The 123423-nt window shown below is 31.5% G+C and overlaps 12 protein-coding genes and 1 long non-coding RNA gene across 35 annotated transcripts; 10 read left to right on the plus strand and 3 right to left on the minus strand.

The window, feature by feature from the left end:
• The first annotated feature begins 400 nt into the window (after positions 1-400).
• On the plus strand, positions 401-4829 carry LOC101219966. Of its 2 annotated transcripts, XM_004141966.3 has the most exons (5): positions 402-1208; positions 1325-1399; positions 1490-1773; positions 2220-2421; positions 4666-4829. In XM_004141966.3, exons 1-4 carry the CDS (start codon positions 479-481, stop codon positions 2388-2390), a joined length of 1260 nt encoding a protein of 419 aa, XP_004142014.3. In that variant the 5' UTR covers positions 402-478; the 3' UTR covers positions 2391-2421; positions 4666-4829. The 2 variants fall into 2 exon arrangements, with proteins under 2 accessions (XP_031742634.1, XP_004142014.3); XM_031886774.1 differs by lacking the exon at positions 2220-2421 and having other exon boundaries at positions 401-1208.
• A 1115-nt stretch (positions 4830-5944) lies between these two features.
• On the plus strand, positions 5945-12737 carry LOC105435900. 4 transcript variants are annotated; one of them, XM_011659542.2, is made up of 5 exons: positions 5947-7421; positions 7536-7610; positions 7707-7984; positions 11053-11253; positions 12512-12737. In XM_011659542.2, exons 1-5 carry the CDS (start codon positions 6935-6937, stop codon positions 12581-12583), a joined length of 1113 nt encoding a protein of 370 aa, XP_011657844.2. In that variant the 5' UTR covers positions 5947-6934; the 3' UTR covers positions 12584-12737. The 4 variants fall into 4 exon arrangements, with proteins under 4 accessions (XP_031743362.1, XP_031743360.1, XP_011657844.2 ...); XM_031887501.1 differs by lacking the exon at positions 12512-12737 and having other exon boundaries at positions 5954-6109; positions 7025-7421; positions 11053-11417; XM_031887502.1 differs by lacking the exon at positions 12512-12737 and having other exon boundaries at positions 5945-7421; positions 7803-7984; positions 11053-11420.
• A 592-nt stretch (positions 12738-13329) lies between these two features.
• LOC101219167 (probable disease resistance protein At5g66900) lies at positions 13330-16858 on the plus strand. The gene is made up of 5 exons (XM_004141879.3): positions 13330-14367; positions 14515-14924; positions 15031-15386; positions 15494-15702; positions 15791-16858. The coding sequence occupies exons 1-5, from the start codon at positions 13722-13724 to the stop codon at positions 16624-16626; spliced, it is 2457 nt and encodes an 818-aa protein (XP_004141927.1). The 5' UTR covers positions 13330-13721; the 3' UTR covers positions 16627-16858.
• A 6745-nt stretch (positions 16859-23603) lies between these two features.
• LOC101219723 (ervatamin-B) lies at positions 23604-25071 on the plus strand. The gene is made up of 3 exons (XM_011660177.2): positions 23604-24094; positions 24223-24455; positions 24561-25071. Exons 1-3 carry the CDS (start codon positions 23632-23634, stop codon positions 24918-24920), a joined length of 1056 nt encoding a protein of 351 aa, XP_011658479.1. The 5' UTR covers positions 23604-23631; the 3' UTR covers positions 24921-25071.
• A 4342-nt stretch (positions 25072-29413) lies between these two features.
• LOC101218926 (transcription factor HHO5) lies at positions 29414-31661 on the plus strand. Its single transcript, XM_004141878.3, has 5 exons — positions 29414-29941; positions 30031-30239; positions 30343-30736; positions 30834-30910; positions 31014-31661. Exons 1-5 carry the CDS (start codon positions 29743-29745, stop codon positions 31239-31241), a joined length of 1107 nt encoding a protein of 368 aa, XP_004141926.1. The 5' UTR covers positions 29414-29742; the 3' UTR covers positions 31242-31661.
• Positions 31662-33789: 2128 nt separating this feature from the next.
• On the plus strand, positions 33790-38901 carry LOC101218692 (protein misato homolog 1). 7 transcript variants are annotated; one of them, XM_031888040.1, is made up of 12 exons: positions 33805-34040; positions 34085-34174; positions 34348-34424; positions 34608-34709; positions 35114-35159; positions 35297-35372; positions 35935-36283; positions 37042-37294; positions 37395-37637; positions 37720-37839; positions 38030-38476; positions 38630-38901. In XM_031888040.1, the coding sequence occupies exons 3-11, from the start codon at positions 34353-34355 to the stop codon at positions 38473-38475; spliced, it is 1707 nt and encodes a 568-aa protein (XP_031743900.1). In that variant the 5' UTR covers positions 33805-34040; positions 34085-34174; positions 34348-34352; the 3' UTR covers position 38476; positions 38630-38901. The 7 variants fall into 7 exon arrangements, with proteins under 7 accessions (XP_004141925.1, XP_031743901.1, XP_031743900.1 ...); XM_004141877.3 differs by having other exon boundaries at positions 33790-34174; XM_031888041.1 differs by having other exon boundaries at positions 33790-34174; positions 35306-35372.
• Positions 38902-41304: 2403 nt separating this feature from the next.
• LOC101219486 (mitogen-activated protein kinase kinase kinase 5) lies at positions 41305-47360 on the plus strand. Of its 4 annotated transcripts, XM_011659547.2 has the most exons (12): positions 41314-42046; positions 42457-42650; positions 42744-43272; positions 43371-43458; positions 44241-44303; positions 44395-44558; positions 44779-44854; positions 45320-45379; positions 45536-45661; positions 46125-46334; positions 46417-46517; positions 46636-47360. In XM_011659547.2, the coding sequence occupies exons 1-12, from the start codon at positions 41544-41546 to the stop codon at positions 46829-46831; spliced, it is 2310 nt and encodes a 769-aa protein (XP_011657849.1). In that variant the 5' UTR covers positions 41314-41543; the 3' UTR covers positions 46832-47360. The 4 variants fall into 4 exon arrangements, with proteins under 4 accessions (XP_011657850.1, XP_031743967.1, XP_011657848.1 ...); XM_011659548.2 differs by having other exon boundaries at positions 41305-42046; positions 42457-43272; positions 46680-47360; XM_031888107.1 differs by having other exon boundaries at positions 41306-42046; positions 42457-43272; positions 46125-46310.
• A 1049-nt stretch (positions 47361-48409) lies between these two features.
• LOC105435901 lies at positions 48410-48966 on the plus strand. The gene is made up of 2 exons (XR_969864.2): positions 48410-48598; positions 48695-48966. It is a non-coding gene; the product is annotated as an uncharacterized LOC105435901 (long non-coding RNA).
• A 1942-nt stretch (positions 48967-50908) lies between these two features.
• Positions 50909-52528, plus strand: LOC101218459 (peroxidase 10). The gene is made up of 4 exons (XM_004141876.3): positions 50909-51199; positions 51524-51715; positions 51796-51958; positions 52040-52528. The coding sequence occupies exons 1-4, from the start codon at positions 50981-50983 to the stop codon at positions 52447-52449; spliced, it is 984 nt and encodes a 327-aa protein (XP_004141924.1). The 5' UTR covers positions 50909-50980; the 3' UTR covers positions 52450-52528.
• A 4628-nt stretch (positions 52529-57156) lies between these two features.
• On the plus strand, positions 57157-62510 carry LOC101219008 (CDPK-related kinase 5). Its single transcript, XM_004141963.3, has 11 exons — positions 57157-58026; positions 58614-58744; positions 58897-58938; positions 59092-59200; positions 59664-59742; positions 59850-60146; positions 60224-60336; positions 61090-61197; positions 61283-61345; positions 61430-61597; positions 61740-62510. The coding sequence occupies exons 1-11, from the start codon at positions 57460-57462 to the stop codon at positions 61875-61877; spliced, it is 1815 nt and encodes a 604-aa protein (XP_004142011.1). The 5' UTR covers positions 57157-57459; the 3' UTR covers positions 61878-62510.
• Positions 62511-64245: 1735 nt separating this feature from the next.
• Positions 64246-66597, minus strand: LOC101218219 (3-oxoacyl-[acyl-carrier-protein] reductase FabG). Its single transcript, XM_004141875.3, has 5 exons — positions 65936-66597; positions 65585-65844; positions 65352-65445; positions 65078-65189; positions 64246-64923 (listed from the first exon to the last, which is right to left on the minus strand). Exons 1-5 carry the CDS (start codon positions 66069-66071, stop codon positions 64707-64709), a joined length of 819 nt encoding a protein of 272 aa, XP_004141923.1. The 5' UTR covers positions 66072-66597; the 3' UTR covers positions 64246-64706.
• A 6729-nt stretch (positions 66598-73326) lies between these two features.
• LOC101217980 lies at positions 73327-77358 on the minus strand. 7 transcript variants are annotated; one of them, XM_011659550.2, is made up of 11 exons: positions 76820-77358; positions 76547-76657; positions 76172-76282; positions 75969-76085; positions 75287-75823; positions 74872-75200; positions 74684-74783; positions 74508-74567; positions 74330-74413; positions 74089-74205; positions 73327-73951 (listed from the first exon to the last, which is right to left on the minus strand). In XM_011659550.2, exons 2-11 carry the CDS (start codon positions 76601-76603, stop codon positions 73646-73648), a joined length of 1818 nt encoding a protein of 605 aa, XP_011657852.1. In that variant the 5' UTR covers positions 76604-76657; positions 76820-77358; the 3' UTR covers positions 73327-73645. The 7 variants fall into 7 exon arrangements, with proteins under 7 accessions (XP_011657852.1, XP_031743654.1, XP_011657851.1 ...); XM_031887794.1 differs by having other exon boundaries at positions 77197-77355; XM_011659549.2 differs by having other exon boundaries at positions 76172-76285; positions 76820-77355.
• Positions 77359-84236: 6878 nt separating this feature from the next.
• LOC101218779 lies at positions 84237-89953 on the minus strand. 4 transcript variants are annotated; one of them, XM_031887463.1, is made up of 4 exons: positions 89711-89953; positions 88952-89127; positions 86916-88764; positions 84237-86297 (listed from the first exon to the last, which is right to left on the minus strand). In XM_031887463.1, the coding sequence occupies exons 2-4, from the start codon at positions 89011-89013 to the stop codon at positions 84378-84380; spliced, it is 3831 nt and encodes a 1276-aa protein (XP_031743323.1). In that variant the 5' UTR covers positions 89014-89127; positions 89711-89953; the 3' UTR covers positions 84237-84377. The 4 variants fall into 4 exon arrangements, with proteins under 4 accessions (XP_031743323.1, XP_031743325.1, XP_031743324.1 ...); XM_031887465.1 differs by having other exon boundaries at positions 89049-89124; positions 89711-89952; XM_031887464.1 differs by having other exon boundaries at positions 89049-89127; positions 89711-89952.
• Between the last annotated feature and the right edge of the window lie 33470 nt (positions 89954-123423).

Below are 123423 nucleotides of genomic sequence, written 5' to 3' on the forward strand. Positions count from 1 at the left end.
TAGAAGTATTATTGTGTTCTCTAACTAACTTTTTATCACACCAAAATTTCTGTTTCAGTTTCTTTTTTCTTTTTAATTTTCAAAAGAAACAGTTTTATGTTTTAAAAGAGTAACGACAAGCAAAAACGAATCTACTTGAATGGATAAAGGGATCGTATTGATGAGTGAATGCAATTTTGTTTTCTTTTAAAGTGATACATTTTTATTGCTTAAAATTCAATTTTTTTTATATATATAATATTAACACATGTTAGAAAAACTTGGTTTTATTTTTATTATTTTCACATATGTGCCCATCTTTAAATAGAAATATTATGATTTGAATATATTAGTTTTAAAAAAGGTTAAATTATATAAATCAAAATACTTTTATAAATTTCGGTGGAAAAGGAAAAAGAAAAAGAAAGAGAGAAAGGAAAGTAAGCTTGTAGTTCAAGTTAAGCACACACCCTCGTCAACAGTATTGAGTCAAGATGAGATGGGTATTTTGCATAGTTTTATATTCCCACTTCCAATCATCTCCCAAGTTTCTGCTATATCAGTTAATAATTGTATACTTTTGAGAGACAGATCATCGATCTTCAAAATAGGAATGGTGGTGGAGGAATTGTTAGTCGGAGCGGCTTTGGGTGCTTTATTAGGAGAGTTGCTGAAAGGGGTTATGAATTTGATGGAAAAATCCGTTCATTTCAAACCTGAGCTTGAACTACTCAAATCACAGATTGAGTTTTTACAGCCATTAGTGGATCAGGTGGATGAGCTTGGTGAGGATTTCAAGCTTCGCTATTCTGATCAAACCTTGAAGATACTCATACGTAAAGGTAAGCAACTTATTAGAGAATGCAATGATGCTGCCATACAAAATACTCTCTCCAGGTACTTCAAGATTCAACTATGTTACACAAAAGACCTTCGAAGATTGGATGCTGAACTTAAAAGGGCGGGAAGCAATTTGAGGTTGGAATTATACGTACAACAAATGAAGAAATTACAAGCTCTGGAAATTAATTACAATAATGATGGCCGCTATGGTCGAATTCTAGATCGAGCCAAATTAATTGTAACCAGCATCCTTACGCATGTTGGTTACAATTTTACATTTGTAACCAACATCCTCGATAAACTATTTTCGGGCGAGAGTGGGAGTAATAATAATAAATATAATATCAAGCTGCCCTTGCTGTTTTATCACGATCAGAGACTCAAAGGTAAACTATATATATCGTTATTAATCATCATCATCGCATCATCCTCGTATGTTTTTTTAATTATATATATTAACCATTTTTTGTATGATATTATTAAATTGTATAAATGGGTGTAGGGAAAGCCGGTGTAAATTCTTTACATGCTTTGTTGGGAAGAGCTGTAGAACACATCAAGGACGACCCAAAGAAAGGTGGGTTCATATCAATATATAATTAGTACTGCACTGATCCTCTTTTTATAATTATTTTTTTTTAAAAAAGTGTGTTTAATTAATTTAAAGGCCGGATTGCGGGAATAATTGAAGAGATAATAAAGAAGTGGGGGGAAGGTAGATTTGAGAAGATATTTCATCGCACGTTTGAAACAACTATTGTAGCAGCTGACGAAAAGCTTCAAATATGGTTTGCTTGTAATTTGTCAACTACAAGAGAGAGAGGTGAAAATGAAACAGTAGCAGCATTTGGTGTTTTATTTGTATCTTCAGCAAAGCTTGCATTCTGGAGTTTCAAACCTACTCCACTACCACATTCCTCCAATGTTAATACACAATCCCTGTATCTCAAGGTACCTACTTTTACTCATTTTCATAAATCAATAAATATAGAAACAAAAGTACTGACACATTTGAGATTCTTGGTAATCCAGTTTCAGTTAAGCAATCTCCACAATAAAATCAACAGTTAACCAAAAAGGGAAACTCTCTTAAAAATATATAATCTGCAAAATAATATAAACTCTCTAAATAGTTAACTCTATTAGGTGAAACACGTATTATTTGTGTGTGGATATCTCTTCTTATATTTATATTTTTTACTAGTTGTTTATTTTGTAATAGTTAAATATATATTCTCTGACAATTCATAGGAGATTAGAAAATCGAACCTCTCCTAACTTGAAGGTTAACATATATACAGAGCTAGCTATTGTTGATGTTGCACAGAAAAAAGAAGGTATATTTTATAAGAAAGTTTTTATTAGTTGAGTATCTCATATAAAAGATACAACAACAGGTAGTTATACCATTTGAGCTACTAAAAGACGTTGAGTATGATGGAGATCAAAAATGCATACGAGTCATCGCCATTGATGACCAGAAATTTGAGTTTATGAATTTCCGGAACTACAATTTCGCTAAAGAAGGCATCCAACAAATTCCACTCGCACCCATTTGGACTCGCTAGCTCTACAAACTCTCTCTGCCTTAATTCTTGGGTTAGTAATAGACTATATTGGATTCAAGTTTTTATATATATATATAGATATATATATATATTTATTTATTAGGTAAGTACAGTTTTCTAGGGCTTGACCTTTAATTATAGCTGTGGTTGATTATTATAACTACAAGTTAATTTTGTGATCGTGAATTATAAACTTATTAGTTAAATAGTTTTGTTTTTGTTTTTTGCTGGATTTTAATTTCTACCTTTACTTTGGAAATTCCCATGGAATTTTAACAAAGGAAAAAGAAAAGGAAAGAGTCAGGTGGGAGAGAGAAATTGAATATGCTGGGTATTATACTTATGTCAACAATCGAGCTTTCCAACCAACCAACCACTTGTAAGACCAGAGAACGCGCTAAGCCAACACGAACCAATAGGAAACTAGAGATCACAACGCCAAACCAACAATCGCAATATTGCTAGTCAAACTCGAACCAAGAAACTGAGACACCTACAGATCCTATGACCGGAGACCCACAACCACAAACCTGTCCGACTGCAGAATGCCCTGTTGTAAAAATAAGGTACATCACTGTCAAAATGACTTATTGTGTAGTGACGAATCTTTAAGATTAACACAGCTTCTACTTGTACACTTGGTCCGATATTAAAATAGAAACGATCAAGAAACTTACTCACAATTGACAACTATTTGTATTGGTAGAGAAAAGGAGAGGTTATAAAGAATGAATGAATAAGAATACAAATCTTTATTAAGGCAAGCACAGTTGTTCGAGCCCGAGCTCGGACTGACGTCAAGTAGTGACACGATCATAGGGTTTACTTCTTCCAATTTAAGAGAGATAACTTTACATTGGGTAAAGGTCCACAGTCTTTTCCAACGCACCTAAGGCTGGAAAAAAACCACCACCAACTGACGTCACTACACCGTCAGGACGCCTACGTCAGATGGCGTCAACCACGGCTAAACCAGCCGTGAAACCTCCCAAACCGGAAAACCCACGTAACCCGAGGCGAGTGACGCTGAAATCGCTCACCGAATAACGCACCACCGTCGTGTGGCCGTGGGATAGACTTTTTCTCTCTCTCCTTTCTTTCTCTGTGAATTGCGGCTGCCCTCTCTTCACCTCTTCCTCTTTTCTTTTTCCCAAAATAAAACGAAGAATATTCGCTTAATTGCAAAAGTGCCATTGGCACATAATTACAATTCTGTCCACGACCATAAAAAAACTCATTTTACAATACCTAAGGCTTATTAATTATGGTAGCCCTTTTATTTTATTTTTTGTTTTTGTTTTTCTAAATTTAACTTATTTCATCCTTGTTCTTTTTACATATGGCATCTCTTAAATGTTTTTAAAACACTAAACCTTAAATAAATTTTTAAAAGCTAACCTTTCTAAGTTTTTAATTTTTGACATGGTTTTCTAAACCATGGATGACGGAAGAAATTTTTTTGGGTGGAAACAATTTTTATAAGCTTAATTTTCAAAAAACAAAGAATCAAAGGTAGGAAAAGAGATATTTTTAAATAAATAGAGGATGAGGAGGAGAAGCACAAGTACAAGGGAGTAAAATTTTTTTAGTTCAATATAATTAGGGTCTTTAATTGATTATTAATTGCTAGTTTTTAGCTTAAAAGTAGCCCAAGAAAATTTATAGATGAAGTGCATGAGCCAAGGGAAGAAGAAGATGAAGGTAAGTTCTATGTAACGACTTAGTGATGCTTTGGTGTTTTAAACTACTAGTTATTAATTTTGGCTAAATAGATTCTTTGATTGAAGTTTATTGTTTTTATTAAGTAAGTCTGCTGGCCTTTGATTAAATATTAACGACAGCTTTTATTCTCATTAATTAAAAACAAAATATATTTAAAAAACTTAGCTGCTTCAATGAAAATCCCTGAATTCTATAGAATAAGGAATGAGAAGGCTTTTATTATCGATGTTTGGTGTTTTTGTTTTGTAATAATGGAGGAGAAGCAGTCCAAACTGTACAAAGGAAGTTTCATTGTTGATGTTTTTTTTCTTTTGAAAAAATACAACGGTCTCTAATTGCTTGGCTACTTTTAACCTTATTAATGTCCATGCAAATTATTGATATATAATCCATCAACAAACAGAAAATAATCAAGCTACTTTGTGTACTTCACTGATATATATATATACACATATGTGTATATGTATATATGTATATATGTCTGTGTTAGGCACTTTAACCAAGGGAAGGGACTAATGAGTTAATGATTTTTTTTTTTAAATTATCATTACAGGTTGGAACTTGAAGATAATTTATTTCCATCTTTAATTGGAACTTTGGAATTTCAAGAGATTAATTGTGACTATGTTTGTATCCTGAAATTTCAAATTAAAAGACTTATAACTGTTATATGTTTGTTTATTGTCCATATAATTAACTTCAAGAGGTTTGTGATAATTATACGTTTATATCCTGAAATTTTACAAAGGTCCATTCACAAATGTTTGCATTTTGGAATTTTAAGAGATTTATATGTGAATACGTATGTCGTTTGATTAACGTTTCAACTCGGGTGTTAAATTTTAAAAACGTCTTAATTTGATCCTTCCTAATTTGTCTTATTTTAGCTAGAGGACTTATATGAGCATTTTAGAAATATAATAAATAATTGAATATATGTTTGTATGTATAGGGTTTGTTTAATACCAATTCAAAATGATTATGAATTTTGTGAGAATTTGAGAATGCATATGGACATCTCTTAAAAATGGTTTTCAAACCACTTGATTTTATGCATATTTATTTGAATTTTCGTTTCTGCCCCTTGGTTGTGAAAGCGTTTTGGTAATATACACATTTTGATCCAATTTTTAAAAACTTTCTTTAAAATTTGGAAACAAGAAACACAGCTTTTTCTTTAAAACCAGAAAACAAAAACATCTATCATTAAAGGAACCTGGTTTTTGAATATTTAAAAAGGAGAGCAGTGTAGAAATTTATGATTCAATGATTTTAAAACGTAAAATACACATTAAATTTCAATTGTGAGAGGGGAAATGAAATTAGAGGAAGACGAATGGCACAGAGGTGTATTTTAGTCAACAACTTTTGTCCACATATATATACTAACATTTATTACTGCAAATTTTGAATATTCAACCACTATTTTAAAAGAAATCTACTATTATTATTATTATTATTATTATTTAATTTCTGAAGTTGACATATAATAATACTTTTGAAAGTTTAATGTAGACAAAATAAGTTGAAACGGTTCTTGCTAAATTTTTAAAAAAGTAAACTCAGGGTTAAACTTATTGCTTTTACAAAATTAGCAAATGAAAAGCTCCACTCATAAATAAATGTAAGGAAAATACAAATAGATTTTATACACTTGATACGAAACTTGAATATACACTTCAAAATGAAAATATAAATATGTAGGACACATTTTAAATTATCACTCACTGTAATTTCTTTTTCTATCATTTTAAAGTAAAATGTTACCTTAGTACATGTGGTTGTCTCTTTCTCTGTACTGATGAACATAATAAATAAATAAATAAATGGTGTAAAAACAAAAGAGAATTAGTATCACCACACAAAACAAGATTGAAAATTCAGCAGCGTCGTCGTCCAGGCCTTGAGAAGAAACAGCACCAACAAAACATTAATGGCTCACAGCTTAGCCCTCTCTCTTTATCCTCTCCTCCCATGGATTATTCGAAATGGAAACAGTAGCTTCTCTTCTACCCTCTCTTCTCTTCTGCCTTTTCCCATATATTAATAATGCTAATTACTATTTTATTTTCATCTTCTCTTTCTTTCCTTTTTCTATGTATCTTTTTCAAAAGAAAAAAGAATTATTATGTTCTCTGACTAAGTTTTTATCACACCAAAATTTCTGTTTCAGTTTTTTTTTTTTTTTAATTTTATGTTTGATTTTCATCTAGTTTTAGAAGTATGTATTGATGAGTTTCAAACTTAGTTTTCATTTTAATTCTAATACACTTAGAGACAAAGATAAAGACCTCGTCTTGAAACCATTCATTTATTTTTTAAAATTTAAGATTATAAACGTTATTTTTTTTTAATTCTCTGGTATTTCACTGATTTTTAAAACTAAAACCACATTTTGAAAAGAAAAAAAGAACAGTGAAAGGATAAGGGGCACGTATTGAGTGGATGCAATTTTGTTTTCTTTTAAAGTGATACATTTTTATTGCTTAAAATTCAAAATTTTCTATAATATTAACACAATGTTAGAAAAACTTGGTTTTATTTTTATTCTTTTCACATATGTGCCCGTGTTTATACATTGATGGAAGGAGGAGTAAACTTGTAGTTCAAGTTAAGCACTCACCGGCTCAACAGCTGAGTCAAGATGATGAGTATTTTGCATAGTTGCTTCCAAACATTTTCCATATGTTTCTGCTACATCAGTTAATAATTATATATTTTTGAGAGAGACATAATCGATCTTAAAAATAAAAATAGTGGGGGAGGAATTGTTAGTCGGAGCGGCTTTGGGTGCTTTATTGGGAGAGTTCCTGAAACGGGTTATGAATCTGATGGAAAAAACCGTTCATTTCACACCTGAGCTTCAAGTACTCAAATCACAGATTGAGTTTTTACAAATATTAATGGATCAGGTGAATGAGCTTGGTGAGGATTTCAAGCTTCTATATTCTGATCAAGCCTTGAAGATACTCATACATAAAGGTAAGCAACTTATTAAAGAATGCAATGATGCTGTCGTACGAAGTACTCTCTCCCGGTACCGCAAGATCCCATGTTACACAAAAAAATTCCGAAGATTGGATGCTGAACTTAAAAGGGCGGAAAGCAATTTGAGGTTTGAGTTATGCGTACAACAAATTAAGAAATTACCAGCTCTCAATGATGGTCGCAATGGTCGAATTCGAGACCCAGCTAAATTAATTGTAACCAAAATCCTCGATAAAATACTTTCGGGCGAGAGTGGGAGAAATAATAATAAATATAATATCAAGCTGCCCTTGCTGTTTTATCACGATCAGAGACTCAAAGGTAAACTATATATATCGTTATTAATCATCATCATCGCATCATCCTCGAATGTTTTTTTAATTATATATTAAACATTTTTTGTATGATATTATTAAATTGTATAAATGGGTGCAGGGAAAGCAGGTGCAAAATTTGTTGCTGCTTTTGTGGAAAGAGCTGTAGAACACATGAAGGACGACCAAAAGGAAGGTTGGGTTCATATCAATATATAATTAGTACTGTACTGATCCTCTTTTTATAATTGTTTTAAATTGAAAAAAAAAAGTGTGCTTAATTAATTTAAAGGGATTGCGGGAAGATTTGAAGAGATAATAAAGAAGTTGGGGGAAGGTAGATTTGAGAAGATATTTCATCCCACATTTGAAACAAGTATTGTAGCAGGTGACGAAAAGCTTCAAATATCGTTTATTTGTAATTTGTCAACTACAAGAGAGAGAGGTGAAAATGAAACAGTAGCAGCATATGGTGTTTTATTTGTATCTTCAGCAAAGGTTGCATTCTGCAGTTTCAAACCTACTCTACGACTACTTTCCTCCGATGTTAATATACAATCCCTGATCAAGGTACCCTACTTTTACTCATTTTCATGAATCAATAGATATAGAAACAAAAGTACTATAAAATAATTTCTCTTTGAATACACTACCAGAATTTTGGTATTGAAAAACGTCGTCACGTGGATAGAGCTTCTATCGACGTTTTTTTTTTGTGTGCGGGCCATCGTGGCCGTATCCATATTGTATTTTCCTTTGCAAATGTTGGAACTGCACATGCCAATTGAAATATTGGACCAAAAAATTTTTGTCCACGAAAAGGGGCACTTGCAAATATAGCATAATTTGTTTTATAAATTAAGCCCACAGCACACTATTTTTGGATTTGTACATTTAGAAAATACAAAATTACAAATCTATCCTCTAGAATTATAAACATTTGTACGCATTATTTGATATGTTATCGATATACTTGATGTGTTTTTTATACACTTGATATTCTTGTTGATACACTCGATGAAGTAAATAACACTTGATACACATAATTGGTTTGATACACTTGATATGTTGGTGGTACATTTGTTAAGCTTTGCAAATACACTCAATCAATTAAATGCATTGATGCACTAAACATAATACTTTTGTTGCGTTGTCGATACATTTGTTACAATTTGTTCATACACTTGATGAGTTTAATACACTATCTATAAAGTTTAATATACCAAATACACTACTGATAAACATTTTACACTTCATCGATGCACTTGATACAGTTTATATGTTTGATACCCTTGATGTATTGGTACACTTTCTATGTTTACTGATACACTCGATTGATTAAAATACAATACTTGATACATTTGAGGTTCTCTGTTGATACACTCAATATACTTCGCTAGTAAACGTGGATACATATTATATGTTTGATACACTAAGTTATATCATTCATATACTTAATAATACTAAAATGAATTGCATTAAAATTTGAGAAAATGAAAATCATGTAGTAAGTATATCAACCAACTAATACATATAATATAAGTACATTACAACATTAATATATAAAACTAATACATACAACGTGATGCTCTAACAAACCAAAGACAACTATCTTCGTTACATCCCAACTAAAATAGATCTTGAATTAGATCTCAATGTCTTAAACTCAAAATTTGTCTTGACAACGGAATGACTTCAACAAAATTTATTTACTGATATAAAAACTGATACAAATTTATAAAAAAGGAAAAGAACCAAACATAAATAAATAAAACAAAGCTATGCAGAGCTCCTTTCAGTAAAAGAGATGAGTAACAAATAAAAGAGATGAGGAAGAACAAATCATAGCCTTAATTTTGGATAGATGATGATCAATTCACAGAAGAAGAAAGAAAAAAATATGATAATCAAAGTCTCTTACCAATTTCGGACACCAAAATATAGGAAAGAACATTAGGGGTTTTAAAAAAGAACATAGAAAGAAATACATACCTGAAGAAGAACAATAGGGAAGAAAGGAGAAGAAGACAAGAAGAAGATACGTAGCGAAAAGGAGAAACCAAAAACGATGGAGATTGAAGGAGTGATAGAAAATACCACGAAGGGGAAGAGAAAAAATGACAATAACATGGACGATAAAAAGTGAATAAAGAAGTGACAGGGAACTATTAAAATAAAAAGAGAAAGAAGGAGAAAAGAAAACAATGGAGATTTATAGAATGATATTTTTGGAATAAAGAAAAAATTAAAATATAAAATATCAATAAAATTTAGAAAGTTGTTATATTTGCAAAATTGAAAATGTTAGTGTTAATATTGGTGAATGATATTTGAATCGTGCCACCCAATACAATTCTCCTATAATTTTCGTACCCAAGTGTTTGGATAGGTAACACTAAAAGTAGAAAGAAACAAACAGTGAAAAAAGAAAATAAATCCCAAAAACTGTGGCTACACCAAGAGATGATATAATGGTTGAACGTAATTTAATCCGTAAATTGTGAAATGTATCAAATGGGTGTAGGTATCAGTGCTGCAAGTAACATTCTGATCAAGTAGTTAGAGACACTGTAGGAAATGAGGCACCCAGAAAAAATCCAAAGACCACTCCCACTAACGTTGTCCATATATATAATCCTTGCACTGTCGTTTGCTTTTCTAGTTTCTCCACTGTGAAAAGAATATGAAAGCCAAGACCACATAAACCAAACCACCAGGGTACGTATGAAAAACCAATCAAAACTAAAAATGACAAGGACACAAATAAAAGCAAACAACTAGCATGTGTATACCGATGGGCGCTTCCCGTAGTTGTAATGATATCTCAAGTTGTATAACCAACTTAATCAATAATTCTTTGAGCGACTTGTGAAAGTCCAATCCACATAAAGTCGAATCCCAAAAGACAGTCATTAAGATTCATCCACACAGTAATAGAATAAACTTCGCAGTCGTTCTTATTCTTACGAAGTTCACCCAGCAATTCAGAAGAAGAGAGATTCATATGAAAATCAAGCAGTTCGGCAGTAAAAATGTGAACAAACACATAATAATAACCGAAATGAACAGGGGGAAGAAAATTAAAAATCACAATGCATCAATGTTCAATAAAGTCGGAAATTCGCATTAACTCAAGAAACCTCAAACACATTCGAATCCAAAAATGTACAAAACAACAAATGATATAATTAAAAAGAATCTGTAGCCATTAACAACTGCAACGTAAATGCCATAAGAAACCAAATCCGAGAAAGGAATTTAACAAAAAGAAAAAAAAAACAGTAGAGAGAAACGGAAGGGTAGCATCGGTGTTCGGATGGTGGATTGCGGGAAATTGGGAGGTTAGTAGAGAGAAACTGTCTGTAGAAACCAAAATTCTCGTAGTGATAGCCTAACACACTATTAGATAAACCATGTATATCTATCTCTTCTTATATTTATTTATATTTCTTACTAGTTGATTAGTTTTTAATAGTCAAATATATATTCTAAGATATTAGAAAATGGAACCTCTTCTAACTTAAAGGTTAACATATATACAGAGCTAGCCATTGTTGATGTTGCAGAGAAAAAAGAAGGTATATTTTATAAGAAAGTTTTTATTAGTTGAGTATCTCATATAAAAGATACAACAACAGGTAGTTATACCATTGGAGGTACTAAAAGACGTTGAGTATGATGGAGATCAAAAATGCATACGAGTCATCGCCGTTGATGACCAGAAATTTGAGTTTATGAATTTCCGAAACTACAAAGTCGCTAAAGAAGGCATCCAACGCTTCCACTCGCACCCATTTGCACTCGCTAGCTCTACAAACTCTCTTTGCCTTAATTCTTGGGTTAGTTATACATTATATTGGATTCAAGTTTTTATATATATATTTGGTAAGTACAGTCTTCTAGGCTACACCTTTAACTGTGGTCGTGGTTTATTATTATTATAAGAGATAGTTGTAAATTTAGCAATTAAATTCAAAATAATTAAGTATATAGCAACATTTTTAAAAAATTACAAATATAGCAAAATTTGTTAAATTCTATCAATGATAGAGTCTATCACTGATAGACCATGTTGTAAAAATTGGTCTATCACCGATAGATCATACGAGTCTATAAGTGATACAAATCTATCAGCGATAGTTTTGCTATATTTACAATTGTTTTTAAATGTTGTTATATTCTTAATTATTATTCTTCAAATAGTCATCCATTATAATTACCTTTATTATAACTACAATTTAGTTTTGTGATCATGAATAAGAAACTTATTAGTTAAGTTAGTTTTGTTTTTGCTTTAGAAATTCCTATGGAATTTTAACAAAGGAAAAAGAATGGGGAATCGAGGGAGTCATACGGGGAAGAGAAATTCAATACCTAAACTTCCTTCCGTAACCATTTTATTTTTGCCTTAGTTTTTTAAAATTAAACTTATTTCTTTCTCCGATTTTTTAAGATGATTGAGAGATGAAATAGTTGAACTTTTAACTAAATTAATTTTAAAAACAAAAACAAATTTTTAAATGCTATTCTTTTTAAATGATTTTTTTAAAAAAAATTATTGATAAAATGAAGATGATGGATGAAGAAATTTTGGGTGGAAATAATTTCTACCAACTTAATTAAAAAAAAAAAAAAAAAAGAATCAAAGGTTGAGATGTCTAGAAGAAGGAATGAAAAGATATATTTTTAATAATGAAGGAGGAGAAGCACAAGGGAGTGCTTTTTTTTTTTAATTCAATATAATTAGGGTCCTAATTGCTAGTTTTTAATTAGCTTAAATAAACCATGAAAAATTATGGATGAAGTCAATGAGCCAAGGGAAAAAGAAGATGAAGGTAAATTTTATGTAACTTTACAAAGGAGTTTCATTATTGTTGATGTTCTTTTCTTTTGAGATTATATAATGGTCACTAATTGCTTGGCTACTTTTAACCTTATTAATACCCATGCAGTTTTATTGGTATAATCCATCAACCAACACAAAATATTCAAGCTACTTTGTGTACTTTACTGATACATGTATGTGTGTTTATCTCACTACTTTAACTAAGGGACTGATGAGTTATTGGGTTTTTTTTGGTTAAATTATCATGACAGGTTGACACTTCAAGAAAAATTATGACCATCTTTAGCACTTCTGAATTTCAAGAGATTGACTTCAAATCCTGAAATTTCAAAACACTTATTACTAGATATGTTTGTTTTTCTGTATGTATGTATGAATAATTTTAACACATAGGTGACTATGTTTGAATCTTGAAATAACATTACACTGTTTATTGACAATAATGTTGGCATCTTGGAATTCCAAGAGATTTATATATGTGAATAAGTGTACATGTCGTTTGATTTGAACGGTATTTCAACTCATTATGTGTTTAGTTTTGAAAATGTCTTAATTTTATGCTTTCTCTATCTTATTTTAGATGATTTATATGAACATTTTAGAAATTATTTATGATTTTGTAGAGTGTTTGTTTAATACCAATTCAAAATGATGATGAAGTTTGTGAGAATTTGAGAATGCATGGACACCTCTTAAAATTGGTTTTCAAACCACTTGATTGTATATATTTGAATTTTCGTTTCTACCCCTTGGATGGAAGCATTTTGGTGATACATGTGTGTGTGTATACATGTATGTATACTCATAAAGATTGAGCTGTTTAAACCTTCACAGAAGCATAGTTTTGGAGTGCTTTGTACTTTGAATATGCTCTACAAATGTATGTGGCTAGGATAATTTATTATATATTTCTGATGAATCTTTTAGAACGACAATAATTTAATAAGTTTACTTCAACATCTCAATCAGATTGAGAAACTAATGAAATGTAATATAATTTAAATTAGGAAGAAGAAAAAGCGACCCATTTTAATATTACATTGAAATTATGGATACTCAGTGGACTTTCTTTGCCACGCCAATTATTCACCCAATTTTTCTATAGCATGACGAAAATATTGCTTGATATTTATGATTCTAGAAGTCAAATTTCATCGACCAATTGATTTTCACTGTTCTTAACTCCTTCACGAAGACACTTTGAAAGCATTTACACCCAGAAACAGAATCGGAAAAAAGAAAAATGATTCGGACATGGAGTCACGATACCATTCTCATCCCACCAACCTCGAAATTTTCTACTTTAGACGCTCCATTCCCACTTCCAAACACCTCAATAAGTTTCGAATTTTTGCTTCAATGGAACCCCAAACCTTTCAAACTCTAATAAACGAGAAGAAGGGGTTATGCTGATCGGTTAAAGGTATTGTCTTTTGTTGTCTCTGTTTCTTAACGAAAGAAATGGCGCTGGAATTGGTGGGTGGGGCTGTTTTGGGGGCTGTCGTTGGGGAGCTATTCAAAGCGATCTTGAATCTGGGTGAAAGGGCCATCAGTTTCAATCCTGTTCTTAAGGATATCCGTTCCAAGCTTAATGCTATAATGCCTTTGGTGAAGCAAATCGATGAGCTTAATGATTATCTCGATTACCCAAAAGAAGAAACAGAGAAATTGAGGGGTCTGATGGATGAAGGGAAGCAGTTGCTTCTCCAGTGCGGCGATGTGAAATTGGGGGATCTTAATTATTTGAAGAGACCATCTTACACCCAAAAGCTTCGGGAATTGGATACTGCACTTCGAAGCTTCATGGATGTTTTGATGTTGCAGATGGCTAGAGATCAGAAGAAGAACATGAAGATGATGAACCAAATGATGGAGATCATTTGTAGACTTGATAATAGAGGTGGGTCGAGTAAACCTATGGATTTGTTTGTTCCACCATGTCTGGTTCCTCAACTGCGAGAAGAAACCGTTGGGTTGGAGAAGCCAGTTAAGGAGTTGAAGGTGAAACTTCTCAAAAATGGGGTTCAAATGTTGGTGGTGACAGCTCCTGGTGGCTGCGGAAAAACCACACTGGCCTTAAAATTTTGCCACGACAAAGAAGTCAAAGGTACGTCAAAATCATTCCTTTTGAGGGAAAAAATGAAAAAAGTTTGTCTACATATTGAGCTTAGGAAATGAAATTATATTAAACTATTGGGTGAAAAAAACTTAATGGCGTCTCTTACAGGAGCTTTCTAATTTCACGTCTTGATAGATATATTCCAGGAGAAGATCTTTGTCCCAGTTTCAAGAAAACCAGATTTGAAGCTTATATTGAAAGATATAATTGAAAGCCTTAGAGGAATTCAATTGCCTGATTTGCAAAGTGATGAACGTGCATTCTGCTATTTAGAATTGTGGTTGAAGCAGACAAGTGTAAATCGTCCTGTTTTGATTGTGTTAGATGATGTGTGGAGTGGGCAAGAATCTGAAGTTCTTCTTGATAAGCTGTTTCAATTGCCTTGCTGCAAGATCTTGGTCACTTCTAGGTTTTATTTCCCAAGATTTAGTGAGTCTTATTATTTGGAACCTTTGAACCATGAGAATGCAGTACAACTTTTTCGTCGTGCAGCATCACTGGACAAAGGAATTTCTAAGCTCCCCGATGATGAAACTGTAGAAAAGGCAAACTTTCTATTATCTGATTAGCTCTACTTTTTCTAATATTTTTATATCTGTCAGTTTCTTTTAAATGGCTATGTTTAAAAAGCTCTTTGAAATTGAATTTCAGATAATTGGGGGATGCAAGAGACTACCTCTTGCACTGAAGGTAATCGGGAGGTCTCTTTCCCACAAACCGACATCTGTTTGGAAAGTAACGGGGAGGAATTTGGCTAGAAGTGGCTCCATATTTGATTCTGACAATGAACTTCTTGAATGCCTTCAGAGCAGTTTGGATGTCTTGGATGATAACATGGTAACTAAGAAGAGTTTCATGGATTTAGGCTCTTTTCATGAAGATCAAAGAATTTCTGCTTCTACCTTCATTGACATGTGCACAGTTTTGTACACACTAGACGAAAGTGAAGCAATGGTTACCCTTGACGAACTATCCTCTCGAAGTCTAGTTAATTTTGTCACAGCGAGGTAAATACTATGCTCGAATGTTTGTAATTTCAGTTGCTGATAGTGTTGCCTGTATTATTGATGTAAAGAGAATAGAAATTGATTTGTTTTGTGGGGTTGTTGATCAGAAAATATGGATATGATGATGACTTTTATGAAGAGTACTCTTTTACTCAGCATGATATTCTCAGAGATTTGGCTATTCACTTGATGAATATGGAGCCCATAGAACAAAGGAAAAGATTGATCTTAGACATTAATGGAAATGATCTTCCCAAATGGTGGGTTGATCAAGAAAAGCATACTTCCTATGCTCGCCTTATATCCATAACCACAGGTTTGTCTCTTTCTCTGTGATATTCCATTTTCTTTCCTTTTTCTTTATCACTTTCACAACTTACTCAAAGGGGTTTTGGATGTTGCAGATAAGAGATTCTCAGCAAGTTGGCCTGACATGGAAGCACCTGAAGTGGAGGTTCTGATTCTTAATCTTCAGTCAAGAACTTACAACTTGCCTGGGTTCATCAAAAGAATGAATAAGCTGAAAGTTTTGATAATCACATATTTTGGTTCTTTTCTAACTGAGGTGACAAGTGAAGATAATCAACTACTCGACAGCCTAACAAGTCTTGAACGAATCAGGTTTGAGCGGATTTCAGTTCCTATCTTTAGTAATCCAAACCCGAAACCACTGATAAATCTGCAGAAAATATCCTTCTTTATGTGCAAATTTGGTCAAACATTCATGGATCCTTCAACCCCAATCTCAGATTTGTTGCCAAACCTGCTGGAGATTTCCATAGACTTCTGCAACAATTTGAGTGAAGTCCCCAATAGGTTGTGTGAAATTGTCAGCTTGCAGAAGCTGAGCATTACAAATTGCCATGGACTATCTTCCTTGCCAGAAGATGTAGGGAAGTTGATTAATCTAAAAAATCTAAGGCTAAGATCTTGCATTCATTTAGAAGAGTTTCCAGAGTCGACAACGAAGCTTCGGGAATTAGTCCTGCTTGATATATCTAACTGTATTGGTCTTGCCAAGCTTCCCGAGAAGATTGGTGAATTTCATAATTTAGAAAAGCTTGACATGAGACACTGCTGGAGTTTGAGCAAGCTGCCACTGTCGATTGGAAAGCTGAAAAATGTGAAGTTTTTATGTGATAGAGAGGTTGGAGAGTGGTTGAGAAAGGTTGCACCTCGCCTTGCCAAACAGGTGAAAGTGCAAGAGGAAGAAGCCAACCTGGAGTGGCTTGGTTTTTGAACCATTCTTTAACTTTAAACATTGGTTCGTTTTCTTCGTTTGTGTTTAGAATAAGTTGTTTTTTTTTAGTATAGTTCAACTGAAGTCTTCAATTAAATTTGGGAGAAATTGGTTGACTTCATTTTTGGACTCAGATGTTTAATAATTTGAAATAATTAGCATTATAACACTTACTCAAATCAATTATTTATAATGTTTTATTAGTAATCATTTTTAAAGACGTTTTCAATTATCTAATTTTTTTTTATTGTTCCCCTTGTTTTGATTGCTTTCTTGTCTAATCTATCCGGGGCTTTGAATTGGAAAAAAAAGGATTTTGAATCCGAAAAGAGTCTAATGCAACTCTACAAGAGATGAAGTAGCCACCATAGAATTTCAAGGAATGCGAATGAGATGTACAACCGTTTTAAGGTGTTCAAAGATAATGCAAAACATGTGTTTAAAATGAACGTAATGAAAAAATCATTAAAATTGAAGCTCAACCAATTTGCTGATATGTTTGATGATGAGTTTAGGAAGATGTATACTTCCATTATTCCTTACAACAAAGACTTATATGTAAGGAAATAGAAGCTATCGATGGTCGTATCAATGGATTCATGCATGAACATGCAAATAATATTCATCTCAATAGATAGGAGGAGGAAAAAAAGAGTTGTAAATGTCATAATTAAAAATCAAGACGGGTGTGGTAATTAATTTAATTTATAATTCTTCTCTAAGCCTAAATAATTATCTGTTTGGCAGAATTAGTATCTGTTTGAGAGAATATACTGTTTTAAACCAATATAATTCTAATTAAACTATCTAAATACGTTTTCATAATATAAAATATAATTGTGTGTATTGTGTTTGATATTTCATTAATAGGGCTGCAATGAGAGAGTGAGAATATGAGGATATAAGAATTGATGGAGAGCTGCTTTTTTCCTATATAAATAAATAAAGTTTTCCTGCTGATCTAATTCAATACAAAATATTATTTCTAAAATCGTTATGGTTTATGATTACTCTAATAATAAAACAAAAATCTAATAATTTAATTCCAACACCAAATTGGGCCTGGAAACCCGCAGTTAGGCCACTAAATGAAACTAGCCCATGTTGGGGTTAATGGCCCCCCCCCAATTTAAATATATGCCGATGACGGTGCTATCTCCTGAATTATCAATTTAATCCTTAAATTATAAAGAATTTATTATAATTTCTGGGATATATTTAGATTAGAAACCTAAAATAATAAGGTATTATTAGACACAATTTAAATTAAAACAATTATCCACCTTGTATAGCAATTATCTTGTTTGTAGAGAGAATAGGAGAAATGAAGCAACACATAATATATACTCACAGATTGATGAGAGCAACCTCCTCATATAAAACACACAAGTTGAGGCTCACCGAATAAAGAAGGAATATTTTGATTCAAACCCCATCACCCCTCTCGACTGAGATTTTACACAAATCATCATGTTAATTATAATTTGTGCTTAAGTTTATTTGAAGGGCTAAAAAAAATAAGCATCACATCATGTCACAAATGTAGAATAATATTATATTTTTTTTTTCTGAAAAAAGGTTTCAACGTGGGATATTTATCCAATGTTTAATTAAATGTTGTTCCCAATTTCCAAAAGGTTAAAGAAGATGTTTGTAAAAAGATACTTTTGTTAAAATATATTGAGTAAAAATAAAGAATTGAAAATAGTTGATGGGGTTTGAAATTAGGAGAGAGAAGAGAATAAAAAAGAAGATAAAAATGATGATTAAATATAGTTAATTGAACTTAGTCAACAAAGATAAATAAATGGTTGCAAGAGAAAAAAGAAATGAATAATAAAGATCCCTTTTATTTCTTTGCCGTAGAAATATAGAGTGGGAAACACGTAGATTTGTCACAATGGAAATAAAAAAAAAAAAAGAGGATAAAATGTTGTATTATATTATCTATTCGAAATGTATATTTTTAGAGAGAAATGAATAATTTGTTTTTGTTTATATTTTTTATAATTTGCAAAAGTAAAAAAAGAAAAGAAAAGAAAAGAAAAAAGAATGTGGGGGAGACAGTGGGGAATGGAAAAATTGAAAGAAAAAAAGAAGTGATTGGAAAGGGGGAGTAATTTGATATATATTTGTTGTGTGTTTGAGTGTAGAGAGTGTAGAGCACACATAATGTGGCGAAACGTTGATGTGTGTGTTTATATTTCGTTGTCCAATGTCCACTCACTTACAATCCTCATCTCATCCATTTCCCTTTCTTTTCAACATAACCCATTTTCTCTCTTTTACCAAACTTTCTTACTTACTCATATGCTAACACTTTCTTCTCATTATTTTCATTTCTTTTTTCTTTTTGTATTTCTTCTTTCCTAAAGCTATCTTTATTTGTTGTTACCAATACAAAACTTACTTTCTATATTTACCCTTTTTATCTCTTCACTAAATACTCTTTTCTCTTCCTTTCCTTTCCTTTTCTATGCCTTAATGTTTATTATTTTTTTTTTTTTACTGAGATTTTATTATTGTTAAAATTAAATTTCAAACATAAGAAGCAAATAAAAACTCAATGGTACACAAGTAATATTTCAAAATCTTAACATTAAATGCTTTATTTATTTGTTTAAAGGTGCGGCATATTTTCGTTGCATTGCATGCCTTAGGGTAAAATGTATAAATGAACACATATCACTCTTCAAACTAGCTTATAGGGTAAAATGTATTATAGTTGTAAATTATCGTAATTGTATTATAATAGTTTGTATTTGGAGTGTTGATTATTTTGATTAAGATTATAGTAGTATTTGCTTGAAAATAATGTTAGAATAGTTTGTATTGAGATTATGTTTAAGGATTGTTCAAATCTCCCAGGTAAGAAAGTAAGAGAATCAAACTTGAATTACAAAAGTGCCCACAACCAGAATAATTAATTTCAACCACAAAATCAAACGATTAAAAGAATGTCCAATCTAACAATATAAAAAAATATATGCCCAATTTCAGAAAACACACAAATAATATTCAATCCAAAAGTACTAAAATGTGTACTCACAAAAGTAAGTTGATGTGTATCTCTTTTTCTTTTCTTTTTAATGTAGTAGGTTTAAATCTTACTATACTTTTAATTTGTGTATTTGTGATTTAATTTTCTAAAAAAATAATAAAAACAATTGCTTTCAATGAAAATCTATTTCTATAGACACTCTTAAGTGAAAACACCAATGCCAGAAGCACTTTGCCTCTTTTTAATTTTCAATATAATATAGCTAGAGTGCTACTTTCGTTCATTGTCAACCCCATGGAAATTATTTAAGAGAAAAAAGTGAGAGTGTGAATTGTGAAAAGAAGAAGTATGTATCAAGAAAATACTAAAAAATTAAAAAAAAAATCTCCTTTACTGGATCGAAAAATATTTTAATAAGAAAAAAATAAATTAAACATAATGTCAAACTTGTCCAAGGTCATAAGATTAACAATGGATTTTTCTCCATGCTTTATCAAGTCAAAAAGCTGTCTTCACAAATTTGAAAGCCTTAATGTCAAATAATAATAAAATTTCATTCATCTAAGTCTATGACATGTGATAGCACAATTGAAAGATATTATTAATTCACATCCCCACTTCAACCCTTTTTAAATCAAACAAAGGAATGATCACCTTCAATTCTTTTGCCAAATGTATGGACCCTTTCTCAAATTATATCTCCTTTTATTTTATTTGAGTTTCCATTTTCTTAAAAGTAAATAAAAAGTTCAATAAACAATTGTTTATGTTCACTTCATGTTCTACCCATATCTCTCTCTCATCTTTCTCCTTTTTAAATAGTGAGATCCAAAAAGGGATATATAGCATTGTATTTTGGCTTCTAAGATGACAATTTTAAACCATTAATTTCATAAAACATTTGCAAATTTTCTAATTTTATAAAGTTTCAAACACGATATTCAACAAAAGGGAGATAATTTGTAAAATCTTTTTTTTTTTTTTTTTTTTTTTTTTTTTTTTACTTTTTAAAAGTGAAAGTGAATAGTAATAGTCTTTTCTTTCCAACTTTTAAGTTGAGTGATATAGAGGTCATAAATTAGTACAACACCCCATTAGTTAACTTTATATATTTTGAAATATACACATCGAGTTAACTTTATATATTAATTAATGTGTGTCATTCTTTTTTTAGAAACAAAAGGTTAGTCTCATAGTTCTTTTTTTTTTTTTCTTGAGAAGGAATAAGATGGTTATAAATACTAAACAACCATGATGTTTTGGTAGTATTTGTTAATGAAATAATTTTTTGAAATTGTGTTATTATTGAAATAAAAATTCATACAAATGATAAGAATTATAAACTTACAAAAAAAAAAAAAAGAAAAAAAAGAAGAGGATAATTACAACAGCTAGCTTTTTGGGTAATTTCTAAATTCATACACATCTCCAAAATAAATAAGGAAGAGGGAACAAAAACCGTTCATTCTATTCCGAGTTTCATTAATTTAATACCTAAAAATCTAGATTCCTCATCCCATTTCAAAATCAATCTTCATTTACACTTTTACTCTTTTAAATGTTATTAATTAAAGATGAAATACTCTAGTCTCTAACACTATATTAAATCATGGATTGACATCCAAAAGCTTAAGCTAATATCATGCATATATGAAGGTAAATTTAATATATTATATCATCTAAGATAGAGATTGAAGCACTTGAGCTATCAACCAAGGAAAAAGCTGAAAGAGTAGATATAGAGAGAGATGGATGAAAAGTAGTTTGCATGAGAGAGGGAAATGGAGATTGGGAGAGAGAGAGAGAGAGAGAGAGAGAAGGTAGCTAGTAAGCCCAGAAACTTGATTCTAGGGTTTGTCCTCCCAGATTAGGGTGTAAAGAAGAAAGTTGGAAAGATTTGAAGTGCATCAAAATCGAAATGAATGGAAGATGGGGTCCACTGATTGAGCAGGTTAGTGAGTAAGAGCCATTGATTGGATGAAAAACAAAAAAGAAAAGAAAAGGGCAAAGGCATCAATTGTATATAGTTGTTTCATGTGTAATCAGAAGCTCAATTTTAGAGAAACATAGCATAATGGTCTTCCATATGTTTTGGTTTGTAACAGGAGAGCCATTGCTTCTCAATCCTTTCAGAATCTCTTTCTTTTTCTTTTAAATATATTTTCAGCTCATCATTCTTTAGTGTACTTCATAAAGAACCCTATATAGTTCTTAAACTATTCAATCTCACGCCTTCTCATATGGATAACAAAAAATGGTTTTAGATTAGATTCTCCAAAAACAAAATCCAAATTACCATAAATACTTTCCAAACTTTCTTATATTCTCTACAAATTCTTAATCTTATTTACTTTTCACCTTTGGTATATAATTTGATATATATATACATGTGTGGTGCTACAAACAACCTAGTACGATTTTCACTTTAGTTAGAACTTAGAGAAATGAAATATATAGACTCCTAGTGGTGTCGTATCGTAAGTACTATATTTTGAAAACATTATCTCTAATAGTATCATTTTCCTTTTGCTTCGTGTACATACGGTAACTAGTGAACCACGTATATGTGTCAATTTCTATATACTTTTTAATTGTTTAATTGTTAATTTTGTAAGATAGATAGTCATTTAAAAAACTGTTGGTATTGAAATTTGTTAGAACTTGTTAATGGCTTTAAAGTTGAAACAATGTGGTAATACAAGTGGCTGTCACATTTTTTAATTTCAATTAATACAATGAGTAGCGATATTGCAACTTTTGAAGATGGGAGAATATTTATGACCAAATAATTTCAGAGTTTCTTTTTCTTATGTAATTTAGGCTTCTATATTCTATTACTAAAATCAATGCTTTTGAAAACATCTGTTCATAAAAGCTTATGATAAACATATATTTGTTTCAGACTATAACATTGCAGATGTCTCGAATTAATAAGAGAAGATATTTAATAATCTTCTTCTTCTTTTTTGCTTTATTTTTGGCGTTGAGTGGCAGTTATTGCACAAGTCTATACAGATTGAAAAATGGGAATCTTTTTCGTCATCAATAATAAAAAATAACCAATGAAAAGAATCCATTCTAAAATTTGGGTATTACTAAAAGAAGGATATTATTTTCTTTAAAAAAAAAAAAGATGAACGAATATACTTTGATATTTAATACGTGAGAAAATAAAAGTAAAATATTTAGGATTTGAGTTGGAAAAAGAAAAGAGTGATAGGCAAAGGAACGGTGGAAAAACGACTCATTTTTCATAAGAGATTCCCTAATTATAATTAGCTGACAGCAACGGATTATAGGGTAATTTTTATATATAAAAAATCAAAATCAATCAACACCATATATAAAAAATATAATGAAAAATAAAAGAAAAACGTCTACATTATTTTACTAATCTTTAGATTTTGAAATATTACACTAAAATATATCCTAAAATTATTTCACTCTATACCATTTTTTTATATCTAGGCAGTTACCATGGATAAATATTTATGAGTTATTAATTAATATGATTTTTTTTAACTAAACCTATTTTTATTTTTGATTTTGTTATTATTTTTACTTAATCATATTAATTTTTAAAAAACTATCTAACAGTAATGTAATACTAAAAATAGATGGTTAAGATTTAAACTAGATTAATATAAAAATTTCAACATACAAAATATTAATCTGTCTTGAACTAACAAGGAATGACAATATTAGTTATTGGTACGGTATAATTGTTTTTAAAAATATATTTTTATTAGAATAATTGTTTTAAGAAAACACATATTAAATTCTTTTAATAAGGAAGTAAAATAGTCAACCCATTTAAAAATAAAATTTATTGAATAAATCTTTAACTAAGTATCCTATAATTAAGAAATACTCTATAACCACACCCATTTTAAGGGGAAGAAGTGATCATATGGTTGAATAAAAGCCTATATAAACCTGCTTGAGCTGAAATCAATTCAACCAAAAGCTTCTTTAATTCATCCTATTACTCAATTTTTTCCACTATGACCGTCATGAAATTTCTTATTGTTCCTCTTGTTTTGGTTGCTTTCTCGTGTAACATATGTGAGAGCTTTGAATTGGAAAGAAAGGATTTTGAATCTGAAAAGAGTCTAATGCAACTCTACAAGAGATGGAGTAGCCACCATAGAATCTCAAGGAATGCGAATGAGATGCACAACCGTTTTAAGGTGTTCAAAAATAATGCAAAACATGTGTTCAAAGTGAATCTAATGGGAAAGTCATTAAAATTGAAGCTCAACCAATTTGCTGATATGTCTGATGATGAGTTTAGGAACATGTATAGTTCCAATATTACTTACTACAAAGACTTACATGCCAAGAAAATAGAAGCTACCGGTGGTCGTATAGGTGGATTCATGTATGAACATGCAAATAATATTCCATCTTCTATAGATTGGAGGAAAAAAGGAGCTGTGAATGCCATAAAAAATCAAGGCAGATGTGGTAATATGTCTTCTACTAATAATTATGTTTTAATTTAGAGTTCTTTTCTACTACTAATAATTATGTTTTAATTTAGAGTTCTTTTCTAACGCCTAAATAATTATAATTATGTGTTATGTGTTCGGCAGGAAGTTGTTGGGCATTTGCTGCTGTGGCTGCAGTGGAATCTATTCACCAAATAAAAACAAATGAGTTAGTATCTCTTTCAGAGGAAGAGGTGTTGGATTGTGATTATAGAGACGGTGGTTGTCGTGGAGGATTCTATAACTCCGCATTTGAGTTCATGATGGATAACGATGGGGTTACAATTGAGGATAACTATCCGTATTACGAAGGAAATGGATATTGTCGTAGACGAGGAGTGAGTTGAAACCAATATAATTCTAATTAAACTATCTAAATTTATTTTATAATTGAATTATTCATAATATAATTATGTGTGTTGTGTTTGATATTTCATTAATAGGGCCGCAATAAGAGGGTGAGAATTGATGGATACGAGAATGTACCTCGAAACAATGAGTATGCTTTGATGAAAGCAGTGGCACACCAACCGGTAGCAGTGGCCATAGCGTCAGGTGGAAGTGACTTTAAATTTTACGGTGGTGGAATGTTTACGGAAAATGACTTTTGTGGATTTAACATTGATCACACGGTAGTGGTAGTTGGGTATGGAACGGATGAAGATGGAGATTATTGGATAATAAGGAACCAATATGGACATAGGTGGGGAATGAATGGTTATATGAAGATGCAGCGAGGAGCACATTCTCCACAAGGTGTATGTGGAATGGCAATGCAACCTGCCTATCCCGTCAAGTACTAGAATTCCTCCTTTTAATTTAGCCTCTCAATAGAATTGAGGTAGCTAGCTACGTTTTTATTCATTTGCTAATTTTGAAAATAATGCATTTTTGCTTTTTCGTCATCAGTGTAGCAATTCATATATAAATGAATAACGTATTGATATTTGATTAGTTGTAGTTTTATTCTTAATTATTTTTATGTAAAATTGCATAAAATAACATTTTCAGAATATGATATAACAATTATAACATTATTTTAGAATTTTGTAAATATGGCAAAATTTTCTTTCCATCCTAAATTTGTTATTATTTCTAAACTACCATTCAATAACTTATTTCCGTTTATTTTATTTTCTGTCTTAATTCTAATTGCACTATGGAATATAATACAATATTTTATGTCTTAATTCTAATTGCACTATGGAATATAATACAATAGTTGTTGATTGTCTTAATCCTAATTGCAATATGAAATATAATATTGATTGTCTTAATCCTAATTTAACTTCATTTGTGATTTTGAGTTTATTTTGAGTTCCAAGTGATTTTGTTTTATTTTTTTATGGTTTTACTTTGTTATGTTGTAATATACTTATGTTGTCTTATATGCATTAGTTGGTTAATATACTTACTTGTGATTTTCATTTTTTAAAATTTTATGTTGTATATGAATTATGTATTGTTAGTAAAATTAATCATTATCAAGTTTATGAATCAAGTTTACAAATGTATATCAATAGTATATCAAGTGTATAAGTAGGACTTAAAGCATATCAAATACATTTAATCAATCAATAGTATAAGTGAAGAATACTATGTATATGCAGTGTATCAATAGGTGTATCATTAATAAGAGCATTCGTGACATTTTACCTATTAGTAACAAGGACTTTTGTGACATTTTACCTTCGTTTTTGTCATTTTAGTGTCGTACAATCGTTCAATTGGTTGGTTGAGTAACGGTGAGAGCCAAATTGGTTGGTTGAGTGACGGTGACTGCAAAACGAATGGGTAAGACCATGAATAACGATTGGTGGGTATGGAAGAGCATATGCTTTTGATTCCATCCGATTTATTGATGATGTGTGAGTAATTCTTCATTTTTGTCATTTTTGTGTGTCATGGACTTAATTGTTATAACTTATTTTACTATTTTTTGGGTAAAGACATTTGTCAAACATAAACACTAATGGTATAAATCTCATTCTAATTTAATTTGGGAGATAAAAAATTGAGTTCAATTGGTAAGCATACAAACAAAGCACATAGCCCTAATATCAAAATTGATTATAAATTTGGGAAATTTCACTGTCCCTCCACACTCTCAATTTATATTTCATAATACAAAACAATATTTGGCTACCATTTTAAAAATAAATTGAGTTCTTTTTTAATATAATCTTAAATTTTGAAACATGGACTCTAAATCCTTTTTAAAATAGCTTCATTATCTTTATGTTTACTTTCATATTTTATCCTAAAAATACTAAACCCTTATTAAAAACAAAATAATTAGTAAAATCATATCCATTGAAAAACTATAAAAAAAAAAAAAAAAACGCAGATTTAAAATTAACCTTTGAAAATCTTTAATTCCTAACTTTTTTTTTTTATTAATAATGTAAATGGCTAATTAAACTTCTGAATTATTTTTCTTAAACTTTTCATAAATAATATAGGTAATTGAAGAGAAAAAAGAACATTGAAACAGAACCAATCTAAATAATACTGCACTTAATAACTTTTTATCTTGATTATTTTTAGTACAATTTGATAGAGAAAATGGACCAATAGAAGCCGTAGTTGAATGTGATTAAGATATATTTGAGTATGTTGCTCTACATTTAATTCCCATATTTTAATTCTTACTATACTTTACTTATAAATTAGAATAAAACTCAGTTAAAATATGGTAAAAGAAAAGTGAGAATGAGGGAGAGCAGTTAGTTGTGATTTTTACTGCCGTATGCATACTTTTACCTGAGGACAGGGAACTGAGAAGAAGAAGGGAATAATAATGGAGGAGGAACAGAAATAATATAAAGAATCAAATTTAAAATTCATACAGAAAATCTGAAAAGAAAAGAAAAGAGAGAAAAAAAAGGATAGTGATTGGAGTGTTGTGAGCGGTTGTGATTATTTAGTATAAAAAGAAGAAGAGGAAGAAGGAGAAGAAGAATTAGAAGAAGAAGAAGAAGAAGAAGAAAGAAAAAAAAGCATCTTTTAGCATGTGTTGTGCGGCAGTAACCACAGCCAATGAATGCACAACATACCTCATCTCTTCGTTCCTTCCAATTCTTTTATCAAGGACACGTGTGAGCATCAGAGACAAGGAATCAAGTACGAATCCAAAAAAGGAAGATCGTACTGGGTCCTTACAATACACCAGCACCCAATCCAACCGTTTATCTTTTTTTTTTTTATACAAAAAATGCCCTTATTCCACGTGCCCATATCTTACTCGATGTCACCATCCTCTCTCTCTCTCTAATCTCCCCCACAAAATGTTGAGCCATACTTTTTTAACTCAATGAATCAACCAAACCATTTTCCACCATTCCTTTTCTTTTTCTCTTTTCTATTTCATTTTCTCAAAATTGTTATAGAATCTTAAAACTCTTTCTAAATTATATGCATTATCTACTCTTTTTTCTTTTTAATTTAACTATACCAACTGAGTGCCTCCATACATTTTTATATATATATAAATCATATCATTCAAATAAATTCATCATTCCCTAAAACACTAAATACTCATTTTGAAGTTGTTCAACACCAACAAAGAATAGTAATAATAATAATAAAAAAAAGGGCGATTGATAATAAATATTTTTACCAATTAAATAATGGTTACGTGAAGTAATAAAAAGTTATCCCCTAGCTAGCTTTCTTTTGTGTTTCAACATCATGTATAGCCATTTCTTTGCATAGAGACAAAAGGCAAAAATAGAATATAAACATTATTATTTAAAGAAATTTATTCAAGTTCAGTTTAATCATCATTTACATCCTTTCTAGTTCCAACCATCCATCATCCTTTCCAATATATATTCTCACTTTATATCATAACCTGAACCTCCTATGCCCAAATAAATATGACAAAATTTTCATTATGGAAAACGTTTTTCATTACTATTCCCAAACTACCCTTCAACGTATTTCTTCTCCAAACTTAGTTTAAGCCATATTCACAATATAATTAGTAAAATGAATCATTATTCAAGTATACATATCACTCAAGTTTACAAGTGTAAATCAATAGTGTATCAAACATGACTTCAAGTATATAACTTATTTAATCAATTGAGTGTATCAATGAAGATTACTAAAGTGTATATACATGACATCAAGTGTATCAAACATATCATATGTATCAAGCGTATCAAATTCGTTAAGTGTACTAGTGAACCATAACAAGTTTATTAATAGTGAATCAAATGTATCAAACTTATCAATGGAGCATTTATGTGTATATCAAACTAATTTAAAGTGTATTCGTGAAACACATCGTGAGGATAAGTTTGTAATTTTTCATTTTCAAATCTAAATTTGATTTGGGTTTTGACATTTTTTGCAAAACTAAAATTAAAGTTAGTGGTATAGGCCTAATTTATTAAATCTATTATGATAAATGTGCAAATAATAAATATTTGTTCTATAAACTTAATTATTATAATTTTTGTTTGTTTGGGAGTGTCTCCTAAAACAATGCACACGAACCGAAAAAGAAAATAAAAAATAAAATGTCATTATTGTTAATTTTCTAAAATCAACTTTTAAAAATTTTCATTCATATACTTTTTCTAAAATTGTTAATAATTCATTTTTAAAATATTATTGAACAGTTAAAATATGGTTAATATTGTCATCTATTATATCTTTAAAGTCACAAGATTAAATCTCCCACCTTTGTAATTATATAAAAAAAAAAGACATTCTTGAATCTCTAAAATTACCTCATCCAACCAAGCTATATATATATATGCTAAATTACCAAACATTTTAAAAAATTATAAATATAGTAAAGTCTATTAGCAATATGGTTGTATGATTGATGATAGAGTTGAAGTATTTACAATTTTTAAAAAGTACTGTTATATTTGCTAATACTTAAATCTAATAGTTATATTGATAATAGAAATGGTGAGTGTAATATTTGGAAGTGTGTGGGAAATAGTATTAAGTGAAGAGTAAAAGTGAGTTAGGGAAATAAAAAGTGAAAGGAAGGGATGAGAGTGTGGTAAATAGTAATAGGGAAGGCGTAAAGAATGAAAACAGGGATGAAATGAAAGATAAAATTACGTGTAGGTGAGAGACACCATTGCTTTGGGCCCACGATTCCTGTGTTGGCGAACCCACCCACCCAAGAATCTACTAGAAACCATTTTCTTTTTGGCTCGTGGCTCCCCCTGGCTACTTCATTCATTCATTTAATTAATTAATTAAAAACAGAGAGTGTAAAAAAGAAAAGAAAAAGAAAAGAAAGAGTGTAAACAATTCGCGGCGTGATTAGGATGTAATGGAATCCAAAGATTCGAAGAGCAGCAGGAGGACTCGGCAACTCGACCAAAGGCATTCCATTTCCATTTCCACTTCCACTCCCCTATTTATTGTCCTTAGATGCGACGACCCGATTTCGTCTCTAAACACACCAAACCTCCCCTCTTCCTTCATCGAATCTTCACCCTCCTGAATCTCCGCCTCTTTATAAATAACACACTCTCCCCATCTCTCTTTCTCTGTCTATTCTCTCTTTTCTCTCTTTTTCAAATGTTTGAGATTAACATTCACACAATTCTACTCACCCACCACTGATTCCCAACCCTCTACTTATACCTCACTATGGAACTCTCCTTAGATTTGTCTTTGGACTTCTCTCCCAAAACCATTCCCCAAATTCTTCTTCAACTTTCCTCCATCTCCGATTCCTTTACTAAGCGATCCAAGCTTGATGATTATCTCAAAAGATTGGAAGATGAAATGAGGAAGATCGATGCTTTTAAACGAGAGCTTCCTCTCTGTGTTCTTCTCTTGCAAGACGGTGGGTGCTTTCTTTTCGAATTCTCATCTCATTTTACAATATGCCTTTCCGCTTTTTTTTCTTTTACCTTTCCATTCCTGGGTTTGCAGCTATTTTGAGATTGAAAGAGGAGGTGTTGCAGTTCAAGGATCAGCCGGTGATTCAAGACTTTATCCCATCCAACCCAGTTTCTGATCAAACTGATGAGGACAACCTGAAGAGGAAGACCAGCAAGTGGTTGAGTTCCGCTCAGTTGTGGAGTACCAATTTCAATTTTGTTGATGATGAAATCTCAGACCCCAAATCAACTATCAACTTGGTAACTTTTGACACAGATTTAATTCTTAAAATTTTTCATCTTTTTTAGTTGAATGGAGGCTTTTTCTTTTTTCGGGATTAAATTTAAATACCTTTAATTACAGAATGGGGATGAAGACGATCGGTCTGTACCACAGACCCCAATTGAAAATTGGAATTGTGCAAAAAGACGAAGAGCATTCGAATTGTTCAAAGATCAAAGCAATTTTGTAAAAAGAGCCACAAAAGAAGATGTAGCGTTTTCCGAAGTCCCTAAACTTACTCTAATGACCCCAATCTCCGATCCTTTTCCTGTTAATTTGACCGTCAAGAACGGCGGCAACGGTGGACGGAACGGCAGAGCTGCTGTTTCTGGGCTATCTTCACCGGCGGGACAAATGAAAGGACAGCCAAAATTATCCCAACAGCAACAGACTATAAGGAAACAAAGACGGTGCTGGTCGCCGGAGCTCCACCGGCGTTTTGTCGACGCACTACATCGACTCGGCGGATCTCAAGGTAAAAAAAAGAAGAACAACACAATCACTCAATTCTGATCCATTTGGAAAACTTTAAATCCTGAGAATCAATTAATCGATCTATTTCAATTCCGCAGTGGCAACACCAAAACAGATAAGGGAATTGATGCAAGTGGACGGCCTCACCAACGATGAAGTGAAAAGCCATTTACAAGTACGATTAATAAAACAAAAACAAAAAAACACAAACAATTTCCGGGTTCGTTTTAAATTCCGAAAGTCTAATCGCAAACTTGTGTAAATCTTGATGGAAACAGAAATACAGACTTCACGTTCGAAAATTGTCACCGGCGGAAGGTTCAAGCGGCGAGAACGAGTTAAAAACAAGTGTAACACACGCGGGATCCCCAGATGGGCCACTCCACGGCGGTGGGTCTGGAAAAGCTCTGTCGACAACAGAAGGGGAAAGTATGGAAGTGGAAGAAGATGCGAAATCGGACGGTCATAGTTGGAAAGGAAGAATTCAGAAACATGGAGATATGTGAGGAATTGAAAAGAAGAAAAAAACAAATGAAATGAAATGGGCGTTTTTCAGTTCCGACAAGTTTTGCAGAGAAATGGATACAAAATGGGGAATCTGAAATTTCTGATTTTGTAGACACAAAAGAATAAGGTATAATTGTAACTTACAAAGTTATTTGTTTTTTTCTTTGTTAAATGTGTAGTAGTAGTAGTAAGTTAAGGCGTATTGGATGATGAGCATGTAACTTTATAAGAAAAAACTGATCTTTTTGAAGAGGAAGTTTTTTTTTTTTTTTTTTTGCAACTTTTTTCAATGTTGGTGGAGATGGGCGTATTGGCCTCTCATCAATGCAATTGTATTGTAGGAAATAACAAGACATTACAATCTTCTGTCTCAAATCCATCTAAACAAACCTCATCTAATGAATAACAATATTATAGTCTGTTCAGTCCTCGTTCCATTCATTCTTATTATGCTATGCTATACATGTTTTATTTTAGGGTGAGGATTCAAATTTAAAAATCTAAGTCAGAGAGTAAAAGGTACCGTTCGATAACATCTACCTAAGGAACTCTTTGGAGTGCACTTAAATATATATGATATATTTTAAAGTAACAAGCGATAGAGAAAGTTTGTTATGGGAAGTTATGTTCATGTTTATACAATTGTGTGTTAAAAGATAATATTTTGAGAAAGAAGAGAGTGGGACTGACAAAACAGAGAAGGGCTCTGCTCCATTGAAGATTAGTTGATAAGAGAAGCTGCTTCTCACGTGGATTCTCACCATGTTATCAACTAAGCATGTGGTGGATGAGCACTTGCCAAGCACGTGGGTGGCATCTTCTTCTCCAATTTGTTAATGGAATATAGCATCATCGCATAAATAAAAGCAATGGAGAAACATGAAGAGAGATTTTTGGCTTTTTTTTTTTTTCTCTTAGCATCAATGGAAGAAGAAAAGACTTGGAGGGGGTAACAGTGCAACTGAGATGAATTTTCTTAAAGACTGGGTTTCATCTCTACACTCTTAATTCTCATATTCATCATATTAACTCCACTCACACTTTGATGTCATTGCTACAGCTTACAACTTTATTTAATCCTAAAATTTAGAGTAAAAAGGAGGGAACAAATTTGGAGATTTAGAAGTATATGAATGTGTATGAAACTAATACTGATAATGATATAGTGGGTAGACAAAGGCAAGTGGGGTAGTAAAAAATTGAATAGAAAGAGAGAAAGGGAACAACAAGATGTGTATATTAGCCACGTGGTCAAATCTTATTTTAGATATTGAGACAAGATGCTTACAACTTGAAGAGTAAGGTATAGAAAGTTCAACCCTCATCCATTTGTTTTTACTTCTTTTCTTTTTTTTAAAAAAAATAAAAAAAGGTGTAAGTAAACAATTTGAGAGAAGTGAAAATTGGAATTTCTAACTTTTTTGATCAAGAGTGTTTGCTTTACTTTTGGTCAAGTTGTTTGACAACATAGTATATCATCACTTTTTCTTCACGTGCATTATGTATTCCATCAACTCAATTTATATGTAGAATCAAGATAAGAAAATTATTTTATTGTAAAAACTAAACAAAAAATTTGGAAGAGTTGGTTATAATAGTTTGAGTTAGGTAAGGTATAGTATTTCAGTCATAATAGAAAATTGTATACTTTAATATAATAATTTGAAATAGTAATTTTGTAAGGATATAGTAATTAGAAATACCAATAATTATAATGGAGTCTCAAACTAACTATAAGTTGGTGAGGACCAAACCAACAACTCCTTTATGTTCGTAGGTAAACCTTTGATAACTCAATTTTTTTAGCAGCTTTTTAAGTGAGATATGATGTACAGTTAGGAGAGTTTTGTCAATAATATGTATTAAGTGATTTTGATTTCCATAAGCATCATAATTAAATTGGAAAGTACTGTAATTAGCTCAATCATATTACTAAAAAAAAAAAAAAACTTTCACTACTTGGTACTTGATTCTTTGCCTGAATTTAGGAAGGAAAGTACAAATATATCTTCAAAAATTCCTTTAGGAAAGGGAGAACCTCATTCCTTCCTAAAACTTATTTAATTTAATTTTCCAACTTTTCTTTCCTACCACAAAATGACAAGCGCACTTTAGTAATTGATATGACTCAAAATTGAGTTATTGTTTAATTTGTTGATGCTATTCTTTTGATGGTTGTTAAATGTAGGTGAAGTGAGAATCAAATCTTAAAATTTGGAGTTAATAGTATAAATTTAAGAAAATAGAATTTTGTTCATGTAAACTAAGTTAACTAGTTGATAAATTAGATGATAATAATATTTTGTATTTAATTTTAATTTGATATCAAATTGAAATACATGTAGGGATAAAATACATTTTTTCACCAAAGAAATGATCATAACAGAATGACATTAACAAAATTTAATTTTCTAATGGTGTGATCGACTTGACAATGGAAAGCTTATAATGCATTTGTTTTAAAATGTTAGTATGTACTGTACTGAATTATTTTGCAACTATCATTATCTAAAATTTCAAGTTGGCGACGAAGTATAGAGATAAAAAACAAAATTTACCCGAGGTCTATTTTGCCACAAAAAAAAAAAAAATCCCTAATTTCGACCTCCTCTTTCGTCACTGCATCCCGCACGCACGGGTGTTCTCTCTCTCTATTAACGCTGAAACCTTGCAACGGCGACGGTGCCGGCCAATACCTAACGACGGCAGCGAAGGGGCTGGTACTTTCCTTCAACCACGGAAGCTTCCGTAAAAATTATTCTTTTTGCCCTAATTCTGGCTATCCCCTGCTTGAAAACGCTCTGCACTTGGTTTCCCAAGTACCCACCACTGCTTATCACTTGCTCTACTTCTTCTCCAGCCGTCATCTTCTCTTCTATTATCATCTTAAAGTAGACGAGAAATTGGTGTGAAAATCACTCCGTGCTCGCAGGTGAGAAAACTTCCGTTCCGTTTCTTTTTCCTGAACACGTCTTTATACTTATATCAGTCTTGAATACTCCGTTATAGAATAGTGGCATTCTTAAATGCTCCAGTACCTTCACTTAATGTTCCTAAGGCATGGAGTTTTTCACCCATTTCTCTGATTCAATTTCTTTGTGGCAGGAACTATGAGGGAACTCGTGACTGTTCAAGTTGGAGAATTTGCGAACTTCGTTGGTTCTCATTTCTGGAACTTTCAGGTAGAGCCATTCCCGTATTGCCATTTTCTCTTCCACTCTGTGTCTTGTGAGCATTGGTGGAATTGAAACTGGTAATTAGTAAATCTTCTTCTTCAAGTTATATTACTTGTACGATTGATTGGACTCTAACCATTGGGATTTTGAAATTCGTATTTATTTTCTTTTCCTTGATCTTGATGGAAGGATGAGTTGATTGGCTTGGCTGCGGACCCTCTTGGAGATGCTGTGTTTAAGAATCAACATCTTAATATGGACGTACTCTACCGTTCTGGTGAGACACAACAGGTGGATTATTTTATATTATGGTGTAAATGAAGAAAGTTATAGAGTTGTTACTTCACGTCGCACATTGTGGTAAACTCACTGACGGAAGATTTAACATTTAATATTTAAACCTCTTCTTTTAGTTAATCTAATGTAACTGAATATATTATTTCATGCATTGGTTAAAAGCTTCGTTTTAACAAAGTACTTTCGAGTTGAGTTTATATTGTCTTTAACAATTGATGCTTGCTTCTTATTCTTTAAATTGATGATAGTATTTTCCTAACCAACTGTACACCCCTAAGTTGTTGCATATTTGTGCTAGGTTTTCTTTTTTAGCTAAAATTAACTTTCTTCACTAAATGAGCTGATTTTCTGTAATTTGTCCATCTGTTTCATTTTTTTTTCCTCTAAATAATTTGCAGGGTGTACTTACATATACTCCACGCCTAGTTTCAGTTGGCTTTAAAGGTATCTTTCTGTAAACAATACATGGGAGCAAGTTTATCATAAAGTAATTTTATGCTTCCTAGATATTAAATAAGTTGTATGATGCTAATACAATTTTGAGTCGCAACCCAGCCCTCTGATTGAGTTATAATATGTAGGAGGCTTAGGATCAGTAAGTGCACGTGGCACTCTATATAATGATGATGTGGATACGCCATCTGATACTGTCACATGGTGAGATTTTCATTATTGAAGAGAAAATTTTCCTTCCCTCACATTTAGATACACCCACCAGAACATTAATGTACATGCATATATTATTTATGAATTCCCATTTGTTCAACTCTACACCTAAAAGTTGGAGTGGGAGATTTTTTTTATCCCAATTTCTCTCTCTGGCTAACTGTAGAAGCTCCTAGATAGATGGTTTACGTTACTCTTATGCTCATATCAGCGTGTTGATAGATGTATATTAATGTAAGACAAAAAGTTCTGATTTTTAAAGGCATTTGTACAATATGAATTGACTTTCTTGATATTTACAGTTGCAGTCTGATGAGCCAACAACTCCAAAACCCTGTAAAATTTCCCAATTTTGTGTTTGCACTTAGTTTATAACTTTCTAGTTCAGCATAGCATTGATCTAGGTCAAAATTTTGTTTCTTGGATCCAGTAATGCACCATCTGATTTGTGAACTTTATGTATTTGAAAGCTTCAATGACTTCTAATTTGGTAGTGTAATCTTGAAATAATTTTATGGCTTGAAGAAATTGAATGTGTATTTTCTTTCTGCAGGCGTGGTAGTGTTGCCACTCATTATACTGAACCATGTAAGAAAAACTTATTCTTGCAAAGTTTATCTGAAGAAGAGCAAGAGAACTTGGTGGATGGTAAAAATAGTGGTCGAGGAGAAATTGAGGATAAAGATATTATTGAATGTCTAGAAAGTGATGTCACCTTTTGGACAGACTTCTCTAAGGTTCACTATCACCCTCAAAGTTTGTATCAATTTGTTGGATCCTGGGTGGATGCTCAGGAGTTCGACAATTATGGAATTGGAAAAGAATCTTTCTCTTGGAGTTTGCAAGGTGAAGATATTGATGAAAGGCTTCGTTTTTTTGTGGAGGAATGTGACCATATCCAAGTATGTGTTACTAGAAATAATTTTAATTGAAATGTACCAAATGGTTTCTTTATTTTCTTCTTCAGATTCCCTAGCGCCCCAAACTTCCCTTTCTTCCTCACTGGTAACTGTTTTCATGCATTGTATGCACCATCCCTTTGTTTTGTTGAAGATTTTGAATTTTTAATCACCTTAATGGAATGTAATCCTTTCTTTTCTCTCTGTAATTACGACATGTGTAAACTATTCATCCCTGTGGATGTTATATGATCAAATTGTGGAATCTCCTAGAATTTTTAGGACACTGTTTAGGATGAATTTGAAGGTTTAAAACTATGCATAGATACTCTAGGTACCTTTTCCTTGCGATATTGTTCTTAGCAATGTAATGGGCATTATATATATATATTCCCCCTTTTTAATGAAAGGAATGGATATATCTGTTGAGGAAGCCATTGCCATTGGGAAAATCATGTGTTCTACTTTGCTTTTATCTTCTCTTTTTCCATGGTGTTCAAGGGTGGGCTTTGAATCCACAAGTACACTTTATATGACTTAGAATTGAACTTTGACTCTTACAAATTATACTGATGTACTATGTCTGTTAGTATTGTGATCATATATTAAACAGTGGTACTTCATTTTTATATGTCACTGGGTCTCTATTACAGTGGAATTATTTACACCCCGATATGATGGGACCTTTAGTACAAAATTTGTGCTAGGATGGTTGAAATTATATTCCTTGTTTAGTAATGGCCTTTTGTTGATGCTTATAGGGGTTTCAGTTCATAGTTGATGACTCGGGAGGATTTTCAGCAGTAGCTGGGGATTTTCTTGAGAGTGTTGCAGATGAATATTCAAACACCCCAGTTTTACTTTACAGTGTTCGAAGTCCTAGTTCTTCTAACGTGCTTCGTGAAAATAAGAAGCAGATAATTTCTAGAGATCTCCACGACGCAATTTCATTTGCGAGACTATCATCTTTCTGTCAGCTCTATGTGCCAGTTGGTTTGCCAAGTTTGAACAGAAGTATGTGCCACTGTGGCTGCAAAATTTTTCTTGCTTATCATACTTTTTTCCTTCATTATTCTCTGATATAATATTAATAATCATCTTTACCTTTATCAAGGCAAAGCTGCCACCCATCTCTGCATTGATGACCAGAAGCCTTATCACTGTAGTGCTGTATATGCTGCTGCTTTACACTCCATTGGTCTTCCTTTTCGAATGGAAGCCCAGGGGCCGACCACAGATTCATGTTATGTTTCTGGTGCAGTTCATGTCAATGACATGGTACGTATGTTAGCAGGGCAAGGTAGGCAAAACATGGTGGCCATTTTGGATGTTGCAATGCCAGCGCCCACTCTCTTGGGTATGTACTCTTCCATGGCTTTCTAACTTGCAGAAAAGAGCTTTTCATCATTGGTCATAGGTTTCTGCAATCTGTACTACAGAGAAACATTTGGGCCAATCTTTGTTGGGAAGTTTGCAACCGTTGACACCAGAGGTAAAAGAAGATGCAGAAGATTTGTTGGCATTGGAGTCCATGACTGCCCACGGAGTGTTTGAATCAGGTATGTAGTACATTAAATTATCGCCAGGTATTTTTTATAATGTTTAGTCAAGATACTGGTTCTGCAATAGAAGATGCCGTCAAAATTATCTTGTTTAGAAGGAAAATATGGAAAATATGTTATATGTCTCAATGTAATGGAAATAAAATGTTGACGTTTTACTGTTCTTACTCAACTTTCTCCTCTTCAGGAGGGGACCGGGCTTCAGTCTCTGAATTAAAGGATCAAATTAGCGCTGCTTATGAAGGTGAAACAGTAAGACCAATGCTCTGCCATCTATCAGCAGCTCAATGTCCTCTGCCTGTACCATTGCCTTTTCCTTCAATCTTTGGAAACCTAGTTGGCCAACATGGTCAATTGTTGGCTACTCCAATCTCAGGTGTTTCAACAAGGGGATCCCTTGACGTGTATTCCATCCCCATGGCAGCTCGGCTACGTTCTAGCAATGCTGTACTGCCATTTATAGAGAGAAGATTAACAAATCTTCTTAGACATGGAGTACAAGGATCATCTGCAACCCCATTGCTTAGGAGTTGGGGGTTCGGAAGAGAGGAATTAGAAGACATGGGAGAATCACTTTCAAAAATGGTTTTGGCGCTAAATCCACATTCGCTATCTTCATCAGATTCTGATTGAAGTAAGTATAACTGTTATACAATTGAAAATGTAGAAACTTGTGAGAATCACTTTAAAAAAGTTGTGTGTGTTTGATTTATAATCAAACTCAGAATGATGAAATGAACGTGACGATATGGGTTTTTAATGTGATTGTTCTTATTCTTGTGGCTAGGGATTTGTAAAAGGGCATCAAGAAAAGTCAAGTCAAATGTCAAGCTGCCTGCTGTTTTGGTTGGAATACAGGTAATAGTTATAGTTGCGTCTTTCTTTGATATTTCTGTCTTTTATAATGGTGTAGTGAGTTTGTTGTTTATTTGTCTAGCAATGTTTAAAGATGTAGACATAAACATAAAATTAAATGTTTTCTTGTACGCCACATTGCTGGATGCAGTATTGTTTTTTTAGGGGTACGTGGGTTGGATTGGATTCTCAGGTTATAGCTTATTTTTTCTTGCTAATCTTAAATTAAATACATAAATTTATTAAGAACACATCATTAATAACTATTTTTTTTAAAGAAATTTAATTATATAATATCAAATATCTATGATATTTAATACAAATGTAAAGCAAAGACAAATATGATAACAATTCTAAAAGAAAAATATTAAAATTCACAAATCAATCAACCTTTGACAAAAGAAACATGTGTGTAATTCGAGTTGAGTTGAGTTAGATCAATACATTCTTTTTAACGAATCCGAACATGCAACCCAATCCAACAACAAAACTAATACTATTCAATAGATACATTTTGAATTGAATAGTCTACGTTGTTTGAGTTATTTGAACACGGTTCAAGATTTTGGCCTCTAACCAAATGTAAAAGAAACACATTTTTGAAAATGTATTGTGTCGAAGATGAATGTTGAAAAATTGGGAAGAAAGAATCATTAGATGAATGTTGGCCAATTTTGAAGTTGGAATTTTAATATGATAGGTTTTGTTAGAGAGGTATATGAAATTATGATGAAAGCAATTATAATGATAGAATAAAATGAAAGGGTGTAGACCAGAAGACAAAGACTAGAGTTTGTTGAAAGTAAATATAGGTCTATTACGTTTCTAATTTCCTTCTCTTTTTTCTAAATATAATTAAGCATTATTAATGTTTTTGAGTTTGAAATTATGTTTGTGAATATGATTGGAGGAAGCTGGAGTTGGACTTTTTCTCCATCCTTTTCATTCTTCTTCCTTTCAACAAACAAAACACTCACATACTCACATTTATGAGACTCCATATTATATTATATTTTACCACTTTCATTTAACTTCTTAATTATTGCTTATAAACAACACTGAGTTGGTAGCCACGTGGAGGACGGCCCACACTTTTTCCAATTCCCCTAAACCCGATCCCACTAATTTCCCCCACTTAATTGCCCCTTAATCCTTCTACATTATTTTATGCACTAATTTAATTTCAATTTTAATCTTTTTTTTCGCACTTTGAAAAAGTTACTTTTATTCCTACAAAAATCAAATTCATTTACACATTTAAAACATGAAATATGTGTTTATAATTCACAAAACAAATTTAATCTTCATTTGGTCAATCGTCAACTCCTTATAGCCCAATAATTAGTCATATTTTTTTATCCACCAACAATAAATAAATAAATAAATAAATAAATATGTATTATATTTTTATAATTAGACGTTATTGATTAAGACTGTTTTATTAAAACTAATATAAAAAGAAATCTAAAAGATCCTCAATATATTCATAATAATATTAAAGGTATCGGGTATTCAAAACCTTCTAATATAATTGTGTTTTATAAGTTACAAGAACAGATAGGGATTGTATTAGATTAAAGAAAAAGGGGGTTATATTTGAATAATAAAGATATGATCAATGAACATAATGAAGTGTGTTTTTGTTAAATAATCTTAATTAAGGAAGTTGAGTTTAGAAGATAATTGAAATGAAAATGCATGTGCCGGCAAAGTCCACTATAATGTACGGTCAACCAACTTCATTTTATTCCCCAATTACTTCTACCCAAATGGTTTTGTTTTTACTTCACCTCCTTACATTTAACCTATTAATACCATTTTCTTATTCATGCCTAACTCATCTTTTTTTTTTTTTCTCTTCTTCTTCTTTAATTAATTATGTTTATTTTACCTTTTAAAACTTTCTAACTCAGTCAAACCAATTTTATTATTATCTTTTCTCATCTAGTTTAAACTTTAAAGATATACTTATAAAACCTACGTTAATAAAGATTTAAAGATTTAAAGTGTCCGCTCTCTCATTTACAAATTTGAAAATCAATGTTCGTTGAATATATCAGTAAAAATTGATGGTGTAATGACGAAATTGAATATTTATAACAAAACATTCAAAACTATGGAAGCTCTATTTGAAAATGGGGTTGTATTTTATGTATTTAGCAGTGGAATTATAATTGAATAATTATTGGGTTTTGTAATATTATTATTAATTTATAGAAAAAATAGAAAAGTAAATGGTATGATTTGGAATAAGTAAAAAAGAAAGTTTATAATTAGAATTAATTTGGTAAAAGTTTGATAGTAGACAGTGGATAGAGTAGGGATTATGAAAGATAAAAGTTGTAATTTGATGTAAATGATAAGAAGAAAAGTGAGAGTGGAATCCCTAAAATTGAATTTGGAAAAGAAATAGTTATACAGGTTGTTATGGAGATGATAGAAGTTGGGTTGAAGGATGTTGAGGGTTTAGGGTTGACATTGACTGACAACTTGAAAAGAAAATGGTACAGAGAGATTATAATGTAAAAATTAGTTTTATACATAAAAAGAAGGCAAACAGAATAGACAAAAATTGTTGGAATATAACGTTAGAAATGTGTTTAAAGGAGTTTTTGACTTTGTTCCACAAACAAACACCAAAAAGGCTTTTGTATTTTTAACCTCTCAAATGCTGACATCCCTTCCGTTTGGTATGCTGGGACGTTTCAAACCGCCTTCTTCTTTTTTCTTCTCTACAATCACTCTCCTTTTCTCTTTCTTTCTTCTTCTTCTTCTTCTCCTTCTTCTTCCTTAATTCCATTTCCATTTCATGATACATTTTGCTTTACAATGATTGATTGTTCACCATGCGTTGGCTGCGTAATATCTCCTTTACCCCTTCTTCAATGGTGAGGCTTCCGGGTTCTACAACTGGCGGTGGTGATTCTCCCACCCGAAGATCTACTACTCGAGGTTCTGCTGAAAATAACTACCGGGGAATTGTTTGGCGTTTTGGTGCCTCTAGGTATTCCCGCCATAGGAAGCTTCGTAACTTAAGTGGACGTGAACACGTCGATTCTTCTTTGGCTAAATGGTCTGATACTGCGCCTGAACCTGTCTCTTTGTCGCGATCACCCAGCACCTCTGATCACCCTGCTGTTCCCTTACCACTCCCTGAGGTTTCTCCCTTATTTCAGCCTCGTGAAAGGATCTCCACTTCCAATTCTGCTGGGGGAGAGGGTGATTGCCCTCTTCCATCGCCCAAAGGTTCGCGTGGACGCGCCGGGGATGAACGTGATGTAGATAGAGATAGAAATGCACCCCCTCAGAAGATTGGGGGTGGAATCTCCCCTAACGCTTCCATTAAAAGGTAGCCTCATTGGAAGGAATATGTTGTTTTATGACTTTGATATCTCTGTTTTTATGTCGAAGCAACCATGGGTGTTTAAACCTTTTTTTAGATTCTTAACCACTCTGTTTTGTCTCTCTCTCTCTTGTGTTCTCTTGCTTATTAGTGAATTTGATGTTTTAAAAAGTCGAAGGATTTTAATTTTTTTTTTTTTTTTTTTTTTTTTGTAAAAGTGGTAGAAGTGAATGTTCTAATTAATTAGTTATATGCTTCTTGTCTCATTATTGTTTGTTGAGGGTGTGGTACGGTGTGGTGTTATTGGTAAGCTTTGTTGTTTGCACAATGTTGATGTTGTATGGTGTTCTGTGTTTCTATCATTACTTTATTTTTGTTTTTATGACCAACACTTGCTCTTTATCTTACAAAACCAGTGTATCTGATTCTGTGGGGGAAAGACATAAGAAAGAAGGTCAGATTGAAGCAAGGTTGTCAGGTAGGGCGAATCAGGATGCAAGGAGATATCCCGAAAATTCTCGGAATGGTTTTTGGATTGATGTTCCTAGTAGGAGTGCTCCTACTAGTCCTTATACAAGTCCTACACCTAGTCCTCAAAGAAATATTTCGGGTAACATTTCAAATTTCCATTATATGTCTCCAGTAGGAAATCAAGGTTGGTCTGCACCTGAGCTGCCAAATTTCCCTTGTGTGGCTGCTCCAGTTGGAAATCACGTCTGGTCTGCACCTGAGCTGCCATCCTCGGCAATGATGCGGGGGGTTCCTCCTGCATTCTTTGATTGCTCTACTCTTAGTACTGAGAGTTCTCCCATGCATAGCCCAAGAGGTAAAAGTCCCCACCTAGATCCCAGAAGTCCAACAGGACCTACATCTCCATTGCACGCCAAGATTTCCCATGAAACACATGCTATGCGCCGTGAGGGTTCTGGTCATGTCAGTGTCCACCCTTTGCCTCTTCCTCCTGGAGTGCCAATGCCTTCAGCGTCAATCCCAACAATGGCTTCAGCACCAACCTCCATCAATCTATCATCACCCCCTGTGTCTTCACCATCACATTCAATACCTTCGGCATCATGCTCGATGGCTCTACCGTCAACCCCGATGGCATCACCATCAACCCCAATTTCACAAGCTAACACTAAGAGCGAATCAATCTCAATGAAAAATCAATGGCAGAAAGGAAAGCTTATTGGTCGGGGCACATTTGGAAGTGTGTATGTTGCTAGCAACAGGTAATATTAGTTTCACTGGCATCATCTGTTGTTGTCATTGGCTTATTTGGTCTGACTTTCTTTTTCCTTTTATTTTTCTTCCTTTTAACTCCCCGAAGACAAAATGGAGCTTTATGTGCAATGAAGGAAGTTGAACTATTTCACGACGATCCAAAGTCAGCTGAATCTATAAAGCAATTAGAACAGGTAATTTCATAGTTTATTCGAGGTTTGGTAAACTGAGTAATGTGCTCATTTCCATTCTTTTTTTGGTTTTTTTCTTCACGTACCTTTGCGTTTGGAGCATCTATCTGACATGATCGTAGGCTGTCCTTTCAATTGTTAACTTTTGGCTAACAAATTCTTGTTTAAGCTGGTAAACATGTTTAGAGTACAGTAGCAAAACTAATTTTTTGAGATGCTTGATCTATTTGTTTAGCTTAGTGATAATTGAAATAAAAAATGTATTATACTTTGTTTTTTCAGTGCCAGTGATACACGTGGTGGGATTAACAGTTGAATGAATCTAGTAGTTCCTAATGTTGTATGACTCTGTATTTTTGTTTACTAGTCGTGCCTTAGAAATTATCCCACCTACGAGATTTACTGCTAAATAGGAAACTTAATGGACTAATCTCACCAGGATATAGGTGTTTGTTTTGTTAATTTTTTTTTCGTATTATTTGGCATTAGCCAATCATGAGTCTCTTTGAAAATTTGAAGTTCTGCTTATCTGTCAGAGTGACAACTTGCTAAAATCTGTTATTTAAAATGATAAAAAAAACTCTGTAATTTATGCTTTATTTTTTTTATCAAGGCAGAATTTAATTGGCTCATGTTATCCTTAAATGCTGCCACATCAACATTCATCATCCAAATGGAGTTAATGTTCTGCTATTTTAAAATGCCACAGATTGAAATTTGTCCTTTGACGGTAGGATGAAATTTGATCTTTTTCATTGTTACCTCTCTTCTTCTAACTGTCACAGGAGATCAAACTTCTGAGCCAGCTAAAGCATCCAAATATTGTTCAATACTATGGTAGTGATATTGTAAGTACTGATTGTGTATGTTACGACATTTTAAAGTTGTTCACTTTTATTATCTTTTAACTAAATATAATTATTACTCTGGTGGCTGTAGATTGACGATCGATTATATATATACCTGGAGTATGTACATCCTGGTTCAATTAATAAATATGTTCGTGAACATTGTGGAGCTATGACAGAATCTGTTGTTCGAAATTTTACTCGACACATCCTCTCAGGGTTGGCCTACTTGCACAGCACAAAGACAATACACAGGTTGGTAATATATGTATTGACGTGATTGATAAAGTTTTAAGGTCGACATGTAAAACCAAGATGACCATAAATATTCTATCGATAATAAGAAAGAAATACTTAACTATTTAAATTCTAGAATCTTGGAAGAAATAATTACTAACAACAATCTGTAATTTTATTCTATGTTTTTACTTTATATGTTATATCTATTTGGAGACTTCATTTTTCATTGATGCAGGGACATTAAAGGTGCTAATTTGCTGGTAGATTCTTGTGGGGTTGTCAAGCTTGCTGACTTTGGAATGGCTAAACACGTAAGTTTGACTTTGTATGCTAAGTACCTTCAACTGTTTCACTTTTCTTTTTGTGTGTTTTTCGAAGTATATCCATGCATACATTTTAACACATTAATGACACTGATCTTTATAGATTTGGTGTACTTTATTTTTCATGGTCAACTTTTCTTTTTCTTTTTTATTCGGGGCCTTAATTCTTGATGTTTACAACAGTCGAGAAAAAGAACTTTATTTGTTACATTCTGTTCACTTTAGGTTAATAGGTATTTCAATTTGTGTATTGTTAGTGTCTAGGCACTCTCAGCGTTAGTATCAGTCACAGTCTAAACTCTGAAGTTTGGAGAAAAAGAGTCATGCTTCTGCATGATTAACAGCATTAGTGTGAGTTTCCTTTGCTGCCAGGTTGAATTGCTCTAGGAGATGAAACTTTTCTCTTTCTTTCTAAACTAGACATGAACGATGCTGATATATATATCTCTGCAGCTTACAGGACAAGTTGCTGATCTTTCTTTGAAGGGAAGTCCATATTGGATGGCTCCTGAGGTATCTTTTTGCTCCTAAATTAGATGGGTTCATGGCTTATGCTTTCTCTTATTGACAGCGATCACTTGACATGTTAGGTTGATTATATGTCTTTATTTAGTTGGATTGACTTTTTCGTGATGAGAATTTTGATTGAGATTTGTGTTTTCCCTGCAGCTCCTTCTGTCTGTGATGCAGAAAGATAACACCCCCGATCTAGCCCTAGCAGTTGATATTTGGAGCCTTGGTTGCACTATTATAGAAATGTTCACTGGCAAACCACCTTGGAGTGAGTATGAAGGGGTAAGTGTTGGATAACTGGGCATGTACATGTAGCTGCATCAATTCAGATAGAATTTTAATCTTTCCACTCAGACGCCATTTGATGAAAGTTGATAGGTAGAAGAACACCTATTTCTGCATCACCAACCACCTAGATATGTTGGTTGCCTAGTTGCAAACTTGCAATACAGGATGGGACTTGAAAAGTTGAATAATGATACTTGTTTTAAAATCCAAAAATTTATTTGGTACTTATAGCATATTACCTTATCCCATTCCTCTGTCCTCACACCTAGAGAAGGTATATGTGTAACATTAGGAAGTGCACCTCTATCCTGTAACTGTTGTTATAGCGTAGAAAAGACATTGATGACATAACAGAGCAATTCATTTGCATGTTGAACTCATAATTGGTAGCTATTTTTCATGAGTCTAGTAGATTTTACTATTTGGTTGGTGTTTACAAGTCCATCTGTTAATACAGGCTGCAGCTATGTTTAAAGTCATGAAAGATACCCCACCAATGCCTGAATCATTGTCATACGAAGCGAGAGATTTCTTAAAATGTTGCTTTCAAAGAAATCCTGCAGAGAGGCCGACCGCTGCCATGCTGCTTGAACATCCGTTCATGAAAAACTTGCAGTATACAGATGCTTCATCTTGCTCTCAGGTTGTTGCTGGAGCAAGTTTGATGGTAAACATAAAATAGATGCTATATCCTCCTTCCACCCTATTTAACTCGTCATTTTTCATGACAATGTGGTTTATGATGTCAGGATAAATGTTATAGCCCAAGTAAACAATATTCAAGTAAATCTGATCAGTCTTCCATGCTTCCAAGCCCACAAAATTCCAAGGGAAAGTTAGCGGCCGATAAGTAAGAGTTACTTTTTCTCTTATTCTTCAGTTCTCATTTGTAATTGGACCATGAATGCATTCATTTTAATTCTCTGCTCGACTCTAGTTTCATGAACTATCGTTTTGTTCTTTCCCAGTGTGATTGGCCCACTATCTCATCATGAAACCTCTGACTTAACAGTAATGTCTCGTTATTCCCCCCGTTCTACCCTTGAAGCTCTTCCAATGGTGTCTCCTCTGCGCTCGGTTCCCAATGCGCATCATTATGGTTCCCCTACAAATGCAGCTGATATTGTAAATCAAATCAATAGGAAGAACCATACATTAATATGATAGCCCATGGATGGGAGGGAAAGAAAGTGCTTGTGCCAGACTTGCCCTCAGCTTTGCTCGTATCTCCAATCGACGAGCGTTTAGCAGGGGTGGTAAAGTATCGGGGGAAAAGTCAGCTTCATAAGGAGAAGCTAGATTCAGATGCTGCATCTAGTGGGTGAGTTTCTGGCACAGATTGCCACTTACTCATATAGGTTTTTGTCTCCTTTTGATATACTGGAAGTCTTCTCCATAATGGGAGATGAGAAACAATTTTGTATGCTGTTTTTTCCATTTTAGAGCTTCAGTAATGACGACATCCACTGATCATTCTTTGGTGTTGGCGTGGGAAAATCACCACTTCCATTGTGTTCCATATGATACAATTTCAAACTGAATTTGTAGATATTAGAGGAGGGGTATGATAATGGAATCATATGGGTCCAACAGTTGTTCCATGGTATTTTTCTTAGCTTTCATTCTAAAGAAAAACACCTTGTGATCATTTTCCCCACTTCTGTACATGTTTTCGATCTTCATTCCAAAAAAACTTGCCATTAAAAGATGTTGCTAAAAATTGTTTGATGGCAACATTTAAAACTAAATTTAAATCCCATTTCAATATTTTGTTCTCTCATGTGTAATGTTTTTCTTCATCCATTTGGTAGAAGCTTTGTATGAGTTTAATGTAGATTTAGATTCTAAATCACATTAATCTGTGTATACGTGTTCATGTTCTGTATCCAATTGATAAGAAGGATAGTTTATGATTTTGCATTTACAAAATTTACTTACAAGGAACAACAATGATTGCTTACGGGAAGAGGTGTCAATAACCAAAGTGGACACCTATAAAAGGTTTGTCATTTGAAGAAAGGAATCCAAATATTAGTTTAAAAATTCATTATCCACTATAAAACTTGGTATTTTTAAGTTAAAATAATAAATACTATACAAAAAATAGTTAAATTCCACTTTTTAGTTTTTAAAGTTTTGAATTGGTGTCAAATCAGTCTCAAAATTAAAAACGAATCTCCCAAATGTTTAACCAAATAAAATAGATATAAAGTCACTAAGACTTAAAACAAAAAAATTGCAACCTCTCTTTCCTCTCACCCTTCTTTTCTTTTCTTTTTCCGTCTAATATAACGACGATTTGAGATAAGAAATTAGTTATTATAGTTTAGATTATAATTGTCTGTGGTTGAAATATAAATTGTTTGAATTTAAATAATAATATTACGTGTTTAGATGTAAAATATTTTAGTTCGACAATCAAACAATAATAATTATAAGCAAGTAAAAAAAAGTTGAGAAATAATATGGATCATAACTAATGAATAACTATGCAATACTATTTATTACCTGACAAACACTCTACTCTATGTTGTTCAAAAAATAAAAAAAGCTGGTGGCAAAAAGAAGCGAAGTTGAACGTTCTTTTCATTGAATTCTTGAAAGTCCAGCTACGATGTGGTGTACTCATTATTGTCCAACCAATCATACAATGCAAAGTTGCGTTTTTGGGTTTTGTTCCTTTTTGAATTTTAGCAACATACACTTTTCAACTCAATTGGTCCAAAAGAGAGTGGTTTTGTAGAGTAGCACGTGAAAGTTCCATCATTCCATTACAAACCCAATTCTATACTATAATATTTCTAATTTCCACACATAGATAGGCGCAGAAAGAAAAGAAAGAAACAGAGAGAAGGAAGATATGGAGGCTCCGCAGGCCATACAAGTTTCTAGGAACCTTGAAGATGATCAAGATAAAGCTGTGAATGAGTGGTAATTAATGTTTCTATTCTAGTTTAATTGAAAGTTTGGTTTTGATTGCAGGATTGAATTTTTAATTGTTGTTTTATTGTGGTTTTGCTGTAACAGTTGTTCTTGCTGTTATGATTGCTCGGAATGCTGGTTTGGTTACTTGTGCTGTTGGGATGATTGTGATTGTTAGAGATGGTCAACAAATCTGTCTTTTTAACTTTGTACTTCATCTCTCACTCTCTTCTCCATATATTTCTCTTTCCTTTCATATAATATATTCACCTTACCCTTGCTTCATTATACAAATCAAAAATCTTGTATACCAAACTCTTCTTGTTTGTTTTTCTTTACTGCTAGAAATAAATTTATTGAGCTAGTGACTTTTGAAATTGTGTTCAGCTATTTTCTTTTAGAGATGTATCGTCAAATTTGAGTTATGACTTATGGTTCTAATTTGTGAGAAAGAGAAAAAGGAAAAGATGTGTTTCAACATTTTTGTTACATTCAAAGTAAAAAAAAAAACGTGAATTAATGACAGAATTATCCCATAATATTGATGAAATTTCTATTAACATTACATCAAACTATAACTTTAGGGACTTGTTTCCAATACGAAATAGTTGATATTATTTAAAACGTGAAACCTTTTTGGGTAGCGCAGGCATCCAGCTATCTATGATCTTATGATGGATCTCTATCTGAATTCGGAAAGTATTGATTCTTTACAGTACCTTGAAAAATATACACTACATAATTTTGAAATAAATTCAAAACCTTGCTCAAAATGAACATCGTGTTATTTGTTATAATCAACCCAACCGATGACGGAATCACAGACATCCCCGACCTGACCGGCGATTTAATAAGTTAGGGCGTTCCTGCACTTCTCATCGGAGAATAACGAAACCCAATTATTTATTCTTGTTTAATTTAGGATTTAGGTTATAAAAGTCATTGTTTTTTTTTTCAAATTAAATGCGGAGGATTTCAACTGAGTTGCTTTCAAACTGCTACGGTCTAAAAGCAAAAAGTTAGATAGAAAGAAACCCTTTCGTTGTTCATTAGAATTCAACTAAGCATGATGCCCTCGACTCTTGAAGAACAGAAGTCTATGATTTTGCCTTTACACTTTTGGAATTTGCCTACCAAAACAATAATTCTTTTAAAAACAAAAGGGTAAAGTATGCAATCAGTACCATATGTAACGCAAACGAAGTTTTTGTCTTTTGAAGGAGGAATATAATTTCATTACTACTTCCAAGTTCCAAGGGTTTGGTGGGGCCTAAGCAACAAAATGATCCTTTCTTCAATTTCCTCTTCTTACAAACTTCCATTAATTGGCTGCATATTCAAGTATTTAACTTAACTTAATGCTATTCATTTTCAGATTACTTTCTAAGTGTCAAGGAACACTTTCTTTTTACACTCAAAACATTTAGAAAATCAATTCAAATAAGTTTGAATGTATTAGATTAAAAAGAGTTTTGTGAATGATGTATTAAAAAGTAAGGATTAAAAACTGCATACAATCTACTTGAATCCATTAAGAGTTAGTATTGTGAAATTTTATATAAAATCTAGAATATTGAACCATACGTCATAGTGTGAAAAATAGGGATTTATGGTTTCTATGGTCTATAATGCTCGGAGAAAAGCAAAAATATTTCCAATCGTTTGCTTGGTAGAGTCTGATTCAGCAACAAAGATAGTAGCCAAGTTGGATAAGTACTTTCCGCTAAAGTTGTTAATGAAGTCATTAGGTGCGGTGCACAAATAGGTATCTACTCCCACATTCCTAGTTATTAAATTGCGTTAATGGTTCATAGACGGCTATTTCTTTAGCTTTTCTCTGCATGGCATGAACTCCTTTTAGTTCTTTATTATACATATTCAATGAAACAATTCATATTCTTCTGCCTCCCCATTAAATAAAAGTCGATATATTGATAGAAAGGCATGTGATGGCAACCCATTATTGGAAACAAATAAAGAATGGTGAGCCTTGAGTGCTGGTTTCTCTTCACCTGAGAGGATTATTGAAGTCAAACTTGGGAGTGTTGTAAATTTTTTGCCATATCTATATATATATATATTCTTGTTGAAGTGCTGAGCCATGAAAGTGTGATATGCATCACATTACCACTATAACAATTCTGATTTTTCAATGAGATGGGGCCTGTCTTAGCTCTAACAAATAGTGAGGTCGTACCAAACTCAACCCAAAAACGATAATTTGAGTGGTTGAGCCACTAATCCTATTAGACATGCTGAACATTATCACTCTTGCTAACTTCCTAACTTTCTTTTTATGTATATAAATAGGTGTCATTCAACACTGATAGTTATACTAAACTTGCAATCATTTCTAGTTATCTACTGCTTTCTCAAAGCTATTTTAAAGACATGAAAGATAACTCCTCCAAATATGTTGTTGTTTTGGTTATAAGCTTCTTTTTCTTGAATCAGGTCCTTGTGTCCTCACAACTTGATTATAGGTTCTACGATGCCTCTTGTCCCAATCTAACAAGGATTGTCAGATATGGCGTCTGGATGGCAGTTTCTAATGATACTAGGATGGCTGCTTCCCTCCTACGGCTTCATTTTCATGACTGCTTTGTCAACGTAATCAATTTTTCTATATATAATATTAGAGTACTCTAAGTGCATGGCCATGGGATTTTTTTTTATAAAAAAATCTGCTTTTCAGAGCTATATTCCATGTCTGTTTTTGAAAAAATGCTCTACCTTCTTTTTTGATCCTCGGGTGAGGATGATCTTGTTTACGGGAATGAATGACCTGTTTGGATTCACTTAAAAAAAAGTTTTTAAACATTTTTGTATTTATAAATATTTATTTTAACACAAGCTTGTTAATAACTTAACAAGAAAATTAAAACTATCGTTCTGATAGAACAGTTGGTGAACTTTTCTTTGTTTCTGTTCTAGGGTTGTGATGGATCATTGTTGCTTGACGACACTAACACATTTAAGGGGGAGAAAAATGCATTGCCGAATGTGAACTCAGTTCGAGGCTACGAAGTTATTGATAATATAAAGGCTGTCTTAGAGAAATTCTGTCCATCTGTTGTCTCATGTACTGATATAGTAACTCTAGCAGCTAGAGAAGCTGTCTACCTGGTAAGCCAAATCTTTTTAGTTCACACAACTCTCTCAAACAACATCATGCTTTTGTATCTTTCTGAATCTTTCCTTTCCAGGCTGGGGGACCATTTTGGCAAATTCCTCTTGGTCGTCGAGACGGCACGACAGCAAGCGAGAGTGAAGCCAATCAGCTGCCGTCACCAGTGGAGCCATTGGAGGATATCATTGCGAAATTCACTTCGAAAGGCTTCAATGTGAAGGATGTTGTTGCTCTCTCAGGTCACCTTTCTCATGCCTCATCTTTGTACTTCCTCCCAGCTTTAAATCTATCCTAACCATCATTGCACAACTAACGTACAGGTGCACACACTTTCGGATTTGCTCGGTGTATGATGTTCAAGCATAGGCTGTTCAACTTTGACGGCGCTGGAAATCCCGATCCAGAACTCGATGTCATGCTGCGACAGAACTTACAGAACAACTGTCCAAATCAAGATGATTCCAACAACAAATTCGCCCCCTTAGATGCGTACACGATCAACCGGTTCGACAATGTGTATTATAGGAACTTGGTGAACAAGTTGGGACTCCTGCAGTCAGACCAAGATCTCATGAAAGACAATACAACTGCTTCTTTGGTGGTGAGCTACAGCAGGTATCCGTATATGTTTTACAGGGATTTTGGAGCATCAATGGTGAAGCTAGCCAATACTGGGATCCTTACAGGCCAAAATGGGGAGATTAGGAAGAATTGCAGGGTGGTGAACTAGAATATGAATATGATATCACTTTGTAAATTAATCCAACTTGAACGATAATAAATTGACTGTTGGCATGTGTTATTGTTGATGTTTTTGCTCATGTTGCTTTGCTTTCTCGTCAACTTCCTCTGTTCTTGGGTAGTTGAATTTGGGTCTGTGTTCGGCCCAAAAAGCTATCAGCTTCTTCTGGGCCTAGTGGTGGTAGGCTAGAGCTTCTTCTCCCATTCGTTGGCTCTCTCTAGTCTCTACAACCAACCAAACCATTCAAACAAACTATGATAAGAGTTGAAAACGAAAGTCAAAATAAAAATCATTGTGTTTTTGAAGCAACAAACGTGTTTGATTCTGAAGTAAAACAAAAGGAAATCTCTGGAAGGGACGCTAAGAAACCTTTGAAAATGACAATTTCATCCTCCTAGATGAGCCAGCCTTTATAGATTTCACTCAAATAAACAATATGTGTGTGTGTGTGTGTTCTTTTAAAAATAATACGATGGGAGCATTAAAGTTAATATTTTAAGTAATTTCCAACGAACAAAGGAATATACCAAAACTAAATGTCAAAGGAGATTATTTTGCTCAAGCATGCTATGCCAAAATTCCATTTCTAGAAAGGAAATTAACAAAATCTAGTTTTGTCCACATTCAAATAAGACAAACAAAAACAACAAGGATATTGAAATTAAATTAATTCAACTACATCTTTCATAGTTAGGGTTTATTAAGGAACAAAAATCAATAATATAATGTACAAGAGAGATTATTTTTAATTTAAAATTTAATGTGAGAACACAGTTTTAAAACTTAGCTCATTCAATAGAATACAAAATAGTAATCATAATCGTAATCATAATAAAACACACACACACTAAGGTTTATACGGACTTGAGCTTTTTTAGTATCTATGACTTCTTGTGTGTTTGTCTCTCTATATATATATTAAGAGGAAATTTTGTCCATTTGAAATATATATATATATATCATTTTTTTACAAAAAGAATAAAAAAAGAGTATATATTACGTCATCATGCTTTATTGTCTGGTTCATGCATTTGTAAGAGCTTATGTCATTATCCCAAAAGACTTTTGTCATCAATGATCTCAAAATTTAGAAAATGTCAAGAGAAAAGGTTGATATCAATAAATGTTATAAGAAAATGACATAATTACAATAAATAAAATTTTATAGAGACATCAATTTTAGCCCTCAATTTAGCAACTAAGATGTATCTATTTTACCAACTTGAATAAGCGCATGTCACTTTCACTTTTATCTTAGACTTAGAACAGGTGGTACCACTTTACCCTTTCAATACAACTCTATTCAAAGAATTGGAATATATATATATATATGTATATATTCCAATTATGTGGGTATATGTTTTGAAAGAACTGATATTTGATACCCAAAATTATTTGTAACTCATTTTGGTAGATTAACACCTACGTTTTGAGGGTAATGTATCCAAAGAAAGGCAATTTCACTAATGAACGGTTAATCAATTACAATTTTGTACTTATCTGTTAAAACAATACATCTACGGTAATATACGAACGACCTAACTTAAAGAAAGATAACTTAGGCTCCTCCTAAATTTAAATACAACCTTGTAATGATACTTTGATATTTGGACCCAGTCAATAAACTATTTATCTCGAGTAATTTAGGTTTTTCTAAGCATGATAAACTCTCTTCACGTCTCAAAATATAGCCAATAATGCCATAGAAAGATCCGCACATATGAAAATATTGATTCAGAAGGAAGGAAAGAACCTCAAACTTATTTATCACCAAAGAACATACGATTGTTGACAAAAGAGAAAGTGTGCTTTTTAAGTTGAATAAAAACTTTATAAGCACTACTACTCGTTGAGAAAAACCTAATTTATTTTAATAAAATGCATGCACCAACCATGAGGGATCAAAGTTCTACCTAATGAAATAGAGAGGATTTTATCGACATTCATCTCTCAAAAGATTTAACGAAGCTTAAACTCATCATATGCAAACTCTTCATTATCATATCATAGACCCACAAATCAACCAAAGCATCCGGAATTGGAGTAATAGGCTTGAAAAAAGACTCTTGGAGAGGCTGAGATGAGAGAAAATAAATATATCCTCTCTCGTTCCAATTTAACATCGAAACTCAAACATACCTAGATTGATAAATTTTAAAAATATTTAATAGTCGGAGAAGTCCACTAAACAAAATTTTGTTTTAAAATATTATTTTTATCTCTCATTAACGTTGAAATTCATTAAATTTAAGATTCGTACTTTAAAATATATTAACAAAAAAGTAAATGAGTGTAGTTCAATAATAATTTTTATCAGAAAATTTATAGCATAAAATTAATAAATTGAATTAAATTTGAATAAATTTTGAGACGTACATACAATCGTATAATTTTAATCTCTCAGTTAGTTTTATTTTAAAATTTAAGAGACATAGTAGCAATTTCCATCATAACTTGGATCACAAGATCAAACTTTGAAATTCTCAACAGGTCAAAGAGGAGGTAATGAATTTGCACACACCAAGTAGATTGTTTAATTCCCCAGCTGCTCTTACATATTTTTATATATACTTATATTTGTTAATTTCTCCCTTTCTTTGAATAGGTAAAACACACACGTGGTTTTGCCATTTGGGACTTGGGAGGCAAAGAAAACTTTATTGTTTAATTTGAAAACCTAATCAACTGTTCATAATTATAAAAAATTCAGTAAAGGCCAAGTGATAAGTTATTTTAATATCCAGTCCCAAAACACATTTAAATTTCAATTATAAGCTTTTGAAATTTAAGCTTTCTTTTTCTAAAAGGGAAAGGGAAATGTAGACTTAAATATAAGCTAACCAATTAGGATATATGATGATCGTCCAGGTAAAAGTACCACAACCAAACATTCTAAAACCCTAAACCTAACCCAAAAAAGAAAAAAAAAAATGGCCTAACACAATAATAATCATGAAAACAACCCTCACAGTATACTTTTGTTTCTCACGTATACCTAACACACTCTTTGATTTAATTTAAAAGCTAGGTTGAATAATTAAATTGTAGGCATTTGAATGGAGAGTACACCTTTCAATTTTTGGTAGTTGTAATATAACAAAAAATAATAATAATTAGACATAGACCCCACAGGCCTTAACAATGAATTAAACAACATTTGACTTGGTATGCTTATGTTGTAAGGCATGATGTTATTATCCCTTCAGTTGATTTTAAAATTGGTTGTTATCTCTTGAGCCACAAATCACACCACAACCAATTTTAACAAATCAAAATAGTACAATTAAAATAAAAGTAGATATTGAATTTAACAGAGGTTATTCAATTACTTAAAAAGTCATGGAAATACGTATAAATGTTCAAAGTATCATTGAAAGAAAATGAAAATAAAAATGCAATAGGCATAGTTTATGTTGACTCCACAATTTGTATCCAAGTGTAAAATAGTTGTAATGAGTAAGCCTTGTAATAATAAAAATGATAAAATGTATAATGTTATTTTCAAGAAACTAAAAATATAATATAAAAAAAAAATTGATAAATAGACTCTTACTAGTAGTATAGATGAGTATAGTTTAATGTTGATAGGATTTGAATTGTTAGTATAAGTTTTGTTATATGGACGTAATAAGATTGTAAAGCAAAATATGAAATAGAGATAAGTTTTGTTATATGGACGTAATAAGATTGTAAAGCAAAATATGAAATAGAGAATGTTTTAAGCATGAAAGAAACAGAAATACATTTGAATGTTTTGATTTTTAAATAATAAGACAATAAATTGAGGTTGAAATAAAAAAAAAAAAAAGAAAGTGAAGGTAGAAGAAGAATGTGATGGGAAAGAGAATGATGATGGCCCACATGACTTAAATTAGATTTGCTTCATTCCTCTTTCTCTTCTACTAAATGAATCCATTAAATCAAAGTTTTCTATTCTCCTGGTCGGTCCGGTTGACTTTTTTTTCATTATTAATATTAATATTATTTATTTGTTTTTATTACAATTTCCTTTGTTTTTGTTTTTCTAATTTTTTAATCCCATAATTCAACAATTTTGCACACAGAAGAAACAAAAATAATAGAATGAGCTGGAGCGACAAAAGAGTTAGATTCTCATTCCCTCACTTTGGTCAAACCCATTACTTGCTCTTTCCCTATTCCCTTCCCCTATCCTCTCTATGCCAAAGTCTTTGTTAGTTATTACAGTTTCTTTTCCTACTAAAAACCATAAAAACAAATCTTTAAAATTATCTACTTCATTTCATTTTTAAGATTAATATTGTAAATCTTAAAAATGAAGGATGATGATAAATGGCATTATTTGGCAGCTGTTAAAATAAATAAACGTAGGTGAGGGAGGGTGTTGCACCTTCGTCCTCATTATTTGTAATGCATTGTACTTTCCCGGAAGTATTAAAGGGATAAAATATTAATATGCTTTCATTGATCCCCAAGAAAGCATATTAATATTGGATCCCTGCCACGTGTCCAAAATGTGTATAATATATATATTTGAAAGAAAAAAAGAAAAAAAAAAAAAAGGGCGTGTTTTTTTGACCTCTCATTTTCTGGGCCACCCAAGTAATGCCTCGTCTTTCTAACTAGAAAGTTTTTAACAGAAGAAGAATATAAGCCGATGGATTGATTTAGTGTCACGTTATTCAATGTTTCATCTCACTTTTTTTTTTTTTTTTTTAATTTTATTTTTGGGTTGAATTTCTTTTTTTTTTTAAAAAAAAAAAGGTGAAGGTGAAGGTGAAGAAGAAGGGGTATCGTCGTTTGGGGTTTGTGATTTGGATCTCTCATCTCTCTGGCACTATAAGAGAGATAATTAAGAATTTCCATTTCTATATTTAGATTTAGATTTCCGTTTCTTCAGGAACTGGGAAGATTACAGTTTCCAATTTGGTTTTCAATCTGCATTATCTTTATTTCAACTTTTCTTTCTTCCAATTCCACTCTCTGATTTCATTTCCGCCGTTTTACGGCTCTGAATCCATGGGTCTTTGTGTTTCCAAACCCTCCTCCACCACCGTCGTTGCTGTTCCGGCCATTCAAGATGCTCTCCCCCCATTGGAGACATCTCTGCCTTCACCCGATGCCGGCAATCGGACCACTGAGACGAGGGAGGGAGACAAAACTCCTTTCGACTTGGAAGTTGCTAAGAAGTCCCCCTACTTCCCTCTTTTCACTCCTAGTCCTGCTCACTATCTCTTCTCCAAGAAGTCTCCGTTGAGATCTCCGGCGAATGTGAGCTCCAATTCCACGCCCAAGCGGTTTTTTAAGAAGCCATTTCCGCCGCCGTCCCCTGCGAAACATATCATGGCTGTACTGGCCAGACGGCACGGCTCAGTGAAGCCGAATGAGGCATCCATTCCAGAGGGGAATGTGATTGAAGGACCTGGTCTGGACAAGAGCTTTGGATTCTCCAAGCATTTTAGGAATAAGTATGAGCTTGCAGAAGAGGTTGGGAAGGGACATTTTGGCCATACATGCAGAGCCACCGTTAAGAAAGGGGAACTTAAGGGGAAACAAGTCGCTGTGAAAGTCATTCCTAAAGCGAAGGTCTGCTACCTTTTTCCCCAGTTTTTCAACTAAATTTTTGCTACTCACTCTGCATAAATATTATGTCCTTTATGATTATTGGGTGAAGGGTGAATCACTTATTATGTCAATCTTCATATTTACATGCCTGTGGTCATGCGATCTGGAAAAATTATTGATATCCTCCTTAGTATGCTTAGTCTTCTCCTTCATACCTAAGAATCAGAAATCTTCTTTGGTTTTTTGGAGAATTGACTTCATAGATCAATTCTTTTAGTCTCAGAATCCCAATTGGTTGGAAATCTATGACTTTCAGATCCATTTTATTTTGAATTTTGAAGCTTACATTAGTATGGTGCTACCCCACGGTGGTTGACTCCACCAAACCAATTAGAAGTCTAGAACTTGAAATTGCCGAAACGTTTTTGTGGACCGGGAACTAGTAACAGTTTCATTACGCTTAACAGTTCAATTTTATCTTATTTGAAGTAGAATATAATTTAATATTTTGATCTTGTATATCGATGAAAATCTGTGGCATTCTCTTGAATTGGGCGTCTGGTTACTTGTTTCTATTTGACTGATCCTGTTTTACGAACTGTTGACAGATGACCACTGCCATTGCCATTGAGGATGTAAGAAGGGAAGTGAAGATATTGAAAGCTTTGAGCGGACACAAAAATCTAGTACAGTTTTATGATGCATGTGAAGATCATGACAATGTCTATATAGTTATGGAGTAAGCTCTAAACTGGTCTTTAATTATAATTACATGCTTTTGTGGGATTGTTACTATGCTGTGCATATTACTTTCTCACTTCTATTTATTCTGACTAATTTGTAACAAAGTTTATTTTGACCGACTCCACATATGTTCTATGCAATTTTCAGGTTATGTGAAGGAGGAGAGCTCTTGGATAGAATACTCTCCAGGTATCCTACCGATTGCATCACTTTTTGTCCGCATTATCATCAAGGAGTTCTTTTTCTTTATGGTTTCTAGGTCTTCTATAGGAATTGAAGTTGACTGGCTGATGATGTGTGTGTGTGATTTTTTTTTCTTTTTTTTTTCCCTCTATATTGCAGAGGTGGGAAATATACAGAGGATGATGCAAAATCAGTACTGATACAAATACTCAATGTGGCTGCATTTTGCCACCTCCAGGGGGTGGTGCACCGGGACCTTAAGCCTGAGGTAAATAAATACCAATTTTGCGTTGAATCTATCTGTACTTCTACTGTCTGCAATCGCAATCGCCTGTCATCTTGTCTCATGTCATTTATTTAGATACTCTTCCATTGTCATTTTGGAAGATACTTACCCATTATATCCGAGTTTCTTATACGATGAACTATCCTTTTGTTTTTGACTGACAAATAGAAACTCCCATTCGTTGGGTCAACCTATCTTTTCCCCATCCCCTCCTGCCCAAGTATGTATTGTATCTCCAAGAAGAAAAAGAAGAGTAATCAGAAAACGATGTATACATGCTATAAACAAGCTCTTTCTCTGGTGAAATACGTTAAAATATAGTTCCCAGCCTCTCAAGACTAGTAGTTATGCTTCCCCTGTTCTCTTAGCTATCATGATTTCTATATCTAGTAATATATATAATTTGTACACAACTGTTATCTGATTTAGCTGCCGTCTGATTCAGAACTTTTTATATACGTCAAAGGATGAAAGTTCACAATTGAAGGCTATAGATTTTGGCCTATCAGATTTTGTAAAACCAGGTTTGTTTTCTTTTTTTCTTTCTGCTTAAATTCTAAAAAAAAAAAACTGATTTTGCTTGTGATGGATCTTGAAGTTGTATAAATGTGATCCTATGATATATTTGCAGATGAAAGGCTCAATGACATTGTTGGCAGTGCTTATTATGTGGCACCTGAAGTTCTACGTAGATCTTATGGAACTGAGGCCGATGTCTGGAGTATTGGTGTGATTGCATATATTCTGCTCTGTGGCAGCCGTCCATTCTGGGCTAGGACCGAGTCTGGCATTTTTAAGGCTGTCTTGAAAACTGATCCAAATTTTGACGATCCACCTTGGCCATCTTTATCATCTGAATCTAGAGATCTTGTTAAGGGACTTCTGAATAAAGACCCAGAGAAAAGGATGACTGCTGCTCAAGCTCTAAGTGAGTACTTTAAACTTGAAGTTCTTTCTATATTTTGATTTCTACCTTTTCTTATGGACTCAAGTACTTACATGCAGGCCATTCTTGGTTTAAAGATTCTAAAGACGTAAAAATTCCTCTTGATGTAAATTTGCTTAAGCTTATGAGAGTTTATATGTGTTCATCATCTCTCAGAAAAGCTGCTCTAAAGGTATGCGCTGTGACATTCAATTCCAGTAACCTAACCTTTTCCCTTCCCTTTTTTTCCTTCCGCCTGTGGCTATTACTTGAGGTTAAGAAAACAATGTCTCTAACGCCTGATGCAAAACTAGAATAAACATAACTCAGAAATCAAATGTTAAAACCTCTATGAAAATGAACTTAAATAAAATGTTCTTTGGGCATCCTAATATTTAAAATAAGTGTCAATCTCAATTCTGCAGCACAAAAATTTGGCTATTTACTCTAGCTAAGTTTACGCATGGGCAATTCAGCGAACGATGTTCTTGAATAGCATTAAATTAAGGAAAATTGCAATTGATAATCATTTCAGCAATAATAATCAAGGATACAACAAATATAGCAAAACTATCACTGATAGACTTCGTATGGTCTATCAGTGATAGACCAATATTTGTAACATGGTCTATCGGTGATAGACGTATATGATTGATAGAATTTGACAAATTTTGTTATATTTGCTAATTTTTTAAAATGTTGCTATATACTTTTATTTTGAATCCAATTGCTAAATTTGCAACTATCCCTTAAATTAATCTTATAGGATAAAATTATGAAAAATAAAATGGTAACTTCTTCTGAAATATCGGTGACCCAAATGAACATTGAACCTAAATTTCGGAGCCATAGACATTCTCTCAGTTTCTGGAAAGCTACTTCAATTCACTTTGTGTTCTCTAAACTTTTACTACTTTTACAGTTTCTTTTCTATGATTCTGTGCAGGCTCTGTCAAAGACATTGTCTATAGATGAACAAAGGTATTTTAAAATTCAGTTCGCACTTTTGGAACCAAACAAAAATGGTACCATTAGTTTGGAAAACATAAAAGAGGTCCGTATCATCTCTCTCGTCTTTCCTCTTTCTGCTATTGTTATTATTTCTGTTCTGAGATCTCGTTGTTTCACACCCTATCCAGACCTTGATGAAAAATGGAACAGAGGCAATGAAGGAATCTCGAACTATTGATTTTTTAGCATCGGTAAGCTACTTGAACTGCTCATGGCGTAAAATTGTCTTCATAGCTTTGGAAAATCTTAATCATTTTACCTCTCTTTTCTGGCAGCTCAACGCATTGCAATTTAGAAGGATGGACTTTGAGGAGTTCTGTGCAGCTACACTTAGTGTCCGTCAGTTAGAAGACCTCGGTCACTGGGAACAACTTGCTCGCAGTGCCTATGAAGCTTTTGAGAAAGATGGAAACAGGGCAATCATGATCGAGGAACTAGCTTCGGTACGATCAATCAATCAATCACGTATTTAGTTTGTTGTAACTCTACCCTATTTGAATGTTAGGACCTAGAATTTTATTGATTGAAAAATGGAAGTTTTAGGCATCATAACTCGGTTTTCTGATATCATTTACTCATCTTCAGGAACTTGGTTTGAGCCCTTCTGTCCCTGTTCACTCAGTTCTTCAAGATTGGATTAGACACACCGATGGGAAGTTGAGCTTCCTTGGCTTTGTCAAACTATTACATGGCCCATCAAGCAGGGCTGGTAGACGTCAATAATAGGTTATATTCAAAGTAGAGATCTCAAAACTACTGATCACTCTCTGCCTTGGTTAAGAGCAGAATGAAAGGTGGCGGAAAGATTTGGTGTCCCCCAATACCATGGAGCGATGAGATTGTTCAAATTCAAGCATCGGAGACTGCAAAATGCAAACCTCTCAACTACTCTCACATCCAAATGGTAATGGAGGAGAAGCTTATTGGGGTAGGCGTGGCGTTTATAGGGTTCCACTGTTGTACAGGTGTTGTAAAATATGTTGAGTTTCAGGTGATTAGAAGATTATATTACAACAGTTCTGACAAAATGGCGATTCTTCAAGAAACAATCTTCTTCAATTCTCTCTTCTTTACCAATGGTTATTCTGTAGGGTTTCCTCCTTTGAATGCGGCTGAAAAGGATCATAAATCTAATTCTTCGTCAAAGTTCCGTTTGATTGAAATATTCTTTTTAGTATATAAACAGAGAGGGAAAAAAGAAAAAGGAAAGAAAGGTTAATTAGTGGGTGTACGTGGGTGTGTGTGAAAGGAAAAGGTGTAATAGGGTTTTACCCAAATATATGTAATTTTTTCTTTTTATTTGAACATTAGATTTTGATTCTTAGAACATATAGAGCCAAAGATTATGTTTGAAGAGTTTTTTTTTTTTTTTTTTTTAATTATTTGATATCCTATTAGTCATGTATATAATTTATTAGAAAACAAAAATTGGAGCTGCAAACTTTTCAAGGACATGGACATGTATTCATTTTATATAAATTTCAAAGTTTAGGAAGGATTTTTTTTAGGGTTTAGGGGCATTAAACCTATTTTTAAGGTCAAATTATAATTTTGGTAATTACTGTAAGCAACTTTACAAATAATAATATTTAAAAAGTATTAAATATATAATATATACGTTGAAAATAGATTCTAAGAGATTTTTCTATATTTGTAATTTTTTAAAATGTTACTAGATAAGTAATTATTTTAAATCTAAACTAATGTTTTAAATAAAATTCAAATAAACTCGTAGCTTTTTTTGACATCAACGGTTCAAAACGTCCAATCATTAATTATATTTTATTTAATAATTTTAATGTAATTTTAGTTTTTTTCTATGGTATTCTTTTATGATATTTTAAGTAGGAATATTTTTATCATTTTACAAAGTTTACGATGGGACTATTAAAGTTTCTCTAGGTTATTTTAAGTAGGTATTCTTTAGGTTATTTTAATAAGTTGAATAGCAATTTGAATTTTAACTTTCGTGTTTATTTTAAGTTTAGTTAGTAAAACTTCTTAAATTTTGCAATTCATGTGTTTGTTGTGCAAGTATGACTAATCACCTTTTTGTGGAGTGTTTGAATCTTAGACTAAGAAACTTGTTTTGTTACAAGATAATTGACCTTAAAACATTGTGTATCTAACTCAATTCATAATACTGAAATTGACTTGATTTGAAAGTTTTAGTTATAGTTCGAAAAGAGTTTCTAACCCCAATTTCCTAGGTTTTCCTATCCTTTTCTATGTGATGATTTCTTTCTTTGTTCTTGTCTTTTCTTTTTCATCTATTTGGATTGTATTTTGATTTTCTGTTGTGAGGTCTCCCTTTTGTTATTACACTTCAATCTTTCCAAATAATGACAATAAAATAATATTATTTTAAATAAAAACTATTAAAAATATTTACAATATAACAAAATACCACAATCAATATGCAGCTATGACATTTTGCTTCATTTATAAATATTTTAGTTCATTTTACTATGTTTGTTTAAAAACAACTATAATAATAATTATATAATATAACAAAAAAAAAGAAAGGAAAGCATAATAATCCCTTTTGTGAGTTCAATATTTTGACGATCAATGCTTACTTGAATGAAATAGTTCAGTTTATAATTTGAATTTTCACATTTATTTGTTTGTTTTATTGAGCGAAAAAAACATATGATCATAAATTGATAATTAGAGAGAAAGTAAGAAAAGAAAAAGAAAAGATGGAAAAAGTAAGAAGAAAGGTGAATTTTAACTCTTCCTTTCTAAAATCAAGGGTACCCCACAAACAGTAAAAAAGAAAGAAAGAAAGAAAATGAGTAACCGGTGGATGTGTCATCCTCCACAACCACCAAACCCAAGAAAAATCAGCAACGACTTTCAACTTATACAACGTTGATTTGTGATTAATATGTATATGTGGAAGATAAAACAGAGCATTAAATAGAGAAGAAGAGAAAACGAAGGAAAGAAAAAGGAGTGTCCCATTTGAGAACACGAATGGATCCATAGAACCCCACCCTGTCGTATACATTATACTGATGGGCCCAAAAACCGAAGCTCCCATGGAGTACCCATATAAATATATATATATCTAATCACCATCGCATCATCAAATAATTTTCATCATAATCATAACAAGAATCAATCAAATTCAATCTCAAACACACCAACATTACATTATATTTACAGAAACCAGCAGTCGTCACTTCCCCGAAAGAACAAACAATTGAAAACCCAAATTCACCCACCCCCGTTACATCACACACACACATAAACACAATCAATTTCTCAATAGCTAATTAAGCTGCTAAACTAAGTTTCAATTGGAGCATCTTTAAGAGAGGATAAAGCTTGGATTTTGACCTGCAAAGGTGGGAGATTCAGAAAGACACATCCGTGAAGCAAAATGATTGGGTGTGAGCCCTTGAGGTTTTTGTGACAGAATATTAAAAAGGAAAATGAAATGTGGGTCTCCCCTTGGGTCACTTCAACCACACAACAAATAGCCACTTCTCCTTTTTTAATCATGATGCTGTTTTCTTCTTCTTCTCTCTTTTCAAGTGTAAATAGCTAGAACAATCTGGGATTTGAAGGCCGTAGATCAATTTCTTGGGTCCAAGCAGTCCGGTCCTGAACATGCAAGTGCCAATAAGTTTGAGCCAACGCATCTGGGTCCATTGTCCCTTGATCTCCAATTCCACTTTGTAAATGCGATCCAACTGATGATGACGAAGATGATGACGATGATGAAGATGATCCTCCTCTGTGAGATGTTATTGAACTTGTCCTGCAATAAAACACGCATAATTTGTTTCGTTATCATACCAATTCCTTTTGTTTTTAGAGAATCTGGGAAATTCTGTTTGGATGGCCTGAAAATAAGGGGGGGAAATATTGGAGCATCACATTCGAGTTGAGAGTTGAGGAAGAAGAAATTAAACCTCGGTGGGCCAATGAGACCATCGATAATAATATGAGCGACGTGTATTCCAACGGGTTGGAGCTCTCTAGCTAAACACTGAGATAATGCTCTTAATGCAAATTTTCCACAGCCTATATCCCAAAACCAAAACAAAATTTTAAGAACAGGGTTTTGTAAATTGATTGATTACAAAATACCCTCTCTCAACTTTTTTAATAACACCTCAATCAGATTCTGTCCTGTGTACAACTAAAAAAGATAGTAAATCTAAACAGAAAACTTGCAGAACTTACAAAGGTCAGAGAAACCAGCAACGCCATTAAGAGAAGCTGAGCAGCCTGTAAAAAGAATCGTACCTCTTCCTCTTTCCACCATCCCTGGAATAACCTATACAATTTTACAACAAATTGAAATTTGTTTTTACACAAAGTTCTAAACCCCATTTTTGTTTGATTCTTCTGGGAAAATGAAGGAAATGGAAATGGGGGAAAGAGGGGCTGACGGCGGCTGAGAGTTACGTGTGTACCTGTTGAGAACAATGGAAAGCACCCACAGAAGAAACAGCGAGAGATCTCTCAAATGAGTCAATACGAACATCGGTGAATCTTGTGGGTTGTCTTGAAACTTGTTGATTTGCATTGTAAATCAAAACCTCTACAAATCCCAGTGACAACACACCTTCAAAGGCTTCCCTCACACTTCTCGAGTCCGAGCAATCTATTCGAATCGCAAACACTTGAGACTTCTCTTCTCTCGCTATCTCATCCGCAAATCTTGATAGTCTACCTGAAAACGAAATTACAAAAAAATAGACACGAATTCCAATCCCCAATTTTCAACATCGTAAATTTACACAGTTAGTACAATAAATAAATACCCAAGTCTCTGGCGAGAATAGCGACGGTATAGCCTTCGTGGGCGAACTTGCGAGCGATAGAACGGCCAAGCTTGGGGCCAACACCAACAATGGCGGCGATTCCTCGGGTAGAGGGTGAACTCCCCATGTTGCGCATCCTTCCGTATAGCGAGTACAAAACAAAACAAAGCGAAGGTGGAACAGAACCGAAGAAGAGACAAGTAATATAAATTAGAGAAGAAACCCACCAAGAAAACCAAATTCCTTATGTATTTGGTGAAGAAAATGGATGAGAAGAAGAGAAATAATTAAGAAAGATATATAAGTATGTGTGTATGTATGGAATGAAGAATGAAATTAAAGAATGAAAATGTTTGTAGGAAAGATGAGTGAAAAGAATAGAAGATCTTGAGTATCGCTGTCTGGATTCATTGGGTTTGCCTCAATTTGAAGAGGCATTGTTTGGTTTGGTTAGGTTTGGTGGGATTGGGATTGGGATTGGGATTGGGATTGGGAGTTCACAGAGTTCTTAGAGTTTTCAACTTTTCTTCAATAAAACTCTCTCCTCCCCCATTGTATCTCCTTCTTTCCCCTTCACCTCTCCAAATACAGAATGGATAAATGAGTTGGTTTTTATCCCCCTAAAAGAGTCAAATCTTCAATCAAAGACCTGATACCTTTTCGTTGCGGTCAGAAAATTTAATTTATATATATACTGCACTCTTGTTCACTTTGTAGATCAGGATGAATGTGAAAATCAAATAAGTTCGAATTAATTAACGACATTAATCTACCAAACTAAAGTAACCAAGGACACAAAACACACAAATGTATACATATGTATACCCATCATTTGTTCAATACGTGAAGAACCGTGATTCTACTGGAACACAATTTCCCTTTTTCTTTTCTATTCTTTACTCAAATTGGTTTCTTTTACCGATACAAACAAAAAGATTAATGGCTTTGAAGGGAAGAAAACAACGATGATAAAGAGAATAACGATATATCTGTACGAGTGTGTTTTGATTAAAATGGACTGTAGTTGCAAGAGAATTTCCAACCTCCACACTTCAAACATTTTGGAAGTTAGTACTTGGGATCACTGTACATTCTTCAACAATAATATATCCTATTATAACACTTTGATGATCCTTATATTATAAGCCTATCAACCGTAAAAGTTTATCACTCGGTGAATTTTTCAAAAAATGTTATTACATATTTGATTATTATATCATTATAAGATCTTTATAATAGTTACCGAAATTAACTTCCAAACTTATAAAAGTATCGTAATTTATATAATTATGTATGTTTGACGATCCATTTAGTCCTATTTTAATATTTGTATAAATTTGATGGCTTGATCTTTAAAATTAAAATTTTAAGAGAGTATAATTATCAGACTTATTTAAAAGATAAATTTCACATGTAAGAACATGTAATCAAATTTGGACACTTGAATACAATGAGTGCTCCCACCCAAGTATTATTTATTCTAATAATAAAAAAAAAAAATTATGATAAAACATATAAAAATATTTAGCATACGCGATCGACTATTATTCGCGTCTATTTATGAACAATCTTAACAGAGATAAGTAATGATCATAGAAGAATCAGTTTTGAAGATAAAAAGAAAAATCATGTTTAACTTTGTCACCTTTTGGCCCTTGTACTTTCCTTAGCTATTTGTGTAGTTCTTCATAAGACGAGAATCGACACCCAGTTTCTTCCTTTTTTCCTTTTTCTTTCTCGATTTCGAGATCAAGATCGACATGGCAAAACACTAAATAATTACAAGTGAACGTCACACCCATATATAACACTTCAGATTCTCAATCCTTTAACATTTTACAAACACCTGTTTGCTAAAGATCACTACGCCAAACATGAAATATAAAACGAAGGGTTACGCTTCCTTTGGATTTGCATTTTTCTTTTAACTCTTTTGATTAAAAAAAAATGTTTGAACTACCGTTTAAAAATTATCTTAAGTGATTATTAAATACTTTGGCCTTTTTAAAAAAAGAAATTAAAACACTTCCATATTCTAAACCTACACTCTTGCTTATCCTCAAATCTGACCAGTGTGAGTGTATCATAAATTCTGACCTTTATAATTTTCTTTCCAAGCCAACCTTGTGTTGCTAGGAATAGATAGAGGAATAAGGATCCAAAGATTTCTCAACAAAAGTTTATAACCATTCAAAAAACTCACTTTATACCTGCGCAAGAAAAAACAAATTAAATTAAGATCAATAACAATTTGATTTTGTAAGAACATTTATATATGTATATATATAGATATAGATACATTATTGATTGTCTAAGATTTTGGCATGTTAAACAATATTTATGAAAAATGTTTAAATGAATAAAGTTGTTAAAGAAAATTGTAGGTTAATCAATATGAATGGGTTATAAAGTATAAATTTGCAATTTAATAAAAAAAATATCTTAAAAAATCAATAAAAATATATAAATTAAAATTTTATTTAAAAAAAGAAGGGGGCAGGGGCAGGGGGCAGGGGCATTGAATGATCTGATTATTGGGTTGTGAATCCTGCGGGCGCTGCTGACACAAAGGGCAGTGCTTTGATCGATCAATAATTGTTCCACGTGGCTACTGACTACACCCTCAACGTGGCCTCCATTCTTACCAACACCTCTCCCATTCCTACCTTTCATTCCATTTCTAATCAGTAATATAAAATTCTTTTGGACTCCTTGAGTTCTCCTATGGTTTATATTTCAATCAAATTATGAATATTGTGTAATGCATTTATGAGATGTAATAATTGTATTTGGGGCAAATTTGAAGCATTCAACAACTTGAGTGTGTAATTATTTTCTCAAAATCACATATATCTATTCTCCATTGTTACACAAACATATATATATATATATATATCCATTGGATTCATTATGGTACCTTTCTAACCGTGATTGGAAGTACTCCTCAATGTTCCTTTTCACAAATATCCGTAACTCAGTCTTTTGTTGGTCTCCATTTCTCCAACTATTGTACTTTGAAAATATCAAATCCCACCCATATTTTGAGGGATCACAAATTTGCCTTCCTTTCAAGGAGTACACAGTGATTTAAGTTAGTTATATTTTCTAACCATGATTCGTTGAATGTTTTCTGGTTGAGTCCTATGAAGTACATATACGATTTTTAGGGCTTTCATAAGAATTCATGAGGTTTCACTCTGGATGTTTATTATCTAACGAAATAAAGATCAATATGATAACAACACCATATGAGCACCACACAAACACATAAAAGAGGGGAATGCATGGGGCTACTAACCTTTATAGTTTATAGCAATAACAATACCATCAAAACAAGTGGGGGCCGGTCATCTTTTCCAGTAAAGCCTACTCAAACTATTACTTCTTCAGGTCAATGTTTGCCTTCTTGATCTTCAATTTAAACCTTGCCTTCTTGATCTTCAATTTAAACCTATCTAGCTTAAATAATACATCCCTTCACCCAACCTTGAGTATCTCCAAAATAAACAACTCTAACCCAAACCTAACCCTAAACCTAAAGACAGCTGTGAAAATTTTGTGTAAGATATATATACAAATAGTGTGACAGAGCATGTGTTAGGAGAAAGAGAGTCCATGTTACTTTTCTTTTCTTCTTCTTTAAGTGTTAAGTTAATTTGTTGAATAATTCATTTAGGCTTTAATTGAGCATGGATTTAGTTTAAAGTAGTAGTAAAATTTATTAGTATTTTTTTGAGGGAAAAAAAGGAAGTAGAAAGAGTGTGTTGAAGTGAGAGGGATAAAGATGGAAAGTGGAGGAGAGGGAAGATGGTCAAAATTTCCGAATATAGAAGAAAGAGAGAATGTATAATTAGAAAAAGATTCTAAAAATAGACAGAACAGAGGAACCAGATTTGGTACCAACCATTACTTCTCACACTTTGCATCCGTCTCTCCTTTTACACGCTTTTTAATGCATTTCACTTCTCTAATTAATTTCCAACTACAATTAAATTAAATAATCTACCTACTTCCCTCTTCCTTATCATTCTTTTAACATTATTATATATTTCTCTTCTCCCACCTATTTCCTTTATCCCCACTTTCTGTTTATACACAGACAACACACATTATATTAGTTACACCCATTGGTGCAGTACTCCAAGAGAACAGTTGATTCATTTGCAAACTAAAACTTCGAATTAATAATGACACTTTTTTTTTTTTTTGGGTAGCATTTAGTGAATTATATTATATGTTACATTATGCAATAATATGTATAGGAATATAAAGGAAAAGAGATACATCATACCAATCATATTAAATAAGATGTTTATGATTGGAGAAATAATATCGTTTTAAGAGAGAGGAAGTTGATAAGAACTCCAGCTAGATTGGAATTGAATGGATAGAGATATATTGGAGAGGGGGAAAGGAAAGATAGTGGAAGATGGGATTTGATTTCAATCATGGAAGGGAAAAAGAAACAAAAGGTTAGGGGACCATTAAATACCCCCAAAGAAAAAAGTCCCTAAAGTGATATCACTCTCTTTTTGGAACCTTCAATTTCCTCCCTCTAAAATTTCTAATAATAATGTTTGTCCCACTTTTTTTTTTCTCTCTTTAACATCGTCCCCTCCTAGTTGACCACTTCAATTCCCACTTTGAATTATAACATTGGATTCTTTGTCTTCTAAAGTTTTATTCTCTTCTCCTCACTACCACCCACCACCCCCTAACTAGTAACCACCCCTCCTCTCCCCCTCACACCTCATTCCCATAATCCTATTTTTCCTCCTTTGATCACCCACTTTAATTTTCTCATTTACCCCCCAAGAAAAAATATCAAATGAGAAAAAGAATGAAAAGGAATTGAATTGATTCCAAACCAACCAGTCTCATTTATTTTCTTTTCATTTATTCCCACTTTCTAGTTTTACTTTTCTTTTCTTTTAGAAAAAGATCTCCCACCTTATTGAATATGCATAATTTTCATTGTTCAACTACAAACAAACAAAATTCTGAGTAGAGATTAACTAAATTACATTTTTCTAGGATTTGTGGACATGCATTAACAAAGAGAAAATTATATTATTTATAAATTCAAAATAGATGAGGCGCAGTTAAAAAAGGCAAAAAAAATAAAAAATAAACTAATGATAGGGTGGCGACAAGTTAGGTTTGATATGCAGATAATAGGAAAGACAATGGAGAGAGAAAGAAAGTTGTGTAGTCATTTTCAACAAATTCTATTCAACGTAAATAAGTATATACATAGAAAATATAGTACACATACATTATATATATACATATATTGGTAGAGATGAGTCAGAAAGAATAGATAGTGTGGAGATGCAATTATTATAGAATTAGTGATAGAAGGACAAACCCATTCCCCAAATTGAGATAACAAAATAATAACCCAATAATATATTTAACTATTGGCCTGGCTACCTCTTCATTTAAAATGCCCAAAAAGGAAAAGATCTTAAATGCAGTCACATGGGCGGGGCGGGGATGAGGGGATCTCCACCGCCATGCCCTCTAACTTAAAATCCATTTCCACAATCCCAAACAAACTGTGCCCAAATTGGGACAGTCGCCCTTAGCGGTGCCCTCTCTGCCGCACACCCTCACTCCCTTACATCACCCACACATAAATAATCAAACAAATAGGCCAAATGTCACCAAAAACACACTCCCGATTTTAATTAAACCCATCCTAAATTCAACAAAGGAAAACAAAAAGTAATCTTTAGTTAACTTCATGTGAGTCATCTTTTTAACTTAAATTCATATCTACGATTTGATCTTAGATTTTTTATTTCTTTCTTAATATTAAAGTTCTGAATCTATAACTTTGTTATCATCTGAAATGTTGATGTATTTTTTTTTTCTTTTTCTCCGAATTTTGCAAAAATCTGTACTATTTTATTGGAGTATCTTTTTGGTATGAAGAATAGATTGAAGGAGAGTGTTCCAAAATATCTTAAAACGGATATTCACAACAAAAGTCATTTGGGAAAGAAATACTGAAGAGTGTCAATTATTGAACCCCGTTCCTGTCATTGTGAGAATCTGAAAAAAGATATATATTGATTCTTGAGAATTTGGAATGAGTGTAAAACGGAGGATAAATATATGTACTAATTGCTTCAATTGATTATTCCTTTGTTTACCACAAATTTAATTTTTGGATTAAATTTTGCATTTAATTATTGTGTAGTTCTATTGATTATCTAAAAGTATATATCTGCTCACATTTTCAAGAAATGATCACCGTAATGTATTAATTTAACATTTGATTTGCCAGTCTTTTTTTTTTTTAATTTTCCAAAAGGATGTGAGTGGGCTTGGCCCAGTGGAAATGTAAATGGAAGCCCACACCACATGAAACATTGCTTTGAATTCGAACTGAATTTCCGTACCAACAATAAGGGCCCATAGTGCTTCTATCACAATCTGGATCCATTTTAAATTCAATCATGTTGTTTTAAAAGATCCACTGTTTGATTTTCCTATAGTAATTTTCTAATCAAAATGACAATTTTGTTAAAAATTTACGTATCTTCTTGTTTGGGATGACCACTGGTTGAGGTACACAAAGAGAAAAGGAGGTAAATATGTACTACAATCATCACATATTTTAAAGAAAAATGACATTAGAGCAACATTTTTGTTCAAACATGTTTTTGCAAGATAGCCGAATTAAATTTATACAAAATTTGATATGGTTAGAAATTATTGAGTTCCAGAGTTTTAAACTTAAAGAGTATAAATTGTTATACTATATAGGTTTTGGGATCTATGCTAATGAAATTAAAATTTTGAGGTGAATTGATACAACTTATCAATTTCAAGGTCAAGTTTTTGTTGGTAAGCTCAACACAAATGGGTAAGTTATTTTTATTTTTATTTAACAATTAAAGGAATTTATTAGTACTTGCAGTTAACTTTTATGTTGATCTTTTTTTTTTTTTTTTGTAAGAAATTTGACTTTATTTAGTGCAGTGGTAATCAACATAGATGGAATGGGACATCTGTATTTTTCGGTGTTTTAACCTTTAACTTTGTTTTTTAAACTTGAGAAATCGGTAAAGTTTATATAAATGATTTGTGTTGGACAAATTTAAAAAACAAAAGACATGTAATCTTTAGATGAGATACGCCCTCACAAGATGTAATATATATTTTAGATTCAATTCGTCCTGAGACATATTCTTGTTCTACTAGCATGTTTTTGTTCGTGTATTCATTATAAAAAAATAAACAAAAAAATACGTTTTTTTTCTTTTTTAATTCTCTTATGTTTTAAATTTGGTTAATGTTGTCAAAGTATCTTATAAAGCAAACATAGTCTAGCACTGCATCAACTCTTCTGTACAGAAAAACAACTTACCAAAAGCTAGAAATTCAAAACAAAATGAGTTACATTAACCAATGTTTAAATTTATTCCCCAGAACCAAGTTTTATTCTACTAATTCCCATTATCAATACAAAATCATAACAAAAAAAAAAAAAGTTAATTAAAAACTAGAAACTGCCCAAAATCCCCAAGTTTACAGCTATGCTTTGTGTATTGATTCTATAACATAACTGTCTTCTATGTTTAGTATAAGCTCAGCAGCACATTCAACATTCAGAGAACATTGAGAATTGGAGGATTGAAAAAGCACGAACCAAATGAATAAATAAATCAATCAATAAATAAGATGAAAAAGTTAATCAATTCATCTGTGTAAGAGCATTCTGAAGCTGAAATTATATGGCATAACTTGCACTAGTTGTGAGAGAGGCTCTCTTCCTTTCCTCTCAAGGCATTTAACTGCTTCAATTCTTAGTTCATTTGGAAGTTGTAAGCAAATCCAATCCAACATTGATTCCAAATCCTTTGCAAAGTCAAGTAAATACCAATCCAAAACCTTTGGAATCATCAACTTGTTGTTTGTCTTTGAAATCCCAACTGCTGCCTGTAAATATTCCCTCTTGGCTACTTCTAACTCCTCTTCAACTTTACATCCTGAATACACTCTCACCTTCATTTCGCAACAACCCGTTGATTAGTAGAAGTTTCATTTAAATCAAACTTACTATCAACCAAAGTTGTTAGCAGAGTTATACTAAGATGTACAATGTTTTATCTAACTACCATATGCAAATTTAGCATACTTACGGCGGGAGACGACCAGCTTCCACAACAGAGTGCAAACGTAATCAAGGGTTCGGAATATTCCAATCCAAACACACTGCGTGCTCTCATCTCGTCGTTCTTTACTGCTTTTGGGCAGGTCTGAAGTTTATAGACAAAAATGCAGCAAGTATTTAGCATTGGACTTTATAAGATTTGAAACCAGTAGAAATTTGGGAAATCTGGATGTCACAAAGTTCAATGGAGTTAGAAAGGATAGACTTACGAACTTCAGGTGATAAGGAAGTCTCAAGATGAAATGCTCAATTGTTATTGCATTTAGAAGGTGCCCTCCCACAATAATTGTTGCCTATCAGGAGAAGAAAAGTTTCCAGCTTAAATGTAATGAACGTTTGATGATCAGGCAGATAGCAAATTCAAAGAAGATGGCATTCTGATTTTACCTTTTGCATCAATGTTACAACTCTTTCATGAGTCTCAGGTATCCCCTGCTCTAAAAATGCCTAAAGTCACAAAATTCAGGTACCTCAGTTTCTTGATTTAGGCCTCTAATTAACAAGTTAGTGAAGATTTTAATATTGCCATCCTCCTGACATAAAATTGTTCGTTAGTAACTCACGTTCATCATGCAGGAATTGTAGGTGTTGATCCAGAAAGCTAGCTTCTCCTGATGGTTAAGACCTGCCAAGTTCACCGAGGCGAGTCTCCGGAACAAGTTTCTGTGGAGTAAAATGAATTGCGCCATTAAGATAAAATAATCAACAAAAATTTCAGCCAAGAATAAGATGAGGCATCCTGAGAACTTACTTTAGCCTATGAATTAGAAAAACTGCATTAGTTGATCGATCGAGATCTACGGAACTAGCTTCAATTGCACAGAGATGTCTGTAGGGACCAATGTTTCTAGGTTTGAAATCTGAACAAGCATCGTAAGGATCTTGCAATTCCGCAGGTCCACTTGATGTATCTGATGAGTCCGTTGCTTTGTCTTTTGATGAACTCAGTCTTATGAAAATGGATGATAAACACTTCACAATGTCTTCAGAAATTTTGTTTGGTGAGCTACTAGCCTCTGTATCATCAGACAAATTAGATGAATTGTCCTTTGCTCTTTCTCGTTCCAATCGAAACTCCAGCTGGAAAATTAAAAGGAAATAATGAGTAATTTGAAATTTATTAAGGTGGTGATAATGATAAATTCGATATGGTATCAAGCAAAAACCTGAGACTTCATAGGACTTGAGTTCTTCTCCAAAAATTCTTGTTTTAGAGGAGACTTCTTCAATGGGCTTATAATTCTATCAACTTTCTTTTCAGGAGATGGCTTATTTTTTACAGTATTTGCATATGATTGATTCTCTTTTCCCAGTCCATCTTCTGGAAGAAATAAAAAGGAGCTTGATTTCCCGGGAACATGTTTCCCATTGGCAAACCTGTTAGAACCGTTACCATTACGATCAAAGAAAGTGTCGTTCGACAATAACTTTCGACTCGAAGAACATCTGGCCAGTGAAGGCTGCAGCCTGGCTATTGAGTTTGCAGAATTGAACTCATTTTGGCAATACGACTTCGTTCTCCGATGCTTCGCGATTCTTGTTGAGATAGGTTCCATTGTGTCTGTGGAAATATCTGAATTCCTAGAGGAGGATGAAACATACACAGCTTCCTGATATAATCCTTGTCTAAAATTCACAACCTGTTCTTCTAGTCTAACAACCTCTTCCTCCAAAACAGCTACTTCAGCAAGAAGTTCTAGTATCTGCAACAAGGTGTAGGAAAAATAAATTTTCAAAATTGAAGTGCTTCAGCCCAACCCTTTTCCATTCTTTCTATGAAGAACTGGAAAAAAGAATGAAAAAGAGAGAAAAGGGATGTAATATATGGAATTTGCAAGTTTTACTAACATAAGGAGGAAGATATGGAGGAAGACGAGGGAGAGCTCCTAAAGGTCTAGTAAAAGCTCTTTCTAATGCCTTGTGAACATTTTCTTCATGTCTGAGCTTCTTCTTCAGCTTATCAACCTGCAAATTTCAAAATTGCATAACCATCAAACATGTTCAAAACAGGCAATTTCCCTAAAATGGCAGTTGGAGAAGGACATAATTACATCTTGTAACAATGCTATTTTTCTCTCTCTGTTTAATTTGCGCCGATTTATGATAGTCCCAGGTTTGTCATTACCCATCGTCTTGCTCCTTCCGCTATCTAATTTCTTCACCTTCTATCCAAATTCAACAAAGGAAACACAGTCACAAAAGTTTATGAACATAATGTATAACAGAAAGAACAAGAATTACAATCATATCTGTCGTGTGAATACCAAAATCATTGCAGAGGAAATTTGATGGGAAAAAATATAATCAAGTGAAAGGCTAAAACCAAATAAATCGAAATGGAGGGAGTAAAGCAATCTAAAGTGGTACAATAAGACGTTTCAATAAAAAAGGTGAAAGAAAAAGAAAAAGAAACAAACTATATTCACCTTGTCATGATTAAGAGCTTTGACGGTTTGAATGCTGCCGCGGACTCTGGCATTCATCTTTTACTTTTGATGCGAAAAGAGAATGAATTCCACCAAAAATCACTATGCCCACTACCAAAAAAAAAAAATTGAAAATAATAATAAAAAGAAGAAGAAGAAAGCCGAATTGCCGCAATGGATCAAAACAAATAGAAACCCAAAAGAGAGAGTGTTTTTGTACAAAAACATAGAGCGGGAAACTCAAAAGCAGAGGACCCAAAAATCGAAAATCACCTGCAAAAAATAGTATGCGTTTTAAAAAAGCAATGGGTGAGTGTGTTTGAATCTCGAAGATTGTGAAAGGAGAAAGCAGTAAAAGGCCCGGCAGAAGAAGATATACAAAACGACGAGGTTTGGAGCTGAAAAAGCGCCTTCCAAGAAGAGGGATTGCAGAGAGATAACAAAACACAAAACCCAAATGAAAATCACAAGAATAAACAATTGGGCAAAACCCAAATCTTGAATTAAAAAGCAAAATGGTGTAAAGTATAACATGGGTTTCAGAATATATTAGTCCAGAAGTAAGTAATAAGCAAAAGAAGAGAGAGAGAGAGAGAGGGAGAGAGAGATTGAGAGAGAGAAAGAGAGAGTGGCTATGGCTATGGCATTACACAAAACTTAGAGACTCTCTTTTTTGCTTTAGAGCCTAGCAATTGTTGCAGAGGGAAGCATCTTTTTTTCTTTTGGTGTGTACATATATATATAAGCTTTTTTTGTACCAATGAAAGAGAGAGAGAGAGAGAGATGGAATTGTCGGAAGCACAGTGAGTGACAAAGGAGGGATTGTCCGAAGTGCTTTTGGTATCTCAAAGCAGAGGAGAGAGAGAATCTGTTTTGCATTTAACCCTTTCTTACTTACGCTCCCATTTCTATATATATATAAATAAATAAAAACTCATCTTTATTAAAGGTTAAAACTCAAATACTTTTAGTCTGTTAATCAATTTTTTAATAATTGGTTATCAAAGTTTAGTTTAGATTACATCACATTCCATTTCTTAATCCTTTATAATTATCGTATCATAGTCTGTCTTGTATCTAAATTCATCAAATATGCTTTTTGTTGGAGGCCCAGCTAATAGTTTCATTCACTGTTAAAGGAAAAAAGCTTAGATCTTGGCTTTTGATTTTAAATTATTAGTAGATATTAATTCTTCTATATGTCGTACTGCTCCTTTTCTTTTCTTCACTTTCTTTAAAGTTTCAAATATGTGCTTTTAAATTTTGTATTTCTAGAATTGTGTAAAAATAAGTTTGGTAATCACAATTGCTTGAATTGATAGGTGCCTTTGCCTACTAATCATATATTGCAATATCTTCCACCAAATATCCTTTTCTTTTTTGGGTGATTTTTCTTCATCTCTAATAGTAAAACATTGTAATATATCTTGGAAACAACAAAACAACTCATGAATTAGTATTTCTTTTATTTACAATAAATCTTATTATTATAGTGAGAAATTAAAGTGATGTTTTTGTTTTTAGTCCATGTTCTTGTATAAACTAGACAGCAACTCTTTGCATTGGACTCTAATTGTTAAGACAAAAAAGAATCTGACTGCCATCTTACCAATATAAAATTAAAAAGAAAAAAAAAATTAGATTTAATTTTTAAAGTCTATCCATAATAGATGAAATCTTTTTGCTATATTTGTAATTTTTTTTTATAAATGTTGTTATACATTTAATCGTTATCGTTATCTCTAAAAGTGCTACTCATTGTAATTATTCCCATGAGAATATATTTCAAGATTAATGATTTAAACATATTTTTCATAGATTAATGAAAAAAAAAATAGCTTTTTGGTCCGAAGTCTCTATCTAGTTCATGAATTTCAAAATTTTATGCATTTGATCTTTGAATTGTGAGGTTTGTTTCAAGTTAGTTCTTATATTTGATTGTGTGTAACATGGTGAATGTAATAGTAATTAAGTGATAGTGTGCAAAGTTGTGGAGGGTGTGGGGAGCGGCCTCCCACTAGCATGGCTTAGGGCTTAGGGTAAACCAGTTTACTCATAAATGGACATATCAATGTTCCCTCTTCCCTTCCTAAAGCCAATATATGTGATACCTAATTCCCAATACTGTCCCTACAATCATTCAACAAAAGCAACCCAAATATTTCAACCTTTAATCTTTTTACAAACATAGGTTTTTTTTTTACTCATTTGTTAGTCTATATATGTATAAAATGGACTATGAGGGGAATCTTTCGTCCTTTTCATTTTTTTGTCAAGCTTATTAGCAAATGTCTATTTTTTCTTTAAGCTATATTGTCCTTCATTACTAGGATACGACGTGTCAAATGCAAGTGTCCTCTAAATGTAAGAAGTATATATGATTTGAAATATTTTAAATAATATGTTTTAAAAGCTTTGAACAACTCAAGTACAAAGGTTTCATTGACCCATGGTCTAAACCTCACATGTTCATGGTGGGTTTGAGGGCAATGTGCTCCAAACATGAGAATTATAATCCATGTTATTTTTCTAAACCTTCTTTTTAAGATGTTTAGCTTTAAATTAAATTAATTATTTGTTATTTAAGAATTATGATGAATGCATTTTGTTACCAAGTATCAAGATTTTGTAGTTAGTATTACATAAATGACTTAGTCAATAAGGTATAAGTTGGTTTTCAAGTTCTATGTAATTAGAACCCATTCCAAAACCTAGTCTAAAGTTATTTTTAGAAATGGAGTATTTAACAATATTTTATTTTATTTTAATACTCTATATATTTGTACTACTCTTAAAAGTTTACGATGAATTTTTTAAAAAAATTAAGTCAAAAGTGCTTTCAATTAAAACATCTTCTAACATCCATTCGTGAATCAACTCTATTTTCTTTAGAAATTAATTATGAAGACTTCGTTTTAATAATGATTTTGTTTCAAATTTTTTATTACTAAATTTATACATATGTTTGTGAAATGGTGTATGGTCTTACCAAAGAAAGAATCTTAAAGCATGGAAAATAATATAACAATCTCATTCTCTACTTTCTCTTCTTAAAGTCATAATGTTTTTTACTTTTGTTAAATAATAACACTTGAATTCTTAGAGTAAAATACGATTTTAAAAAAAGAATAAAAAAAATTAAATAGTTGTCAACTAAACCCATTAGATATTTTTGAAAGATCATTCATAAGTTAAATAGGAAGTTTAAGATTTTGAAAAGCTAAACTCAGTAATAATTTAATGTAAATAAGTAAAAATGATACGTACATATAATTGTATCCATGGAAGTATAGGTTATATATATATATATATAATTTTGGTTAAAGAGATGGAGGTAGAGGTTGAAAACTAAGATAACACAAAAATGATTAGGTGTTATAAAAAATGTAATTAAAATAATAAAGCAAAGATGAGAGTGAGACAACCCTCTGCGTACGTAATTAACAAACCATCTTAAATTGTTGTCAAATTATTAATTATTGAATACAATTACACGCACAACAATATCATCTATTAATCTTTTTAAATAAGAAATTAATAAAAATGCTTTCAACATTTTAAAATACTCTAATATTAGTTTAAACGGATCTCCAAAGTTTAAGATTAAGATGGGTCTAAAAAAAAGTATTTAGATTCTCAATAAAAATTTATGGGTGATTTCTAAATTTTAATCTTCTTAATGAATAGATCCCTAACTAAATATGTTGGTATCATATATATTGTCATACCACCGTTTCAAAATGTCGATTTTTTTTTTCTTTCTTTTGACACTAGGTGGGATGAATAAATCAACACAAGTATTGTATTTGTGTATAGAAAAAGAGGAAAGCAAAGCAAGAAGATGGAGAAGGAATGAAAGAGGAAAATGGGAGAAAGATAAGCTTAAAAAACAATAAAGGTAAAAAGAGGGAACCAAAATCATTGTAGATATCTATGTATCTGCATGATCCATATTAAAATATATTGAATGGTCTCCAATACTCACCTTTTTCTTTCTTTTTAGATATATACCATAATCACGTATTAAACACACATCATTATCGTAAAACCATTTACTTTTATACACACAATCAATTACTTAAATTTAAATCATAATCCTTTTCTTTTGCGGTTTAGATCTACATCATATCCCTTCAATTTGATTTACACAAAACAATATTTTGTACTGCTCGGCCTTACTTAACTTTTCTTAATATCATTTTTTTTCTCAAAATAATTATTTGCTTCAGATTTTTTTTAACCGCCTTTGATATATATATATATATGCACATGGGTGTGCTTATATATGTGTGTGTGTATTTTAAAATTCAGCCTGCATTGTTTTTTTTTTTTTTTTTTTCTACTTCGAAAAAATTTACTAAAAATTTAACAATATTGTAAAAAGGGTTAAAGTTATATAACTGTTCGGAGCTATTTTAGAAAATTAATTTAATATTTTAACTTAAAAATATATAGCAATAAATTAAACAGCCCAATTTCATCACATCATACCATACATAGATAAAATTGTGATTTTAAATGAAAAATAAAAGGGTTGCAATTTGAATTCTATGATAATTTTTTCATTGAAAAAGTAGTCTAATGCGATTTAAGGAGTGTTATATGGGTTAAAATAAACAAGAATTAGATTTAGAGAAGAACAACAGTAGAACTAATTTTTTGTTAAAATTAGTAAACATTACACAAGTTTATGTCTTTCTCTTTTTAAATTTTGCCATGTTTTATAGATATTTTTTCTTTAGCTATATTTGAAAATGTCCATTTTTTCTTTAAAAAAAATTGTTTTCTTGTGTGTTTTATAAATGAACAATGTATTAATATTATATATGATCCAATTTATTCATGTGAAATTTATTTGTTTTATACCCCAACTGTATACACGTCATTTTCTTTGTGAAATTCAGTAAATAATAATTAAGAAAATAAATCAGAGGCAAATAATTGGCCTTTGCAATCCCTTTGAAAAAAACAACTTTTTCTATTATTTTTTTTCTTAAGAACTTTTTTAAAAATTAAAGAAGAAATAGCATGCTTTAAAAATATATTAAAAGTTAATTAGGGAGAGATCAGATGTAAAGAGGGGACAATAATATGCTTATAAAAGAAAAGGTTGCCAGTTTACACTCTATTTTATTATTAGTTTAGTATTAATAATTTAGGGTTTAGAGAAAATTTTAATATTTTCTTGCAATAACTAACTGACTAAAACATAAATTAAAGTTTGTTCAAATTTTACCCATATCATCATCAATCAATCAATGAAGCAGTTAAGTTAGATCAAAATTAACTTGGAGGGCAAAGAGAGTTTAGATTCCATCTTCTTTTTGCATTATAAATAAATAAAGGCCACTGGTCCCCAATTAATCCATAAAAATAAAAAATAAAATTTGAGAAGAAGAAAAGGGGAAATGTTTGGTTGTGATTTGTGAATGCATCAAAAGTGAGAAGTTGATGCCCAAAAGCTAAAGCAAAGCACAATATAATGAGAACATTTATTTGTATGCACCAATTGTAAAAGACACCAAAAAAAGCAAATTCACATGATCATTTTTTTTAATTAAAAGAAAAGGGGAAATCCATTCCCCTCTTTTCTTCCCTTCTAATCTCATAAATATGCTTAACTCTTTCTTGCATATATTTCTTTCTTGCATATAACTACAAGAAACCAAGATAGTAACCAAGATAGTAGTCTATCGTGATCGATCTTTGTAAATATTTTGAACAGTGAATTATAGGGCAATTTCTTGGAATAATTTATGTTCTTATTTAGAAATGGTAGGTGGTAGGGTGACAATCCATGGAAACGGAAATGAAGAATACAAAAGAACAGAAATGCAAGCAACAAAAAACTGGGAGTTGGTACTTTTTTGGCAAAGAAAATTAGAAAGTAACCTTTCATTGCTGCTACACATGAATCCTTGAAGAAACTGAAGGGAAGTTTAAAGATAGGTATTATGGGCCCAAGCCCTTGTCTATGGGCTGGCTATTTGTATGTGTGGTCCAATGTTGTACAACTGGACCACTTCTAAATGGGTCCACAAACTAATCCCCAAACTTTATAATATTGCACATTCAACAAAAACAAATGTTCGTATAATTCCAGAATTTAACAGAAACAACGGAAAAGGGGTTTGATATGAATGGAAGATTGGGTTTGTATACACACTTCACACTCCTTGGGTCTCTCTATCCACAGGTAAACAAAACATTAATGGTCCCTCGAAGCTTCTTTTTCTGTATTCAAATTCAGAGTAAATGCAAATGCGAAAGGCTTCTGCTTTATCATCCTAGTGTTTTTGGAGGGGCCATCTTTTCTTCTCACTCGTCGCTTTCCTTCACTTTCTCAATGCAGTTTCAACACCCAATTGTCCTATTTTATTTCAACCAACTACTTGTACATTGCTTAAGAAATTGTGGTTACATTTATGGAAAACCAAATTATTGATCTCCCTGAGTTACAGTCTGCCACCCTATAGATGAATCTATAGCAACATTTGTTTTGACGAGCCAATTCTTCAAATCTAAATGCAACTCTTTTAGGATAATGCAACCACCATGCCAATGATTCCCAAACACAACTATTAAGATTTGTGCAGAAGTTCAAGAAGGATGGATGAATTCACCTCAGTAAGAGCTTAAGAATTCTTGGTAATTTTAAAAGCCTGATGCGTCCACAACTAAATATTGCATTTTGGGCTTTAGTTCCTATTGCTCTGGGTTCTACTTTTCATGTTCCTATCATCTGAACTTTCAATACCCGGTTGGGGTCAAATCATCCAATACCTTGTACTCAATTGTTGATTTCGTGCACTGATTCACATTCAGTAATCCAAGGACTTAGAACTTGCTGCTTGAACTTAGTTTTGTTGCACCACCATTTACACCACTAGGACTCCCAATTTTCTTTCTAACATTCTAATAAATTGTCAAGGAAAACCCAGAGGTAGAATTGTAACTTTCTAACTTTTGAAAGTGTATTTCGAAACGAATGGTAAAAATCAAGAATACTATTTTTCTTTCATAATATTGGTTGAATGAGTATCCTTGCATTTTGGTCACTTTAGTGAACTTACTCTAATGAGAAATGGTTTGCTCAAGAATCATGTGTTCATCGTAGTCCCACAAACTACTTCAAGAGTTCATCTCAGTCCTACAAAGTACTTCAATCATATCAATCCATCTTTCTCCCACCCCACGTGCCCCATAAGAAAATTTTCCCATTAATTCCGTACATAAATTTATGGAATGAAAAGTTATACATAACAGTCATTTCGATACAATTCCTATATTATTTATCAAAAGTCCTACCGCCTTACCTGTTTGTTAAAATTTTTAAAGAAACAAAAACCAAAACGGCGATAGTTAAACTCATTGTTCTTACAAAAAAGTTGCTTCAAAAAATCATAGAATTTTTCCATCTAATTATTCATTGGTTTAAATCATTAATTTAATAAAACCATTTTAAGGTAGATATAATATAATTAGAAAGATTTGAAAATATCAACTTTGCTTTTGGTGATGGGAATGGGATAGTGGTCAGAGTTGAGACTTAAAATATATGCTCTAAACTAGTTCAAGAAAAAAGATGTTCCCATCCAAACTGATTTTTCCAACCCATCAGCATTAGTCTCTACCCGTCCCGCTATCGGAAATTTGTCATCCTATAATAGATAATGAAATTGAGTTGCAATGGTAATGAATGAAGAAACGCTGCTCATCTTCACCTGGGTTTTGTTTGGAAAAACTGAAACCAAATGACCAGGAAAAATATTCGGGAAGAAAAAAAAGCCATGGATAATTTAGACCTTTTTGGGGGGTTGGTATTAATTGATTAAACTTGAGGAAACTGATAGAAAGAACTTACAGACGTTGGCTGGGACTTGGCAATGAGAGTTTGAGGACTCGTTTCAAAAAAGCTATCAGAGTCCTTTTCTATGGTACTGGGGATCATGGGGTGGACATCTTTTGATTTATTAATCAAATGAAGTCCAGAGAAGTGATCACCCCAGATATCATATTTATATTTATCCTGAATCCCAGATTTACCTTCCCCTTCTAAAGAAGCCTTTTGGTTGAATGGCTTAGAGCCAGGAGCTCGAGCATGCAGAGCAATTTTGGAGGTTGAAGCAGCGAGAGGAGAGCATATGACATTTGGAGCAGGCCTGCCAGCAGAAGGAAAAGTGGCTGAAGACAGCAAAATTGGTTTACTGTAACTCTTTCCCGACTCCAAAGGAGTCCCCTTGGAAGAAGTTATTTCAGGTTTTGGCGAATTTGTGACAGAAGTAGGCTCAGATGTCTGTGCCTTGGTCTCATCAACCACCCTAGCAAAGAGACTACTCACCTCAATGGACTGGTTCACATCAGGAGACATAGGCCATGTACGTTTCGGTGTACCAGATACAGTCGGAGACAGGGGGGACGAAGGCGTAGAATTACCACTTTGACTACTGGAAACTTCAAATAGACCAGCTAATTTCATGCCACCTGCCTTTTTCTTCTTTCGCCGCCTTCCCCTTTCCTTGCCAGTTTTCACTGTGAGGTAGTTTGATTGAGATGCTTCCACAGCATCAGAATTCTCGATTACTACAGATTTTGAGAGCAGGGACGATGGTGGTGTTCCTTCCCCTTCAAAAACAGACCAAACATCCGACAATTGACTACTTTTCTCACCATGATGTACAGAACAAGTCTTCTCCACACTCTTTGTAGAACTCAATATGCGCTTGATCTCATTCTTGGATAAGAAATCCAGAGGGCTCAAAGATATCATGTGTGGCACAATCCAACAAAAGAACAAGAACATTGCAGAAGAAATTAGGAGAACAGCAAATGAGAATTTCTTAAGTCGTGTCCACAAGACTGATCGTCTGCAATTATTGAGCATATAGAAGGGTAGACTTGCCTTCATGGGTATAACAAGTATACCAGTAGCCAAGGCCAGTTCAAGATCTCTATACACCACAGTAGCAGAAAGATCGGTCTCATATGATATCGTAAGTTTTTTCGACTCCCCAGGTTCGAGGGCAAAATTTTTACAATTATGTACTAAGAAACCATCTAACCCACATTCTGTACCTGATATTTTAATCTTCTTGAATTCCAATGGCAAGTCACCACTGTTCTTGGCATAGAAGTCTTTCGATAATGGCAATGTACAGGCATGGCTAATCTCTTCCATGTGGACCGACCTCTCTGAAGGGGAGATGTTGAGCAAGATTGGGGATTCAAGTTCAAACTCTATACTGAAAACAGGCTTTGAACCCTCAAGAAGAAGCAGAGAGGACGAACCCCCATATCCTCTCAATGATAGCCACTCAACACCAGATAGATTATTTCTTATCAAAACAGAACTTCTCCAGTGACATCGTTTGGAAGGGTAAAAAATTATTGGTCCAAAATGCACATCGCCATAAGGATGAACGTAAGCCTCTGTAACTGCATCCTCTGCTAGTGAAAACCCATACTTCTTTGGCAGAGTAGAGTCATTCTGAATTAAAGCACCAGACGACAGGTGTGTAAATCCTTCAGGGTCGTGGCACTCATCAATAATTTCGCCTGAATTAATGATTAGCTGCATTACAACTGGCCACTCGCTTGGATTTTTTACAGTAATCCACTTGGTAGAATGACTTCCAACCTCGACCATGGGAAAAAATACCTCATGTTCATCAAGCACAGACATGGACTTTCTGGTCCCCATAGAAGCCCAATTTTCAAGTACCAATTCATCTGCTTCTGCTCTTTTCACATCCTTGAATTAAAAGAAGCATCTTGGTCATTTTGCATATTACCATATGAAGTGATAATTGAATAAGTAAATACAATTACAATATCTCAAGCTGCCATGCTAACAACAGTGATTTAAAAAATCTATGAATATAAAGTCCTAGTATCATTTGCTTATCAAGATCTGAGCCCTTAGTAACTCTTCGTAACCAAGCTGAATCTTTGCGTATCATTATAAGCATACACACATGAAGATTGAAAACCCAGATTACTAACTTAGAAAAGGTTGAAACAGTAAAAACGATGACATGGTTGATGAGGTGCACAATCAATCAGAAAGCAAGTAATATGAGAAGATTGGTGTTTGTAATGACGTAAATTCATCCAATTGAAAAAATGAAAGAGCAAGAAACTTCAAATCAAATTAATTGCAAAAATAGTTCATGAACTTAAAAAACTACTGAGCAAGATTCTAAAATGTGAAGTGCCAACAGAAAGGAAAAGAGGCATAGCAGCAGCAACCATACTACTAGATAAGCAGAAAAATGAATGGTTGTAAGAAACAAAGTTGGTCCTAAATGAGTGACAACAAACTCATGGCAACAAATTATATTTATAAATTTGTTTTAGAAAAAATGTATACCTTGATTTCTGACTGTAACGATACATGATTGGCCAAAGACCCTGTTCTTACATTTCCAGATGAGAAGTGTTCATTTTGCTTTTCATCTTCCATGAAAGAGTCCTTCCAGTATTTTGAACATAGAAGGAATATATCCTCGCAAGGTACTTCAATATGAGGACTAGTTGACTCATTAGTCAACACGAGTAATTTACATTTGCCATACGTATTGACAATTTCAGGTGAATCTTTGTGGAAGTGAGCATGTTGTTCATTACAGGTAATCAAAGCAACTTGGGTGACAGTTTCAGGGAAAAGTAGCAAGCCTTCCAAACTTTTGAACTCAAAAACCTTGCTTTCAGCAACTTCAATAACTTTAAGAACACTAAACAAGTGAGAAGCACTATTCTTCAGAGAGAGGGCAACGAAAACATTTCCATGGTACAGTATGGGCTCAAAAGATGCAAATACAGACCCTTTATGATCATTATGAGTTGACCACCCTTCAAGTTCAGCTTCAAGAGAGACTGCAACCACATCAGACTTATCCTGCGAAGGCCTTAATAACTGCAGCCAAAATGTACCAATGATTGTCCCACCATATTCAAATGACAAGTCAACTTCTATGATAGTTTCATTGCTGTGAGGTTCTATCTTCCACTGTTTGTAAGGCCTCATAGACAACAATGGTGAGCCTATATGACCATGTTGGATAACTAAGCCTTCTTTGATAATCGATGGCTTTGGCTCATGAAATACCTTATATCTATCTACTCTACAAACTGCTTCTGTATGGTAACATTTATCCTCTTTAAAAACTGATATCCATCCAGTTAATTCCTCAACATAGAGAACATCATCATAGGGATTGAACAAAGACAAATTTTTAGTCCATCTCCCACTTGAGTGTATATTTAAGCTTAACAAGGGCTGGATTCCATAAGGTGACTGAATGGCAAAGCCTTTAGCCGGGACCAAAAAACCACCAAAATTCGTCTGCAAAATCAGATGGGCAGAGGACAAGCCCAAATATTTAGGTAAGAAAACAAAATAAATAGAAACTGCTTCACCAGGTCCTAAAACAACCTCGCTAAAATTACAAGAGTAGAACTGTGAGTCAGTGCTGAATGGTTCATAGATATGTAGAAAACTTTGGTTGCATGTATTTGTCACAGTTATCGACGCTAAAGAAGGTAAGTATAAGAATTTGTGTTCCCAATTCAACTCAGTAGGACTAACATCTACAAAGGGAGCCATAGAACTGTCTGAATAATCTGAATTTGTAACATCAAGATTTTTCTTCTGCGTAGAACTTGGGCTTGTCTGATAATAAGGGTCCCCTCTACATGTAGAAAGATCAACTCTACTGGTGCTACCATATTTTTGTATGGAAGAAAGCTCATTAACATCCTTTCTTGAGTTTAATGAACATGAAATTATCCCACCTTCAAATAATTCAAACATACCATAATCTGACGACTGGCTTTTGTTTGCAGCCAGTTTATCATCTTGAGTTGATCCAACTGGTGATGATGAACCATCAAACAGACCCGAAGATGCTACTACTCCTATCCCTTTCTCATTAAATGAAAAGTCAGTTACCGTCGAAGGAAAGCAAAATAAACGACTGTCAGTACAAACACTTTCAAAACTTAAGTGGGTTGTTGGATTGCTGCCCGAGCTAATATCTGCAGGGAAGTTGCTACGGATGCCATTGGCATGATTATTCATGTAATGTCCAGTGTCTTCATTTGATGCTGATTGAAGCTCAGAAATAAAGCATGGTCCACATGCAGCATATTGAAAAAAAGCACATAACAGAACTAGTATAGAAATGATTGCCTTGGCAAAGTCTGGATGAAGCAGTCCCCTGAATAAACCAAAAGGGTATACTCCAGTCATTCCGAATTTTTTTCTCAATCCAACATACACAAGAAGTGCAGGAAAGTTTGTTAACAACGAAAATCAGACACTAAAAATTGAAAAGCTACAGTCACAGTCAAATAGTTTCTGGACTCCCTACTATTTTCATAAAATGTTCCTCCCGCCATTCTCACCAGTTAGACGATGTCATGCAGACCAACTGGTTGCATACATAGAGAATAGCATAACAAAACATTTAGAAGAAAAATGTCTGTGTATATCCGAGATTACCGCTTCCGAACATGAAGGTTAACAATATCCAACCGCAGCAATAGTGACTGATATCAACCTGATCACCTTGATTTTTCTTCTTCAAGTTAAATAAAAACTAAATTTAAATTAATGCCCAAATGCAACAAAAAAAACAACTAAACACTTGATGATTAGATTCCGAGTATCATGGAGTCGGTTCTAATTTGAAGCATGAACAGGATAGATTAAACTTCAAATCAGATTAACACACCCTTTAATAAATGAATAACCCATTAAAAAAAATCAATCAACACTAGAAAAAACAGAAAGCCGTAATAAATAAACAACCCAAGCTAAAACCACCAAGCAAACTAATCAGCCAACCCATGGTTTAAGCTCGGAATAATTTCAGATGACAAATACGTTCACGAAACGATTAAACTCCACAGAGAAGCATTCAGAAGTAAAACAACAGTTTAAGTAAAAATGGATAAAAACGTTCCAAGAAAAAACAGTAAGAAATTGGAAGAACCATGTTTTTCAGTTTTTTGAAAACAACAGAAGCAAAGTAGGTGGATGTGAAGAAACAGAGAAAAAGAATAGATAGTTGCAGTAATAGAAGAAGAAGAAGAAGAAGAAGAAGAAGAAGAAGAAGAAGAAGAAGAGTGAGCTCAAAGGGATGATGAAGAGGGGAAGATTACCGGGTAGAAGAGAGTGAGAAATGAGTTGGAGGTGTGGTATTTAGGGTAGGAAACTCCATGAAGAAGCACAGAGAAATACCATCTGAGTTCCGATGAATGGAAGTTTCCTTTTTAGGGTTTTGAATGGAAATTTTTTAAGTTTGGGTTTTCTGGTCTGCGTCTTTTCTTACAAGAAGCATACACCTGATAAACAGAACACCAAACGAATGGCTCCCGGCGAAAACTGGAAAAGGAAAAAAAGAAAAGAAAAAAAATGAAAAAAAGCCTTAAAGGTGAAAAATAGCCTTTGTTCTACTTAAATTACCAAAAACACCCCCACCGCACTTCCCGATGATTCACGGCGGTCACTGCCTCATTGAATTGGGCGTCTATGGGTCGCGTGTGGTTGGCAAATTTAGACTTGGACTCGTCACCCTTTTTTTTGGGATAAATTAGATTTTTTTGTTATGCAAATATTTGTCCCAACAAATTTTTTTAACTAAGATTTTTTTTTGTGATTTCAAATGAATGCTTTCCATAATTTTAAAGAGGTTTCCATAAAATCTAGTTTTTTTAAATAATGCAACATAGATCTATAATTGGGAAATTAATTATTAACTATAGTAATTAGTTTCCATTAATCATTGGTAGTGCAAACTTATGTTGGAGTTAAGTAGTGGACCTCAACTTCATTTGCACCTCTAATTATAAAATTGAAAATAAATTATGTATATCAAAATCATGGATGTACATGTACTCTTCAATCTCTTATTCAAATATATAGAGAATCATATCTTTGAGATGATCTTATAACTACATAATTTTAGCATCTTCCTTCAAGTTTTTCTTATCTACATGATTCCTTTTATCACATTTGTTTATCGAGCATCTTGAGGATTCATGAGACTTCTTAATCCCCTCAAACAACCATTCTCCATTTTTATATTTTTTTTTACTAATCAAACTTGGATCTTAATCTCTATCTTTGTATCTACATCTAATTCATCTTCATTGCAATGCATGTCTCACGTATTTTCTTTCAGATACTTTATATAGTTTATTATTTAATTTTTATGGGTTGACGTGATCTTATCGTGGTGTTTGCTCCAAGTATATAACACTTGTTAGGTCTACATGTTCTTAAGAAGAAAAAAAACCAAGTTGAGGAAATCATATAGTCAATGTTGGTAGTTCTATATATTTTGTCATACAATTGTTCCACACATCTCACTCTCTCCACACAATGTACGAAAATCTACTTTGGCCTCAACATATTAACTTAAACATCATACGTAGAATGTTGGACAATATTACACCAATTACGGGATACATATCTTTTGCATGTCAATTAGATAATTGAAAATAATGGAGCTACTCACCCAAATCATATGTATGAATCAACATTTTTTATTTTTGACTCTAGTATACTAAAAGGTGTCATTAATAAGAAGCATAAAAGATTGTCCTCAGGTTTAATATAGTAAACCTTGAAAAATTATAAAATACAATTTAATTTTTTTAAAAAAAACTAAAATCTTGTGACAAAAAAGTTGCGGCATATCGTTTCTTAATTAAATGTTGTTTAGGCATAATTAAAAAAATGAATACAAAGCATTGAAAGGGGAAAAAGAACATTCCAAATTTATTTTTTTTGAACAAATTAATGTTTTTTTTTCGTTCACAAATGTTAATTAAGATCATCATCCGTATTTTGTAAAACGATCTTCCACAATTGTTCTTAAATCCCTAAGATATTGGTTGTGCCATAAATAAGGTATTTTTCTTCTTTCCAAATAGCTTCTACTTAGCTATTCAATCAAGCTTTTTTTCTTCATCTGATTATGTAGCAAAGAAATATCTATATCTACTAAAAGGGGTTATGTTGAATTAATGTTTATATGTTCATTTTACTCTACATTTTCCATAAACTTCCATATTACCCTTTATCGAGTAGTTGTAACTTTTTAAGTGAAATATTAGATTACTTAGTGTATTTGAGGTTAATGGAACTTGACTCATCAAAAGCTAAGATGCATTTGTTCAAGGTGGATGTGTATATGTTACATTAACACGTTGAATTTTACGTGTGAGATGAATGTAGGAAAGAAAAACAAAATAATTCAAACATTTATATTTTAAAAAATATATAATTTAATTAATGAGATCCAAAATTGAAAGAAAATGTTGAGAAAACAAAAGATTTAATTGAATTAAAGTAATAATTAATACGATTATACAATACATCACATATTTCAAGTTTACAAATATATAATAAAACTTATTACATTAATGTTACAGTAGTGAAATATTAACATATTAATTCAATGATTTAATTACTATAACATTTTATCTCTAAACTATATAAAAGATTTTAACTTTTCAAAAGACTATAATATGAAAACAATAGAAATAAATTTATTGCATTATCTAACTTTTAATTTTATTTATTATATATTTAAAAACATCTAATTGAAATTAGATAATTTTGCATCCATTGCACGTATTTATTGACTAGTAAATAAGTGAAAGTTAGTTAAATTAAACAACCCTATCATTAATGGGATACGATAATGCATAATTTATAAGGCTAGTGTTGTCATTTAGACTAAGGTTGATTTTTATATTAGGTTGACATCATTTTCCTTATTTTTAAAACAAAATGAATTATTTTTATTGATAAAAATAAATATAGTCAATGAGGTTTGAGTCCGAGTATAGAAGGGGACTAGAAGACAGTTATATCACTCAGATAACTTTTTAAATTAATATTATTTCGATTTCTTTTTATATATGCAATACAAAAAGCATAAAATTAAGAGAGGATTTGGACCTATGCTAAATCCATTTGTAAAGAGCAATAGTCTTGTATATTTGATATATTGTGAATGATCGGTTAATTTTCGTTTATCACATTGTCATCTATATTTTTAGACGAAATATCTTACCCAAATAAAAATGGAGAAATTCAATTCAAACTGTAGAGTTTAAAGTTTGGTGTAAATATGTTAATTTGGTGTAAATTAAGATAGAGTATTATAGTGAAATTAAATGCAGTACTCATAAACTTGGTTGAACTTGAAGATCTCTCATTTGTCATTTTCACCTTTAAATTTTGATATTTTAATCTTTTAAATACAGTTTTTCTTTTAACTAAAAAAAGTGGAAGCAGCCGCTAATAAAAGCTAAAGAGACATCCATGATATCATTTACAACATCCTTTAAGTAAATGGTGGATGTGACAATTCATATATAAAAATTGATTTAGGTAATTTAATAATACCATTTGAGATGTAATAAATGATAACAAACAATGATATTAATTAACTAATATTACATGTACTTTGTAATTCTTTATAAAAACTGATTAAGTTAATTTAATAACATAATTTCTGAAATAAAGTTAAAAAGTTTTCAAAGGTAAGGATATAGCTCTACTCCAAATTTCAAGACAATTAAAAGGTGAGGACAATTTACTCTCTTTCCGGAGTGTGAAAGATCATTTTGTCCCCATCCACTACAAACAACAAAGTAAAATATTCTTGATAACTTCGCTAAAACATTTTATGTAAAAAAAATCCCTATCCAAAATTAATAGCAATTAATAATATTAAATAATGTAAATGGTCAAAATTAAAATACGAAAAAAGTATTACGTAATAATATAAATACGTAGATGGGACTGGGAGGATTCTTACAATTTATTCTTGATCTAAAACAGTTTAATTTTTATTTATTTTTATATCTTGAGGAATATTGAATTAGTTGTTCATTAATTGTGAATTGACTTTTGTGAGGTATAGAAAGCACATGGGAGTGAGACGCATTTGGCTCCTTGTTGTCCAAAACCTTTTTATTTCTTTGTGTTTCCTCCAGGAGCTTGGAATCGGTCATTGTGATAAATACATTGTCACAGACTAAGGGTAGTTTCGGAAATGTAAAAGTATCTCCAATACGTACGTGCATTTTGTGGACACGACACGTGCAAAAAGGTTCGCAACGTCACTTCTCGCCGTGCTGATGTGTACTCTCCGTGGCTCCCGGAAAATAGATTCACATAGCCCATAGAGATTTTAACGAATTGGAAGCGGGGGGAAAATACCGAACCCGGTTCAAATTTTTCTATCAAATTTTAGCATAATATTTGAGTTTTTTTCTTTTTCTTTTTTACCGTTTTCAAATATTATGAAATAAATCAAAATATTTATAAATATAATAAATATAACCGTTTATTTCGAATAGTCATAGGTTCAATAGAATAATATTTGTATAACAAATAGGAGTAATTTATTCTGATCTATTATAAATAAATCGTAGTATTTTAATCTATTTAGAAATAATTTGAGAAGTTAACCAATTGAAATAACTTTTTTTAAGGAATAATACAAATATCTTTCCTTTTATATATATATAAATTTTATCTAGACGAAAAACTTAAAACTGGTAACCATAAAAAAGTTTACTATGTTTCCACGGACCTCCTGTTTTATTTCACAAACAATTATATATGTGATGTTAGATTTGAAATCTATCTCAACCTATGGTGGTGTCTCGATTTACTACCACAAGTAATACTTGTTAACAAAATTTAATGACTCGAAAAAAATAAAAGAAAAAAAACATAATCCATAGGTTTTGATTATCCAAACCGAATGCCTACATCGCATTTGCGGGTAAAAGAATAATTGAAGAAACATTGAAGATGGAAGTCCCTGAGGGTTCACAGAAGACTGAACCTTTATTCGAAAAGGGCTTATTAGATCTAATCGTACCACGTAATCCTTTAAAAGATGTTGTGAGTGAGTTATTTCAGCTCCACGCTTTCGTTCCCTCGAATCAAAATTCAATCAAGTAAAGCCTTACTTAAAACTTCAAAAATGAATTCTTTTTTTTTTTATTTCTTCCGCAAAATTTGGCAGGGGGAACTCATTTAAATTGGATTGTGTTGATTCATAAATTTTGCTATATTAAACTTTATATAGCAAAATTGATAATCAAAACACAATCCAATTGCTATATTTAAACACAATCCAATATTAAACTTTATATAGCAAAATTGCTATATTTTATAAATAGTTTTAATATTTTATTATTAAAAAAAGTGATGATAATACTTATTCAATTATATAGTATATAGTCAGTCATTTCATAAGAAATAGGTGTTATATTACCATCAAAATATAAAATATCATTATTTTTAAGGTAATTATACAAAATTTTGTTCATATATATAGAGTAACTCAAACCCATCTAATGCTAAATTTTAACAAACTTGACTCTCCAAACACTATAAACGAATATAGTCTTTAGACTCAAATAATTATCTATGTTTAAATTCTATTTAAGTTTGAGTGTTCTCATAGTAGATAAATGTTCTTTCTGTTTTTCCTAGTTTAAGAGTGTAAGTAAGATAAATGCTTTGAAGAAGAGTATTTTCGTAATTGGGTAAGAGTAGGAGATCATTGTTTTCTAGTTCTATTGGTTTTTTTAATTTCTTAGTCATGCTAATACTAATTGTTGCAGCACGTAATAGTGGAAAGCTTTTCGAACCAGGGATAAAGTAAGTTATAAATTTGCCAATCACACTCACAACCCTTTTTCATGAGGGGGAGCTGAGGAAGGGTCCAATCATCACAAAAAAGGGAACAACTTACTGAGTTTAGCAATAACTACAAAATGAGGCACATATCTCTCATCTCCTTATTTCTACTGCTTCTGTGTGTGACTTTGACAAGTAACTCTAATACAACGAGTCTAAATAGACAATATTAATTTAAGAGTGATTATTTAAATCTAACTCAAAATTAATTAATAATTAAAATATATTTAAAGGAAATTTTATACCTAACAAAAGTGATTTTAAAATTAGTTAAAGATAGATTGTAGAGTAATTTTAGATAGGTTAATACAGTGTAACAGTGAAAGAAGCCCTTGATACTTTTTTTTTCCTTAAGAGGAAAATCCACCCCTTTTCATATAATGTGTTTTTGGTAAGGACTTGACTCTTGATGTAAATGAAACTTAAACTTTCGTATGTTTTAAATGGGGACAATATAACTACAAAAGAAAAAAAAGAAAAAGAAATTTGGTTCGTCTGTCAATTTGAAGATCAAAACTAATAATGATATTTTACTAATAAAAGGAAGATAAAGGGGTTGAAATCACCAAGGTTTAGTTATTACAAAACTAACAATATTAATTGACTAGTAAATGCTCAATAAATCCAAGTAATTAGTCATGCTTTGACATCTACCAGATTTTGATTGACATTCAAAAAAGAAAAAAAAAAAGAAAATAAAAGTTGTAGTTTCAGTCGTTCATTTTGAAGAAATTTATATATATGTTTTTGAAAATTGATTCATATTTACTTAAACAAATTATTCATAAGAAAAAGAAAAGGTATGAAATTAACGGCGTTTAACCGGAGGAATCTAAGAAAGGGAGCGAGAGGTTGGCGGCGGTGTCACGATCCTGAAGATTCCTTTAGTGTCCAGATGTATATCATTCCGAGTGTGGGCTATCTGTGTGGAAAAGGTAAGGAAGCGTCCAGAAGCGTTGGATTTGAGGGTATTAAACGGACGATGGAGATCAATTGTGGCCCCCAGTTCACTCGACAGCGTAAAGACTAAGGCGGACTATACGGTCCTTTGTTTTTTCACCTTCGTGAGTAGGGCCCACTTTCCTAACCCTAAACCAACCAACCTTCCTCCATATTTTCTAAGAAAAATAAAAATATCTGTCACTTATTATTTCTTCTTCTTCTTCTTTTTTAATTAATTATACATCTTTAATTCCTACAAATCAAGGCCAAAAAAAAAAAAAAAAAGAAGTTACAAAATAGGTATGCCTTTTGTTTTTCTTCTACTGTTTATTATAAATATTTGCAACCAATTTCATCGCTTAAAATGATTTATAATAGACTAACTTCTTCAGTTTGGACCAAAAAATATATTCATTTTATGGATGCACAATTAATGAATACCACATCCCTTTTATTTACTTTTCTCCTTATTTAATATAAATTACGTGATCGTTTTCTTGTTGCTTTAATAGAATTTTTAAAAATGTTAAAATTTATTATTGTATAATATGATTCAGTAATTTGATCAAATGTGTCAAACTGTGTTAAAGAGTTAAACTGAAAATTAATAAAAGTAGTCAAATCTTGAATCTCAAATGGGAGTTTGGTCAAAAAAATTTAAAAATAATAGGGTAGTAGTTACAATTATATATCAAAACTAAAAAAAATGCATCCCTCAAATTTATCTAAAATTTAAAATTCGATTATCAAACTATTGATGGTATAAATACAAGGATTTGTTAGTCAAGTATTGTATATTTAACAATCTAATTTTAACAATTTTAAACAATTAGGCACTTTCTAAAATGAAAAGAGAATCTACAGGAATTGATATAAAAAATAATGGGTAGGAAAAGAAGTGTAGGCGATCATTATTAAAAACATTGTAACACAATAATGCTATAATAAAACTAAATATAATATATGAATCAAATACATACAACTTGTTGGTTGTTACGGGTGGTAGTTGAAACATGAATCCTAAGGTCAAGCCTTGTGATTCACTATTTTGGTCTAATTCTCAAATAGTATGTAGAAAGTCAAATATATCATTTTCAATATTAATTAGAAAAAGTAAAATAAATTAAACTAAATGGGTACTTTTGTTAAACAAATTATATATTTTGTGTCTCCACACATTAAAATTTGAAAAAACTAAAAGAGGTGTTCAAATCTATATAATAATATGCATCCAAATTTATCTTTTTTATTATTTAAAAAATAACTTCAAATCGGACATAAAAATTGGTTGATAAAATTTTCCTTCCATTTCTTAAATACAAAATAAAAGGCTTCTTCATGAAGGTTTGATATAAGTTTTTCCACGGTAATAATTAATACAACACCTCATTGTACTTCATATGAAAGTTGCCCACCTAATCTTGAAGTTAATCGTACTTTAATAGGATAATTCAAATAAATTTAAGAGATGATAAATCTAAATTTACAATTGGTAATAATCAAATTAATGATTCTCACCAAATTTGAGTTTATGATTTTTGAGATTACCTTTCTTCTTTTTTAATTGTTAGTAAAGAAAGGAGATACAATAAAAGATGAAAATATATATATATATATATATATATATTTGTTAATTCGTTTTAGCATTCCCGTAGCTCAGTGTATATATAAATTAATGACTTTAACTTACTTTATTAATTAGGTAGCTGAGCTTCATTAACCTAACCTTTGATGACATTAGTTTCTAGACCATTGATTCTCACACTTTCATGCCTCCTAGAATTTGTTTTCATTTATATATTTGAGTTGACATATGTCAATATAAATTTGTACAAATCCTGTCAATATATATGTATATATATATTTAACCATTAAATCTCTTCGCAGTCTCATATATTTTGTAAAATGTCATAATTCAAATCATGGATTAAAATCTTATGAGTTTGAATTTGATTTTGCTGCGAAGTTCAGATTAAGAATCCACTTATTTGGAAACTTTGTTTAATTAAGTGGAGAACTTCAATTGTATTCAATATTTATGTTCGAATTTCAATGCTATAACAATAAGTTACATTTAATGAACTTTGGTATTCGTTTTTATTGTTAGTCTAATAGTTTGACTTCAGATCAATAACTAAAGTCGAGATATGGCATCATTGTTTTACAAGTACTCTTTTTATTTTATCTTTGCAAATTTGTGCATGTATATATGTACAATATACAATATAAATGATATTGTAATTGCTCACTACTCTACAGTATTAAAGTCCAAGCGAGTGTTGGTTGGTTGTTTAACATTTCCTTGAAACAAATGTTTAAATTAAGAATTTAATTAGTTGTTATCGAATTTTAACTTTATACTTTAACCATTCAAAAACCTTCTTTGTTAAAAAAAAATAATAATAAAAATAAATAAATAATAATAATCTTTTAGAGCGAATATATTTTTAAAAAGGTATATTGCAAAAGTCATACCTAAAATATGATAATGTTACGATTACGCATATAAACTTGTAATTGAACAATCAGAACCCTATATACTTTTAAAAGGATTAAAATCGAATTATATAGTAATATTATAAAAATTAGATCTTAAAAATTTTGAGGTTTAATTTTAAAGATATATAATAAGTTATCTAAAAAAATTTAAATTTTTAAATTTTAGGTTTTAATAAGTCGTATTACTCGTTGGATATTTTTCAATATTACAAAATACAAAAATTGAAAACTTAGGATTCAATATGAAAATTTTCAGCTCTACAATAAAAAAGCATATTAGAAAAAAGTTTAAACGTCATGTGAGTACTAAGTATGAAAGAAATAGACTTACAAACAATAATTTATAAGTTTAGGAAAGAAATAGACATAAACAATAAATTATAAGTCTAAAGAGGCTAATTTTGTTCAATAACATTTTCTCTCTAAATTTTGTATGAACAACAGTTTTAATTATGAGTGCATTATTAAACAGATGTTTAAGTTACAGTTTAATTGTTATAATTATTTTGATTAAATAAATCATTTGGATGTTAAAATGTCACTATTATATATTTGTTAGTGTATACACACACACATGTATGCATGCATACTGTGATATGCATAGGCAAAGCATGTTGTTTGTTGTCAACTTTCAACTTCAATTTTGTTTCTATCTTCTCCAAATTAAACCTACATCGATTTCCATGCCCTATATTATACAATCCTTCATCATTAAGCAAACTTGATCGCCAATCAATTACAAAAGCTTTATGGTAATTTAAGTATCTGGTTTTAAAGTTCACTGTTCCTTTTTTTCTTCTTAATCACTATTAATTGATAAAGGTGTTCAATTTAACTAAAGTAATTAATGCAAATATGAATTCGAAATCAATAATAAAAAGAGTGTATTTGAAATATTTGGTCTTAGGAAGACACTACACATGAGTCTCATGTCAATGAAATATTTGGGCTTGGGCCTGCTTTGTATCGATGGGCTTCTCCCTTCCTGTTCCCATACAAGAATTGGCAAAAATGAATGAAATGGAATAGGATGGAGAGTCAATTTGAATGTGTTGATTGTAAATTGGAAATAGGATAATGAATGAGATATGAGAGAGGGAAGGGATGGACGTGTGTGTTTAAACCCACCGTTGGTGAAGAAAAGGGTGAGGGAGGGATGTGTGTCTCTAAAACTTGTAGGGGCAAAATTGGGAGAATGTAAACTATGTAGAGCTCACGTGTGATCATATTTCATTTTCTTTTGCTATTTAGTCTAATTTTCGTTGGAAGTCTAGAGTGTTCCTAAATTTGCATTGAGAATCTATAAAGATATGTTTTTTTTTTCCCTAATGATTCTTCTTTTCTTCTAGAGAGAGAGATTCTTATACGGTTTGATGGCCTTTTCATTTAATTAATGCATTTTTTTTTTATAAACTTTTAAAATGTTTGTTATTTGAAATTGTGGTTGCTGAAAAATAGAGTTTAGAAATTCTCTATCTCCTTCTTTACTGACAAATGTACTTCAAAAATGGAATTTGTGTTAAGATTTTGAGAATTAAATTAGAAATGGGTGGAAATTCTAGAAATGAAAAAAAGGAAGTATTTAAATATTAATTAGAGTAATTTTAATTGATGATAAGACAGAGAGATGAAATGGCACAAATTCACATGGGTGTAAAAGTTTTGGGAGGAAAATAGGGAGCCAAAAATGTCATCTCAGATTCTCATCAAAATTAAAGCATATGGCATTTCAATCTAATTAACCGAAATCAAAGAAAATACTACTCTTTTCATTTGCCCTCTTCTATATCGAATAATCTCAATTTCACTTTTAATTACTCTGATTAGACTTTTTGCTGCTTATTATTTAGCACTTTGCCACCACCTCCTCCTCCTCCTCCTCTTCTTCTTTAAAATAAATAATTCCTCTTTATTGATTATTCCCAATTCCTTGTTTTCCTAAAACAATATGGATTTGAGAAGGAAAAAGAAAAAAAAAAACAAATTTTCTTTTCTCAAAAACACAAATTTTACAAATACCTCTTTTAATTTTTTTTGTTTTGTTTTTTTAACATCTACTCGTGAAATTCTTCATTTAGGTGAGCTGTTTTATATTTTACACTTAGATGGGTCAATAAATTTCTTAAAAAGCTTTAGAAAAAAAAAAAAAGTCATCTATTTGATTAGTAAAAGTAAAATAGAAATTTTGTAAAAAAGAATCAAATCTATCACTTTATGGGTTTGAGATTGATAAGATGAGCACTACATTAATTGAAATATATTGATTTAGAAAAACTGTAAATAAATTATCACAACCACAATTTAGCTAATTTAATATTGTAGCAATATTAATATGCATTATTTCAATTTATTTGAATATTGTATGATTATTTTTTTACCTATGAATTATTGTATTAATAGATGGCCTTTATTTGAAAACTGACCATGATTCTTTTTGATCAAGAATATAATAAAGAGATTAAGAGTGGAATGATTCCTATTCTGGAGAGTGTCTTTATCAGTAGAATTAAACATTAATTGAAATTTATTATACATTAATGAAAATGACACATTGGTCGTTTAGATGGATATATATGTAGGTATGATATAAATATATATTGGCTGAAACATAAGGAATGTAACTTTTTATAATTTATTATATTATATAAAATTTGATTTTATTTTTGAAGACATAGCTTTGCTCAAAGAAAGTAAGGCTTGGCTACATTTTACCTGGAAGGAAAATATATGATGGGATGAGATTCTATATTCTCCACTCTCTTTATTCATCAACCCACCATATATCTATTTAATGTAAACCAACAACCCACACATATTAACTTTTTATATATCCCTAATCCTCAAATTTTAAGTTCTGTCTTCTTTTTTTTTTTTTATTTCGATTCTGAATGTCACAGCTATCTTTTAAGAATTGTTTTTTATTTGATTTTGATTGAAAATTAAGTGTTACGGAATCGACGAATAAATAATATATATAATCTTAAGTATAGAAAATTAATATATATATATATATATTTACGTGATTCACGAATGAGATGTTAGTCGTAATAGATAGAGAATAATTTTATAAGAGAAAATATTATAGAAAACATAAAATTAACGAGTTAAAAGAGTTTATCCATTACATTTTTCAAAAACTTATAATCAAACTAACCCTATTAGATAAGAATTCTAAATAGGTTTACTAAGTTATTCAAATTGTTGTTTAATCCTTTCAAGGCATTTATCCCTAAACTTGTCCAAGGTAGAATTTCAATTTATCCAATTTAGATTGTAAAGTGGGCAAATTGTTTCTATTTTTAATATTATTAAACATTTAATTTCATCTATTTAAATATCGTACTTGAATAAATATATATCAATATGTACAGTTCGTTAAAATTCTATTTCAATTAACGTCGGAAAAGATTTCTCAAACATTTTCAAATCTACATGTTGTTTTATGATAGACAATTATTTTTTGATTCTTTTAAAAACAAAAATTGAAAAAGAAATATGTATGCTTGAAGTTGAAGATTATAATCTCCAAACTCACCATGGCTATATTATTAATAAAATAGAAATACTTAAAAAAGAGATGGTTATCATACACAACCCACACCGACTCTCAATATTAAAAAAACTTTAGTGTCATGTCTCTTTTTTTTGGGTATAAATTTGGTGTTAATTAACAATATCTTGCTCAATTTAAAAGTACCGTTGATCTTATTAATTAGAAAGATACAATGAGGCATATAACCTAATGTAAATGTTGATCATATATAATATTATATTTAATTTAATAATGTTTGGTGGAGCCTAGCTAGGGAGAGAAAAAAATATTTACTTTCCATTATATATATTATATTTATCTATTATGAAACCTTAAAGGGAAGCAATTAGAGAGTAACTTTAAATATCAACTTTTAATTTAAAAGAAATTTAATCTAAGACAAACTAACGCATTACCAATGCTCAACACTACAAACTTCACTTTTCAATCCACATATTCCCTAAATCAAATTATTCGATATTGATAGAAACAAAAACCCCCAACAATAGTTCTAAATTATATTCTGTGAAAATGTCAACAAAACCATGATATTGATAACAAATTGTAAGCATTCATAAGTTTATTTCGACTCTTATGTAATTCTTATATATTGTTTTTCTTGGTGTCTGATTCTTTTTTCTTTTTTCTTTTTAAATATACACAATATTAGAGGGATTAGGGCATAAGAGATCTTATTCAGAGTCGATCTTAGTACTTGTTATAAAAAGTAGTAAATAATGACCTTGGCTAATTAAGTTGTCTTTAGTGTTTGACTTTAATATTATTTTAATTTCTTGATCATTTTGCGACATTTATTTTTAGATAGCCCATATTATTTGGGTTGTGGAATAATAGCCATCTAATGTGAGAATCCATATGCCCAACACAGAATATCATGCTCTTTTATCAAACTGATGGACGATAATACATATTCAGTGAACAAAAATAGTGGTGTTTTGTAGGTAAAGTCCCCAAAGAAGTCTCTTATATTCCTTTTGTTTCCTTTTCCAATTAAGAGAATCACAACATTATGATCAATCCAATCATTTGAGAGATATGATAAGTTTAAGTCAGATATATACATTGGCTCAAGTTAATATATATATTTTTTCAACATGCCTTTACTTTTATTTGGGAAAGTTTAATAAAACAACCTAACCCTAAGATCTTATCTCACTGTATCATTCTAAATAGTTGCTGTTTTTTTTAGGGGAAAAAAGAAAAGAGAAAGTGAAGGATCGGTAAAATGGTGTGTGTCATCAAGTAACATAAAAAGTGGATTATAAAAATTTTTTAATTTTTAAAATGAAGATAAAATTGAAGTGGAAAAAAGAATAAAATGTGTGTTTATGTGTATATATATTTATCTATATGTTTGTTGCGATACCATAAATGAACAGAGCACATGCTTCAAGTTGCATGTTTGACGATCAAACTTCATCAGCTGTGTCTTTGTTTGGTGGGGCCGAAACCATTGTTGTACCATGAAATGAAATAATTAAGAATCTTTTCACAAAAATGAAATAATTAGAAAAAAGAGAAGAAAGAAAAAAGAAAGAAAGAAAAGATTCTGGGATTCACACTTGTATATAATTTTGCTCACTCATTTCTCTACCTGTCTACTGTGGATAAAATTAACTTATATAATACATTAATTGTTAGAATGCATGCATAGTTCTTTTTTAACTAATAGAACAAAAGATTTTTTTCCTCAATCAAATAGTAGTAAAGCAAAACAACTCAGAGAGGGAACTTTTAGTTTAGTCTTTGATTTGAAAAAGAAAGAGATACAATATTTGTTACTAATTAATAAAACAAGATTATAACGTACCAAACGTGGAGTAGAATTCTTTGTAGATGACATAAAATGCACAACGTCATATTACAAGTGGCAAAGTGGCTTAAATTTATAATTCGAGAATTTGAAATTTATATTTTGGGATGTTAGTATTTTGTATACTCATAAACCTCCCAACCGCCCTCCATTAGTATTTTATGTAAAAGAAAAAAAGAAGAGGCAAATTATGGTTGGGAATGTTAGAAGCCTCTAAGAAATGTTTGTTAATAGGGTAATTTTGATGAGTTAATGAACTCAAAATTTGGGGGTGGCCTCGCATGATTAATGTTCTTGGCCGGTCGGTTTACTTAAACTAACTTAACACCACTATTCAATTAAAAAGCCACTTTTAAACTAATTTTTCTCAATCTCCACCTATCATTTTCTTCCACTTACCACCTTTTTTTTAAAAAAAAAAAACATTGTCCCTAAAATCCTTTAAGATTCAATAACTTTCTTATAAATTTCATCATATTATTATAGTAACTCATACTATAACAAAATTCCACAACCTTTTCAAAATTCTTTTATTTGTTTTCATTACCAACCAATAGTGTTCATTACTAAAATATTTATAAAAGATACATATAAACCAAGACAAATAAAAAGTTTCAAGTTCAAAATTCACTATATTATTTACACTTAATTTCTTCACAATAATTAACGAATTAAAACATCATGAATATCAAAATTAAGCCAACATATAAAAGAATGGCCGGTGTTAAAGAATATTTTGGACGGCTTACATTATATTTATCATAAAACCTACTATTTAAGCTTATTATTCTCGTAAATGGTTCATGCTTTATTATCAATTTTGGATTTTTTTTGGGGGGTTCGTTATTAATCAAGAAATCGACCACCAAATGGAGGCATAATGAATAATTGGATTAATACAAGCAAAGAAGAAGGAAAAACAAAAAAAGAAATACCATTTGAGCACACAATAATTCCTTGTGGTCTATGAAAGATATTTAGTTACGCCATAAATAAATTTACAAGAAAGTAGAATTTGTTTTTTTTTTTTTTTTTGGGGGGGGGGGGGGGGGGGGGGAGGGGAGAGAGGGAGAGAGAAACAATGGAATGCAGGATATATCTATAATGTTAAAATTTAAGAGTTTTTCAATTGTTGATATGGTGGCCAACTCCAGGACTATGGCCAGGGGATGTAGGACGAAAATCTTGAGGTAATTCTGCTTTGATCGTCGTAAATTGTTGGGGATTTCCGGCAGACTTCAGATGAGCCGGTGGCGGTGGTGGCGAAGTACCAATTGATTTGGAGCATTTCTTGCATGATCTTGACGACTTGAGATGCCGGCATTCTACGTAAACCCCCTCGTAGCTTAAACATAAAACCAAAACAATAATAATACAAACCCCACAAGCCCTACCATTTCTCTTCATCATTTTCTTATATATATATATATATATAATCAGAGATAAAAATAAAAGAGAAAAAGATAAAAAGAGAAGATTTTCTTTTTCTCTTTTGTTTGAAGTTAGAAGGAGAGAGATCTCTAAGTTGAGTGTAGTGTTGAATAAGCTTTGAACCTAAACCCTTCTATATATATAGGTTTGTTGTATAAATAAATAAATAAATAAGAGAAATAGTAATATGGATGGCCTATAAACAACTATATAAGAGAAACCCTTAAAATAATAATAAATATGGAGCACTTTAGTATTTAGCTATTGTTTAATTGTCGATATTCCCCCATATGCTTCACTTTTCGAATTAATTATGTAATACTTTACAAAAAAAATATATATTATGTTGGGGTTTAGGGTAGGTTATAATAGGTGTCTTTCACTCTGTAGAGATATTTCCAAAGGTTTAGGACCCTCTCTTTTAGATTTTAAGATCTTTGTTTGGTTTCTCTCTTTTAACTAACCTTTGGAATAACTCTAGGGCTATATTCAACCTTTTTCTAAAAAAAAAAATTAATCAACCTCAAAACAATATTTAAAAAAAATGTAAATGTAATAACATTATTGTATTTTTTTTATATATGTTATAAAGCAATGTCCTTTCCTCCACTATTTCACATGCACCCTCTTCCACTCCCAACAACATTCCCACTATCTTTCCTCTCTATTAATTTTGTGCCGTTCATTTGGGTTTACACTCTCAGTTCGTAAAAAAATTGTCCTTTTGCTTTTTATTTTTTTTATTTAAGAAAAAAAACTACAAAGGCTACCCTTCCTTAATGCGAATGGACTTCTTTTACTCTGGATCTTTTGTTAATGGGTGTGTGCACTTTCTAAGTGTCCTTATTTGGGATAGTGGAATTTATTCTATTAATATATATAAGCGTTAACAAACAGTATACATATATAATATAATGTATAATGTTGTGTATATTACTAACTATTATATGTGTATATGTATATAAGAAATGATATATTAATAGAAAGTCTTGTGATTTCATTGAAGTGAAATTAATCAAATCAAAAGGTGTCCGGAACCCCACTGTCTAAAATCTTGAAGAAGAATGAACCTTACAAAAAGAAGAAAAGGGTTTTCCATCCTTTCAACTAAATGACTGAATGATGCCTACCCATTTTCATTTCATTCAATAGACTGATGCTGAAAAAGTGAGAGAAAGAAAACGAAATAATAAATTTTCTTTTAGTATTGAGAGGAGACACAAACCTAACTTGATGCCTTTGGAGTAAAACCAGTACAAAATATAATGAAATGAAAAAAGAAAAGGAGATTCTGTGGCGGTTATCGAAAATTAAGGTAAAAAAAAGGTCAAGTGGAAGAAAGAGAAAGAGAGAGTTCCGAGGCTTAGGGAAAGTCGCTCACTTGCTGTTTTGCTGTCTGTACTATTTCTTTTTATTATTCTATCAAATTGAATGCACCAACTAACCACTTTCCTTCTTTCTTTTTTCCTTCCTACTTATAATAACGTTAAAAAATGCTGTCTTTTTAGGACCAACTTGGCATTCTTCATATTATTATATAATACATATATATATACTTTTTAGTTTATTGGCTGAAAAGAGCTAAGTAAATGGCGGCCCAATGAAATTGTACAGAATTAATAATAACATTGGTTTTACTTGTGCTTTGCATGTGTCGAACTCTGTTGAATGCCTTTTGTCTTCCAGTGAACCGACGTCGCACCAAAATTGGATTTTGCCCTTTACCACCTCCATTCAATATCGTTATATATATTAATACACTCACACAATACCATTTTTCTTTTTCATATCACGTGCACGGAACGAGTTAAGAGTTTCAAACTCCTACCTCACTGCATACTTCAACTTTTTTCACTACTATCGAATTGTATCTTTCCATGCCTAATTGCTCATAGTTTTAATATAAAGTTATACGAGAAAGATATAGAAGAAAAGTTCTCTTGTCTAAAGTAACGAAAATCATTGATGGGAATTTGATGTTTTTATTTCTTTCCAAATAAATATGTATATGGATATGTAATTTTTTTCCCACAAGGATTATGACGTCTTTCTATTGAAATACAGTTATTTTTATAAACTTACACATTATAATTTACAAAATACAAGTATTTTTTATTAGTAAATAAATTATTATATTGAAACTATCGATTTACTCCAATATTTATCGCATGGTAAAAAAATAATGATTTATTTTTTAAAGAAAATCATTTTTTGAAATACAGTTGTAATTAGGTAACTAACAACATGAAAATACAGTTGTAACCCATGCTGCACCAAAGTAATTTTTTTTTTTTGTGTGTTTTAAATTCAACATATATATGAGGTAGTTGGATGAACACTCTAACTTTAGTAGTAATTTAGGAGTTCTTAAGTTTAGGTCACCAAGAAGAAAGATACTCTTTTGTTGGTATAGATAACAATTTTCAAATTTGTAAATTTTTTTAACCATACTTTTACGTCTCTTCATATCTCTTTCATTCATACGTGACTTAAGACATAATATTGGCTATGACTATATTATAAAACATATCATGATAATCTGGTTGGGTGGTAGCAAGGGTAGGGTATAATTTCATATAAGAACCCTACGAGGAGGAACTGGCTCAGTATATTCCCTTAGATATATATTCTTTCAAATCAATTCATAGCTTACGAAGATTAAAATAGACAGATAAAAAGAAATATTAGTAGAAAAAGTGGAAATCAGCATATTATTATTCATGCAACCCCTCACATGTTTATTAACCCTAGCTACCTCATTATTGCAACCCTACCTATCTACCCTGACCTTATCAAAGATGCAACATGAATAAACTAAGGAGATAAAAGTTATCCTTACACAATAGTTTAAACTATTTAAAATATACTATTTATGTATGTCTATTGGTAGCTCGTATATAGTTTAAACTTAAATTTACAACTTATTACTTATCTTTCTAGTTCATGTGCATCAACTTTGGTATCTGAATCCATATGTATAACAAAGATACATAGGCAAGAATGGAAAGAAAAAGCTTAAAAATTTACAATAATTTAGTAATAATACAATTGACAATTTCAGATACATACATACAAATGAAAACAAAAACGAAGATACATTTCAAATGAAACTTACGTTACAACATCAAAAGGCACAATACATTATTACATGATAAAACTAGTAATTAACCTAATATAATTAATTATCTAAGAAGACTACTATGGGATTGACAGCTTTGCGTTGTTGGATATGCATGAGATAGAAGCTGCAAAAGCACTTTGAATTTGTATCTCGTGGTTTTTAAGAGATGTCATTTTTGAGTCCAGAGACGTGGTATTGAGACAACCATATTATAGTGGTTTGATTGAATAATTTGGAGAAAAGAAAAAAGGTGGGTAAAAGGAAGGAGAGGGAATTTGAAGGAAAAACGAAAGGAGGTAGGTTTGGGGTTTGGCATATAAGAACTTCCAATAAACAGGGTTATCGGTTTTGAATGGAGTGACCAACGCCGGGACTATGGCCGGGGGTGGTGGGGCGGAAGGCATCCACATAGCCATCGGCAATTCTGTGGTGGAGCTTATTATTAGTGCTTTTTTGTGCTTCCTCTTCTGATTTGGTTATGGTTTTTGGAGTGGTGGGAGTCATGCAAGTTCCACAACGTAGCCCATTTTTTTTTACTTTCAATCTCCTTCCTTCAATAACAACGAGATGGTGAGACAAGATGATGAATAGAAAGAAGTAAGTTAAAACCCGAGTGGCGGCCATTTTGAATTTTCTCAACTATGGAGGGGAATAAAAAATTATAGTAAATGAAATTAGAGTTGAGAGAGAAGGATGGCACGTAGAATCCTGTGAGTTAGTATGGGTATTTATAGGCCACATTTGAGGTCTCTCTTGAAGGGCCACAAATCTCTTTAAATAAAAAAGAAAAAGAAAAAAGAAAAGACATGAAACATGGAAGATGGGGAAAAAACCCAGGGAGTGTATTCCAAAACACTAGGGAAGATTCGAAGGAGTGACAAAAAGTACAGAGTTTACTGTGCTAAAAAAGAACAATATATTTCTCAAGATTTCAAACCAACGGGCCGCCATTACTTGCTCATCCTTTTTGTTTTTGTCTTTTTTTTTTTCTTCCTATTTAGCTTTGGACTAACTCCGATATTTCTTTTGAGTTTTCCTTTTATCCATTTTTTGTATGAATAAGAGGGTAGACATGGCTTGTTTAATTTTGGATATATCTCCATAACCATCATAAGATATCGGGTATATTTTGTCGATAAACTTTACATCTTTAGATATTAAAAAAATAGTGTTGTCTTTTTTATCGTAAATTCATGACCTCCTTTTATCCTTTTATCTAGTTAACGTAAGACTTTTATCTAGTTATATATTTGAACAATGCACTAAAAGACTTAACTAACTAACTAGATTAAACTTAAATGCTTTTTAGTTGTTTGGGTTCATATGGCTTCATTCTAGCCCTTTTTGTATCTCCTGCTTCTTGTTTTCAACTCATTATTATTTAATGAAGTAGGAATCATGAGGGTGCTAAGGAGGTGTCTACGTAGTGGAGTTCTTTTTCTCTACAAAAAAACTAACTAGATTGATATATTGGTAGAACCTTCCTCTTATCTCAAACTTAAAAGGAACCTTCCTCTTATCTCAAACTTAAAAGGGATAAATTCATAACAGAGATCATCCTTCCATAATAAGAATTTGATACTCCCTAAGTATTTAAATTCATGCTTCCAGTGAAAAGTTGTTAACAACATATTGTGGTAGCTGCATTGAATTTCTTGTTCTCCATCAATATTTTTGTACGAATAATATATATAATGGGGAAAATGCAACCCTATTACAACAATAAAATTGGTTCTGTGAATTTTGGCCATAATATATTTGAACAGTAAAAGTTGGACATTCATTAGAGATTAAGTAGAATATGTCTAGTTACTATGTATTCATTATATAATAATATATAAGTTAATTTGTTTTATTTATGTATATATAGAGAGAGAGTTACGCCTCATATTCCAAGTATGCATGAAAAAGGACATGTTTAAACTACCATTTAACTTCTTGCGTTAGAAAAAAAGAATGGAAGACATATTTTTCTTCTAAATTCATTGATTGGGAATAATAATACTGTAGATCAGAAGCTTTTTCTTGAGAACAAAAAATAGGTTTTTTTTATTATTATTAAAAAATCGAGAGCTTCTTCAATTTCCTAAGTGGATTATGAATGTTTTAAAAACACAATAGAGTTATTTAACCATGGGTTGTGAAAGTATTTGAAACTCAGTGTCAAGGATTCTGAGGAAGGGAAAAAAGTTTTCTTTAAAAAAAATTTGTGTGTACAATTTTATTATTTATTATTAAAAGTATGTGCAGGCCATCATTTTAAAGGTTATTTTCTTTTATTAATTCAATAATAGGTAGAGGGTGAATATTTAGATCTTGAAACTTAACAGAAAAAATTAAAGAACTTTGACCCACATATTGTTTCTCACATTCTTTTGTAGTTGAAATAATATGGAGGGTAAATTTGGAAAGAAGTTTTCTTCAACATGCAATATTTGTATAATAAATTAACATTGAGTTGTTTGTGATTTAATATTCTAATATATTTCACTTTTAACTATATATATAGTCAATTTGATGTGATGCTATATATCCAATCTTTTGGAACTGGTCCCTTTAGAATTTATGAGTTGAGGTAGATCAGAAACAACTATCTTTTCAAAGACAAATCAAAGGTTACCTTACCCTTTTGGAGGATATTACATTCTTGCTCTAAATTTTCTTCCTTTTGCAATATTTGTGATACTTCAATAATTCCTCTATTGCTTTAAACTAGAGAGCTTTGGTCTAGGTCCCTCGTACATATCCTTCTTTTCTTTTTTTGAATGAAGCATCTTTTCTTAATAAATATTTTTAGTCAATGGATTAAGTAATAAAAGCTGTCACCACTTACATTATGAAAAATTAATTAATTGAGTTGAATATGCTTAATCCTCCAAAATGGGAAATTAACTAGATAATTACATCCACCTTACAACACGTACATGAGTGTGTGTATACGTATACATATATATATGTCCAATAATAGATCGTATAAATAACGTATAAACGTCGTCCTCACACCTTGAGATTTTCATTAGTCAAGATTTTTCTTTTTCCTCACACTCTAAATCAAAGTTGTTCTGTAATTATGGTATATGGTACTATTTGGGTTGCACTTGTGCAGTTGAGATAGTTACTAATCAAAATTTCACGTGTGACTTTTTTTTTAAATAATAAAACATTGTTTTCTTTTTTACTAGATAAATAATAGTGTTGATGAAAGTACTAAAGAAATGTCTCCATATACCTACTAATCCCTTTCTTTTATTAGTAATTTTTTCAAGAGTTTCATGTACACATGCAAGCTGCACCTAACTAAATTGGTGTCTTTGTGTAACAACCATGGCAACGAAACTGATCATCTCTTCCTCTTTTGTCACACCTCCAAAATATTTTGGAGTAAGATAAATTACGTGATTGGCTGGATCAATAATAATCAAAATTGCTACTCCATGTGTGAAGATTTATGCTCCATCATCACGAAGAACAGACAAGGTATCATTCGGTTCAATGTTGTGGTGGCAGCATTATGGACTATTTGGCTTGAGCAGAATAATAGAGTTTTCAACAACAAATTTGCGAGCAACGTCAACATCTGGGAGGACATTTTGCAAGTTTATTGGCCTCTAGTCCTCAAGACATCAACTATTTTTGGGATACTCTCTTGCATCACATGACTCGAAATATTAGTGTCTTCTTTTATTTGTATTGATTTGGTTTCATGTGAGTTTCTCTGTGGCATTCTTTTGAACATCATTATGTACTTTTTGTTTTTAATTGAACATAATTTGAAGTGGGATAATGATGGTGTTAAAATGATGTGTTCACCTAGGAGAGATGTTTGGATGCACTATTGACCCGTGTTGTGTGTATATATATATATATATTTATTTAAATCTTATTTTAGCTGCCTTAAATAGGAAGGAGTGCTTTCCTCTGGCTCCTCTCTTTTGAACGTTTTCTTTTTCTCTATATAAAGCATCTCTTTTACATGAGAATATATAGGCATACATGCATAAAATATAGATAATATCAACAATGAATGACTCATATAAATGCAAATTCAAATATATACCAACTTATGTACATATGAAAAACTTAATTACTAATAGTTTAAAGATTTATAATTTTTATATAATTACATTTTTTTAAAAAGAAAGTAGTTTAGATTATGTTGATGCTTTATATATATATATATATATTAACATTCATAAAATTGAAAAATTGATATCAATGTTTGATATTGAGATTTGAAATCTTACCCATCAACATAAAACATTAACAATTATTTATCTTGTTGAGTGGCATTTAATTTTATAATTTTGTATATATTTAGTTTCAATGGGACTCAATAACCCATGCAAATGCCATAGACTTTCAAGTTGCTGAAAGGCCATATATATGAAAATTTTGAAGATCTTAGAAAGTACAAAGGCAAACGAATTGCTTCCCCTCCTTTTTCTCTCTTTCCTTCGTATCTATTTTCTTGTTTAATAAATGAGCAAGTTGGTCCTTAAAAAAAAGCCCAGCTCACAAAACCCTAAAAATTCTTCCTTTTTCCCCTCTCCCAAAAGTTCTATCTCGAACAAAGCAAACCCTATATAACCCTACTACTATTAAATAATCAAAATAAAACACTGAAACCCACGACCACGCAGTGACAGAAAAAAGAAACACAGAATAGGAACACACCACATTTAGAACAAGATTCTTAGTCTTTAGTAATTTTAGGACAAAAAGAGATTGCATCTAAAAAGTTAACAGTTAGAAGAGAAAAAACACAGGTGCACATGGTTCGCTATTGTTTTTCAGGCTGCAGCCTTTCTGAACCAACGATTCCTTTTGTTTTGTTTTGTTTTTTTTTTTCTTTTAAGATATTTCTTTTTTATTATTTCTTAAGAAAACAGAAAGAAAAAAGAGAGTGGTCGGTTGGGATTTGAATTAGTTTTGGAAGTGAAGGGTGAGAGAGGTGGAGTACTTAGGAGTTAGGACACCAGAAGATCCACTCTGCCTTAGCTTCTCCACTATTATCGGCCTCCCTTTGGCTTTCTATATTTAAATTTGTGGGCCATATAAATCAAAGATATTGTAATCTTTATTTTATATATTTATCAATACAACACTTTCTCACGACCATGTGTGCGTTAGGTAGTTGGTAATATATAATTTGTTTCTGTATGTGTTATATACGATTACTCGGACACTGAGATTAGAATGTGGTTGGTAGTTTTACGTATGTATGAGTGTTCATTGATTGTGTGTTTAAATACTTTTAGTTCTAATAATCTAATGGTTCTCATTGTAATTTTTTTAACTTAATCATGAAATATTTGTATTCAAATATGTGCATGCAAGTTACTCTAGTTGTTTTTTAAAATTTCAGTTATTTTGATTGTTTGCTTAACTTTTTGATCTTCAGTAAAATTTTAAAAGAAGGACAAATTTTATTCTTTAATTATTTTGACAACCACATTTATATTATAAAAATAAACTATATTTAATTATTTTTCTATATTGAATATGAGGACAAAGCAATTTTAATTTATACAATGAAAATCTCTTTCTCACATGTCTAAACAAACAAATTTTAAGAGCTTTTTAGAAAAAAAAATATTTTTAATAGTTGTTGGAGAATAAATTAAACGAACAAAATCATAAAATAAAATAAACAATAAAAATAGATTTAGATTGCATGTAACAATCAATTAAAAAAAAAAAACTTTATTAATGTATTCTTAACATATTTTTTTCTTTCAAAGATATGAATCATAATGGACACTTTCTTAACATTCATACCATTTTCTTGAAAATTATATCATTAAGTAGAAAGGGAGAGATTAGGGTGTTTTTTACACAAATGTTGATTAGTTATGAAATTTAAAATGAAAGGTGGTTGTGTACAATTTAATTAAAGGATCATTGTATGTGCATATATGATGATGAAATAAATTGATATCGTATTATTTAATGATGAAATTACACCTGGAAATAGGTTGTAACGCACCTCTCAACTAAAAACAAAGACCAGCTACCAATACTTTGTATATGCTCAAAATAAATCTTCCAATCCTCTCCTTCAGAGATCACGAGGCCAAGAAAATAAATCTTTACCCTATGTTTCCATAATTTTATTTCTTTTCTTTTTTTAAATAATAAGTCTAAAGACATTCCTTCCAACTCTAACAAAGCCAAATTTTGAGATTTGAAAAAACAACCTTTTATAAAATATTTTGGTTTTGAAATTTGACTAATACTTCAAATTGCTATATTTAAAGTTGCAAATGAAATATTATTAAAAAGAAATTGAGAGAAAATACGTTTTAATTTTTAAAAATAGAAAAAAAAATAAGTAGTAAAGAAAAGATATGAAATTCTTATAATAATACTGATATTTGGTTTATTCTAAAACATTCGAATCTCGCATACCCGTTTAAAAATATTATATTCTTATTCAGTTATAAAATCTATATGAATGAGGAAGTTGTCTAAACTTTGTGTTTCTATATATATTATATAGTCCAAAATGTTATTTTATCTTACAACTTGTCTTAATAATAGCAATAGACTCTATATTATTTCATTTAATTACTATCAATATGTGTTGTCATATTTGGATGTTATTTTTTAAAAATCGTTTGTTAGGTGTGTGTAGTGTAAATTGAAAGATCAGTTTGATGGTAATCGTAGGATCTTTAGAGAGAAGAACATGATGCTGTGATGTGAAGATTCAAAGCTTTTAGCTTTATTTATTTATTTTTAATTACCAAGCATTGATCATTTTCATTATCGTTGAAATCACCCTTTTTGCTTGTTGGGAGAATATTAATAATTTTTCCTTTTAAAATTCGCACTAGAGTGCCTACCTATTCAACTATTGCATGCATATTGTCATATTTTCAGATTTTCAAGAATGTGTTTTATTCAGCAACTTAAATTGAGTTGAATGAGTTCAATTAACCAATTTCGTAATTGACTCACATACCTAACAAATGATCAAGACACTCTCTCACGATCAAGTCATTAACACACTCTAGTATTCTTCAATTTCACTGTTAAAATGAATGTATTGTTATTGGATATGAAGTATGCTGAAAGTGATCATAAAGAATGTGTTAACCTAACTAGTAAAGATATCTTGGTGTACACTTCATAATCCCAACTATATCTTCCCAGTATTTTATTAAACAAAATCCTCTCCCTATGATGTATTAATGACTCCACCTTGAATAGCTATCACCCCATTTTCAGAGAGAGGGAGTGAGTGAGTGAGAGAGATAGGAGATCAATACTAAAAAAATATTTTTTGTATAAAATAATTATTTTAAACGCACACTTTGCAAATTATGTAATCAATTTGGGAATTTTAATTCAAATTATAATCATTAGATTAGGTCAAATTTAAACCAAATATAGATGAAATTTGAATGATATTAAATTTTGACATGATCACATTTTTATTTCAAATAGTCTTCCTTAGAATTCTATTCCGAATATTTGATATAGAATCTAACATTTTCTTTGACTTTAAAGTTGGAAATATTTCAAACATCATCCCAAATATAATTTTTAAAATTTAAATTAAGAAATTCTGTGTTGCATTCATATTTAAAATAAGAAAACTTTACATTTACCATTTCCATTGAGTTATTTTTAGGAGAAAAGAAAACTCAAATTTCAAGTTATGAAACATGGCACGGTGTATTTTTTATCTATAAATTTTTGGTTAGTCCTCTATGTGGATTATTGTCCGCATTTCTTTTTAACTCTCTTTGTTTGTTAAAAACCCAATATCCTTGCACGAAAATTATTATTATAGAACTAAATTTTAATAAAACTTTATCAAAGTTAGTAAGGGTTTAAAATAAACAATTTACATTGATTCAAACCGTTTTTCATTTAGCAAACCCACCCTAGAACTTTTGCATTAAAAAAAAGGAAGAACCATATAGAATATTATTAAGATATTTACAAAATGTTTATTAATAATAAATATGAGTGCTTTTGGTTGACAATCGTAGTAGTACAAGCCAAGTGCATAGATATGATTAAATATTGAAAGTTAATAGGTTAGCAAAAATATTTAATTGTTTTTTCAACCAGCTACCACTAATTCAAAGAAAAAAAGGCAAAAAGGAAAAATTATTATTAGCAATGGACGGCTTACATATAAACAGAAGATATTATACATTTGACCGAATCTCAGCCGTCCTCGTGTGCCCTTTTTACATATAATTTTATTAACAATTTTTAATACTATATTTTAATTTGAACACTTCTTTGACTCCAACACTCTACAAACTTATTGCCAAGTAAACCTACCTCAGTCTCTCCATTTTAATTCGAATAATATACCCCCAACAAACCCTTTTGATTTTTAGTTCCTTATAACTAAGTTGGGGCATACAGCATTGTAACTCCGTATGAATCCGGTTATAATTGGGCTATTTATATCTACCAACTTAACAAATATGTGTGTATACATGTTTATAGTCAAAAGTAAAATATGAGATCTTATCTAGTTGTGTAACTAAATGGTATACTTTGATTTCTTTACCGTAAATTTGTCTTTTTTTTTTTTTTTTTTGCTTCTTTTGGATGAAAGCACTTGAAAATGAGAGAGTAGTGTGAAATGATAGACATTTTTGCTCGCTTTGTCAAATGCATATGAAGTATATAATGAATGTGAATGCGTATATGCATCTTAAGTCGTGAGTATAATTAATGAGTTACATTGAAAAATCAAGTCAAAATTAATGATTTTGTTCTACATCCACGACATTTTGTCAGTTCATGAATATTTCTAGTATTGTATGCCTTTTGCTTTAGCATCTTCTCAACTTTTAAGGTGCATCTCATATTTGAAAAGATTAATTAAGATACCTTACAATTGTTGGAGAGGATAGCATGAACGCAGGTTCTTGCCACAAATTTTGATGTACGCATTATATTGTCATGTTGGACGAACCTAAGCATCTCTCCAAAATGCAATGGAAGTCACTAACTCAGGTTATGGGCCTTGCTGATTATCTAAGGACACCTCACATTATTATAAGAAAAACATATATGATGAATTACTACTCTTCCAAAGTTGTTGTTTGGTTTTGAGATAGATATATACTCATCTCTATTTAATATGTACATGTAGTATTAGAGTACATGAAATTCAAATGAATATTTTGTTTTATAAAAAAGATTGGGCGAACTAAAAATAGTAAACCCAAAAAAAACATCACTTTAAAAGGACATGTTTAGGATCCTACATGGAAAAGATGACAAAAATCTCATGATTTTTATAAAGATATATAAGTTACTCAACAATTATGTAACATACATCTTATGTTATTAGTATTTTACAAATCAAGACCATATTATATTAAAGATGTCCACAGAGTGCAGCTGGACCAAGGATAGCTTCCTCAATCCTCTCCCTCCATTTCATCGCATGTGCTCACAAAACTATTCATTGAACTTTGGAAGAACTGAGGCAAGAAAATAATTATGCAGTAAATTACTTGTATACATCATATAAATTTAAATGTTTAATTCGTATTTTTATTTTAACACCATTAAACAATAAAACTATATGCACCAATGTTTGTGCATCTTACTTTAATAACAAAAGAATGTTAAAAAAATATGTCACATTCTAAACTATGATTATATAATTAAAAAAAAAGAAGTAAATATACCTATAACGCACTTAAAAATTTATAAAATTTTGAAAAGGAAGTCAAAGCAACCATAGATAGCAATGAGCAGCCAAAGGGAGAAGGGAGAAGAGAGGGAGAAGAGAGGGTCCACACCACTTCTTTATGTCACATAATAAAGCTTTCAAATCAAATAGTCAATACTAAATAAATAGTATTAAACTGATTTTTATACAGTATAAAACAAATGAAGATGATGATAACATAAGTGAGGTGAAATTGAATATATATATAATTAGGTTAGTGGGATGCGTGAGGTCCACTTGAAAGTCTCTCTGTTGCTAGCAGCAGCCATCCCATAGTTTGTTTTATACCCTAATTTCCCCTTTAAATTACATTATAATATACCTAAAATTGATCACACAGAATCTTCCCTCAATATAGACCCCACTTAGGTTTGGCTCCTCAATATATGGAATGGAACCCTCTCTCCCACTATTTTTTTCTATTTATTATATGAAAAGATCAGTCAAGAGATTGCGGTTCTGTATTACTTAATTATGTAGTGCCAAGCTGTGGAGCATAGGCAAAAGCATTTGTTGTGAATTGAACTATATATATATATATATATATGGTTTTCCTTTTATGTTATTATTTAATAAAATAATTTGCATGCGAGAGGCATACTCTTACAGGGCGGTGATTTGGTGGAACCTCTCAACCCTCCAAATTTAATTGTATCTTTTTCTCTTTTGCCAAAAGCCTCAATATTCCTTTAATCATTTCCTCGATCCTTTTATTTCCTATAACCTTTTTCCCATGGAAAGAGCAGCCAGCAGCCAAGTTTTATTTTATGATTCTTTATTACAATTTTTCTTTATAAATGAAATACTTAACATATATTGAATCACAATCACAACTTTTCCTATTATATATCTTCTCGAAGCAAAGATGACCTTACATGTTACTTCAATATGCCATCATATTCACTAATTTATAGCACATTTTGCGTAGGGTTTTAAAATAAAACAATCAGTTTTGTGCATGACAAAGATTGGTTTTACATTACTCCATTTAAAAAATATCATTTGATACTTATATTTTAAAAATAGATAGAGCTATTACAAAATCAACACTTGAGCAATATAAAAACCTATAAAAATTGACAAATAAATAAACGTAATTCATTTGTAGTGCCTCACCTACGTCCACGTAATAAAAAGATTAATATTATTAGATAAGATATTTTAAAATATAAAAATTATATATGGCACTTTTTTAAACCCTAAATTTAGAATCATAAATAACTTATAAATGAGTATATTTAAAATATATCACACTTTTTTAAATCCTAAGTTTAGAATCATAAATAACCTGTAAATAACTTGTAAATGTATATATTCAATTACAAAATTTAAAGAGTTCTTTTTTTCTTTATAATTTGTAATAAATCATAAATGATAATCGTTTCAGCGAGACCCTTTTTCTCTAACAAAGTGTACGCACTATTACAAATTTGGTTTTTCTTGATACACAAATTCTAACTTCTTGATGATCATGGTAAATCAAGAAAACCGTTAAGAAAACAATTTTCTTTAGGAGCGATTTTGTTTGATGGCTGCAGTAGTGACCGAAGAATCACAACATAAAATCAAGAGAATTCATAATATGATATTTAGGCAATTGTAAGGCAATTGCAAGGAAGGGATAGAATAGTTATAATTTGAGTGAAAGGCTTCAATATAATATGATGGACCAAAGATTTTTTTACGTTATGTAAGGCCATATTTTTATTATTTCCAAGTCTAACTTGGATTCTGTCACACAGCATTTATTCTTCGGAGGACAGTCGTTTTTTTCTCAATTCTATAGTCTAAAAAGGGATAATGAATTTAGTATGAAGTAGGTGTAATAAACTATTTTTATCATTCTAAAACATTTATTCATTGTTGTAAATTTTATTTTATAAATACATTAAAGTTTTTCATATTGCTACAGACTGAGGTCTATTTAAAGATACCCTTTTTAATTCTTTCTTAGGAGCAACTTTTTCATTAGGCACATACCCCCAGAAAACAGCTCTTCATACGTATATATGGAAATATTCTTTCCATATTCTTCAACTTTTATGTCAAAAAAGATAAAAAAAAATAGATTATTCTTTTTAAAAGGAAAATAAATAGACTGTTGGATTTGAATTTACAACCTACTTTTTCAAAGAAAACTTTATTTAAACTATTTTAAATTATTTAAAATATACTTTAGAAATTATGCTGTGTGCTTCTCAAATACTATAATTTTTTAATTAAACATTTGAGAATATATTTCAAAATATTCAAAATCTTGCTAATTTTCTCTTCTATAAAAGAAAAACATGAACAGTTAAGAACTATTTGTGTTTTCTCTATGCTGCTGTCAATTAAGAAAATTAAAAGAGTCAACATCTTTTTATAAAAAAAAGTCAAACATTTATTTATACACGAGTGAATAGTTATTAGAATAATTGCTATCGTGGAGTACTTTAGTGGATAATAATTAAGTATATCGTGATTGATTTTATTATTGATAAATTTTTATTATAGACTTAATTTATCAATAATAGTTTTTTTTGCTAACATTTATTATCAATCATATGGTTTTGGGCAGTGATATTGTGATAACACAAGCAAGAAGAAGAAATATGTATATATATATTTTTTAATTTAAGAGTAAATTTGGAATGGAAAAAGAAAACATTAAATGTGATATCACTAAATTAACCACTGAATAAATTATATTTACTATTGGCCCTATTTTGTAAAACTATTCCAACCACGTAATTCTTGATGGTTAATATATTTGTAAAATCGAACCAATTTTTTTTTAAAAAAAAATTAAAAATTATTATTATTATTATTATTTATATATAAAATGGATGCTCGTAATAATTTTGAATAACATAGGTATCTTTAATTAGTCGCTTTCCAGTATAGCTAATTTTTCAGCTCTATCACAAAAACAAATTAAGTACCTGAAATTGAATTGAAGACTTGGTAAAGTTATTGTTTTTGGCCCTTCCAAATATTTTGCTTATGTTCTAACTTGCACTATTTTTTCTCTGTCATCAGTGAGCGTTGGAACCATTTACATACGACCAATTTCATCAAAAACATTAAACTTATCTCTAATAATCTTACCATATTTAGTTATAAAAAAAGGCAAATGCATGCGACTATGAATTAGGTCTATTTCTGATAGTTTATAATGTTAAGAAAATATCTCATTAATTTTAAAGAATGATACAAATATTTTTATCAAGAATTTTAGATTTTTTTCTCTCTTTCTTCTGTATGTAGTTATACATGGATATTTTATGATGTACTCCAGTTTGTTTCCATTTAATTAGATTGATAAATTATTAAAATTTGCATTCATGTTTACACTTTTTTTCTTTAAGATTTAGATTTTCAATTAAACCAACTAAAATTTTCAATTCATGTATTCATAAATACTATATATATTATAAGGGATGCAATAACATCGTTTCATCGTTCCTTTTTGTTCTTTGTTGAGGAATATAAGAACCAATAATTAATAAGACTATTATATTGGTGCTTTAGTTCTCAATGGAATGACCAACGCCAGGGCTATGGCCAGGGGTGGTTGGCCTGAAGTCGTCCATCTTCCGGCCTGGAGTCGAACTTGCAGCTGCTGAGGGAGGGTTCGGGTTTGGAGTAGAAACAGCATCGTCGTTTGAGGCTTTTCCTTCATGCAGAGTTTGACCATGGAGTTGGAAATGGGGGTTTTTTGGAAGGGTGTCAGAGAGTTGTTGGTGAATTGTATGGGTTGTCAGTGGCCTGCTGAATGCAGGATCTACAAGATGACACAAAATTAAAAGGGAAATGAAAAGAAAGGCAAAGCTTAGCTTGGTTGGGGCCATAGTTTTGAACATAAGGCTAAGTTATGTGTAATAGATGAAATCTCAGAAGGAGTTAAGAGAGAGTATATGCAAAAGCAGCATAAACTAAAGGGTTATTTATAGGTGGAGAGTTGAAGGTTATTACGGGTTATTGTCAGCCCACCAAAGCAGTGGAGGCCCCTTTTTAGGCTCCCAATTGATTTTTTTTTTCTTTAAAAAAGGTAATTAGAATTGCTAATGGGGTTTATTGAATCGAAAGGTCTAAACTTTGACTTTTGGATTCTCATAAAAGAGAGAATTTTTCATTTAATATATATGATAATTTGGAAATCATACCTATTATTCAATACTACTAATTAAGTAATTATTATTGACCCTTAGAGGATTAGCTCTTTTATATTTAAACGCTTTCACCTATAAAGATTTGAAGTTCTTTAATATTTTCAACATAGATTTTCAGTATTTGTACCTATCAAAGTTTTGATTATTGTTAATTTGAAAGAATGTAAATGTAATGTCAGTGAAGGAAGATTATTAATAGTAATGTGTGTGAATTTGAATAAAACCATGAGACACAATGCAAACAAGTCCACTCGAAATTAATTAAAGAATTTGGTACTTAGATGTCTTGTGATGTAATTAATATGTTTGAGGTTTAGTTCAATTCTACAATCAATTATATATGAAGTTTAGATCAGTCTAAGGTTGAGAGAGAACTCTCCAACAAATTGTTCTTTTTTCATATATGATTTCAAAATTTTCTCATTGCAACTTTAAAATTGTTAGCCATAGGTCTATAAGAAAATATGATAATCAGCTAATAATAAAACTAAAATATTGATTAAACTAAATTAACAACTAAACTAACATAAACTAAGTTCTAAAAAATTATCTAACACTTATCCACCGTCATCTAGTCATTTTGAATAAAACCGAAAACTCTAACTATTGCAATGAAGAATGTTAAAAGAAAAGTGACATGAATGCCAACTACTTAGTAATTTATATATAGTTATATTAGTTGAAGGCCCTAATATTTCTTCAAAAGTATCCAATTATGTGATCGGTAAAACCACTGTTACACTTAATTAAAAGTTCTTTACAATAAAAATGTTTAGGAATAAATTATTTATTATTAATTTTTGTGTAAGTAGAGGAAGGGAGGCATGGGAAGTTTGCACCCAAATATTGCTCGTGATTCCATGGTTGTACCCGAAATTTCGTATAGGGGAAGAATTAAAATTATAGGTAT

Source organism: Cucumis sativus, chromosome 6, assembly GCF_000004075.3.
Source record: "Cucumis sativus cultivar 9930 chromosome 6, Cucumber_9930_V3, whole genome shotgun sequence".
NCBI classification, from domain to species: domain Eukaryota; kingdom Viridiplantae; phylum Streptophyta; class Magnoliopsida; order Cucurbitales; family Cucurbitaceae; genus Cucumis; species Cucumis sativus.

What these genes read in the sequence shown, in the direction of transcription:
- LOC105435900 (XM_031887500.1), top strand. Translation starts at nt 6,935, where the DNA reads ATGAATCTGATGGAAAAAACCGTTCATTTCACACCTGAGCTTCAAGTA. An exon ending in TCACGATCAGAGACTCAAAG is followed by an intron (nt 7,422 to 7,535) that starts GTAAACTATATA and finishes AAATGGGTGCAG; the next exon opens with GGAAAGCAGGTGCAAAATTT. An exon ending in GAAGGACGACCAAAAGGAAG is followed by an intron (nt 7,611 to 7,706) that starts GTTGGGTTCATA and finishes ATTAATTTAAAG; the next exon opens with GGATTGCGGGAAGATTTGAA.
- LOC101217980 (XM_011659549.2), bottom strand. Translation starts at nt 76,603, where the DNA reads ATGAATGCCAGAGTCCGCGGCAGCATTCAAACCGTCAAAGCTCTTAAT. An exon ending in TTTCTAATTCATAGGCTAAA is followed by an intron (nt 74,784 to 74,871) that starts GTAAGTTCTCAG and finishes TTTACTCCACAG; the next exon opens with AAACTTGTTCCGGAGACTCG. An exon ending in GAAGCTGGTCGTCTCCCGCC is followed by an intron (nt 73,952 to 74,088) that starts GTAAGTATGCTA and finishes TGCGAAATGAAG; the next exon opens with GTGAGAGTGTATTCAGGATG.
- LOC101219723 (XM_011660177.2), top strand. Translation starts at nt 23,632, where the DNA reads ATGACCGTCATGAAATTTCTTATTGTTCCTCTTGTTTTGGTTGCTTTC. An exon ending in AAAAAATCAAGGCAGATGTG is followed by an intron (nt 24,095 to 24,222) that starts GTAATATGTCTT and finishes TGTGTTCGGCAG; the next exon opens with GAAGTTGTTGGGCATTTGCT. An exon ending in GATATTGTCGTAGACGAGGA is followed by an intron (nt 24,456 to 24,560) that starts GTGAGTTGAAAC and finishes TTTCATTAATAG; the next exon opens with GGCCGCAATAAGAGGGTGAG.
- LOC101218459 (XM_004141876.3), top strand. Translation starts at nt 50,981, where the DNA reads ATGAAAGATAACTCCTCCAAATATGTTGTTGTTTTGGTTATAAGCTTC. An exon ending in CTAGAGAAGCTGTCTACCTG is followed by an intron (nt 51,716 to 51,795) that starts GTAAGCCAAATC and finishes TTTCCTTTCCAG; the next exon opens with GCTGGGGGACCATTTTGGCA. An exon ending in GGATGTTGTTGCTCTCTCAG is followed by an intron (nt 51,959 to 52,039) that starts GTCACCTTTCTC and finishes ACTAACGTACAG; the next exon opens with GTGCACACACTTTCGGATTT.
- LOC101219966 (XM_004141966.3), top strand. Translation starts at nt 479, where the DNA reads ATGGGTATTTTGCATAGTTTTATATTCCCACTTCCAATCATCTCCCAA. An exon ending in CAAGGACGACCCAAAGAAAG is followed by an intron (nt 1,400 to 1,489) that starts GTGGGTTCATAT and finishes ATTAATTTAAAG; the next exon opens with GCCGGATTGCGGGAATAATT. An exon ending in CACAATCCCTGTATCTCAAG is followed by an intron (nt 1,774 to 2,219) that starts GTACCTACTTTT and finishes ATACAACAACAG; the next exon opens with GTAGTTATACCATTTGAGCT.
- LOC101218219 (XM_004141875.3), bottom strand. Translation starts at nt 66,071, where the DNA reads ATGCGCAACATGGGGAGTTCACCCTCTACCCGAGGAATCGCCGCCATT. An exon ending in TATTCTCGCCAGAGACTTGG is followed by an intron (nt 65,845 to 65,935) that starts GTATTTATTTAT and finishes TTTCGTTTTCAG; the next exon opens with GTAGACTATCAAGATTTGCG. An exon ending in GGTCTCATTGGCCCACCGAG is followed by an intron (nt 64,924 to 65,077) that starts GTTTAATTTCTT and finishes GTTTTATTGCAG; the next exon opens with GACAAGTTCAATAACATCTC.
- LOC101219167 (XM_004141879.3), top strand. Translation starts at nt 13,722, where the DNA reads ATGGCGCTGGAATTGGTGGGTGGGGCTGTTTTGGGGGCTGTCGTTGGG. An exon ending in GTTAATTTTGTCACAGCGAG is followed by an intron (nt 15,387 to 15,493) that starts GTAAATACTATG and finishes GTTGTTGATCAG; the next exon opens with AAAATATGGATATGATGATG. An exon ending in CCTTATATCCATAACCACAG is followed by an intron (nt 15,703 to 15,790) that starts GTTTGTCTCTTT and finishes TGGATGTTGCAG; the next exon opens with ATAAGAGATTCTCAGCAAGT.
- LOC101218926 (XM_004141878.3), top strand. Translation starts at nt 29,743, where the DNA reads ATGGAACTCTCCTTAGATTTGTCTTTGGACTTCTCTCCCAAAACCATT. An exon ending in TCGACTCGGCGGATCTCAAG is followed by an intron (nt 30,737 to 30,833) that starts GTAAAAAAAAGA and finishes TCAATTCCGCAG; the next exon opens with TGGCAACACCAAAACAGATA. An exon ending in AAGTGAAAAGCCATTTACAA is followed by an intron (nt 30,911 to 31,013) that starts GTACGATTAATA and finishes TGATGGAAACAG; the next exon opens with AAATACAGACTTCACGTTCG.
- LOC101219486 (XM_011659546.2), top strand. Translation starts at nt 41,544, where the DNA reads ATGCGTTGGCTGCGTAATATCTCCTTTACCCCTTCTTCAATGGTGAGG. An exon ending in AATACTATGGTAGTGATATT is followed by an intron (nt 44,304 to 44,394) that starts GTAAGTACTGAT and finishes TGGTGGCTGTAG; the next exon opens with ATTGACGATCGATTATATAT. An exon ending in TTGCTGGAGCAAGTTTGATG is followed by an intron (nt 46,335 to 46,416) that starts GTAAACATAAAA and finishes TTATGATGTCAG; the next exon opens with GATAAATGTTATAGCCCAAG.
- LOC101219008 (XM_004141963.3), top strand. Translation starts at nt 57,460, where the DNA reads ATGGGTCTTTGTGTTTCCAAACCCTCCTCCACCACCGTCGTTGCTGTT. An exon ending in TCAGAAAAGCTGCTCTAAAG is followed by an intron (nt 60,337 to 61,089) that starts GTATGCGCTGTG and finishes GATTCTGTGCAG; the next exon opens with GCTCTGTCAAAGACATTGTC. An exon ending in GTTTGGAAAACATAAAAGAG is followed by an intron (nt 61,198 to 61,282) that starts GTCCGTATCATC and finishes CACCCTATCCAG; the next exon opens with ACCTTGATGAAAAATGGAAC.
- LOC101218692 (XM_004141877.3), top strand. Translation starts at nt 34,353, where the DNA reads ATGAGGGAACTCGTGACTGTTCAAGTTGGAGAATTTGCGAACTTCGTT. An exon ending in AGTTTCAGTTGGCTTTAAAG is followed by an intron (nt 35,160 to 35,296) that starts GTATCTTTCTGT and finishes TATAATATGTAG; the next exon opens with GAGGCTTAGGATCAGTAAGT. An exon ending in CCACGGAGTGTTTGAATCAG is followed by an intron (nt 37,840 to 38,029) that starts GTATGTAGTACA and finishes TCTCCTCTTCAG; the next exon opens with GAGGGGACCGGGCTTCAGTC.
- LOC101218779 (XM_031887463.1), bottom strand. Translation starts at nt 89,013, where the DNA reads ATGTTTTGTTATGCTATTCTCTATGTATGCAACCAGTTGGTCTGCATG. An exon ending in TGCATGACATCGTCTAACTG is followed by an intron (nt 88,765 to 88,951) that starts GTGAGAATGGCG and finishes TGGTTTATTCAG; the next exon opens with GGGACTGCTTCATCCAGACT. An exon ending in CGTTACAGTCAGAAATCAAG is followed by an intron (nt 86,298 to 86,915) that starts GTATACATTTTT and finishes TTTTAATTCAAG; the next exon opens with GATGTGAAAAGAGCAGAAGC.